The sequence below is a fragment of the Micropterus dolomieu genome, linkage group LG05, assembly GCF_021292245.1.
Source record: "Micropterus dolomieu isolate WLL.071019.BEF.003 ecotype Adirondacks linkage group LG05, ASM2129224v1, whole genome shotgun sequence".
Lineage (NCBI taxonomy): Eukaryota > Metazoa > Chordata > Actinopteri > Centrarchiformes > Centrarchidae > Micropterus > Micropterus dolomieu.
In genome coordinates this window covers 27884696-28028874 of record NC_060154.1, presented here as the reverse complement: position 1 = coordinate 28028874, position 144179 = coordinate 27884696, and the positions used below count along the sequence as shown (strand labels likewise).

The window sequence follows — 144179 nt, the reverse complement described above, 5'->3', positions numbered from 1 at the left end:
CCTCACTTGGTTTGCAGCGATACAATCAGCAGCACATTATAGTAATGCTACTATCCATTGGCAATTAGTACATAATAATGTGCTGCACTTGCATTAATGTGATTGAGCATGTTTGCTTTAGGGATATGCATATGTAACATTCTATTCCTTACTTTCCTTTCCACCACTCCAGCTAACCCTCCTCAAGAGAGCCTCAGTGGTCGATGATAGGATCCACCCTGACTGTCCAAACACCGCTTCCTCAGGGACATTAATTTGCAAGTAGTCCCATGAGTGAATCAAAATAGAGAAAGCTCACTGAGCATGAATAGTGGGGAGTGGAAACCACACTACTCTCTTAAAAAAAGAAGGGGGGGCAGAAAGTATAATGGCAAATTAATTTCCCAGAGATTAATATACAAGGTAAATATTTTAGTGCAAGTACTTATCTTCTGAAAACTCAGAGGATGGACACCTCCTCACTCCCTTCCCCCTGCCTTGCTCTCCCAGTGTGTGTTGAAACAGCTTAGATGCATAAGGAGTCTAATGAGAGAAGAGATTCCAAGCTGCCTGATGGCTCTCATCAATCACCTTTCTCCTTTGGAGATGTGATGCCAGACGGGGGAAGGGGCCACAGAGGGTCAGCAGGGAGGGAAGGAAGGCATCAGGCTTTTAATCTTAATAAGTTAATAGACTTTCTAGTCCGGTCCTGCTAAGTAGAACTTCATCCCTGTTGTTGGCAAACAAGCAGCATGTACACAGGGGACTGTCTCAGGAGCTGCTTGGCATTTCCACATTACACAGTTAATTTATGTTGCAACTTCAATTAGGAGATCTAACTAAAGTTTGTCGATACACCGATAACGGCCAGTTAAAGGTTACTAAGTACTGAGTTTAGGAAAACAAATCGAGATCTCTATTGCAGTAGGTGTTTATGTTATAATGCCAGAAATATGTGGTTGGTAAATATTTTAGCGGCAGTTCTCGCTTATGGAAATGTGTATGATGACGCTAAACCACGCAGGACACAATACTATGACTGATAAAATCCTCAAGCATGAAACAAGCGCAGATGTTTTGTTGGCATCTCAAGGTGGAATTGGCTGTTGGCTAAACGCCCGCAGTGAATGTCTAATCATAGCTGAGCAACTTAACTGGGTAGCCAACTGTTCCATAAAATACAGATAGGCCCGTAATTGGAAACCAGGGCTATGTTCAGACTGCAGGCCTTAAAGCTCAATTCCGATTTTTTTCCCAGATCCAATTTTTGTGTTTTACAGTTCACATTATAATTTATTTGTGGCCTATATCAGTGTTCGCAACTTTCTGTCCTTTTCATTATGGTTTCTGGTGTTGTACAACTCATCTGCCCAAGTCACTAATGTTTCACTCCCTCTCTCTCTCTCTATCCCCACTGTGTCCGCACGGACAAGTAGCATACACACAACTCAGAAGAGAGCTCGCTGTCCAGTGGATTTCAGTTTGTAAGAAAGGGAATTTGTGAGCAGATGATAGCAAGGTAGAAAAGAGAGAGAGCCACAGGTTTAATTATGGCTTTTGTGAAGCTTTTTCGTACACCACGGCTCCGTCTACAGCAGAACTGTGTCAACAGCTGCTCTAGAGTGAGGTCAAAGTCGCATCAATTCCGATCCGTGTGTCGCATTTAAAAAGATCCGATCTGTATTGGATTTGGACCACATATGAAAGTGGCCCAAATCCAAACTGGAAAAGATCAGATTCTATGTGATTTGACCTGTTCACACTGTTATAAAAACATCAGATCTGAGTCACATATGGGCAAAAATATTGTATTTGGGTCACTTTGGCTTGCAGTCTGAACATAGCCTAAAAGAGGTTCCCCGTATTGAACAGATAAGGAATGCGCTTTTGTTCCGTGTTTTTTAAAATCATTTCAGTGCAAGTCTATGGGAGAGAAATACTACATGTTAGACTATTTAGACACAGCGATTTGTTTGAGATTGAAGGAAACCCTCCGTGGCTACCGGTACACTGAGTGTCAATGAACATTAATACACGTGAAAATCAAAACACAAAGCTGAAATTAATTATTTTTGTTCATGAAGTCACCAGTCTGTTATTAGGAAACACAACTATGGATCTGTAGGTAAGTCATGATCTTTTACCTAATTTTTATATTTATTTTATTCTGTCTGTGCAACGCGCCGAGGCTGCTTGAAGCCACACGTTCCATGTCCTCGCGACTGTAACCTCCACTAACCACAAGAAAACAAAAAGGGGACGAGTGTTACTTTGTGGCTATAACAATTCTGTTGATCTCGTCACCCTTATTCCACAACCCAAACAGAGAATGTGTTTATCAAATTTATTAATTGGTGCACTCACATAAGAATGTAGCACTACCAGAGCGCTAAATTTTTGGGGGAATTCATGAGGGAAGCACGTAGAAACAGCTGTTTGTGGCTTGCAGCCCTCTCTCTCTCTCAATGACTGTCCCTTCACTTCCCTGTCATTTCCCTTCTGTCTCTGGATCAGGATAGTATTAACGGTATTTCTGAGGACTGGCATAGTCGGTGCATAGGCGCAAGTTCTGGATGACACTAGTTTAGGTTAATGTTCTTTTCTGGGAAGTTTACCTGAGATTTGAAAACACAAAAGCTAAAGCATAAATTTGGCCTCTGTGTTTAATATTTTTCTTTATATACTTCCTATTAGCCTGTTAGCTTAGGATAGCAGCATTTTTGCCGAATTTACAGCACTTATATAACCATCAAAAACATATTTCAGAATTTTTTATAGGTTCTCACCATAAAACCAGTCATCTGGAAACATTAAAAAGCCAGCCAGAGATTATTTTTCTACCCAGCTCACAGAATTAACGTTAATTAGCTAGCTAGTTACAACGGATATAATATGCTAGCAACAGCTTTAATTTTATACGGCAAAAGGGATGGTCACTTGCTAAAAATGAGATGTCTGCTTTTGAGGCTTGACATATGTGTCTTTTGCTGCTTTTTTATCTGCTTCTGCCTGAAATCAGGGACACATTGTTAAATTAGAATTTTGAGTGCCACCTCTGACACTGTAAACTGCATCCTAGAATTCAAAGCATAACAGGCATAGCAGAAGTAACAAGGATGAAACTAGATGAAATTAGAAGTTAATTTGACTATGGCGTGCTGTTTCATTCCTTTTCTGTTTTTTGTTTCACCCTAAGCAACATTGTACTTAAACTCTTATGTTACTGTATTATCGTTATATATCAGAGAATGTTATATTGTTATGTCATTGGCAGGTCAGACATGTCTGACCATGACTTTATGAAGATAATATTATATTTGAGCCTTTGTCCCCTTGTACCAGTGTAACAGCTCTGGTTAATTAATTATCTCCATGCTGGACAATGTGTGGTTGTTCGTCTGGAGGGAGAGGGGGTAATGTGGAAAATATGCAGAAAATGTATTTGGGTTGACTGTCTGTCTATTAATAATGATTGTGTTTGGATAAATAGTGCCCTACTTTCACAATCTGTGGATCTAAATATTCCCAATAGGCTGCTTCCCTCCTGTATTGATTGATTGGTATCGTGTTTAAAGGTCATAGTCATAAAACATCAGGATGTAATTAACAAACGTATTGTGTGTTGACTTTTGAAGTTATAGCTTTCCTCTCAATGTAGTGTTTGGATTACCATGTGTTATTTGAATTTAAGATTAGGTCCAGAGGAAATGTTATTTCTGATGAGAGTGTTCCTCACCAAAAAAGAGCAGGAACGTTTTCCAGGCCTGTGATACATATTCTCATCTAGTGTGTCGTTAATTATGATTTCCTTCAAGGAATAGATGGACTATTGTGTCTCCTTTTCCTCTGAACCACTAGCCTCCAAAATACTGAAAACCTGCTTACAAAAAATGCAGTCACGTGGAGCCAAGACACATGTGATGGTCTGGCTACGTATGGTTACTTTATTCTGTTTCTACACAGATAGTTAATCTGGGAATACAATAAACATATTGAGCTGCTTTTAACCTGATTCAACCTGCCTCGGCCTTGATATGACTAAAAGCTGAGGGCCCACTGATGGATGGGACACTAACGGCATCACTTAAATGTTTCTTTTCAGGATTGTCACCCAAATGCGTTCAATTGCTTTCAGTCGTCCAAATCTTAAGGACTGACCACCTCATTTTGTACAATTTTAATAGCTTGTGTTATCAGGTTCCATTTGTAAATAACAAAAGAAAGCCTTCACTGTGTGGCAACACATTCGCTCTCTTATTACCTTGGGAGTTGAGTCTATTCATATTTCCTAAGATTGAAAACATGTGTTTTGGTTTGTGAAGACATTTGTCTGAATGTCTGGGCTTTCTTTGGCAAAAAGGATGGAATAAGCTTACAATTTTTTTTTCTTTCTCTCTAATAGCCTTTGCACCAACAGAAACATAGAATAAACTGGTTTGAATTTTGAAACCAAAAGCAAAAAGATTTATAAATGTTAAAATTTGCTTTTCATTTAAATATGATTAATTTAATCAAATTCAATTTCAAATGTGATCATTTCTGAATTATTAGTTGCCGTGTTCCAAGTGAATTTGAATAGATTTTTTTACAGGAAAATTACCTGATGGCGAACCTAATCTATGGCTTGTCAAGAGTAATGTTAAAAATCAGCCTGAATGTTTAAAATGGTTTTGTTTAGTAGACCAGATTCATTTGAAAAAGAACCCTATTTACTGACCTTCAATTACTCAAACCCAACTGAACCAACAGAACAGGATGGAATGCAACATGTTAAATACAACACATTTTATTATTTGAATTTACAAATGACTTGTAATTGCAGTAATGTTTATTCTTCTTACCTAATCCTTACTATGCATTCATAGAGAGAGTTTTTAACACAAAAAGGTGTTTGGTTTTCATTTGGCTTGAGAAGGAAAAATCACCACAAAAGAACCCGATATGAGTGGAAACCACAACCCAGTAATTTCATCAGAGCGACTATAATCAAAGGAGGCAAAAGTTCAGGATCTGAATGCAATGAAATGTATCAGTTCCTTAGAACCTACTGACATAGCTCACTTGTGGAGGAGCAAGCCTAGACAGAAAGGGCTGAGTAATGAAGATGGATGCATTCTGTTATCAGGCAGCCACTTACTGGGGCCTGATGTAACCTTAAACATTGAGGATAGCTCAGTTGCACAAAGAATCTAATTAATGAATAGCAGCCGTGAAAGAGGACAAGGCAAGTGTGCATTTGCAGATGAATTCCAGACACTAATCAACCGCTGTTCGAGTGGTTTGGTTTGTCTCCAGAGCAAGGCGATATTTGGCGAGGATTTAAGGCAGAGTTTACATGCTGGTTTGATGACTGCGTGCGTGCTTCAGTGTTTTTATGTATGTGCATTTACATGTTGTTGGGGTTTTTTCTGTTTAACTGTTTCAGTGTTTTATACAGTTTTTGAAGTTCCAAGCCATAGGTAAAAAAAGGAGCAGATGTAAAGACAGGTGTGAGGTTGTATTACAACAATAGGGGCCAAATCTGTCCTGCTTTACTCACTGCCACTGTAGCTCACTGTGTATTGATTGTTTTAAGATGGAATCGCACAACACAATTTAAAACCCAATGGCCAGTACATTAAATTGTGTCCAACTGAGCAGGTCACCATATACTGTCAGTGCACATTATTTTGTAATGTTAGGGTTTAGGGGGCAAAACTCTTGCCTTAGACAAGTAGGAAATTATTTAACGAATAAAGTCTGACAAAATCTGGATTCGATCCATGTGATCCATCCTTCACTTGTTTAGAACACAAATCAAACCACATTATGCTATGCCTGTCATTGGACATTTATTTGGCCACATCTTTTCACAGCCGGTCGGACATACAGTCGACCAATCAGAGCTTTGTGGGCAGGATTAAGAAATGGTTCTGTCATCTTTCTAAATAGCTAGCTACCTACTGTAAAAATGAACATCAGAAAGTAATCACAACATGCCTAGTAGTGTTGTAGTCAAGACCGCCCAAACCGAGAAAAAGTCAAGACGAAGACCAGAGTTTATCAAGACTGAGACAAGACCAAGACTTTTAGAGGCTGAGATCAGTCGAGACCAAGACCAAGGGAGGGCGAGCCTGAGTCAAGGCCAAGACCAGTTCCCTGCATTGCATGGCACGCAATAAAATGTGGAACGAGATCATAGGTAGTTCTCAAAGTGATCTGAAAGATCGACATTCCCATTAAAACACCCACATACAAACACTAAGAGCTGAACATCAACGTAAGCATCGCAGGGAGGGGTGACAGTCGTTAACGGTAACAACATGTTTTAGGGTTATTGGTTGCATTTGAAGCAATATATTTTACTTCCAATCAAAGTTAGGATATTAAGAAATCAGACAATGCAAGAGCAATTTATTGATATTCCTAAAATTATGGTCTTGACTGGTCTTGAAATAAAATCCTGAGTCCTCAATATCCGAGACCGAGACAAGACCGAGTACAAAGGCGGTTGAGTCCGAGACGAGACCAAGACCATCAAAAAGTGGTCTCGAGTACTACAACACTAATGCCTAGATGAGACTGACACAGCCATAAAGGTTCGTCAACTCCGAAATAATTGTCATGAAAAACTTCAAATTAACTGATTCTAGCAACCCCTTCCACACCTTCCATCTTTTTTGAAAATGATGTCGGTGGGGCAGATACTGCAAAATAAAACAAAACAACCTCCCGTCCTAACACGACTTCAGCTAACAACATGATGTCAGGCTAAATAAAAGAAGTGAAAGGCAATGGTCTGCAGCCATGCTAGGAGCTCTGTGAGGCTGTGCTTAGACACAGCTGTGATCTGAACTAATGCTCAGAATGACAATGTTAAAATGCAGATATTTGTCAAGTAATGTTTACCATCTTAGTTGATCTTGTCAGATGAAAAGTATGTTCTTAAAATTCTTCCTAAAAGGGATACATGTAGACGATTGGCAACCCAATAGTTGTTGGGATATTCCAATCTGGACCAAAGTGGAGGACCAAGTGGTCGACAATGCCATCCAGAGAGCATGGTTAAAAACTCTCTATAGTGTTTGTGGCTTTAGATCTTTATTATTGTCTAAGAGTGAGTAGTGAGTAGACACAACAGTGTGATTGTGTGGTGATGTCATGAAACTTGCTTTCTTCTTTCTCCTTCCCAGTACCAGCTCCAGTGGACTTCCCCATGGCGGTCGGTGAGCCTCCAGTGGCAGACATGGCTGGTGCTGATCACTGCGTTTGTTTTGGTGGGTCTGGTGCCTTATGTTGTTTACTGCATGATGACCGCCTTCACCAACCCGCCTCCTCCCACCACCTTTAAAGTGGCAGCAGCCTCTTTTGGTCTGCTGTCAGAGATCCTGTTGATCAAGTGAGTGTTTTATTTTTATTTATTAACCTTCATATCTGTTAACTTTTTAGTTTTTAATGTGCTCTTGGTGTGAACTTTGGATAATATGCCAAACACTGTCAGAATATTAATCATTAAAATAATAATTATGGTCTTTTCGGTCTTGTTGTCTCGTCTTCGACGTGTTTTCATCTGCCAAATACAAACAGTATTTTCAAGCAACATGTCATTTTTATGTGGGTTTCAAAACAAGAAGCGCAAGTGTCCGTGTCATCCAAATAATCATCTCTGAAAACATGCTGTTGTCCGACCCAAAACAGCCCCCCACCACTCTTGTTTTCACTTAGTCTTCTTTCCCATTTTGATATTGCTAATTGGAATCATGCCTGCGGTACTGTAAACCATTAGTAAATGAACAGTCTGTTTTTATCAACATCGAGCTTGTAAATAATGCATCAGATTCCTGGCATAAACAATACCTACTCTGTGATTAGAAAGCAACATATGGCGGATACCGTAATCAGATTACAAATACAGGTTATGTAATTGCTTAAAGCAGTAACTCAGTCAGGCTGCAAATAAATAAAAAGTACTTGCTGGATTACTTAGAATTAAAAAAAATAATGAATAGATAAATAATAATCCTAACTTTGAGAATGAAACCACATTTTTATGTGACTAAACTGCTTTTGTTGCCAGTAGCAAAATGAAACTTTGTTTCTTCATCTGTCCCTCCTCCAGTATTTGTCTTAACTAAAATAAGAGAGGCTGTTTGTAATTAACTCAACAAGGCTCGTAACTTTTTTTCCCCCCATTAACCGCCTTTGCAAGGAATGTGGCTAGTGAACTGGTAATTAATAAATATGGTTGCGCTGGTAATGTGCTTCTGCATCATTATGTTGTTGAAGCCCTTATCCATGCTAGTAATGAGCTGTAATTTTATGACAGGAAATTGGTTTGTTTACAACACTTTCAGCAGCTTCAGACGAGCTACGTTCTTGGCAGATCTCGGCTGCAGGTATTTGCTCATTGTTTGAGTTGAAAGAGGTTCAAAAATGTTGTCATGCTAACAGTTATACTGTTAAAATGCTGCTACTTTGTTAATGTGCATGAATCATTCAAAATAACGTTGCATTACATATTTATGTTGTTTTGAAGCTTCAAAGTCCAAATCTTAAAAAAACAAAACAAACACAGATCCTCATATTGTGGGTACTGTATGTTATATGGAACAGAAACAATCATTACATTCGTTGTATATATATCTGCTTAACATGCGGCCTAATACATTAGAGGTATCCCACTACACTAATCACGTTTCCTGTCCACTGTTGCTTACATTATTACTGGTACAATAGGAAGGTTGGTGGGTGCCCTTATTAGGATCAGTGGGCCTCACAGACCCGTGCCCCATGGTGCTTGTACTGCCTGGGATGTGCCAGCCTCCTGCTGCCCCCTGTCAGGGTGCATCTCAGTAACTCTTCACCCTGAGGGTGGAAGTCCTTGTAAGGAGCAAACCCCCTCGTCTCTCACCCACCACATGGTGTGGTGGTAGTCTTTGCAACAGGAATGAGACAAAGACAAACAAGTAAACAGTTCAGAATGACCTTTTATTGTGTTGGATCCATGTTGTGTACTCGTGTTCATTTACAGTGATTCGTGATGAAATGGTAACATGCAATAATGGCAGTCTATTGGCAGGGGGGCTAAAGCAGTTTGCAACCCTCCTAACTGAGCCTCTGGGTCTCTGTTATCTGTTGTCAGTTGCCATGGCTGCACAACTTCAGATGTAGGTTTAGTTTCCTACAAAGCAATTTAATTGTAAAATTTTGTCATTATAGGCCAGTTCTGAATACTATACTGAATACTACTAACATAAAGGGAAGTCATTTTCTTTATTAGTGCCATGTTTTTTATCTTGCTCTTCTGTTCCTTAAATCTTAAAGGATAAGATTACCAATATTTTATATATTTTGTATTGTCAACAAATCCTGCAAGTGTTGCCTGATATATCTTCTTACTCTGAGCCATAGAGCTCCATTGTTGAAAACACATCAATGAGCCACACTGTTGCTCTGGCTGACATCCTTCTTTAGTACCTTGAACACACACACACGCACACACTGTAGTTTATTTTCATTCAATCTCACACTGGGTGCGAATTATACAATGACAACTTTTTTACCAGTTCATAGAGGAAACCCAGTACAGCCCAGGTACATGTGACAGTGAACTAAAATCTTACAATGCTTACAATATCCTCGCTTATTTAACTAATGTCATCAGTCTGTAGATGATAAATCAAATTCATTCCACCAGTTGATGGGTGCCCCATACCAGACAACAGCTTTTGTAGTCAGAGGTCACCAAGTATTCTAGAGCAAAATACAACACACAACAGCAGACCATCAAAACGCTCAAACACAGACCCACACAATGCTAAACCACAACCAAAGACACAACCATAAAATACAGGCTGCATTATCATCTCTAATTCCTAATTCTTATCGTTGGAAGTTGTAAGTTTCAACATACTCTTTTTAGAAAATTTCTCTCATGCTGACTGTGAATACAATGTAATCTGTGTTCAATAAAGCAGTAGTCATACACTGTTGGGTAATTGGGAATAGTTGGATCTGTTGGGTGGGGGGCGGCTGTGGCTCAGGAGTTAAAGCGGGTTGGCCGTTAATTGGAACGTCGGCGGTTCAATCCCTGGCACCCCCTGGTTGCATGTCGAAGTGTCCTTGGGCAAGATACTGAACCCCGAATTGCCCCTGGCGGCTGTTCTGCCAGTGTGTGAATGTTAGTTTCCATTTGAGCACTTAGGCTCAGTGTATGTGAAATAAATGAAACTCTTAAGGTAGGAAAGTTAAGTGTATTAAAGCTGCTAGATAGCTAAGTACTGACATTAACTTACGGTGTCTCCACCAGCGTGTGGTGCACTAAACTGGAACAGCTGCCGCTGCGAATGATGTGGGCAGCCAAGACATTAAACTAATGTCTGAAATTGTATTTCAAGATTCTTGAATATAAGGCATGAATATGAGAAATATATTGTAATATTTACAAATGCAGGTAAGAAAGACCCCCGTGAACTGTTGTTTTTGCCTCTTTTGAGGGCGTCCAAGCCTTAATTAGGGGGGTCAGACCCCCCCCAATCCCCCCCGTAATTCGAACCATGATCTCACATACACTTTCCTGCTGCTGTAAATACTCACTAGAGCACCAAAGATGTGTTAATCCACAGCGGAAAACAGTCCCTAAGTCCTGTTTGAAAAATGTTTGCTAAAAACTACAGGGCCCAGCTGTTTTAGGAAATTATTAAGCCTTTTTAGAAATAAAACTATTAACTCGTCACCCATTTTTAACATTAGACCAATCATTAATGGTAATTAGTAGTGTTTCTGTTCAGTTTCCTGCCTTTTGTCTAAGGAAAAAAGTTATCCTGCTATTATAAAGACATTTAGTCATTAGACAGTACAAGCAGGAAAAGAGAGTATAGCAGCTTAGGGTTCAAGTGCTAAAAGCTACAAATTCATGTAAATGGAGACCCACTGAATTATGTCCAGGTTTAACACTCTCATTTGTTCTTCCTCTACTTAAGAACTTCCTCAATTAATAGGTCTCATTTCAAACTAAGTCCGTTGCACTCTGGCTTCCTTTCAACATTTAGAAAATCCACAATAATATTTTTTTTGCCCACCCACTCGCGCTGCAGGTCTGTTATTGGACACATTCACAAAGTCACAGGACATTTGTCAGGGTTGAACTGCCTTTCAGAAGGCTGTCACACAATATGCACCCTCTCCTTCTTTTACTGTCATGGCGAGAGTTGGGGCGCAGAGACAGTGCCCTGACCATGCAGCTCTGCACTGTGAATTTTTATATGCCATTGCCTGGAGGTTAGAAACTCTCATTATGCCGTGTTAGATTTATTAAAATAGATTATGGAAATGTTAATTAAGTCATTAATTACATTATTTAAGCAGCATTGACAGATAAGGGAGTGTGTGTGTGTGTGTGTGTGTGTGTGTGTGTGTGTGTGTGTGTGTGTGTGTGTGTGAGGGGGGTGTTGAGCTCCCTGGGTGGTTTAAAAGGATGTGATTGGTGACAAGGGACACTGTGGAGATGGCGTCTAACCGCTAGCGCTGACATGATACAAAGTGGCCTACACTGCTCTCTCACCTCACGCTACTGTCTACAGCAGTTTGCAGAGCTGCCTCAGGACGAGAAGCTCATCGCCCTTTTGCAGATATAAGTGTACACAAGGGTATAAGTGTGCATTTTTTTTTTTTATGTCGCCACTACACGTAAGTTAAGAGTATTTGGGGATAGAGAGAGCACAGTGCTTAAAGTGTACACATTTGCGTTCTGCCTTACGTTGTCCTCTGTTTGAGCATTTGGACGAAGCATTTGCTGTGACATTTTACGCAAAGGCCTCAAACCATATTTCCAAGCTGTTCCAAAGGAAAACACAACGGCCCAAATGTAAGATGAATTACCCAGGAGTTGATACTATGGACTCTCTTATCTGTTGACAGTTTAGTTACCACGAAGCACAGGAAATGTGTTTTCCAATTCTCTGAGAATTGAGCTTTTCTTTGTCCCATCAAACCTATATTAAGGGAGGGAAAATTGCTCTGATCACACTTGATAAGAACAAATGATAGATGTTGTAAACAAGCAGAGCATGCTTCAATTGTGATCTGAGGCATTGATTTGCCTCAGCAGCCAATTACTTTGTGGACTGAGCTTATGCATCCAGTCAATCTGCTGGGCGAGGGATTTTTTGCTTGCTGTCCAGTGTATTACTTTGTACCAAACAGTTCTGTTGAATTAAAATTTATTATTAACGGTTATAGTTTGAAAAGTACAGGTGGAAATAATGAGCATCAGTCTTGATTCCTCAGGTCCTCCATCAGGTTGCCAGGCAGTACTAGAAGGTGGATGTCTTGATATTAAGTGGCTGCTGATTGTAGGAAATGATATGGTATGAGGCTGTCCGACCACCTCGGAGTCAAGCTATCATGATTAGCTCCTACATCAGTCACATGAACCCTGTGATAACTAACTCATTACTGTGATACTTAGTATGCACCAACATGAAAAATCACATGATAGCACTTAGCCTCCACACAAGACTGTGTGATAGCAGCTGAGTACACTGTGAGAGAACAAAGCACTGCACTATGCCTTTTGGAAGGTCTGGATGTTTATTACAGTTTTATCTGTTGCTTTATATGTGATGGTGTTTTAGGTAAATAAAACCTACAGTATACTGTAGATTTTTCAGAACAAAATTACATCTTAAACACTGCCCATGGCGTGTCTAGGTGGAGGTACTTGTAACCTCTCGGCCATTACAAGGTAGTTTCTCATTATACACACACAAGGTAGTATAACGAAAAGAAAGTTTGCATTCCCTTCATTCCCAACACACACGGAACTGAACAGATAACTAAATGTGTATTAAAGTATGGTAACATAAAAAATAAAATGAAAAAAAACAATGTATACAGTTATTGAAATACATATATACTTACACGTATAGTCTACACCCAGAACATTATGCAGTGCATTAACCAGACAGTGATATGCTATAACAACCATGTCTCCGAGGAATACATTCATATACAACTAATTTACATGTTCACTGTCAACATATTTCATTATTAACATTTTATGGTTACTTTTAAGTAACTAAAAGCACTTGGTTAAGGATAGGGAAGGATTGTGGTCTTGTATATTGAAAAAGTCCACCCTGGCTTGAAGTAAGAGAGAAGAGTGATAGTCTTATGTCTGTCAATTAAATAAGAAGCTACAGCAAGTAGACGTTTAGCTTTGCTTAGCATAAAGACTTGAAACCCACTGTTTCCCACTGTGAAATAGCTGGTTCGTTGAGAGTACAGCCAAAACAATCAGCTGAAAGACACCTAAACTGGCCTGACACAAACTGAGGAATCTGGTGATAATTCCCTGCGGATTTATCGCTACAAGCAACATTTTTACATTTCATGTAGTAATTTCATTTATTGTTAATATAAAAATATAGATGTAGAACAGCTTAAACCTGATATACTCCAAAACAGACTTGGAAGCTGACAGGGGAGGCGCACATGGTTCTGTTTATATGTATAGGTATTAGGTATCTCCATAGGTTGAGGTGTTCAGATAGCTGTCAACACATAGAGTCATACAGTATGTCTGACATGGACAGGTGACAAAAATTCTTTTGGACCCTTGCAGCTATGTGGACGCCCATGTGAGTTCCACCTATACCCAGCCATTGATCTCCTCCCTATTACTTCTCTGCAACAGGAAAGTCATGCATCTTAGAATTAGAAAGAATGTTGCATGTGAATGTAATTGAGGATATTGAGCACAAATTATGTTTCCCCCAAAACCTATTAGGGCAAAGGAGAAACTACTTATTTGGGAAGAGTCAAAGTGTGAATGTAGCTAATTGGGATAAGGGATGAAGCAGTCAAACCTTGAGTCCCTGAGTCAGTTCTCACCTAATGTTTATAACTTGATGGTGTTTCCTCAGGTGTGTGTCCAGCTACCTCAGCAGTCGTTACCGGCAGGCTGAGAAGAGCTCCTTCACAATCAAGGCCAGAGGCTTTAAAGAGGACAGAACGAGCCCGGGCTGCTGGGATCGGTCTGAGGCCGCTTCATCAGCAGCCTCGCCCAGTCAAGTGGAGGAAAGAAAAGCAGATGTGTTGACGAGTGGACGTCTCATCCTTTACTGAACCACTAACAGAAAGAGTTTACAGAACACAGGGTGAGAGTGAATCCGTTGGGTATGAGATAATTCTAACAGCCATTCAAGATCAGTGTGGCATTTATGAGATTTTACACTTTAAAACCTGTTTTTGAGACGTCAAATATTCTTTTTTTCCTCTGTGTTAAACCCCGGCACTCTCACTTTATCCTGTGGATATATTCTCGCATATTACAAATTGATCATAAGGAGGCTGATGCACGCAGCTTGCTTGTGTTCAGGCTCAGAGAAAAAAAAAAAGAGCCTGAAATCACTCTCGTTCCTTAATGATGTCCACACAGAGACAATGGGGCGCCGCTCTGATTAGTGTCACCTGTCCTTGTGCATCTCATCAGCTCCATTATGGCTCCGTCTCCCATGCTTCTTTTGCTAATTGAATAGCCTGTGAAGTGGTGACGGGGACGGGGGCGAGAGAGGCGTCTGTCCCGCTGCTGCTTCAGAAATGAGAGTAAAGCTTCCCAGTGAGACACTACTGTCGTTCTTTAAACATAAACCATCATCAAACAGATAGAAGAAGTGTTAAGTAGCCCTCATGTTATATTACCATCATCTCTTACGGATTGTGTTAATATATAACAGCTCATCTGCTATATGTTTGAGCAGGATACAATGCCACACGATACACATTTCCTGTTTGTTTGATGCATACTACATGAGTTTAAGGAACTGGAAGATTTGGTGTAAGTATAATGCTGGCATTATTCTATATTTTTTGTACTGTCAATAAATCCGATGAAAAGATGATGATGTTAGATTAATTCCTGGGGCACGGCTCTGCTGCTGACCCTGTGCTCACCTTCCATTTGTTTGAGTTTGTATATGTTCTTGTTTTATGGGGATTAACGTACAGGGATCAACTTTCACCCACAGAGTCACAATGAACTGGAAACGCTCGTTGGACAACTCAGCATGACTTCCTGGTATACATGCATGTGCTCTAAGCTCACATGCCTGTGATTTTTGGGCCTTAATTTTGCCGTTGGACAGCAGTGAATTAAGAAACATAAGACAACCAAAGAGAAGAACGAAACGAGGGGTCCAGAGGAGGCATGAGAGAATGGCTACAAAGCCCCGGCTGCAGATTCCCTTTACATAGATCGTAGATCAGCAAAATCACTTGGAAGCGTGCTCTGTATCTTTGTGGAGAATAACAGAGAAAGACAGTTCTGAGTGTGAAAGTGTGCAGCCCAGGCTTTAAAGTTTTAACCGTCTCTTTTAGACCCTTCTATCTTCCACGAGTGTTTTGGTCAAATCACTCTTATTCTCACTTATGTGTCTGGTCTAAATAATGATGCTGCAGCAGAGAGGCTAGTGCAGAGTTACAATGATGCCCTCCCTCGCTCTGCAGATCAGCATGCTTTTGTTCTTGGAGATGTGGAGATGGAAATGTGATTTATCTTGGTATTTATATGTACTCCATGCCAATGTATGGACTGTCACACTCATGAGCTTTGCTTTGGGAACACTTCCAGATGTCTATTACACTGCAGACCACCCCATGGGAGATCGCACCTCAGTGCTGCTCAAGCATAAGGTACTAGTGAAACAAGTGTAACCTGTCACTAAAGTAGTACAATTGTGGTGTAAGGAAGGTACTGAGGGACTAGAGAGTCTGGAGGACACCGTGTGGGACCTTTTCTTCTATCTTGCATGAAATCACAGACACTGTTTCCTCTTACATTTACTTGTGTGAGGATAATGTGTCTGAGACAAAAAGTCTTGGGTATCAAAAGAACTGAAGGCATGTCGTAATGAAAAGGAAATAGCCTTTTGCATGTGGTGACACTGAATTATTGTCTGAGAAGAGGAGACAACTTAGAGGAAAGATCTTTGAAGCTAAAATAGATTACAAGATTGAAATTAAATTTTCAACAGGTGTCATAAGACACGCATGGAAAGACTTAAATGCAGTAATGGGGAGGACCAGAAACAGGGAAGAATGCTCTGTCAGTAACAGCCAGCCCTTTGCTAATGAGTTAAATGTTTTTACATTAGATTTGACTGTGTAGATGACAGCATGGAACGTGACAGACTTAGCAGCATCATCATAATCTTACATATAGTATTGAAAGAGGAAGAGATTGCTGCTAGTCTAGGTCACTGTTCTTACAGACTGTGTCCCCCCAGTTAAAAGGAGTCTTTACAGGGTTATACTATTCTATTACTTTTTAAACTCACACACAGTGCTTAAATCATAGAAATTCTCAATCAAAAAGCCAAAAGCAAGAATGCTGAATGACTTTTGACCAATAGCCATCATTAGCTATCTTCCTCTGTGGATGAGTATTTGGCCCAAACACACGCTCTTTAGGCATGGTGCAAGAGTAGCAATATGGAGATCAGTGTTGATAAGACCAAAGAAAGGATCAATTGTGCCAAGCAGGATTTTACAACACCTACATCTCCTTTAAACATGATTAAAGAACATTCTTTCCTACTTTTTGCCATCAGTCTTGTAAGTTATGATAAGATTTTCATTACAAAATTAATGAGATTGACAATTGTACAATAGAGTCCAATACGTAAGCGATCCAACCATCATCTACATCATTATGAAAATCACTTATTACATTTGGTTAGTTGTGCGTTATTAGTCAAGTGAGGTCACTCAAGCAATTAAGTATTGCACTTCAAAATCCCCTTTAATGGATTAAGTTCACTATGTAATGTAATTCATGGGGAACTGTCTTGTACATGAAATTATTATATTGAATAATTTAATGTTGTGTTGTGATTTTATATATGGAAACAAACTGAGGCAGGCCTCTAGCTGATGTTTACCTTGAATCATTTTCAGGACTATCTGCATTTAGTAATGGTAAATACATAAGATCTATTTTTTTCAGATCTGCAAAGAAAACCTTGAAATAAAAAAGAGGTATTTGATTTGATTGGATAAACAGTGCCAGCTGTGATGCAGGGCTGTAATGTTGGTGCCTCTCCTGCCAGGCAGGAGCTTTGCTGTTATCTGCGTGTGCCTGAGGCACAGCTAATGTAAAAAGATCCTCCTCACTCTGCTGTGTTCAGCTAGCAGTGAGCTCGGCAGGCTTATCCTGCTCAGTCCCTCTCCGTTTCACCTCTCGGTCACAGCCAAGTGACTCTCAGATGCGCACCACCTCAGCTCGGGCATTTCTATAGACAGAATAGATGAAGTACAGCAGTATCTCCCACTGCTGTATCTGGTAAATGCCACAACAACAGGACTGCAGAGGCTTCCCAGTGTCCCCATGCCTGTATGGTTCCGGGGCTTAATGTGTGCGTGTGGGGCCAGATGGACACTTTCATGAGTATGTGAGTGTGGATTATTCTGCCGGCTACATCTGGGGCTCCACATGGTACAGCAGACTGCGGTAAGAGAGGCAGGTGGGCACGTGGGGAGGGCACCCCTCCAGTGGGCCCTCTTACATCTATACTCACCGACATAGCATCTCCGCAAATGGCAGACCGAAAGGTTACACGACAATCCTGCAAGACAAATGCTTCTCTGAATCCAGGCAAAAATGGTGTCCTCTTTCTTTAACTTCCTGTCTGACAGCAACGCCTTACTGTTTTCAGGTGCTCAATGTGACTACAGAGTTATTTACATGTCCAAAACATTTTTTATATACACACACACATTGGCAGCAATTTGGAGTGCAGTGTCTTGCTCAAGGACACTTTGTAAGTTGGACAAGAGGAGCCAGGGATTGAGCTGCCACTCCTATGATTAATGGCCTACCTCCTCTACCACCTGAGCTACAGCTGCCCATAATATGAACATGCCACCACAATGGACACATTATCACATTATGTTCTAATTCATTGTAGTGTTCATCACCGGGTCAAGCAAGCAGATCATATGACAACGTAGCGGGCAGACAATAGAAAGTAATGCTTCCTGAGAAAACACCAGCACTGTTAGTTAATTAATCGTTTAGTCAATCAACAGAAAATAAATCGGTTTTAATTATTTTAATAAGCATGTAAAGCAGTATTCACTGATTATTTTGGCCACTTCCCGGCACACAACAAGCTGTAAACACCACATTGACATGTTATTACCTTACATAGTTGACATGGCAAACATGTTAGAAAACAGTTGCCTCTTTACACATAATGCAGATGCAGTGCAACATTTGTATTGTCCACATGATGGATGTCCAATATTCACTCTCTTTTTAGCCCTGTTTTGGTCTCCACCAACTCCAAAAACAGCTCTCTTTCGGTGCTAAATGCTCCACAATGTATACCAGCTAGTTGCTAACTTTGTCCTTGCGCCATTAGGTGCTGGGCAGGTATGACACGCAGTTTATAAGAATTTTTCACTGAAACAGCTGCCTGTTGTTGCTGAAAATGAGGTTAATGTGTGTGTAAAACTGAGCTAAAGTTGTGGGCCATTGAAACCAAACAATCAACAAGGAACTGCTGAGTCGGGTGATAATTCTGTGTGGGTTCACAACATTAATATTACACATTGTGATTTAACCCATTGTTAATGTAAAAAAAAGCTTTAAGTAATTTATCAAGCAAATATACCAAACATTATCTTAAATTTGTGGATTTGTTGCTTTTCTCTGTTTGATATCACACACACAAGTATAATTAATGTGAATTTGATATTTATTCCTTTTGAAAATAATTTTGCACTATATGATATGCACAATGTGGTTTAATTGCGATTCCATTTTTTTTAAAAGTTGATATTCAGCTTTGGGTCAGGTTTGGCTCAAAACAACGTGGTTTGGGTTTTGTTCAAACAGACAGAATTTTCTCAGCCTCGGGTCGGGGCAGGCCTGGTTTTTATGGCGCAATCAAAGCTCTACACTTACAAGCTGCATCATTTCCTATGAATCCCTTACGTATAGTTAGGCAATCTGAATGCCGCATGGGAATGGCATGACATTGGTACAGTATGTGTTACAGTCAAAAAGGTGTCCCTACAACTCGTTAGGTTTATATGTAAAATGTGCATATTGTCAAACTGACAACTCAAATCATTCCATATCAAAATTTTATTTTGTATTGAGCCCACAAAACTCAACCTTTTAATGCCCCACACTCAGATTGAACTCAGGCCAAGGCCTTTGTGAAATGAGAGCTCATTAGACATGTCCACCTCATAATGAGTGGCCAGATTCATCAGGAGAGATAAATCTCCCGCTCTGCGCTGACTGAGATCCAGTTGAACGCGCCCGCAGCGCTTCAGACCACATGTGAACAAGATATTTGCTTTGAAGCACCAACACACAGATTTCGAGTCAGAGTGCCAAATGTCCTAGGTTGTGAGTGACAGTGGGTTCGCTTTAGAGTTGGCTACCTGTTGAGAAGGATTAAACAAAATACAGATGGTGTTTACATATTGAACAAACAAAGGCAATCTCTATTCTGATGATGGCAAAAAATACTTTCATCAAGAGAGGTCATAGTTAAAAGTGGGATATGACAAATAAGCTGCAATTCATCAATTCTATACCTTCTCATAAGCCATCACAGTTTTGATCAAGACTTTTCTCTCCTCCAAGTGTTTCAACATCTGTTCCTCATGAAACAGTCCCTGGCTGCAGATAGGAAGTCATGAATGATGTTTTTCTGGCCTGTGATAGAATCACATATGACCCTGAGATCACCTCTGAAGGACGAAGGCTGCTGAGTGTCCGGCCATGTATTCTGGCCATCAACACAACATGAGCGCGGTCTGATCCACTGCGGGCCGAGTTGACTAAATTAAATGAATTACCAGCTGCCTTGTGCAAGCTCGCAGGATGCAGGGTGGCATGGGCACGCCATTACAACAATGATAAAGATATCTGCATGGCCTTGTGTTAAAGGAATTACACATAGCATCCAGAGCCTTTAAGAGAGTCTGACAGTTTTGCGCACACTGGCAAGTTAGTATGACATGAAAATGTGTGTGGCTGCAGAGCAACTCGGCCGCTGCTTGGCCCGAGTCGAGTCGGGGGCACTGAGCAGTTTGCTTGCTGAGAAGTTAAAAAAAAGAGAGAGAGAGAGTCTGGAGTCTCATTGTGATGCAAATAGACACAGTATTGTGCTTAAACAATGTATTAATACATTCTTTTTGAGATGATAACATCACAAGATGCACAATAACACAAAATGATGAGGTTATTTAAAGCGATATGACATCAAATCCTGACACTGCAAGAAGTGCTTACTGCCTGTCCAACTGGTTTTGTCTCCAGCTTTGATAAAAACAGATGAAGGATAGGCTGCTTTTGAATCCTAGCCACTATATGGAAACGTCTATTTACATAATATTATGTATATTGTATTCAGCTCCATTCTAATGTTTGAATGTTAACTGAATTGAAGTCTTTATGCGCGAACACAGGAATAAGTGTTGTAGCTTAAACGCAAGACACGTGGCAAGGTGTCCGATAACTTTGTCTTCTACCTGTAATCTGATGCTGCACGGAGAGGAGGGATCGGCCTCACTTCCCCGGGGTGATTTATGATTGAGGACATGTTAATAAAAATATCAAAACAATCTGAGCTCTGGTGGGGAAGATACCGGTCCGCCACGTACATCATACTCGACAGGCCTGTGCAGAGAATGGCCTGCTCTGTGATATTATGCTCGTACGGATGCCCCGTTGCCCTGCTCTTAAATAGAATATGCAGCTGTTGTTTGTTTTTGGGACGGTCGGTGGGGGTAGCACTACTCACACAAGGTGACATTTGCGTGAACATGTGTTCCTCCTAGCTTGATAGGTGAACCATCTTGAAATCATGGTCCCAAAGGAGCCAGGAATGGTTTTCCTGCCTTAAAGTCCTATACCAAAGCTCATAGGAGTCTCTTTTAATTTGGAGCTACACAGGTCACCTGCCCTTCTAAAATAGCACATGTGCTATCATATTATACCCAGTGATACAGGATTAAGGAACATGCTGCAGTTACTGAATAAACACCCCTTTGAAATCTGCTCTTACTAAAGGATGCATATCCAAACTCACTGGAGAAACACGTTCCAAATTGTTCAATAAATGCCCAGAATGACTGGATGAAAAGATATAGCACTGTGTTCACTTCTCACTCTGATTTTTTTTCTCCCTCCCGCTTTTGATAGATTTAAATCGAGTATGGGCGTGGACGCAGAGTAATTTAGTATGTGTTAAAAGCTGCTGCAGGGATGTAGCCTGTAATACTCACTCAATTCCACTTCCAAGATCCCTGTTTCTGAAATCTCAGGGATGCTCTGTCTCCATGTCTTGCTGAACCCAAAATCATCACAAAGTACACCATCAAAAAGAAAATGTTTTGAAACATGGAATCCAATTTGTGATGTCTTCTCTAAGTGAATCAAACAAAAGGCTGTGACTATTAACTTTTTGTGCTCTTAATATAGCTGATTGTCCATATCGGCTACCTCTATGTATGGTAATAAAATATATATGTCTTTGTTGTCTTACACAAAGTACTCTGAAGCTTGGATACAGCCATTTATAATTCTTATCTATGTAAGCGGAAACTCTCATCTTTCTTAAAGACCTATGCTAAGTGTTTCGTAATCATGATTTTTTTTACTCCAATGGGTTATAAGTAAGTCAAGACATGAGAGCAATTGAAGCCGTTTGCCACAAATGCAGTGTTTAGTTAAGTGAACAGTGAGATTTGGTTGGGGACGGAGGGGGGGGGGGGCTTAACAGCCTTTAAGTGTGAGATCAATCCCTCTTAACACAGCTACAGAACACTACATGTGTTTGTGTGAAGGAAAAGTGCCATTTCCACTTGGAAGGTGTGTTTTTTCAAATTGCCTGTGTCCTTTATTGAAGTCAATGGGGAGAAGCTTAAAGGATAATTCTCCTTTTTTACAATCTCACTTTTGGCTTTCATTCCTATTGCTTATGCTAATACTGTGCTTAACAATTGAGTTGCTGAGACATGGGACCACGGCAACATCGCTACAACGGGGCAAGAAACACAGCTAGTAAACAAGCCAGCAGCTAAGTTAAATTACGACTTTTACCTTTTCAAAAAATAAAGTCTGAACAAAGGACAACTAATAGGTTATTCATGTGAATAAATCTATGGCAAACCCACATAACCGACCTGTAAAATAAATTGCAGAAGTGACATTGTTCTGTTCATGTGTGGTGCCCATAGACTGTATAAATCATGGACGCAGTCTTGTGACGTCACAATGAAGACCAAATGTGGCAGCTCTGGCTGTCACCATCTTGGCAGTGCCTGACTCAGAAATGGGCAAAGAGGTGGAGTGTGGGTCGAGTTAGCAGACAGCTAGCGACTGGCTGTCATGAATAGGGAAATCAGCTATGGAGACTAACACCGTTTTTCGTACTAGGCTGTAAACATGTTTATTTCTGCTGTATAGTTGGACATGTAAACGTGGGGGTCTATAGCCCCTTTTCCACCGGATGGTTCCCACTCTACTTGCCGTTTTTGGTTTTCCATTGGGCAAATCTGGTATCTATTACCTGGTACTTTTTTTGTTATTACCTCTGTTGAGGTTCCAAGCGAGCTGAGGCGATACCAAAACATAACGTGAAAGCACTGCAGACTACTGATTGGTCAGAGAGAATCAACAACAAGTTCATGTCGGAAATCACCTAGCTAGCAGCCGGTGTGCAGCTAGTCCTGCGGTCTGTTTACATTTGAGCTGCTGCTGCTAACGTTAGGTCAGGTTACGAGTTCAGTTTGTATTTAGTTTGTAGTCCTTTGGTGTTGACCCTTCAGGACGTTTCTACCAGGAGCCGAATCACTCTTTTCCAAAACAAATGGTTCCAGTCATTAAAACATTAAAACTCTACATAAAGCAGTTTTATATTTCCGGCGGACACTGGGCATCAGCGAGCTGGCCTCTTGACAGCTTAAGCACTGTTGGCTGGAAATGCCCTTTTGGAGCCAGCATCAAGTGGACATTCGAGGAACTGCAGTTTCAGACACTTTACGCACACAAAAAGCGACAGCCTTAAATCAGGTTATCTTGACCGTGTTGTTGTCGTCATGTTCCCAGTGTAGTACAGTGTCATTTTTACTAATAAACAGAGCTACTAAAATAAGATCGAGGTTGTAATAATCCAAAATTATCCATCCATCCATCCATTGTCAACCGCTTAGACTGCGTACAGGGTCGCGGGGGGGCTGGAGCCAAACCCAGCTTACATCGGGCGAAAGGCGGGGTACAGCCTGGACAGACCAAAATGATCCTTTAAACAATTAATTGGTTTAGAAAGTTTCCCAAATTGGTGATTGGTTAGACTTTAGCTGATGATATGACATGCTTTTTCACAACAGTGGACAGCTGATAATTTACAACAACCAACATGTGTGCAGTTTTAAAATAGTATCAACACCCCTGTAATATGTTTCACCTTCAGCTCCCACGAAAACACCAGTTCTCAGCTTGTTTTAGCAGCACCGCCTTTATTGATTCCGAACACAGTGGTGGTTTCGAATCACTGTCTCCTAACAGTGCAGAAAAACATTCCTTCAAGATAAATTTCACCCAACATGAGCTGTTGCACCCTGACACTGGCAAAGTTGGACTTGTATAAATGTCAAGAGAGATGTGTCCTCCTTTTGTTCGCTGCTGAATTTGCCAGCAGCTCATTTCCTCCAGGAACGCATTAACAAAGCAGTTAATTCTATCATTAATTAAAAGGAATCACAATTCAGTGAACACTTCAAATTAATCTATTGAGATTTGCTCTCACACAATGCTCACATTCTATTTTCTTTGTCTCATCAAAGAAATTGCAGTGTGAGAGGCATGTTTTGTATTTTATTTTTTTCGTGTCATTTCCGTCAGTCTGGTCTCGTGTAGCTCCGTTAGCAAAGCATGTCCCAAACACTGCCAGGTTTAGCAATTTGATTCCAAAGGGATGGATTCATGCAATGGATGAATACACTCATAGCATTTGCAAGGTGCTAACACAGGAGAGGTTTGGCTAAAAAAAAAACAGAGACATATTATGAAGGTGTCAATACTCCTAACCTGATTTTAAGCGTAAGTAATTAAATGTAATTGCTGGTGTTGTAGCTTACATGTTCATACGTTAAACAGAGTGCCCTTTGAGTAGTGAGGTCATGTGAAATTGATCTAAAATGTTTTTTCCCCCTTCTTTATGAATCCCACATTTCCTTTAGAATAATGCAGCTAAATAGTTTCACAACACCAGCTAAATGTTTGATCTGGCCATTGGCCACGTTGAGCTGTTTATCTCCTCAGTCACTGGAGTTTGGGTTATAAATACTCTGTGCTTGGCGTCTCCACAGTATGGAGCTGCTTGGAAGGTGATAAGGTGCTAATTAGCAACTGTTAGCAGACGAAAAAAAAACTACATCCACAGAATGAAGCACATCTCGCTGTTGCCACTGAATGTTCCGCCGATGATCCTTTCTCCTCTGCTCGCAGGCACCGAGACTTGAGAGATGTCCCTTATTAACACTGTGTACAAGAAACTCTCTTTCTTCCTTCCAGGCAAGCCAGGTCTGACAAATTAAGGCTGTGGAGTCATTAGATTAAGATAAGAACTTATCTTTTACTTTGAGACAGACTTTTATCTATTGTATTTTCTTCTCTCCCATCTCTTTCGTTCTCTCCCCCCCCCCCTCCCCCATTCACTCTGAGATTGTTAAAGTAATTGGGGTGTTATGTGACCAGAAAGGCCAGATAGGTTTTTAACCCTGTCATGGATTAACCTCTCATGTCTGAGGTAGGTCACGAAAGGTGCAGTTGGAGACATGTTAAGACTCATTTAAGGGAATCTTGATGTATTATTGTTCGGAGACGGCTTGTTTTTTCTGCAGGTACATGTGCCGGGAGGTCTAGAAATGACTTCTGTATGCTGTCAGGGGTTATTAAAGCATGAAGTGTATTTTTGGGTTCGCTAGGCAAGACTGGTATAGCGTCTTCATCTCCGAGTACATCATTTGGAAACGTTCAAACCAGGTTTCATCACATGGTTCCTGAAAGCTATTTTAAGTGACCTTTTAAAGTTAATCACAGTCATGCTCTGTTCGACTAGTTTAAAGAGGAGCTGCTTCAAAAAAGGGGGGAAAAAGCAGAATCTCTCTCATAATATAATCCACAGCAGGATCATTAGGAAAGCAGCGCTCTGAACATCAAATTAACAGTCATCAGATGCTTCATCTTTGTCTAAAAGCTATGTATGTATTTTACCCAATCTCTGATGCTTCTGTATATTTTTCTGTATTATTAATATCTAAGGGACGAATCACAGCCCAGAGCAGCATGATTAGAGCATCGAGATGTATTATTCTTCAAAGCACAACATAGGAAAAACACCTGAAATAAATGAGTTAGACCCTTATGGCACCAGCCGGTGCATTTCTATGATCCCAGTGTTTATAATCTTTTGTTTTAAAGGTCACTGCCTCGTTGATATCTAGACAATTCTTTGAAGCACTAATTGTGTCTACATTCTTGACCACTTTGTCAGACAACTCCACACTAGAGCTGAGAATTCAGAGGAGTGCATGCCGCTTGTTTACTGCGATCAAGATAACAAGGACAAGTCTGTGAAATAACGAAGGCCGGGGCTGATGCAGAAAACACTATATTTTCCATTTTAATGGTGTTTAAGCGTGGAAGCTGGAGGAGAGATAGCTTGAAAAAATGTAACTAAAGGATCGGATTCAGTGGGATCCAAATGGCAAGGGTAGCTGTTGGGCATGATGACGTTCCTTTGATGTGAGCTATAACTAGCTTTAAGCTCAGCTCGGGCGCATCATGGCTGCATCCTGACTGATGTGAGTATTCCACTTAGATGAGGGCCACTTTGTCGCGTGAGCCAACTGTACCTTTAATTTCAAATTCTCTAATGTCTCAGATGGGATGACATTAAAGGCCCGGGTCATTAGTGTATTGTAATGTTTGCCCACAACTGTGTGAGCTGGACTGTCATCTCTTGGAATTTTGTCATATTCATCAATGTTCTGCATAATGAGATGAGATACTATTTACATATCGGATCAAAATTGCCAGAGGAGAGCATTAATTATTGAGAAACTGACTCAAAGGAGCAGCTTTTTCCTGCTCATAGTTTGTTGTCTGCACAGACTGAAAGTCACTCTGTGGCCAGTAAACACAATTATCTCAATTTTAAAGACATCGCAGGCTGTTTAGAGAGAACATGCTCGACACAAAGGCTACAGCATCTTCTGTCACCATAGTAACATGAAGGTTTGTCCTTCATGCCCGCACTTGCCCAATGGGCTGTAACAAGCGTCTGAGAGAGGACGCGGTACAGCCTCTGGAGAGCCACCTACTGTACAGACTGCATCTTTGTTTGTGTGTCAGGCTGCTGATGTGCTTAGCAGGCTCTGCATAATAGAAAGCGCATCATATTGATCAGTGACATTGAGCGTGAGAATGGCACTGACTTAATTATTGAAAATACAGCAGTATGCTAACAAGGGAGTGGACACAGCGCTGCAGATTGTTGAGCACATTCAATCCAGGTAGTACAGTTTCTTTATGTTGTTCGGATGCACATGATCTTATTAACATAAATGCTTTAAAGATGACATTGTTTTGCCTGTGTGATAAACACAAGACATCCATTTGAGTTTGCAGCGTGCTTTATGAGGCACTTTTATGAATTATTTGTGTGATTTTAAATTATACCTGTACTATCAAGCTGACCTAAATTGTAATTTTACTGCAGTAGTTGTGATACATTATGAACTTGTGATGTATTTTACCATCAAAAAAAGTACCTGACTCATTTAGTGGTGCTGCATGCTGGAACTTTTGGATTTAGCTGTAATTATTTAATTTTTATGCACTTTCCCTTTGGGGATCATTAAAATTTCATCTTGATCTTATCTTCTTAATCATAATCTTAAAATCTGTTTGAATATGTTGTAACCTGCTTTTCCACTGATGCAGTAAACTGTGTCTATTTTATCCCCAGTGCTAAGTCTGCTAAGAATGTGAGGTAAAGTCATGTCAATGCTGACTTTTTAAGGTGTCTCACAAAGCAGACATCTGTTTAAACAGAGCCATAATGCTCCATAATGAAGTTTGTTTTATGACACTGCCCCATATATACAGTAAATTATATGCAGAGGCAATGGGGACAGTAAGGACTGGAAAATGCAGACAGATAGATTTTACTGCATCTTCCCCGTCCACAGTGTCATCCCCTTAAGCTGCCAAGAGAGTGTAGGGGGGTGAATTCATGAGGGTCTTCTGTAATAGGCTGGCACACACACAGGCACAGCCTGTGGAACCTTACAGGCTGCTGAAGCTGGTCTTGGCATTGCTTTTGGCAGCTATGTGGTTATGTGCTCTCTCGCACTACGCATTCTTTCTGAAAAAAGAAAGTTTTAACTAGCTGGTCTTACCGCTCCTTTATAAATGAGGAAGCCCTTGGCATAAATAGATCTACATGTTCATTTGGTGTATTAAGAGAGACACACAGTTAAAGAGTGTTCATTACAATTGTAAATTTCTGCCCCCGGGCCCTTAGCCCGGCGCTAGATTACATGAGGTCTATGCTCACGGACAGCGCCTGGCATCTGATTGAGGGTCCAGTGCAGCTAATTAATTTCATTAGAAAGTGAAGTCATCTTCTAGCAGGAATTAATATTTGGAGCGTCATGTTGCTAATTTATTTCCAGATTTAATTAGCTCAGAGAAGAAATGTTGCTTGGGCAAGAGGACTTTTTAATTATCAGCTTGGATAAATTTGAAAATGTTGATGCCTAAGGGTTGAGTTAATTAAAACCTGCATTATTTTAACTTTAATTAGCTCCCATCTTTGTTTTTCTTCACCATATGGCCATGTCCTGTAGTCAAATTTAGTTAATTAAGCTAATTAAGCTAATCATTTTAATTACTCAAGACAATGTGATTGGATAGAGGATGACTACAAGTTTATAGCCAAGTACTTGTTTTTCATTAAGTTGAAGGGACAGAGTTATTTCTGATTGCAGTTGGCAAGCATAACAGAGTAGTTTGAGAATGAGACAGCCTCTGAGATATTAAGGCTGAAGTCTAATTGCATTCCTTAATAATAATAAAAAAATACATTTTGTCACCAGCACAATTCTTTTAGAGGAGAAATGGTGCCCTACACCGTCTTCTGTTTGTATGCTGATGTTGACCCCTCGTACTCTATCAGATTAAATATTGTCTGCACTTACTCACGTTTAGAGAGGTTCAGCGTCAGAAGAGATGCTCTGTTCTCTACCAGGAACATGTGGGAGACACATTTACAGATATCATGATCTGCGGATAAAGCCACTGTTGGTCGGAATAACATCTCTCCTGATATACAGGGTAGAAAACATGTGAAACCTTCACGTCTGACTAGTTGTTTTTTTTGTTTTTTTTTACCACAGCAGGCTATGAAATTGAATTGTAATTGGGTAATAGGCCTGCGTCTGTGGTTGCTGGTGGGATAGGATTCTGCCCTTCCCCTTCATGACCCTGGAGTGTGTGATGTCTGGGGCGTGAGTCTGTGTGAGCTGCTAGCAGCTGTGTGTCAGTCTGGACACAAGCTGGGCCCATCCAGAAGCCAGGCCTAGCTGACAGATGCAGAGGCTAAACCCAATAATGAAATAATGCTGGGAGACATCATGTCCGTGGTTTCCATCATTGTTAAAAGATTTTGGTAGCGTGCACCCCCACTTAGGTAATTTGTTTCCATGTATAATCCTATTGCTCACTATTAAATTAAACCAACTGGTCATTTTAGTTTGAAGCCTATAAATAAACTGGTTGCTGTGTGCACGGGCAGTATGTGGGACGTCTCATCTGATTAGAGGGGAAGCACTTAATAATTTGTACTGCAAAAAGGTGACCTTCAGTGTCAGGTGACCTCAGTGGTCTGCCACACATATGGCCCAGCAATATTACTAATGTCTGTTCCTAATGTATTTTTACAATCCTGATCCGAGGCCACTCTCCACAAATTGTTTTGAATAAATGTTGATGTGAGGTGTGATTGAAAAGTGTACTGCACTGGAGCTGTTTACATGTTCAACAGTAGTAATGTCGTGGACAACAGATGCACTGGTCAAGAGAGATGACTGGCCCCTCTCTGCTTTCATCAGAGCGAGGCTGGTTAGTCATCTGTGTCTGTCTCTATGTGTGTGTGTGTGTGTGTTTGGGATTTGGCCAGAGCGGTGGAGCCCCCAACCTTCTCATAGTTGTGTTGTAACTTAGAATGCAATATGAGAGCAGAATTACTCACCACGTCCCCAACAGGCATTCGCCCATTTTAGTAATGTTTCTATCACCGCCTGCATTCTGCAAACTGTCTCTCACCTGATCTGCTGTTAGTAAGATACTCATCTCACTTCTGGACCTTTGATTGAAGGAAATTCCTCAAGTATTTATTTGTATTTTAGAATCGCCCATACATTTATAGACTTTTTATAAAGCAGCATGTGAAACATTTGGGTCAGGAGTTCTGAAAAGAAACGGACATACCTGATAATTCAGTGCTTTGACACTATAGTAAATGAATATTATTTGAAATATACCCCAGGAACCTAATCTGTGTGCATTAAATGTAAAGACAAATGTCCTGAGTTGAGCATATGACGTTGAGAGTCCCAGTGTTTAGTCTTTTGAATAGATGTTTGCCACTTTAAAAAGAAAAGTTTATCCCTCAGGAAGGCTAAAATGGCCAGCATATTAGCATGTTAGTATTTGTGGACACTAGCTTTTGGCTAGGATTATGCTTACAGTTCTAATATTTAGTCCAGTAAATACTTTTAGGTAAATTCATTTTAGGTGGAAGAGATGCTAAGTTTTCCCTCAGGTGGGCTATAATAACCAGTGCTTTCGCATCGTTAGCATTTCTTGCCACTGACAGCCGGGAAGCTAACATGCTAACTTAAGGCCAGATTATGACAATGCCCCTTTTTGTCAGTTGAGGAGCCAATGTATAATATTTCCTCCTTGCATTGTTGTTTTGCTTTCATTGTAAAGAACACTAACTTTGCTTGTACATAAATAATAATTCAACTTGACTATAGTGACAAAATAATGTTCATATTTTATTTACCAGCTTATTATTAAGACATAAAAATGTGACAACCGTACACACATCTTTACAATGAAAAATTTACACTGCCTGAGAAAATACACAGGTGTTGATTCACACAATGTGGGCAGACATTCACGTTAGGACAATCCATGCATTATTAAGATAGTTAGCCCAATAGCTAGCCTTAGCAGCAACATAGAATTAATATTTGTTGCAGTTGGTTAACAAATGAAACCAGATACAAAGACACATTGTATAAATTGTAATTAGCTGAATCAACTGGATGAGAGTTAACATTTTATGTCATTATGTTACATTATTATGTATTTTATTTTGAATTTATGTTACTGCAAGTGATGTTGGCTTTGCAGCCATTTTGCCAGGTTTGTTGTCACTTCTTTCATTGTTCTTTTTTGTCCACAATAAAAATAAACTCCACAAGCAATCATTTTAAGGGCAATAAATGTTTTTAACAGACAGATTATATTGTAATTTTATTATTCATCTTTAACAACCTCAAAAATAAAATACCCCTTGCAAAAATGTTGAAAGATTCCTTTAAATTCTAGCTTAATTTTATGATTCTGATTTAATCGTCTTAAAACAACAGATTACTTTTTGGCCCAGGTTTGGACCACTGTCCCAAATAAGCCCCTTCACCAGCCAAGGAGAGCTCAGTGAGATGCAGCTTAATAGATTTAGATGAAAGGAGGGAATCATGGGATCCTCAACCAGCAGAGAGCGAGAGCATCTGCTCAAAGGCCACCTCCCCACGCCCGGATCACCATCTCTAGAAGAACTTGGGCAGGCATGGAGCCTCCATCTCCAGAGCTCCACACTAATTCCAGTGCCCCCGCCACACGCAGGCTAATTAAGGCCATGCATTTATTTATGACTGAGCTCATTAAACAGTGAAAAAGATGGTCGCCGCTCTGAAAACACATTAGTCCCCGAGGAAACTGCCTGTGAAGTCGCTCTCCTCAGGCTGTTTCAGGTCACAGATTCTGAATCTTTGTGACATATGAAGAAACAGAGAGCTGTTATGCCTTTAAAAAAAACCATCAGTTCTGGGGCGATGAAGTGATGTTTCGGGACATTCTTCAGGGTATATTTGAAGCTGCTTGAACTGGTCCCATAATTACATGTATAGGTCACTGACCGGGGGATGAATAGAGATTTCACTTTCAGGTCTTGTGCTTTGCATTTTTATCTCCGGGTATTTGTTTTTCTGTTGTTCTTTACATTCATGATGTACTTCCTTTAATATGATATGACAACTGCAGCAAAAAGAAATGACACTTTGGGCAAAAATAGCGGTGATTAACAGACATAACTCAACTTAAATGAACACAAAATGCCCCTACCCTCAAATACATCCCACGGCCCACACCCTCTTTCACCCTCTTTTATATGTTCCTATGGTATTTAAGTTAATTTAAGACTTAGGCAGTGCAGAGCTATGAAATCAAAGACAGAGGATATCCCTCAGGTATATTTTCTGTGCCTGGAGTGCTTGTCTTTCTCACTCTTTCTTTGAGTGTGTGTGTGTGTGTGTGTGTGTGTGTGTGTGTGTGTGTGTGTGTGTGTGTGTGTGTGTGTGTGTGTAAAGGGCAGAGACAGAGAGATCTTACAAAGATCCTTCTCCGTTCCTTTTAATTGCAAAGATAATGCTATATCACACAGTCCTTTGCTGAGACAACTGGCAACTTGATTTAGTGCTCTTTAATGGCTTCAACTTTGAAGACACTGACATTCCTTATTTCTACTGGTACTGTTGAGCTGCTCATCTAGCCAAGAAGTAACTAATAAAATAATGCTTTTTTTGTGCTTTCCTTTAGAAAAAACTTGGATGCATGCAGATTTTTTTTATATTACTTCTCATTTATTATCGACAGTTTAACATGTTCAAAAGTTGTAGGAGTCACAAAAATCACTGTTAAACCTACTGAGTTGGTGTCGTGGGTGCTAACCAGAGGCTAATGCTAATACTAAACTTCCAGCTAACAGCTGCTCAGTCACCACAGGATGGGTAGCTGGGTCAGTCAACGGAGAGCACTGCTGCTGTTGCGGTGATTTCCACAATGTCCAGACACGACATTCCTACTTCTTTCTGAATCAATTTACTGGTGGAATTGAAATATAGAAAGATTCTGCTGATAGAGTTGCATGTCAGTATTTGTGCATCACTGTATCTCTTTCACTTGAGCAGGTGTTTTCAGCAGCTGGAGCAGCTATAATGAAAAATCCGATCACCCAATCATGCAGCTAAGCTCTGCTTATTATCTTAAAGGGGGAAGTGTACCAATTTTACACATCAAAGTCTGTTTACAGGTCTTGGGGAGTAGCATTACATATGTGAACAAAGTTGCCTTTTGTGGCTCCAGAGGGAGCTGTATGAAGTCTGATAAATACCCTCAAGTGTCACTTGAGTCCGCACTGGTTGGGTTTGAAGACTACACATTTGAAAATGAGAAAAATCTGGGGGTGTGGAGGTGATCAGCAGTTGGTTTACCAGACTTCTGTAGCTACTTAGCTTTGCTTAAGGAAAGAAGCTTGAGGCTACTTTAGCCGCTACTAGCATAACACACCCGAATCTCCAAACAGTCAGCAATTGATTTACAATGTGGGTAATGTGGGCGCCAGATTTTCTCTGGTTCTCTGATCCTTTTTTTAAACCGAGTCCGACAGTGAGAAATATAGACGAACGTATTCTATGATTAGTCTGTACCAGCAATTTAACACTAAAACTGATGCCTTTGTCCTGATACGTGAAAAATGGGGTTAGACTATTTATAAATTAATCTAATTTATCTGATGAAGTGAGGCAATATTTGCCATATTTAAATAGCAAACAGCAACAGTAAGGTACTCATTGTTAACACTTGCACATTCATGAAGTTCCTTGAAATTTACAGCCCTTCTTCTTTTCCTACACAGAATTTGTGTAGCGATGCTGCAGGCACAGAGGGGCTAAAATCAATCCACAGGATACCCGCTCTGCGCTTTATTTTAGGATGGATAAACAACAGCATTTGGTGACCTTTTGGTGTTCTTATGGGGGATTTAACCCCCTGCTCTGCGCTGCACCATGCTGGTGGCTCCAGCAGACATGGAGCATGATGCGTGCTGGAACTCAGATTGGGATTTTTTTTCTGCAGGCATCACAGGACGCCTGCGCAAAAACTATGATATCACCCGTTGAGGTCCTCTGATTCACCGGACAGCGCAAGACCCCAAGTCTGACAGCGTTCTCGGCTCATCATCCAGAGTCACAGACAGTGTGTAGGAGTCTACTGTGTGGTGAGTGTGTGAGAGACAGAAACAGAGGGGTGAGGGGGGGCAGGAGCAAACTCTTCACTCTCTGTAGGACTCTGTGTAAGATGCTTTCAACAGCAGGCAAACTGGTTCTGCACTTACTGTGAGAGGAAGCTCTGAGTGTTTAGAGTACTCAGCCCACTTAATGCATTATTATTGTTACTACATTCTTGAGGAGAATGGGGGAAAATGGAACAAGGAATGCTTTTCAAGAGTCAAACCAGTAAAAGGGTGTGTGTGTGTGTGTGTGTGTGTGTGTGTGTGTGTGTGTGTGTGTGTGTGTGTGTGTGCAGCGAGATAAACACAACATGAGTGTTGAATATCTCATTCCTTTTGTATTTATGTTCATTTTTTCAATAAAGTCTCATAAAAGCATTCTGAGCCCAGATGTCATGTTTGTAATATTCTCTAGTGCAATAAACATTTAAGTCAATGGAGAAAGAGTGGCTCCCATTCCTTTTGTGTATTTATTTTTTCAGTGAAAAAGATGATGCAGTCACTTGATTATAAACCGATTAAGTTTCTTCATCTTATAATAGTTGTTCCTGATAACGTTATGATATGGAATTTCTGTTTGTTTGTTTTTTGGTTGTTGTTTTTTTGGGGGGCATTTTCCGCAGACAGGAATGGGAGGGGATGACATGCAGCAAAGGGCCCGGGCTGAACTCAAACCCTGGCCGCTGTGGTAAGGACTCAGCCTTGATACATGGTACCAGGTGAGCATGTTCTGTTTAAGAAAAAAGGAAAAATTGTATTTTTGACATTTAAAAAAAAAATCTGAAATAAAGTTTCCCATGTTAAAAGATGTATTTATTTGTTGTTTCTTTTTTTCAGCAAACAGAATGTTAACAATTTCCACTTTCAGTAAATGTGGCTTTAATAAGATAAGAGTCCTGAGGGCAGGAGGTGCCTTGTTTCTCTTGTTGCATTACAAGTGCATTTCCACTGCGAAGGACATCTGAGCGTAAAGTGAGCCTCTTTTCATCAGAAGGCAAGCCTTTTAACAGTAAAAAGCGAAGCTTTAATAGTGCTCCTTGGACCAGAGTTCACAGCATACATAATGGAGAGGATAGAGTTACCTGCTACTTAAGGCCAAACACGACATGCCAATAATTGCCTTACCAATATTTGCATGTCCCTCTCTGTGTTATTGAACACCTTGCTAAGTAACTTAGCTCCCTGGCCCAGGCACTATTTAAAGTTGTTTGCTGATTCCACGGTGGGCTGAAACAAGACAATTATGAACCACATTTCACACCATTATGGTGTTTTAAAGGGGCCTCAATTTTCATTGAAAGCTTGGGTTCTGACCGGCTGGATACCATGCTCATGTATCAACATCTATAGATGGTCTAGACCAGAAAATAAGATTAAGATACAGCATTTATTGTTTGGTATGTTAGACAGAGCAGTACTCAACTAGTAAACCTACAACTTAGTAAAGTTAGTAGTAAATACCTTTGTTTTGCCCTATAATCATGATAATCTGGGAAAACTGGAGTGTGTGTTGAGATGCATCACTTGCCCAGGTTTTGTCAAAACCTGATAAATGGTTTATGAGATACAAGTGAACAAAGGAACAGACAAAACCCCTTGGACCTAATCAGTGTAATTACAGAAATGCTGGAACGCAATGGTGAGATGCATCATTTTCACAGGTTTTGGCAAAATCTGATCGAGACTGGCCAAGGAAACAGATGGATGGATGAGCAAATGAAGGAACAAATAAAGAAATGAAAGTTGAGTGATGGTATGGAGGAAGTTGTGTTTAAGAAACGCAGGGAATGGATAATATATCATGTATTTGTTTTAAATACATTCTCGGAAACACATGATAACATGAAATGAACAATCTTGTGAGGCTGCAGCACTGTAATAATAACAAGAGAAATAAGAGAAACTCTACTTAGTTAGCTTTCTGCTGTAGCTATTCTACAGCTTTTAGCATAACAAAATGTTTTAAAGGCCCTGAAAACTTATTTATCTTGGTAACCTTCTTCTGATCTAGTTCCACATGAAAACATTTTCCAACAGTTTACTCATTTAACGAGACAGATTTTCTGAAGTCTTTTGTTTTTGCGTTTCTCGTTGGTTTGTGGGCAGGGCTTAGTTGGAACAAGGTGAAGTCATATATTTTTCGTGCAACAACTGGGGTTTAGCAACATTTGAATTAAAACAGAATGACAGTTGTGGGGTTATTTTCTTCATCAGGACCAAAGGTGAAATACAGATGCAGCTAGTTAAGCAAGCTAATTAGCTCCACAAACGGCCGTTAGCTCCACCGTCGCATCCAAATATGGTTGCAAAAAATCAACATGGCGGCGCCCTATCGGCCAAACTCGAGGCTTCAAAACGGCAGTCCACAAACCAACGGGTGACGTCACGATGACTACGTTCTTATATACAGTCTATGATCAGGACCCACACAGTTCTGCTGAAGCAGAGTAGGCAAGTTTTTGAGTGTTAAACTCTTAATAAATAACATCTAAGGATATTTATTTTCTCTTTTTTGTAGGCAAAATAACAAACTTTTACAACTTCAACTTGGAACTATGTTCCTCAAATTGGCTAAAGTTAGCTACGACACCAGCAACCAAGTTAACTAAATGCCAACCATTTATTAAAAAGCATATTAACATTTAATCACATTCAGCAGCCTTTTTGCCTTCTCTAAAGTTTGTTGAAGACTTAAAGAATATCTGCCTTCTTTCCCTCACAAACGTTTATAATCACAGCTTAAGCCCAAAATTATTTTGTCATTTCTTACAAATGTTACTCCTTTGTAGATGGAAAACTGTCAAGATGTGTGTCCTGTTCTTTTCATTCAAAACTGGCCATCAAAACAACATAAAATATACCAAAATAAAAAGCATTCAGCACAGTTGCAAGGCTGGAGTTGTAGTTCTTTTGTATGGTACCAGCATACGGTTCACTACCTTCATATTGTTTCATCTAATTCATAGCTATGGGCTCTGAGCGTCACAAAATGTTTAACATTACTGATTTGCAATTATCCTTTGGAAAATGATGATTTATTGTTTTTTTGTACTTTGCCACCAACAGATGGCCTTATGCACGATTTTGTATCCTTATAGCCTTGCACCATTTTCAAAGATAGCCAGCCATCAAACAGACATGAGAATAAGCACACTCTCCTCTAAACAGTGGAAGAAGTAAAAGTACAAATAAGCGAATAGCACCACTGTGCTGCCAAGCTGCTGTTTCACCATGAGATATGTTTCGGTATGTAGACAGTTTTTCAAATGGATGGAGCTTATGATAGAAGGCGGGATAATATAATATATAATAGCTTAATGTTCAGAGGAGCCTTTTGGTTCCGTTCATGAATTTGAAAGCACTGAGGCCTGTGGACTTTTAAAAAAGAAAAGGAAGGAGTTTCAGACAATTTTCCCAGATCTTCCCAGGTCATAAACCCTTTATGGTGTCCAATAGATAAATCTATAAAATGTGTTGAAGTTATTATCATAGAGCATCTGTATATCATGTATATTGTTTCTTGATGCTGTAAACAAAAATAGAGAAAACTATTTTGGCAGATTTCTGAATAAAGTTCCTCGGCTTGCTCAGCCAATCTCGCAGAACACATCTACTCTTATATAATGAAAAAAAAAAAACAATCGCAGCGAGACAAGTGATGATCAAAAACTTGCGGCTGAACGAAGACATAAACTAATTACAAATAAATGCAAGGTGACTAATCATAAGTAATCCAGTTGTGGTGCATCAGCAGACTCCCCAGTGAGAGCAGGAAGGAGCTGGAGTTGAAGCAAAGTGATTTCCCTCAGGCAGACATGCCATTTAAGTGTGCTTCATTGTTGTGGGTGAGATCCATTAGCCCTCACTCTGGTTTGCCACATCAAAGCAGATTTTCACATATTGATTATATGTAAATAGTGTTTCATTTTTTTTTAAATAACTTTAGCGAGTCTGGAACTGAGCGTTTTTACTTGTTCAGTAAGTTGATTTTGAGAAGGGAAACATATGAATTATGTGTCTGTGTGTCACACCGTGTCCAGCTTATGTATATTTGTGCGTATGCCATGTGTTTATGTGTGCATGGATGTGTGTAAGTAAACAGCTTAATGAAAGCAAGCGGATTTCATAATGTAAAAGGCCAACGTTAGTGTAGAACGAAGTAGTGTTGTCATGATGTGGATTACTGAGGTCACTTAAAGCAAAATCTAACCCCAAATCAACTTAAAGGATAATTCAAAATCTGATACTCAAAGGCTTCTTTTGGCCTGAGAGTCATTTAATAAGCAGGTGAAAGTGGGTGCGTGGTCTGGTTCTCTGGTCATCACCTACCAAACATCAACCCTGGATGACGACTCTAACACATTTCATAATTCATACTGAAATCATCCTAAAAGACCTTAAATCAAATGCAGCGGGTAAGCTCAATGAGGATGATGTTTTTGAAGCATTTTGCTGTCATTTAAGTATTAATGCTGACTACATTTTGATGTTTACATAGCTATTCCTCCAAAATTCCAGTTGTAAGTGGTTCATACAACCTCCAGCCAAAGCTCCATTTAAATGTCACGTGAAAAAGCCGAATTATCCCTAGAGTTTATTTTATTTTTTGTAAATCTGACCATATTGCTTTTGTGCATTTGCAATGAGATGCAGCTGCAAGAGTGAGGTTTTGAAGTTCAATATGACAGCAATAATGTTTCTGAACCACATCGCATGTAGTGTTTGGGTGCCAAAGTGAAACAATATTTGTAGAATTTATTTAGGTTTTTAAAAAATATGCATCTATCATTCAAACTCAAATCTTTCATTTGCTAAATAAAAATCATTGCTTCTCTTTCTGTTGGTACCATGGTTTGCTGAGGTTGGGCTTGGCCTTTTTGCGCACCTGAACTCTTCTAACGCATCTATAACAACTGAGTCAGGCTAGAAACCTGGGTGTAGTCTTGGACTCACATCAACATTTTAGCAGTCATATTAAATTAATTAAACCATCAGCCTTTTATCATCTACAAAGTATCGCTAGACTAAGGAGGCGCTTGTCCACACATGACCTTGAAATGTTAATCCATGCAAGTTAGGCAACTACAACTTCTCCAAAATGAAGAGTAAATGATATTACTGACATGCTTTCTTTGTCTGTATGAACCTTCTAGATCACTGAGGTCTTGTACTCAGGTCTGCTGTCTGTTCCTCGGTTCAGCACAGAGCACAGGAAGCTGCATTTTGTCACTATGGAACACATTACACAAATTTGCCAATTATCTTTGGCACTGTTCAGATCCAAACTCAAAACCTACCTGTTCACTGCTGCCTATAATTAAACCGACGTCCCCGCTTTATTATTTACTCTTTATTGATCGTCTCATTTCAGTGTTTTAATGTACCAATAAATTGCCTTGCCTTTTTCACAGCAGACATTTTGATTTGTCATAGCAGGACAGGTGTTGCTAATAGCGTTAACGATGGCTCTCTTCAATTCACGTGTCCCAATGAGCCATGACCGTGTGACAGTGAGCCAGCGTGCACAATACCAGGACCCTGAAACTGAATCATTCCCTTTCATTTTTAGATCTGTGCTTTTCCTACTGTGACATGTCTAAATAGCTTTTGTAAAAAAGCCTGCCTGGTTTACACCAGTCAGATGTAAATAAGGACCTACTGCATGTTGACTCATATATAACCTACTCAAAGGATGAATCTGAAATTGCTGATATTTTGGCAAAATATATATAGATTTCATTAGCTGTAGACAGATCCACAGTAATTCAAAGTTCAGTGTCTTCCAACACTGACAACCTGTGAAAAGACTTCTAGGACTTAGGTTTCAACATTTAGGACTCACCATGTTAAGGGATATACGCTGGGAGATGGTTTCAGAATCATTGGAATTCAATTCAATCAGATCAGTTTCTTTGAGCTTTGCAAGAATTTCAGAGCATTTAAATTCTGTTTTAAAACACAAGTCTGTTTAGGCCTGTTCCCTCCTCTATTTGAGCAGATTTTTTGCAGCCTTATCCTGTACAGCGGCATTGTTTCAGCGACAGCGGCGAGCTCATGAGGGGCCCAGACTCTACAGATAAGCGCATCAGCCATTACCGGGTTCCTCCTTCAGACCTATTAGGTCTTGCAAGGACTTCAAACACCAATTTGTTCTGCAAATAGCCCATTCAATTTGTGCCTGCCAAAGAGAGACACCTCTCTCCCTCTCTGCAGTAATTGAATCTTCAAAGGGACATTTTCCTCTATTTCTGTCAGGTATTAGAGTGATGAATAGCAAATGGCCATTTGAACAGAAAGAGAGGATACATGTTTATCCATTTTCAGTTAAGACACTCATCATGCTCCTTGATGATTGCTAGGCAGGAAATTGAATGGCAGCACAGCAGGATCTTCAATGGACAGATAAGTCATGCACTAAATATCAGGCGTTTGCATGGAAAGATAAATTCTTGGGCACTTGGTAAATGGGATCTTGTAATAATTATGTAATTCAGACATAAATAAATGCTTAATTGTTAAAAACAAGGGAGTCAAGACATTATCACAAGTGTGTGGAAGTTTAGCAAATGATAACAAAGTACACATTCTGAAGCTTTACAATGAATCTGAGGAGGCTTTTAAATGTTTAATATTTTTATTAATTAAATACACCATACTGGAGCAAATGTCTCGGAAAATATCACAAATAAATTTCTCTTTCATTCAGCATTTATATGTTGGTGATGATCTCTACATTACTGACTATGAGCAAATTTCTTCAGTTTGCCATGGGTTCAGGTTTCGAGGGGAGGAGGGAAGAATGGAGCTGGGTGCGGAGGGTCAGATGTACTGTAGCCACGCCTGGACAACAACATTTACATGCATACTGTACATACATGGTAGTTTTATAAATACACCAAGAGAGTGTTCATGATTTGTATTCCACAAAAAGCCACAGATTTTTTTTTTAAAACCCCATCTTTTTATATATATATTTGACAAAAGAAAAAAAACACATTCCCCTTTGACAACACTTAAAATATATAAAGTGGAAACACCATGTTGTAGGGAAATAAGAATAGAAAAGGAAGAGAGGAAAAATGAAAAGGTCCCGGTTTCCCCCCAAATGTCTTTAAACAAATATGCAGAGTTAAAAGTCTGCATGTTTTTAACCTCATCTTCAATCTAGTCTTTTTCTCTTCCCTCACTTCAGTCACAACATCCTCTTGTGTCTTATTTTATTTTCTCTTCCTGAAGAGTCCCCTTGGATTCTGATCAGTCTCCTTTTTTAAAATTTATTCCAAGGTCATGGAGTCCTCAGTGTCCCGATTCAGGTGCGTTAAGTGCAAGTATCCACCCATATTTGGGGAAAAGCCGAGGTTGAAGGCTGAGCGTTGGACATGTGTGGCAGAAATAAAAGTCAGGTTACTGGTAAGATGGGTGGAGGATTCCTTCAGGGCAGAGGGCCTGGGTGCACAGCTAAAAGGCTGGGGTGCTGCTGATCCACGTTGTCTCGGGTGACAATGAGTAAGGGCTAAAATGAAGGCACACATCCTGCTTCCTGCACTGCTCCCGCCTAACACACCTGAATAGAGGGAGATAGAGAATAAAAACACTTTTGAAATGTAGAGTAACATTTCACAAAATGCTATAAATGCTTCAGCCTGACACACCAACTTTCCACCAGCTCCAGCGTTTAATTTATTGATCAGCCAGGCTTTGAAAACCATCTGGTGCCCCATTTACTTTGCATTAACTTAAAAGTGCATCCATGAAGCGATTCTCTTTGGTATAATTATAACGGTGCCCTAACTGCAGGAAGTGTTCTGTCCTGTTTTTTTGCTTGTTTTTCCCTTTATGATGTTAAGGGGCGATTTACTTTTCCCTTCATCCCTCAAATCACTAGGAGGGCTTCAGTCTATTAGTAATTGCAAACTCCTACTTGGGGGCTAATTAAAGTGACTGACGCTGGGAGGGTCTCAGTCCCCTGGGTCAAAGCAGCTCCGTCTGAGAGCGGTAATTTGTCTGTTCTTAACAAAGAGATTAGGAAGAAGCTGGGAAGAAAGCTTCATAAATGATTATCACGGACACCAATTATGTCGCAGCAGAATAGCACATAATCAAAACAATGGTCAGCAGATAACCCTGCGTTTCTGTATGAGCAGTGACTGCTTCATTTTCTCTCTGCTAAACCAGCCTGTGTTTCTATATTCAATCTATGTTGTGCTGTAGAGGATACATGAGGTATATTGATTTTGAGAGCTGTTATACTACTGTACTTCTGTGTTATTTGAGGCCGTCCAAAGTCTGTTGGAGCAATGGAGTATGTGCGTGTGATAAAGTGCTTCAGTGGCAGGATAATTCTCCTTATTTCACTCACGGAGATAACAAAAGCATGCGGAGACTGTTCCCACTGAGCGATGTGTCTCTGTTTATTTAATAATTCTCTCTCTGCTATAATTAAAGCACCAGGGCCAATATTCAGATTGCATTTTAGCATCAATAATTCAGCGGTTTTCACTACAATTGATGTTAGCGCATAAATAAACAATGAGGCCTCATATTTACTACACCAGCCATGCTACAAGAGACATGGAGGGAGGGAGTAAGGACTTAAACAGACATTTAAAATTAAGCTAGATAATGCAGCGGCTTTCAATTTAAATGTGAGGAGCTCTAAGAGCTCTAAGAGCTGATTTGTAGAAGTGACAAGCCCTTAAAAGGCCTGTGACGTGGAGGGGGGGGGGGGGCTTAATGGAGTTCTACCTCTCCTCTACTCACAAAACCACTCAAGGTGAAATGCATGCTCCCAACAATATAATTCCTCTTTCAGTCAGACTCTGACACACTCCAAACACCTCCCATATCTCTCTGTGTGCTGTGTGTGCAGACAAGGTATCAATAAAGCTCCTTGTTGTGAGGCAAAAATGATTATATCTCCTGCGGGCAGAATGAAGCTATCCTGAAGAATGAAGTTATCCTTGGTATATGATTAGGCCTTCTGTTTTGCTTTCACTGGAGGCATCAAGATCAAATCAGGGAAAGCCATGATGACAGCTTTCATGATATACTGGCTGCTGCAGCTTGCCGTCTGTGTTCAACCTCGGGTCCTGGATACATATTTTGGCCTTGGAGTAATAACTTAGCCCAGGTGATCCCAGTCTTGTTGATACAGTAGTCAAATGCTGTTTTAAACACTCTGTATTAATGGCAGCAGATGTCATTTTTCAGCACAATTGCAAGTCTGGCTCGGGACAGCAAATAAATTCAAGATAAGTCAAATATGTATCTGTTTATAACAAACCGAGTGTGAGGACAGCAGTACAAAAAAAAAAAAATCATTTTCACATGTTTTGTGCTGACGGTTAATACAGATTTTCTGAGTGCGTGTCCTCCAACAAGAATGATGGAAAAATCCATTGGCTGTCTAAAAATAAAATTCATCTCTGCTCTGTAAGATTTAATATCCACTGCATGCCTTGCAGTGAAGTTGAATCGACGACATCAATATAAACAGAGTGAAAAATGTTGGGGTGAAAATTACAGATGTTTTTCTTTTCCTGCTAATGACTCCAACTGACTGATGACAGGCTTTTACTGACTTGTCCTTTACTTTGAAGTTATCAGCCTTCTGCCCCGTTTAATACTTATACCAATAAGAACTCCAGAGCATCAGTCTCATCCATCAGAGAGCCCCCGCCGTGTTTCAACAGGGCAGAGAGCAGGGACAGAGTTTGGAGGGGGTCTTACCTTCTGGTCGGGCAGTAGTGGGTTCGTCTGCAGTGAACTCAAATGGCCGTTGATGAGTGCTGTGGGTCTGTCGTGTTCGCAGAACAGGCTGCCGTTGATGTAGTGGAACCGATCCCCGGGGACGAGCCGGTTCCGGCAGGTGGAACATGTGAAACACTGTGGGGGGGAGAGAGAACTGATCACAACCAGGCTGAGTACTCAATCCTATTATGTAATAACACTTTGGAGCGAACACACATGCTTGTGAAGACCGACATACACGCACTTCTGCACGACTGTGTGTGCAGGTGTTGGCGCTGGGTAAAGGTGGAAAACTAACGACTAATTAACAGCAACTTGGGGCTTATCTTGAATAATTGATTAATGGTTTGGTCGATAGACTGTCAAAAATAATTAAAAATGTCCATCACAGTTTACTTAGGCCCGGGTTGACGTAATCATATGTCCAGTTTTGTCCGTTTACTATCACATCCGACAAAGAAAAGCAATATTTCTCACAACTGAGAAGCTGAAGCAAGGTAGTGAATTTTTGCGTAAAAAATTACTTTACCGATTAATGATCAATTTAATATAACTTTATTTACTTTAAGTGAGGGCCATTGTATGCAGCCGCTCGCAACTCAAATCAACAGATACATACACAATAGGTAAAGAAAAACTCTGTTGATCACAAGGTTGTACACTTAAAAAGTGTGCGTAGCATCCTTAGTTTATCCAGTTCAAAGGTTCATAGAGGAATCTTGAGTTTACCTTGAGGTGGTACACGTTGCCCTGTGCCCTCATCACCAGTTCACTGGCTGGAATGGATTGTCCACAAGCGCTGCAAGCTCCACTGTTTCCAAATAACCTGATAGAAAGGAAGACGAAGAAGAAGAAGAAGAAGAGTTACTATAGAACCACTGTATGCATCTGCGTAGACTTAGTCTTGTGTAATGGGCCGTGGCATCCACACTTTTGTCTGTTAAGCATGTGACTGAGTGAAAACTATATTCAGTGCTAAGTTCACGATTCCCCAGCTCCATTTCTAACTTGAAGGGAAAACATACAGATGAAAAAAAAAAGAAGAGGGGGGAGAAACAGAATGAAGAAATAGAAAACCATCACAGTATCGACAGACAAATGAATCCTCCAGCACCCTGCTCTCCGCAAGCATCTAGAACTGAAACTGCATATTACTTTTGGTACACATTTTTTGCAACCTAATAATAACCTGGAACATAAGCAATCAGGACCTAAGAGGATTAGATTGTACGTCCAGGCGGAGACATAGTGCTTTTGCCATTAGGACTCCTGTGAATGCTCTGTCAGTGCCGTGTTTCCATTAGAAACCCGTAGCTACTCGGGTTGATATATAATGTGCATGGGTTAACCTTTTCAATCATGGTGTCAACACTTTAGATTTGCTTCTGCTCATCTCTTTCGTCCCTAACCTTCTCTCTCTCTCTCTCTCTCTCTCTCTCTCTCTCCCTCTGCCTCTTGATAATGAAATGCTTGCTCCAGCTTCCCTTCTATCTTCCTTCTGAGTCCACAATTTAGATTACTTCATCTCGGTGAGCAGCAAACTGAATGAAATTTCGATTTGAGCAGAAAGTAATTTACTGGGATCTGGACCCATTTGTCATCATATCTCACCGGGTGTTTGCTCTATCACTGCACTTTTCCTAAGCAATCAAATAAGACCACGGCATCTGACATACTCCGCAGAGAGGGGGAGAGAGGGGTGGGGAAAGAAAGGGATAGGGGGGAGTGGTTAACATTGGTGTGTGTGCATCAGATGAAGTTGTTTGGCTAAAAAAAATAAATAAATAAATAACAAACAAGAGCAAAGTGTTGTAAGGATTACATTTTTTCTGTTCAGACATTCTTCAGGGCAATTTTATGAAAAGTATTTAACAAATTCATGCTGAGACGGAGCGAGGGAATAAATGTTTCTAACATCCCAACCATAACCCAAGCCGTTGTTAGATATATTGACGAGCAAACAAGCCAGAGCTCTTTGCAAAGGGACACAGAAATGGCTTTCAATAAGACAGCCTAGGCAGAAGCAAATTTTGTCTTGGCATCATTTGGAAAGGCGCCATCAAAACTCAATTTCAGAAACTAATTAACTGGAGACTGCCGTCACAACACTGCCAATTCTCTGCTTTCACTGGGACAAACATGATAGTGGAAATGAACGTATAGGCCGTGCTTTAAGGCTCTTGTGCTTGTGCAACGTGTAGAAAACTACGCTCCTCTCACGCAAAGGTGTTTCTGCACATCAAAGCAGCCTTGTTTTAAAATTCAAACTTTGCTCAAATTGAAAACCATGTTCCTCATCTTTGTGTCGAATTTATTCCTCGGGGAGTTTCCTCTGTGTGAATGCTTTGGAGAGGTGTCGAAACAAAGACTTCAGGACGGTTTCACCGCAACCTTTTAAATGAAACGCCGTCCAACGTGTGCAACTCATAGCAGGTTAATTATTTTACCAGGGGATAGCTCTTGATAGTATTTGATTTAAGGAGCCAAAGCCTTTAGGTGCTCAATTAAGTTGCTATATTGGTTTGAACTTGGGCTCTAATGGCTTCACTCTACCAGTGAACTAACGTGCTGAGGTAAAGTGGACACCCTGGGTCAGTATAATTAAGGCCAAGGGACCCTTTAATTGCAGTGACACATCTGGTTTCAGCTTTCTTCCTCCTGCAGAAATCAGTGGTTCGTTCTATGTTTCTGGAGTATGGCTTTATCTTGATTTATCTGTTTTCTTCCCCCGTCGATCCGACTTTGCTACAGCCAACGTGTCCGATTAAATTAAATAACAAACAAAGAAAAGAAAAAAAAAAACACATTTGGAGCTGTCTGTTGTCTATGTAGGCAATGACTATTGGATTTCATTTCAGCAGTGACTGCCAGGTGAAATATAGCATGGCTTGGTGCTAGGCTGTCTGGTAAATGCAGACCTCATTCACCAAGGCCTTTGAGTAGGGTAAAATTACCCCACAACAATGATTTCTGCAACACAGTCCATTAAAAATGCCTCTCTACATCAGCAGCCAAAGCACCTTAAAAGCACTAGGCCATATTGATACTGAAGCGGGGCTTTGCATAATGGCAAGAGCTGCATTAGAGAAAAGGGTGGAGGGGTGGGGAGATTGCGAGGATGAGGGAGGGTGCATGGATCTGTGTTGTGTATGTGCATGTGTTTTGGGAAGAGGGGGATGGGGAGGTGTGTGTGTGTAAGGGTGGTGGTGGTGGTGGGGTATCAGCCAAATTACACTTGGTTAATTCAGAGTAACAGATCTGGCCCCAAGTGAATTGAAGGCCTTGAATTAATTCTGTTATGACAAATCAAGATAAACGTTTCCCCTAAATTGCATGCGATTTAATTAATTTCTGAGATCCCGTTTTTTTTTTCCCCTGGCCTAATAGTTCACATTCTCTTGTGCTGTCATAGTGCTTGAGTGGGCAGACTTCAAAGTGATATTAAATAACCAACTATTAGATTTACCTCACACGTTCTATTGGAAAAGTGCCATTTAATTACCTAGGCTTATTCAATTAAGGGGACAGCATTCTCCCTGAATCCAGCAGCCACAAGTAAATTAATTCTCCCTCTACTAGCAGCCCACAGAAATAATATCACCTCCAGCTTAAAACAACATGATCCCCACAGCAAACGCAACTTTGGCTTCAAGTTTGACATTAACGCTTGGTGGCAGCGGTGCATGGAAAACCGGGATGGTGCTTGTCCTGTGATGTTTGGGAGTATTCTTACTTGATTGATGGGAGATGGTTATCATCCCAGGCCAGGCATACATCCCATTATAGCTGTGATGTAATGCGTTTCGACTCCTGATCAATCACATGAGCATTTTCATATCAGCTGTTTTAATATGAGTTTCGAGCTAGAGCTTAAAATGTGTGCAGTTTAGCAGTCTATTACAAAAATGAGTCTGCCCCTTTAAGATGAGGGGGAAAAAACAGCGGCAAATGGCCTTCGCAATAATCCCTCTTCTCTATCTGTCTTTCTCTCTTGCTCTCTCTCAAAAGCCAATTTGGTTAATTAAATGTTTTGTTTGCAGTGTGGCTCTCATTCATTTCGGACACGTCATTGGGAGCGGATACAAGCCAGGGACCAGATCTCATTAGATAAAACCCATCAGGACTAAAGGAAATGGAGGGGGACTATAATTAAAGCATTTAATTGTGTAGACTCACTGTCAGATGTTTTTTTCCCCCCGCTCCTACCTTTATCTCTACAGAGATCTCATGGTTCCATAATATGCGTTTTAGCTCTTCCACCAAGCATGCTCTCATTACAAGTGGAAAAGGTGTATCCACATTTTCCCCCTTCCAATTCTAATTACGTTATAGTCCCATTATGAATGAAGTACCCCATTGACTTCCTCATCCTTTTTATGAGGTGGGTGTGAGAGCGCACAGGCGCACTTTAGATTTTGAATTATAGGTGCAGATTAAATAGCAGTGTTGCATGTTCATGTTGACTGTAGTGCAGTTTCATCTTTCAGATTATTAATGCAAGAGATATTAGCTGTACCCAAACACAGATACACGAATTGAATGTGTCTTAATTTATGAAAACTGAAATATTTTACTCTAAACCATGTCTTGCATGGATACAAAAGTGATCTGATGTCTTAAAGGATAATAATCAAGACAGTTAATTAATAAGGTTAAAATCAATACCATTCCTGCGCCCCAGGGTGATTCAAGAAAGTATCTGAACTTTTACTAAACCGTGCCTTGTGCCGTCACATCAGACTCCTCTGCACTACCAGAATGAGAGTGTCATCAATGAGCTCTGGTTGGGTGTCTGGCACACCTACTAGAATATTTAAAAAGGCTCTCTTTGCTAATTAAATTTTACTTTTCATAGAAAAGATTTTTTTTAAAAATCAAACGGTGCCAACACAAACAGTGTACAAATATCTTGCAGAGCACACATAAATCTTACAAGACCAATTTTCTGTCCCTCAGTTGACCATGAACAGCAAACAGGACAAACATGCAGAACAACTCTTTTGCTTTGCGCTCTGTAAACATGCCAGCATGTTTGACCTCTTCCAGGGTAGACCAGGGAGACTTCAACCAGGATAATTTAATGAACACTGATGATGTTAGTACAATTTGAGACACATGTTCCGCAGAAACACACGCAAACCTGCTGATCGTTGCATGACCAGCAAAGACCTCTTGTTAACGGAGTCCTGTTTTTGTCGGTTTCTGACTTGATTTAATATATTTCCTTAATATACTCCAGGACTTTTAAAAATCAGATTTCTGAGAAACACAATTTTCTTAAAAATTCATCCAAGATGTGAATTGCCTAACGTATACAGTAACATTAGAACAGCTATTACTTCACTTAATCATAATGATCTCCTGAAAATTAGTGCTTATCTCAATAACCCAGGTCTTTTCCTCACCTGATATAGTCATTTCTACAGAGGATCATGCCACTTTTTGTGTAGCACGATGTGCCGATTTCGCCCAGCTGGGCCTGGCAGCAGGAGCACTTGAGGCATCGGCTGTGCCAGTAGCTGTCCATGGTGTAAAGGAGGAAACGGTCTGCGATCTTGCCCCCGCAGCCTGCACACCGCTTCCAGGACAGAGAACCTGTGCCCACCGGTGGTGGCTGGCTGCTGCCTCCGGGATTCACCATTGTCCCTAAAAACACAAACAGAAGAGATTATGTAAACAGTCCGCTGGTGGTGCACGTCACAACCAGAAGCCTGCTGTTCATACTTTTACCGGGCAAGTACTGTTTTGTATACACTCAAGTCAGGACCTGGGAAGGGTCACAGGGCTGTGTTGGATTCCTATACAACAGTGTGATATGGTCACTTATACCACACAAGCCAACATATCAATTAGAACATTTTAAATTTCAGCCTCTTGAACACCTTGTTGCATCAGCGTGGTGTTTGAACGGCTGCAGACTGCAAATTGTACCAAAGCACAAGAGCTGATCTCATAAAGAGAACAGTTCTGAGTCCTGTTCTGCTACAAGAGAGCTACAAGTCATTTGAGAACTAATCTGCCCTTGATCTCCGTCTCATCCCCGTGCTGTTGCTTCATTGGACCTCTCATGATGAATGTCTGTTAACTGATAACACCGGGAGCCAAAGGGGCAATTATGCAGCAGGGGCTTTTGTTGAGATGTCCTAAGAAATTCTAAATAGCACAATACTTCACTGCCTGAATAGCTGGGAGGTGGTGGTTATCGTAAAACACAAAGGAATACTGTATGAATAGGCTAGTACAGAATTGGCTTCAAACTGACATGTGAAACAGTTTGGCTTTTTGGTTCTGTGTTTACCAACACCCAATGCTGGCCACACCTTTGACCTGAGAGACGAATATGATCTGTCCTGCAACCAAAAACCAATATTTATCAGCACCTTAACAGGACACATGGCCCTGAGGCACCACAGACCAGCTGTAATGATACTAACTGTTCTAATCTAATGCAATGCAGGCATTTGTTTCACCTACAAAATTAATGTGGGTTCTTTTAAATGTAATCCTCTCCAATTTGGGCAGGCAGACTACGTGGATAAAGCTAAATCTTTGTTGAAAGACAGGTAGGCTAATTAGAGTTGGGGAAGGGGTGGGGGGTTTGCACACAGACTAGCATTCAGTAAGCCCATTAGCGATGGCTCTTAGGGACAAACCACAGCGTACCTTAGTGCTGATTAAATCTAAAAGGAGATGAATCAAAAGGCCGACCTGAAAGTGACTCCCTGGATAAACAAGACGGACCATCGTCAAGTTTCATTCAGAGAGGAGTCTTTTTTTCTCCGCTGAGAGATGGAGGGGACGGGAGGGGAGGGGGTGAGGGGGGTGGCTTTTAACTTAAATGGGCTAACTCAAGTAATTACACGGGCAGGCAATTTGGGCGCAGAGACCAAGTCGTGGAAATAGAAGAGAGAGAGGGGGGAAAAAACCTATCAGGCAGCCATGTGCTACAAGGTCCTGTCTGCTTTGAAATGGAAAATAAAAGAAATGTAGCATCACATTTGCGTTTTTGCGGAAATTCGTGAATAGGGGATAAGGAGGAGGAGAATAATGTCGCAATAATAACACAGACTATCAAATATTACCGCCAGCATCTCCTAAAGAGAGACATAACGTTACCAGAAAGACACAAGTAGAACCGACGATGCTAGTTTACAGTGCCAACTAGCTATAATTAGAGATTAAAACAGACATTTTACAGAGTCACCATGCAACATAGTTGTAATAACAGCGAACACCCACCTCGTTTGTCTCTTTTAAGTGTAATGGCTGGAAAGTTAATGACTTGAAGTGTAGGTAGGTAAACAGGTAGGCGACAACAGTCCCAAAAAAGTACAGGTAAAACGCGGGCGCACTATCGCGCGGGGTCGGCCTCCAGCTCCGAGCGACTGCCAACCTCAGCGAGGACTTGAGCTCGGGTATTCACTGGCAACGAGCGGAGTGCAGAGCAAATGGAGTTATCAGATAGTATTTCCACCGGATGGCTCCCGTTTTACTGTTGCTGCTTTAGTGCTCTTTTTTTCGCTGGAACAAAAGGAGTCCATTGCAAGACGTAATTAGATGTCTACGCATGCCATAATTCCCTCAAATGGAGAAATGCGTGTTTTGGTAAAAGAAAGGTGAGAACGAGGCTGGCAGAGAGGCTGTAATTGACTGTCCTCCAGTGTGCTCTCTGGGTCCCGTTAGCTGCTTGTTCTACATGTGTCGCTGACAGGAAGAAACCTCCAGTAAAAACCCCTTTTAGTCGCGTGACGAAGGTGCCGCCTCAGCCAATCAGCGCGCATTCCATTTAAGAGGAATAACAAATCCAGCCAATCAGAGGTAGGTGAGATTGACTTAGACACACAAACGGATGGAAACGGAGGTGCAGGATAGAGATGAACCGGAGAGGTGCGAAAGAAACTGCAAAGAGACGAGTGTCAAATATACACAGTTAAACACTGACAGGGACAGTCTGGAGAGGCTGCGAGGAAATCCATATAATAGGCATATTAGTGGGTGTCCTGTAATTAATTGCAATACTAGGTTACATGTGTCATGTGTTATCTTCTTTCATCCTCTATTATGCTCGTAAAGGGAATGGCTGTGATAGCTGAATAGAATCTTAATAAAACTGATGGACCTCCTTTTTGACTGGTTTCATAGAAGAGCAGACTGAATATTTTCTGTATACTAGCTGCATGGCAACATATGGTAAGCTACATTCATCTCACGTCTGAGTTTAATTAGTTGACATTCAATAACTACTTAGTTTACCGAGGGTGACTCCAACCTCTGTGAAATATCAAGGCCTAATAGCTGCGTAGTGGCGCCATCGTCTGTCACTGAAAATAATCGCAGCAAGGCCTGCTGTCGTTTACAACCTCGTTAAGCCTCAGGTCATTGGTTTCAACACCTATTAAGGCTAATCTGCAAGACCTCGATTTGGCTGAGATCCTTTAATTCATTCAGTCTTACAGTTTTAGTGTTTCATCATCATGTGAGACTTGAAAGACCATGCAAATTGGAAGCAATTGCAACACCTTTTAATGAAAATAATGTGGCGCTGACATGCTTTCTAGCATGATGTTGAAAGAGAATGGAATTTCACCTTATATTCAGCTTTTAACCCAACAAAAAAAAAGCTTAAGTGCTTCAGTGAAGCAACCTAAAATTGTGGAAAAACAAGTGACGTATTTGGTTAAACTAAAAAAGTGTTGCTATTGGAGAAAAGTTGCCTCAGAGAAAAGTTCTTTGAGATTCACCGAAATTATCGGTTTTACATGACAAAACATCTTCATTATAAGGCGCTCCTGGCCTCATTAGAAAGACATCAGATGTATAAAGATTATCTTTTTCTTAATTTTAATTGTTTAATTATTCTTGCAGCTCCAAAGAGATTGCGTTGCATCAAGCTGATTTCCCTTTGGCAAAGCCAATGCTACTCCACCTTGGTTTGAGCCACATTCTCCTGACACTCTCATCAAGCCTCTCACTCACTAGAACAAAAAACCACAGAAGATGGCAAAGAATATCTTTTCCACCAAGGAATGATTAATTGATATAAATGATTAAAACAGTGGGAAATTATGAAATGAATTTGAAAAGGGGCCTCACAGGAAAAGCTTTGTTTGTTCCAGGCCTATTTTAATGAGCTTTTCATAACTGGGCAAGAGAAATTACTCTGCGTGTTCTTTTTCTGGAGCCCTTTTGCAAAATAATTATGGCTAGTTGAAGTGAGGAGGAGGAGGTGGAGGGGTCAGGGGCTGTGGGCAAGGGGGGTGGGGTTTGGAGATGAGGAGGAAAGGACGGTGAGGGGGGTTCCCTCAGAAATTGATCATCTCCTTACTCCGCAGAGATATTTCAATCCTGTGGCAGTTTCCAAGCAGCTGCGTTATTAAGCAGCGGCACACAACAATATGGCGGAACACTATTTCAATGTTTAAACAGGGACAAGAGAGCGTCAGATGTGGCTCTCTCAGTGTTGATACTCCCCACAGGGGTGATCTCACCAAGATGAAAAGGAGACCATGGCCCTTCATAATGAAGCTGCTTGTCCTGTGGGAAAAAGCAAGAGAGCCACATTCAACATGGTGGTTAATGTCAGATTGGGATTCACTCTGTATTATATTCTATTAACATGACACTGAGCCACAAAGATGCCGGTTTCAATCTGCAAGTTTACACACCACAGGCAACCTTCTAACTAAACAACATGCAGGTCACCATAACTTTCTCCCATACTCTTTTCATAAGACCACATTGGATTGTTTACCACAGCAAAGGTTGGCCTTGTCTTCTGTTTGTGATATAGCATCACACTCGCTTTGCTGCATGTGTGTGCGCGCTGTCTTTTGCAGAGAATGATATTCAGTTAGCTGAGCCAACTGATGAGGGAAGATTAGAGTTCAGATTATCTACAGATAGAGAGGGCCCACTCCATGACTGAACGGAGGATGGTGGAGTCGGCAGAAAGATCTCCAAATGAAATCTCCTAAGTAAGTGGCTACTTACCTAAAAACACATTAGGAATAGTTTGACATTTTATATGTAAGTTGGAAGTATGAAGATATTGTAAGACCACATTCAGTATATGGGAAATCAATACACTCCAGTTCATGATTATGGGAGACTGCAGTCATGTGACGTGTCGATGAAATGGCATGAAACTAAGCACATTCAGAATGACTAAATGAGTGTGATCACACCTTCAGTCTGAGATCATGGTTGTGTTGCTTTGTCTTGTGGTATGTCCTCTGTACTCCTTCCACTTTCCCATGTGGTTCCAGCTCGACTTGGGTCACAAAACAATGAAACAGCCCGAAGTGTTTTGCTCAATAGTCCCATCTCAAAATATGTCTCACTTCATTTTGTTGGTGGTATTGATCTTGTTCCTTTATTGTGTGTAATTAAACAGAGAACAAGTGAGCTTAAGTAAATAGAAATCAACAACTCAATAAATACCCGCTCTATGTCAGAGAGTTTCTTTAAAGCCTGTGCTCAAAGTGCATGATTTCATTATCTCCGGGCAGTGCAACAACTCACAACACAAAAAAATGTGTCAGGACCAATACAGTGGTTGGAAGATCAAGAGATAAAAAAGAAACTCAAACAAATGTAGTTAGTATGATATGTAAATCTAGAACAGCTTATGGTTCCAAGTATTTGAGACATATAGTCACAAGTCACATGCACACAATACAAAGTAACCAGCAGAGAGCAAATAAGTATGAGCAGTTTGTCAGCCTTGGTTAAGACTGGAAATGGGGAAACAGCTTGCCTGGCTCCATCCAGAGTTCAAAGATACTGCTAAAAACACCTCTAATGCTGTCTTACAACATCAGACAACATTAGCCACCAGCTTGCAAACATAGTAGAGCATTTAGTAGCTATAGACATTTTACTCCTTAAATAAAGCTAAAGGAGATTGAATATTGGACATTTGTTAGGTGTACACAAACACAACTCCAAATTAAAGCTGCAAGCAGAAATGATCGGGCCCTCACGTTGTGACGCATGTTGGGGTGTGACTCTGCCACGGTAGCTGAGGTCGGGAGACGCAGCCATGAATTGGAGCACGTTTTGAACCGGTAACGAAGGTGGCACAAGACAACACCAGCTAATTATATGTTGTCTACCAGTACATGAAGTATGGACTACACTGAGAAAATGCCATATAAATCAAACGATTTTTGTCACAAAGCGCTTACTTCCTGATGCCAGTAGCACTATGATATTGAGTGAATATTGGCATGTAGAAGTTTTGAGGGTGGTCCTGTTATCAAACATGTAATGTCCGGAACAGATCTCAGCATGTACACTTAGTAGTTACAACTACTTCCTGTTTCATGGCAAATCATCAATTTTCAAGGCCACGCCATGGACAGTCACTTCAGCAAAAATTTACAGATAGCACAACGTTTCATCACCAATGTCTTTAGAGTGCATTGCCAACATTTGAAGCCGATTTGATTAACTCTGTAGGAGAAGTTTGTAAAAGGCCATAACTGGGCTGAAATTACACATTCAAATCAAAAGGTCTGGCTTCCTGTTGGGATTAAGGTATGGGTCCAATAGATTTATTTGTGCATCTTGGGATGATACATGTGCCACAAAAGTTTCGTGCATCTAGGTGAAACAGGGCGTGGGAGCTACTTCGTTGAAGTGTTACTTCCTGTTGCCAGTAGGTAGTGCAATGAGTTAATATTGGCCTGTAGATATGTTCAGGGCGTGATCCTTATCAAATAGGTGAAATTTGGTACATATATGGACATGTACACTGAAGTTATAACAACTTCCTGTTTCATGGCAAATCATCGATTTTTCGACGCCATGGCACGGACACGCCCATTGACGAAAACTCACACATAGCACAAATTTTCATCATCAATGCCTTTAGATTACACAATGAAAATGAATGAATGAAAATTTTAAGTTGATCAGATTCATTCTCTTGAAGGAGTTCAGTGAAGTACTTTACCTGTGAATCGCCAAAAATTACATTAAAATTAAAATGGCCGACTTCCTGTTTAGGGCATTGCTCTCAGAAACTTTTTTGTAGGTCTGGACATGATACATCTGCCACAAATATTTCGTACAATTCGTTAAAACGTGGTCCTGGGCTGCCCTGTAGGGGGCGCTAGCAAGCCATTTCACCTCGCCCATGCTCAAAAACCATATGACACGTATATTTTTGCCACACTTGAATTTTGTGCTATGTTTTATGAGTTTTCAAAAAAGTGATTAATTTGGGACAAAGAAGGAAAGAATTTCCTCAGTTTCAACGGAGTCCTCACGTGTAAATAAGCAACTGTTTGCTAACAAGTGCTCAGTGTCAACTTAAAAGGTGATAATACTGTACTATATGTCAGTGTTGTGTTTCCAACTTGTTTCCGTAGCCAAAAAATCAGTTAACGCAGGTTTTAGAATTCTGTTTTCGTACAATGAAAGAAATGACACCTTGGAGGCTGGCCAGTTCTCCCTGCCTGCCCTCTTTATGCTAAGTTAGGTTAACTATGTACCATCGGCATCTCCATACTTACCACACAGACATGAGATTCATATTATCCTCTTAACTTAAAAGGGTTAGGGTTAAACTGTTTGAACTATTCCTTTAAGAACTATGTTCTGCATTGCTAGTCACCTGCTTGCAGTAACCTATCATCTTCCACTTTTACAGCAGATCACAGTAATTTACTTACTTACTTAGTTTTCCCATATGTCTTTACATAGCAAGTTACTGCAGTGTGGACCAAGACATGCTTTTGCAGCTGATTTTCGGTGGTATCCATTGGTGCAACAGGACTGAGCTGAAAGGCTCTAAAAGCAAATAAAGGGGGGGGGGGGGTCCAATTTCGCAGAGTTACAATTCAAGACTGGTCAATCTGACCATCACATGGGGTTATCATCAGGGAATATCTCCTGTCTGTTACTTTTTGCCATATTTGGTGGCTCTAGAGGGTTTGTCACTTTCACGGCTTTACGATATATTTAAAAATGTGAATTTAATTCCACAAAGCTTTTCTCATTTGATACCATTCTAAACAACAAAGTAACTGTACTTTAAGCTCATGTCTGTCCAGGATTTGGGCTTCAGAAGCAAACTTTTCCTGTAAAGCCATATAACAAACCTATCTAGTCTGTCATGACATTTTCATATAAATGAAATGGATTTTGTGAGGGTTTTGATGGATCAGGGTGCACATTTTCAAACACACCAGAAGCCCTTGACAATAATGAATGTGCAGAACAGAGCCAGAAAACATATCAGCGATGGGAAAAAAAGACATGTAGAATGATGGAATTCCTAAACTAAATGACAGAGAAGCAAAAACAGCCCTTCCTTTAAGTGCTTTAATCGTTGGATAATTGCTCCTACACACTATTTCAGACTCTCTGCATGCGCACACGTACAAACACAAACAGAACACCATGTGCTGCCTCTAACAACATTGCTTTAATGACATGTCGTGAATCCTTAATGAGCCTCAATGTCTTGTGATAAATTTCATAATTATTCAACCCCACACAACTGGAGTGGGAAATTCATCAGTCAAAGCAAATTAGTTGTGATCCATTAGGGTTCACTGTCTTGTAGGGACATTCACTTTATTAGCTCCTTACACCCATTGCTATAATTGGGAGCATATTTCATTTGGCTCTAACCCCACTTTACTCAATGACTTGTATGTGTTCTTTCCCTTTTTAATTTACAGCGACCTGCTCTGTACTGCATTCTGTGCATATAATACAATATGGAGTGGGAGTTGATGTTTAAACTGGGCTGTGTTTTTCAGAAATGGCATTGCTTCAACTGCGCCTTCTCAGAATTTGCTCATTTTTCTTTTAGTAAGGCATTGTGCCAAATCTACCTGAGCCATCTTTATTGATTCATCTAAAACTTCAAATGAAAACGTGGCAAGAAACAGTGAAATCTGCTCCCTTTAATGTAGATTAAAACAGGCCAAAAATGAAAGAGGGTTTTGTCTTTTTTGCGTGGAGGCCATGCTCTGAGCTCCTTGTTGATCAGTGGCACACGGCGGAGGGGATAATTTCTTTAGGATGACTGATGATGGCTTCCATTCACAGATGCCTCTCTTGTTTGTCTTGGGGCTGCTTTGGGGTTCGCCTTACCCTCGCTCCTCTCCCTCTTGCTCTGACAACCTGCGGACATCTCAGATGAACAGCATTCTTCCCACAGAGACACGAGGTCTCAGACACGGTAGAATGTGCAGGAAAGCCTCTCTGTTTAGTGTTGATGCCATGAGAAACTGATGGTGGAGAGAGGCACTCAGTGGTGGTTCAGGAGTTGGTTGAGCGTCAGGCTTTGTGAAGATCAGGGACCAAGAACAAGTGCGAGTCAAACTGTTGTGCTCACTATTTCTACAACTTGAATATGAAAGACTGCGACTTGCATTAATTTGCAACAAATAGCTTCTGACTCTACCGCAGGCATTAATATTTCAAACCAGTTTGAGCAGCATGACGCTTCCATTTTCTCCAAAGATTACTTTTAGAAAATGTTTTAGATGCCTCTCAAGAAATGCTTGTGAGCAATGAGCTTATGGGCCCTATTCTTTCTGAAAAATGTTTGTTCAATGCTGTTTACCTGTCAAATACCTCTTGTGGCTCTGCAAATTATGACTGTGGTCTGTCAGGAGCAAAGGTGAATGTTGTTATAGCGCTGCAAAACCTCACTGAGAGGAAGTCAGTGTGGATAGTTGGGTCAATACAGCATGTGAATTTAACACAGCAGACACTGGCTTCTTTTAAGCATAACAAACAATCTTTCCCTAAACTTAGCCAAGTTTTACTGCCCAAACTTAAGAATGATTTTTTTATTGATGCAATGTTTTGACCTACAAGGTCTCTCTTTCTCCTTTGTATACTGTTCCTGGAACAGTGGAAATTCAGCATTCATGTAACAGAGTAATCTGCCAGATATTGCATTGGCCAAAGTAGCACCTTGCCAGTTTCAACTTTCTTGCTTGGGCCTTCTGCAGTGATACCACTGCTGCATCCACTGAGTGACCTCATTCAAATGAATGAGGGGGGATGCATTTTTTTCATGCAGGGCTAAAGTCAGTCTGTGTATGGCTTTAAAACTCTCACAAACAGTTGGACTCATATTTTATTTTGATTTAAATCTTGTGCAAACCTAAACATTTTAAACAATCCAGACCTCTCAGGTCGTCTGGGGCAGGTCTGCTTTCTGTCCCCAGAGTCAAAACTAAACAAGGAGAAGCAGCGTTCAGTTATTATGCTCCATATATTTGGAAGAAACTCCCAGATAACTGCAGATCTGCTGAAACAGTCAGTTCTTTTAAATTAAGACTGAAGACTTTTCTTTTTACCATTGCTTTTAATTAAATATTTAAGATTTTTTCTTTTTACTGATAACTTACACTGCACTGTAACTTTTACTGTCCTGTTTTCTTTTTCTTTGTTTTTAGCTTTTTATTTTTTTCCCATTTAACTCTTTTAACCCTGATTGTAACATTGTAACTTTTATTATATTTTATGTTGCTTTTAAACTTTTACATATTTCCCTGTTGCTTTTATGTTTTATGTAAAGCACTTTGAATTACCTTGTTGTTAAATTGTGCTATACAAATAAACTTGCCTTGCCTTGCCTTAAATTCATTGTTAAACACATATTTAATTATTTATTTATTAAAGAGGTAGTATTATGCTCATTTTCAGGTTCAAAATCTTAATTAGGGGTTGTACCAGAACAGGTTTACATGGATTTAATTTTCAAAAAACACCATATTTTTTGTCATACTGCACATTGCTGCAGCTCCTCTTTTCACACTGTGTTGAAGGCTTCGTCTTTGGTTATGGAGTGATCTTGTCTCTAAATGCCCTTTTTTTGCGAGTTGCAGATGCACAGTTCCTAGTTAAGGACTACTAGCCAACCAGAAACAGAGAAGGGCGGATCAGCGAAAAGATGGTAAACAGCTTCGATTCAGCTGTAGACTACATGTTGCCAACCAGGTTGGCAATTTGGACTGGAGCAAGAGTTTCAGAGTGGTGAGTTATTAATCTGTAACAAAAGTATCTTTCATCCATAAAGTTTTAACTGAGCTCTGTCTCTACATCACAGGAACAACTTTATGTCCACTGACTGCCTGGAGGGTAGCTAGTGTTTGGAAGGGAGAGGAGAGCTGTGTGCTGCAGCTCACTGTTTTTCCACCGGTGTTTTTGAGGGCGTGTTGGACTAGTCGCTCAGTGAGCATTGTGACACATATTTTCATTAAGCGACGTCACAAGAAAGGGAAGTAAAGGCTGGACTACAAACGAGCTGTTTTCAGGCAGTTCAGAGCAGAGTTTTCTGTGAGATGGGAACTCCCTTTGGGCTGGAATTTGGGCTTTTTCACTTTGCAAACCTATTACATGCACAAAAAGATGTATAATTCAATAAAGGAGAGGGGAAAAGCCAAAAACCATAATACTACCTCTTTAATATATTTATTTGTGAGGGACTATGCTGAAAACACATTGTAAATAATATGAAACAGATGTGTTGCATGTTGGGTTTCTTGCCAAGGCTAATTTGCGACCCCTGTCCCTGGTTAGGCTCCTCCTTTGTTTCATGACAAGATTCAATAAAGCAGGCACATTACATTGACCGACTATTTTTGAAAATCTAGTTATTGCGTGTTTGTGAAACACTACTAGTGGGTCCAGATCAATGTGATTTGAATATTTTTAGAGGATGAGACACTGCTTGAAGTTGAAGGGCAAACTCACTTTCGTACTTCGTGTCAATTAGAGCATTTTCTGAGTTATCAGGGGACACTGCATTTTCCACAACAGCAGAAGGCCCTTCACTGAGGCCTTGCTGTAGAGTCTTAATCTCATTCTGCCCACATCATGGCCATGTTTGTCCAAAAAGCCTCCGCTGTGGAGCTGACCTGATTGGAAGGTAATAAAAATCTAACAAAGTCGAACAAAGGGAAGAAATAAGCTACATTCAAGCACACACACACACACACACACAGAAAATAGCACCCTTATCATCCCTGTTTCATTTAGAGTTGATTGCTGTCGGATTATAATGCAATCACCACGCTGTGTGAGCCGTAACTATGGGAACTGGTTTTAACTGTTTATCTTGCAAGAGATCTTAATTTAAGTTTGAACACTCTGGATCACTTAGATGTGAGAGACATGGGAAATTGGCAAAAGGGGGACAACAAAGAGAAAGGAGGGAACGGGAGCTGTGGAAGAAAATGGAGAAACAGACACTTTCTTGTTCTTTCTGTTGTATTTCATATGCAATTGAATTCGTCTTTCAGGGAGAAAATCAATTTATGATGACAATCCACGGGGCAGTAATGAAAGCAGCGGAGTTCCTTTGCCATGGGAAAGTTTCTGCTGGAGAATGCCACTAATCTTGGCAAATGAATCATTCACACTTTATTTGGACATCTGTGTTAACCCCCTCACCCCCCCTCTCTCCTCCTCCCGACTTTCATTCATTTGTGACAGTTTTATTACTAGTTGTGCAGGTGGCTAGAGGCTCAGGAGCCAAAAAGAATGCCGCATGGAGATGGTCCAAAATGTTGAGAAGTTGTTGAGTTTATAATGGTGTTTCCTCTGTGCAGTATGGCTGTCACTAATACTTATAACATACTATCAATGCCCGAAAAAGGCTCACTGGACAAAGCAAGGTCAGTTTATGTCTCCCTGAATAAAGGTGTTTGACTTTAAGGTGTGAACAAACCCAGATTAAAGGCTCTGAGGCTACGACTTTGTGTAAGCCTGAACTAACTCTGTGCTAAATACAGGAAATTGCTCTTGCGGCCACAGTATCCATAGTGTAGTTTGGAACTCAGCAAGCAGCCTAATCATCGTTTTGGCATTCCAAGAAAAACCTGATTTTAAAGGATAAGGATTCAGACAGAGATATATTTTTGCTGTGGTCACTAACTCACAGGTGTGGTCCATCAATTTCAGGTGGTATTTAGCACAAATGTAGAAAGACTAAACATAAGTGTCACATCGTTACTTTTGACCCCGTCAGCTGGGACAAAAGTAACACACAGGTGGGTCAGAAGTAACACAACAATACAAGCTAGATTTTTTGTGTTAACCTTGTATTTAATAAATAAACATGACTGTGACCTTGTTAATGTGTAACTGCAAAGATCTTTTGTCCTTTATCTTAAAAAAAATTTTTAGTTTCAATATACCGTTTCAAAAGTAACCTGACAGCCCAAACTTGAATTGTTTAGAATATTTCATATTATATTAAGGATATATTATAAATATGTAATATAAATATGCAAATGTGTGCACCTAAAATGGGGGAGGGGGAGGGGGGAATGGTAAGATGGACATTGTTTATGAACCTGACTTGATTAACATAAAATAAGAAACTTTACTGATCCTGCACTGGGGATATTTGCATGTTGCAGCAGCTTCAGAGACAGTGGAAAATTAAACATAATATGGAAAGATATGGATTAAATGTAAATAAAAATAATGTAAAAACGAATAAGCTATTCAGAGCAAATACAAATTTCACATTTCGTAATGACTTTTAAATTGTTTTAGTAAGAGCAGCGTGAGTGAGCTGCATGTTTTTTAACAACTATAGCTTACTGACCTCCTTAGGCGACATGCCAAAATAAATATCAACTGCCCTCTTGATGTAAGCCTGCAGCTTCTTCTCTTGGTCCACAGAGAAGACTCTAGAATGTGATCTTTACCCTGGTGGTCTGGTCTTCTCCTTACTGGTCTCTGCTCTCCTCCTGCAGTATCTGAGCAAAGTGACATGGCATATGCCATGCTGCCCTGAGACTGATGTTTCTGACAGAGATGTCCAGAAACGCCCTCTCATACACATCTGGCGGAATCAGACCTCTGTCTGTCTTTCTGACCCTCACTCTTGGCATATTCTGTTGGTATAATATAACATAAACATGTTTCAATACATGCTGCAATGCAGAGAAAGTAACCACATTAGCAGCGGGACAAAAGAAACACTTGTGGTCAGGTGTAGCGGGACAAAAGTAACAAGTGTTACATTCGTCCCGACAGGAAATCCTGACATATAAACACTGAACAACTGTGACAGGGCAAACTTCAGGTTGTGTTAAAGCACTAAATAACTTGTAGAGTAATCATTACTGTGACACATGAAACAGGGTGGGTGGTGGAAAAGGGGTGGTGATGGCGCAATGGATAAGACTATGCCTTTGGTGTGAGAGACCTGGCTTCAATCCCCCACTGTGACCCATCCACCAATGTGTCCCTGAGCAAGACACTTAACCCCTAGTACGCACATCAGCGTGTGAAAGCATTAATGTTCATATGGCCACGACTTTGGAACAAAGTTGTTGCGTTCAGCCAACTGTTTGTGAGTTATCACACCATGATTGTTTCTGTTGCTTTTGGAGTCTTTTAATAAGCTATTAACAAGGAAGTAATATACTATCAGCTGAGCTGACAACTGTGCTCTCATCACCAGGAGCTCCACTGCTATAAGCTACTGATCTGTTCACAGTCAATGGTGAATCAGTATACCCATACTGTATGTTTAAATGTTTCCTTTGAAAAGAGTCCAAACAGTCATCCCACAGCATCATGGCTTATGATTGAACCATGTAAATGTATTTAAGAGATACCTTAATGTGAGATTCCAGCATATTGTATCCATGCAGCATTACCCGAAAATCAGTGTATTTCTCATATCTTTGCTTTACTCCGCATGAAGTCAGCATTTTAGCTTGAAAATCTAGCTCTAATCATGAGTGAAAAACACAGACATTGTCAGCCCTGCAAAGAAATCATTACATCCCACAGCCTCTTGAGCCTGCTGCTGGGTGGGTCCTTGAGCTTAAGTCAAAAGCCTGCACTTTACATTTCTGAAAAATCCATTATGAACTAGATGAACTTCTTGCCTGTTTTAATGAAAGCAAGAATTTGAACTTTCCAATTGGGACGATGGCTAAAATAATTAAACTTACATTATTCTGAACATAATGACGTTAAATTCACTTTCACCTGCTCTCACCACTTCCTCTTACTCATGCACTGTATTTTTACCAGAACACAAGTTGACTGAATCCTAAGCTGTGTGAAATGGAAAGAAGTTGAAGTGGTGAGGTTCCCTAATCAATAGGAAGTTAATTAATGAAGAGTATGCAATGCTGTGAAATATGGATTTCCAAATGCTTTTGATTGTGTGCCAATCGTTGAAATGTCACCAGCATTACATCTGAAAATCAACTTTTAATTTACCTTGAATTTCTAATCTAATAGTGGAAAGTATTAAGTTTGCATAAAACCAACCACTCACCCTGAATACATTTTTTTTCACTGGTGAGTGAAGAAATGCATGAATGAATGAAGTTGCAATATGTCATGGCAAACATTTTTTGTATTAAGTCTATGATTGAGGCCTGATAACATTAACAAGTCCCCACAGACAAAAGAATTTTCAGCCTGTTAATTCTTTTAAATTTTGACTTCATTTTGGACATTTCAGTTACAATTCAACTGCTGGCCATGAATATTGTCATTCCTGACATTTTAACAGCTTTGATCCAGATGATAGAAGGGCCAAGGAGAGGTTCAGTTTTTTGATAAATGCCTCAAAGTGCAAGACGAAGTGAGAATGGGCAGGAACCTCTACATCATATACGGTGAAGCAGTATGTCTAAACAGTGGAGAAGAAGCTAATGAATTCATTATGTGCTCTGTTGAAGTGCTATGCACACACACTGAACATAATGAGCATTCATTGTCATTGACCCATACAGAAGCAAAGTATGTCTCCAAGATCACTTGGATGAGTGTATTTTTGTTATTGTACGTAGAACATACGTAGCTGCAGTATTGTTCAAGCTTTAAAAGTTTGCGTGAGAAAAGTTGTGCTGTGAAAGAGAACAAGGATAAAAAATTAAGTTCTGATTACAATTACGGGACGTGACACTTAGCTGATTTCAAATCAGCGAGGCCAAATTTCACAAAGCCTGTCAATGGTGGCAGCAAGCTCGCCAGATCCCTCCCCAATCAAAAGTTTGCTCTATATAATTTTACGCAATCAGATTTCTCCACAGTCATCCAGTGCAATCAGGTAATCAGAGGGGAGCATTAACAAGACAAATGGGGTTTAAAAAGTGGGTGCACTCTGTTTGCAGGAACTTCCTATGGAGAAGCCCCCTCCCCTCCTTGATTACTCCTATCACCCTCATACAGCGCGACATCCCTACTAAATAGCTTTCTGCTACAGTACAGGCAATATGTTCAGTAGGAGCGAATGTGATTGACTTTACATATAAAATTTGACAGGTAAATTGTAACTCTTAAGGCTATTTATGTCAAGTGATTAACTGCTCCAACTAACAGTTTCACTGAATGAGTCATATTGTGTACAGTAATGGCACTGTAGCCTCTTTCACACCTTTCATTATATGTGAAATTCTGTGATCCAGATTGCACTGTCAGAGACTATTTATGCCAGGATGCATTTTCACTCCATGAATTTAGAGCATGTAGCATGTATGTGACTGGATTTGTGCTGTCTGACTTCTTTTCAGCTCCAGTGATTGTCCCACCTACTGTACTGAAGAATCCTAGAATCGAGTTAAAACAAGGACTGGGTTGCAGCAGCTAGTCTTATATCCACAAGAGGTCCACACGTGCTGAGTCCTTCCTATACAAAGATATATTAAAGGCAACTGTCTAATTATATTTGCATGCATATGGAATATGAGTTAGCAGTGTTAACTTTCTGCAGTGTAGAATGAGCGGCAATATGATTATGCTAATCTTAAACACTATTTTATCATTTAGCCTGACATTATAAGCATAACCTTTTTGGAATTTAAGGTATAAAGTGTATTTTTGTGAAATGCTATTTAAAATCTGCCCAGTTACGCTATCTTTATTACAGCATTTTGATCAATTGTCAGGTCAGATGTTAGCCATTGTTCATATGACCTCTTCTATCATTCAATCTCAATGGGTCATATATTAGCAGGCTAATTTTACTTTTGTCAGTTCAGTTAGCTACATGGTAGACTTGGCAGTTAGTGGGTGTAAATATTAAGTCATCTCTTTGTAAGAGATAGTTTGTGAGGCGATCCGGTTTTCATTTAGTGATGCGGAAATCTCCGCGAGTTATAGCTTAGCTGAACACAAAGACAGGAAACGCTCTGGCTCGCTCTGTTAAAAGGTAAGATAATTCATCTACCAGCATTCCTATTATTGACAATTATGGCGAGTTGCAAAGACTTCCTGGAGTATTATCATCACTGCAAGGTTTTCTAGGCAACCAACAAAGATTTCAGGATGACCCTGCTCTTTGTGCTAAGCTAAGCTAACAAGCTGCTTGCTGTAGCTTTAAATTTATTGTACAGACGAGACAGTGGTATCAATCTTCTCATCTATCTCAGGAAAGTGAATTATCATATTTCCCAACTATTCCTTTAGCCACAGGAATCTTCTCTAAAATTAATTCATTTGTTGGCTATATATTCTATTTTCTATTTGGTTGGACTGTGACTTATATCACAAATCAAGCCATACACATGTTGGATGATTACGCATGACAGATATTCTGTGCAGCACCTTATTGGAATTTGTGTCTTTTCTCCCAAAACTTGACTTCCCTTTCAGTTAAAATGATACATTTCGGGGTAATCTTAGAGACTGAATTCTTCAGACACTTGACCCAATCCTTCGAGCAGATTTTCTTGGCTCTGAAATAATTAGGGAAGACGACGTGAGGATGACAAAAGACAACAGGAAAATGAAATAGGCCTTCTCTCCGGCCCTTAGGGTCTTTGCAGCAATTCTAATTAAGCCCATCCCGAAACAGAGGAGCTGGATTGAGGCAGTTTCTCATCAGGGTCTCTCCATGAGCCTCTTTTGTCATGAACACACAGCCAATTACAAAGCTCAACAATAGAGTCGCGAAGTCTTATACCCTCCACAAAGACGAGACACTATGGAGATCTCAAAATATCTATAAGGATGGAGTGACTTTGTGAAAACACTCTCACCTTCCTGAGAAGTCAAATCAAATATGCATTCTTTTGTGGTGGACATTAGACTTAAAACAAGCTTGCAGATTCAATTCCCTGTGGTGGTATACACGACAAAGTAATTTTATGTTTCCAAGGGAACACTACAGATCCGGTAAGAGGAGTTTCAAAAATATGTGTTCCACTAATTAAAATTAAATTTATTTCAGTGTTCAACAAATCTGAACAACTCCCACACTATATCAAGACAAGCCAAAGATAACCTCACTTGCTTATCATCTTTGCATATTATTCTTGGCGACTAAAATGAGTGGCTGTGTAATCTCCGAGCTAGCCAGACCTTAGATTGTGGAGCTGTCTCTTATTTTATTCATTGTGCACAGAGGGTAATTACCCAGAGATAAGTGTTCCTCTATCAAGGTCCAGTCACAACGCTCCGAAAGCAATCTCCTCAGACACGGGTCCTGTCCCATGCTATTTGGGCGGCACAGAGTTGGAAGTGGGTGCTGGAGGTACGCTGGCTGAGCTTTGTGGTTGCCTGCGTTCGGATGAGGCCTCCTGACAGTCACGGCCAGGTGGGCCAATCTTTCAATCAGACACCCTATTTACCATTGCAAAGCTCTACTGCCCTGCCTCATTTATAGCCGCTTAGGTTGCTTATGATGAAAACCAGATAACACTGTACATTCACCCTTCCACCTATTTCCTCAGATGGAGGGAAAACATTCTCTGGGGACCTTAGACTGTCATTTTTTGCGTCACATCAAAATAGAACGCTCCATTGGATTTGCAGGAAAATCAGACGATGTGTCAGAAAGTGCAATTAGTCTGAAAAGAGTGATTGAAAGAGTATTCTATTTTCTGTGTGATTTGTGATGGGGATAAGTGAGGCAAGATTAATGCTTCTAAGAAAAATCAATGAGTGGAAGAAAAACATACAAACACACTTAGATTTGTCCCCAAGATGTTTGAGTTGGACACAAACATGCACACAAACACACACATGTGCAGAAATTGATGTAAAGTAAGAAAACAACCCTCCCTCTACATGGAGAACCAGACAGATTTGTATAAATTAAAACTACCAAAACTAATGTCTGACTTGCAATTAAAAGGCAGAAACTTGAAATAACATAACATAAAAGAAAATGACATTCATGCATTAGACGATATTTCTGAGAGTCCTTAAGGATGAAGTGGTTATGCTGGACTTAAATGCCCGTCGATAATGTGTGTGGTTATGTAAATTACAGGTTATTAACTGGAGGAAAAATAAGCACTTTTTCTTTATAATTTATAGTATAAGCCTATTTATCTCTGTGTTTACACACATTACTGTGGTAAAAACAAACATTCTACAGCATCAGAAATATGTTGCATTAGTCCATGTATAACATCTGTCAATCCATTTGGGAGTCACAGCAGGATCAGAGTATAGATTGTTGAAATTGGATCAGCTTGTTTGACATGTAGGGCCGCACAACGCGTTATTAGGATTTGGTATGTGCTCCTCTTGGAGCCTCTGTGACTAGTGGTGGAAGAAGTACTCAGATCTTTTGCTTAAGCAAAAGTTAACAACGTAAATGTACCTAAGTATCAAAAGTCCCTTTCAGAGAGTCATACCTTTATAAATAACCCAGATTATTATAGCCCATGAATTAACATGCAAGCAGTATTTTAATATTGGGGCTGGTGGAGGTGGAGTTGTCTTTAACTACTTGATATCCTGTTGTTGGCAAGTTTAATTGCTAGAAGTGCATCATTTATATGATGATCATACAGTATGTTTGTATGTTAAAGGAATAGTTCTACATTTTAAGAAAATACTTTATAAAATTTCTTGTCAAGAGTTAGATGAAAAGATTGATACCACTTTCATGTAGAAATAGAAGCCTGGATAGCTCAGTCAATTGGTAGCAATTTATAAAATTTATTCATTTCATTAGTGCGGCGCCTGTCACATCTGTCTGCACAACACGCGTGTCAGATCCTACAGTCTACTAACTTCCACTATCATTATCTTCACTAGGAACAAAAAAGGGGGGGAAGAGGACGCATGTTACTTTGTGGCTGTAACAACACTGTTTACACAATGTACAGATACCCTGCAGCCCCTGCTGGAGCCTGAGAACCACAACAATCAGTATTTATGTTTTATAGGCTATAATCAAAATGTTTAGTCCAATTTTCAGGACTAACAGGACAGGAGTCGGGACAACTGCTCGTAAATCAGGACTGTCCCAAATATTTCAAGACGTCTGGTCACCCTAGCCAGCAGCCAGTTAGCTTAGCTTAGCACCAAATTGAAATTAAGCGGAAACAGCTAGCCTGACTGTCCAAAAAAAAAACCACAACGTCTGAAGCTCAATAATTAAGAGGTTTTGTCTTGCTTGTTTAATCCGTATGAAAAACAACAAGTTGTGGTATTACGAGAGGTTATGTGCCGTACTATTTCTTCTGGAAGCAGTAACTTCTTGGCATCCAGACTCCAGGAAGTGACTGCTCCCAGCCAAAAAGTTTGGTGTTGGTAGTCAGATGTTGTTACTTTAGATTAGATAGAGCCAGGATGGCTGTTTCCCCCTGTAATTCCAACTTCATTCTGAAGTTTAAAGCACAGCTCTGTATTTACTGTAAGTCTTTAATATAATATGTCCAGTTCATTTTTTTCTGAGCTGAATAACCACTTCTATGCGTGTTCAGTGGACATAAGGAAACCTTATGTCTGCCACGTTAGAGTCACAAAAGGAATTATACTATGAGACTCTTAATGAATAGCATTTAGTGAAAGCTTTTGATTATAGAAAATAAACATTACCTCAGCACACCAAATGGAGCCACCCCATAGGTCAGCTCATTTCTCCTCTCAAAACACATATTGAAAATATGTGCTGCAGCTTTAACTCGTTTTACATCATCACATTTACCCCATCTGTACTGGCAATATTACAAAAAACTCTGGCATGACATGTTTGTTATTGGTGGAAAATATTTTGAAATCAGACTTTTTGTGTATATGCAGTTGCCACTCAAACTGAGCTTGTTAATGTCTATGAACTAGGTTATCGGACTTCATGGACACCAACATGCTGCCAGCATACCGAACAAGGCACCGCTAGCCATAAACCAACTTCCTAGCTTGCAGCTGGCTATTTTTGCCTCGAGTATAAAGTGAATGGATGACCATGAACACATACTGTAGATGCTCACCTACTAAACTTCAAATCAGCTGTCTCCATATGTAAAGTTGAAATAAGGGCATTTCATTTTCTCCCTGTAGCTCTTGGTTTTTGCCTCAGATAATCCCACCGAAACTGAGTACTGTGTCACAGGCAGGGCAACTGTCCCTGTGGCTGTTGATGTTTTACCTTTATTTATCATGGGAAAGATTTTGCTAAGCATGCATGTTCTTTTCTTGCTCTTGCAGCCGCAGACATCTAGCTTTTGGCCTTTGAGCAGCATTAGCGGAACAAATGGGAGCAAAGAGGTTGTTTTTGGAGGCGAAAACATTATTCATTCCTTTTCAGCACTGAGATTTTCCCAGCTGGTGTGGAGAGTCCAATAGATACAAACCAGGGACATATCTATGTTCCCAGTGTTGTATGCTCCCAGGGTCCTATGTTCCCCAGCTCAATAGCCTCTTGATATGACACAATGAAAAGACCTTTCAAAGGGTTTTATGTTCTCAGTAATGCCTTTTCCCTTGATCAAATGTTCAACGTGTGTTTCCCTCGTGTCATTATGTTTAAATCACCCACCACAGCTTGCTGACGTTATGCTCCTTGAAACCGAGGCACTCAAATGTGTAGGCAAGATAGTTTTCTTGACTTTTTTGACATTGCTCCACAGTGGCTGAATAGATTTTTACCATTGAAAAATCCATCTCCTTTAAGTTCTGTTTAAATTTGAACTGCAAAGTTAGTCCAAAACAATTTCTCACTGTTAATTTATGTTAAGAGAAGACCCTGGGAACACAGAGATGACGCCACACAAACCTACTTCTCTTACTTTTAGGCTATTGCTGCCTTGGTAAAAGTTCACTGTACTCATGAAAAATATACTTTATGTGTTTTAAAATTTGAGTGAATAAGGGCAATAAGATAATTGCATTATTATTCTTATTTGTGGGATATACGTCCATCTACATTGCTTCTTTGGTAAGTTTGCTAAACAACATGTTGTCTTTTCCCCTGCTTCTTCCAAACTGTCCAACCAGTTTTGGAATAGCATCATCACATAGCCCTCTTGCCAGAAAAATACCCTCCTCCTCTCAGACAAGAGAGTAACCGCACCAAACCATTTCCTGGTGTCACATGTTTCAACTCTGTTGGGCTGAAACAATTCTTTCTTTCATTATAATGAAACAGGAGATGCCAGATAATCTCATAAATATGTGTTGTATTTCTTTTTCTGCACTCATGCTGGCCGGGAGAAAGAGGCAGGCCTTTGTTTGGGGCTTCCTGGCCCACAGGAAGTGATTGCAGTGGGACAGTGAGGGACACTCATCTCTTGGAAAGGGGGAATGCTTGAAGACGTATCCCTTTTTGATCAAGGCTTGCTGACGGATTGCTCGGAGAAAGGCAAATGGGGATCATACCGGGGCCTGATGACAAGAGGCCAATTTTGATGTCCCTTTTCTCTCATTGCGGTGCTTCTCTTTCAAGCCAAAATCTGGTTGAGCAGCCTGGGAAAAGTGCCTTTTACCCACCTTCTTAGCTGACAGGACAACTAAGAGCTAAATAGAATTTAGATGAGTGTTGAGACTAAATAAACTGCTTGTGTCTTCATTCTAGTTGCAATGAATGGGCTCCTGATTGCTTTATAGACATATTTTTCATTTTCTTCATCAGGAGCTGTGGTCATTCTTGTGTCTTCATAACTGGATTTGATTAATGTGCTATCCATTCACAAATGGACAGTCTGACACAAAAAGCACACAGCGAAAGGGACCATTCAAGTCCATAAAAAGAGGACAGAGTGAGACTAAAGCACCGAAATTATAGCGAGCAAATGCAAGGGCACCGCTTCGTTTCATCCCAGATTGTTTAATTAAAAAAAATGTTGACCCATATGAGAAACATTATATCTGAGCAACACCAAGTTCCATATTCAGTGTAACTATAACCTCAAAGGCCACATGTTCTCGCAGTGTTTATAATGCATTAGTGGAACAAACTCTGCACTGTACTCTCTTTACAAATCCCACCTGGCCATGTATTAGTTGCAGATGTGGCTCTCTAATTCATAATGAACTAATAATGGTTTTGTTAGTGCAAGATTGTTTTCCTTTCCTCCCTTGCACACACATAGATGGAGCTAATCTGCACTGGAGGTGTGGCAGTGCAGGAGAAGATATTGCACCCTGCATGAAGCACAGACTTTGGAATGTGTTGTTGCAAGATAGCAGGCTTTGAATTGTCTTAATGTGACTCACTCATCATGAACTGAATGGATCTGTATAATTAAATAACTGCTTTTTTCTTTGGGGAGTCACCATTCTGTATCCGCTAAGATTATAATGACTCACTGAGGGGACACACAAGAGAAACCATAAGTTTAGCACTTTGTTTTATTGAATGTCTTTGACTGTATTTGCGGCAAATGAAACCACATGACACAGAGCTGCAAATTAATCACTCCATATTTTGATTGTGCAGTGATATAAAGGAGAGCTCAAGGACTAGACATACGAGATAAAGTAGAACAAAAGATGGAGATCTAAGGGCATCAATTAGCAGCCCGCTCCAGCTTTTATGTCAGATAGACTACAGAGTAAAACAACGTCTCTGAGTCCTTTTTCATCTGCACTGGCATAGAGTCATGTTGATTATATTAATGCCTATAAGTCTCACTTTTATATTATGTTCACTGTACATATTATTAATTTTATCTCAAAAGATCACGGTTTCTACATCTGTCAGCACATATGCGCTTTAAAATTATAATATTGGCAGATTAACAGCTCAGAATTCTTTGTGACTTTTGAAACAACGAACCCCTGATTTCACGAAACAGGCTTCTCAGTTCCTGTCGGCAGCAGTCGCTTTTGCTGGTGCTCTGACGATTTATGCTGCCTTATTAAAAAATGCAACCATAGCGCAAATCGATCAAATCGATAACAGAGTCTATTGATTCACACAGACCCTAACTCCGATTCCCTTAACCTAACCACAACATACAGTGTGCACAATGAGTTAGCTAATTTACATGCTTACCGTTCAAAAGGACCAATGAAAAAAACTTTTTTTTTTAGATATCATTCATTATCAACTATTTTTTAAGATATTGTTCGGGGGGGGGGGGGGGGGGGGGGGGGGGGGGGGGGGGGGGGGGGTTGTTCAGGGGTTTATGGGTGTGGAAGTAGGTACCAAGACTGTAGGTCATGCGCATGTGTAGATCTGGGAGGTAGAACATTTCGGTAAGTAGCATATATCGTCAGAACACCGGCTGTAATGGCGCGTTCCGTTTACCTCAGACATCAGAGCTGGGAATGACATCACACCCCAAGTTGATCGTGTTCCAGAAACCCAACAGATTTTAATGCCGCGCTCCATTTAATTCAATTCAATCTAGCTTTATTGGCATGAATGTAAAACAACAATATTGCCAAAGCTCCAAATAAATTAAAAAAGAACAATTCATTTTATACAGTTCATTAATCACTATAAAAAAACAATAAAAAATTTATATTAAAAATAAAGTACATTAAGTAAAAGTGTGTGTGTGTGTTAAAAAAATAAATATTAAAAATTTAAATTAAATAATCAATAGAACATGAAACGTGTGTGAGTTTCTGTATATTAATAGACAAAAAATGTATCAAATGTGAGATTTTTTAAAAATTTACTTTAGTAGAAACTAGGCTACAGCTTCCATTAACTGTTGATACACAGATTTTAGTTGGTGAGGTTCTCGTGATTTAAAGGGGCGCTCCAGTTGAAGTTTCTGACTGGGAAATTCTGACTACCAACTATAACTGGAATGCACCATAATTACCATATTTATTGTGGCTAGCTGGGTAACTAGCAACATATTACTAGCTTTATTTGAAAGAAAACCTTTGAAAGGGTCTAGATGAAATTGTGCTTAACGACCGAGGCTAAAGCTGTAAGCATGGAAAAAGTCAGCTTATCCACATGGAAGAGGTGAAATAAAGAAACAGCATTGTTTTTGTACTGCAGGATAGACCAAGGTAGTAGTTGTAAATACTACACAGTGGATCAAAGATTAATCTTTAACCACCTAAAATAATTTAATGTAATCTAATGATATGCAGCAAGTTGGTTATAATGCTAGGTTAACGTAACTATTATAGGTACTAAGCTAGTTAGCTTGACATGCTAACATTTGCAGCTTAAATGCCAGGCATTGCTCTTACTACAGCCACACGTACACTGCTTCTGCATGTGGAGGAATCCAGAACTTGACAGACCTGCCTTGCCTAGTTAGTTACTTAGCTATCTAGTGAATTGTCAGTTTATGTCAGTTTCACATCAGGGTCAATTATCAACATGGAAATCCCTCCTACTGTACATGCTGCCAAATTTAAGATCAGCCTGTAACTCTATAAAAAATCTGCTTATGATTTTGCAATGCCACAGACGAGCCAAACACATAATGTATTATGTATTGAGCAGCTTATTTTTATGATTTATCTGTATGGATTTGGCCAATCGCCTCTGCTGGACTCGAGCTCTGAGGGAAAAAGCGGAAAGGAGACATTTGGAAGCAGAAGGGTCGACCATGGATCATGTTTTAAATTTATATCTGCTGTGTCTACACAGAATGACCTCTCATGTATTAGAGCACTGTGCTAGACTCAGAAATACAGCCTGATACTTGGAAATCACATCTACTGTAGAGGTAATGCTTAGTGCCAGGGGCTTTAGAAACCTCTCAAATTTCCATTATTTTGCACTGTAGATTGTGCCTGCAAGCACACAGTTCTTCACACAGAATACATCCACTGTGACAAAGAGAGACCATATTGTACAGAGGAGTATATCATCCTGCTTTCAGTTTATCAGAGGTTGGATAGCATCCTGATGACGTGCAAAGAACAAAGTCATAGCATGTGCGGTGTGAAGTATTAAATTAAGAAGTCTTCCTGTTACTTCCCTCGTAGATTTCACCTCACCTCTTTGATGTCTGACCTGTGAGGAAGAATTGAATGAAGCTGCACGCTCTGTGTTATTGCACTGTGGTGTGTGTGTGTGTGTGTGTATGGTAAGTCTCATTAGGGAATTTTACCCCTGCAAAAGATTTCGCAATAAGGAAAACAAGGACGATAAAGAAAATGAAAGAAGGAGAGAGAGCAGGAGGAAATCCAGAGGAGAAGAGGACTGGGGATATTGTAATTAGTTGCACCTGTTTCCTTTAACCCAGCTCCAGTTTCCCTCTACAAACGCATGCAGATTACCCATCAAAGCCCCTCGTTGCTGCCTCTGCTCAATGGATCCTTTGTTGCCAGTTGTCAGGGAGGCGGCCCACAAAAGTATGTAACACAAGCAGGCCACATTGCTCTGGAACCTAAAGTACATGCAAGCCTCCACCGGCCACAGTAAGAATAATAGGGAGTGCTTGTAGACACAGAGTCTGCATCACTCCGGACTGCATGTGAAACACTGGTGGCACTTTGTTTTTCTTTTTTTGGACGTGACCGTTGCATCATCTGTCAACACTCTAAAATGGGCCTGTATTAACTGTTAGGGAAGAGAAACGAGCTCTGCCACACAGGTCTGATATCAACAGTGGAAAGATGAATTTGCTTCTTTTTGAGACAAATGCATATGCATGGATGTATTCAAGGGGCTGTACTTCTACTTGTACTGATACTACTACTATTAGCATTACATAGTCTCCAATAGTTTTACCTAAACTTAGACAGGAATAAAAGTGATTTAAACGTATTACCATCCTCTGATGACACTGTCTTGTTTTAAGAATGCTTTGTGTCGCCATCTCTCCTGGTTCTCTTTGTGTCCTCCTGGCTCACACATATCCTGCAAAGACTTTTATTTAACTACTTATTAACTCTTAGTAGACATATTGGAGTGATTATAAACACACCTTAAAGGGTAAGGCTGGTAATATTCTATATTTACCCTATAATTAAAATCTGTATACAACTTAAATTACAGCTTTATGTCATGCATATATACTTCTATTTATCTTTAACAAGCTTTTTGCTTTTTATTTTTTAACCAACTGACAAAAGTATATGGTGCATGCTTCTCTACAGTGTTATTTATTGATGATCTGATAACCTTTAACTGCTTTTTGTTGGTTTTGGGGCTTCGTATTGAGGGGGTTAGTTGGAATTAAGTTACATTTCTTATGTTTGTCTTTAACTACTAACTGAAACGTCTCACTTGTTTCAGCTTCTGGGTGCTTGTATTTTAAAACGCAGTGATGTATTTAATTCTATCTTTCTTTTCTGTTCATACTTCATAATGTCTATAGCAGATGGCTCATAATTTGGTTTCTACTTCCTCTTGGCTTCTGATTTATTTAAGATTGATGCAGACAATTTTTGGTCAAACCTGAAACTATCAGTAGCACATTACAGTAGTTCCAGAACTACTGATAATGATGTTGACAGCTGCTGTAGCAACATTAATGCAACTAGTGCATCACAGATCTCAGTCAAATTATATACTGAGCTCCTGGCTGATGGCCTTCATAATCAATATCACGTATGGATTGTCCAAATTTCAATTTGTAGATAATCTGGATCCAGCAGCTTTCTTATTTCCTCCATATGGTCTCTACATAATTGAAAACACTTAAGAGGAGTGACATTTAGTCACAGTGCTCCGGATCCTAGATCAGCCAGTCCTCCGCACAGCTGCTGCAGTCTAATAGCACTCAGTTCAAGAAACTGTCCTTGATTGGGTTATTATCGAGATCATTTAGCGTTTCATAAGAGAAGTACAGCGAGGAGTGATGGTGATGTGGTGGTACAGCGGTATTCTCTGTCATAGAATTGGATGCTGATAGGTTCACATGCTCACCTCATGGAACGTATCTGACAATGAACTCTGCGGCGGAGGCAGGGGGTAAAGGGGGAGAGAACATTCTGCATTCAAGCGCTAATTAGAAAAATTAGATCTATGAAAGGCAGCAAGTGATCTAGGCCTTCAACCTACGTCTGTGTACCGCTGTAGCTGCACAAAGAGGAGGCAACAATAAGCACTGAGGAGGAGGAGGAGGAGGGGGGGGATAAATAATTTAATCCATTATCTACTCTGCAAAGCTCATCAGCACTGCTACACAATGGCCACGATTGAATTGCTGATTGCATTTCTCTCCTACCCTCCAGGAGAAAATGCCCATGCACCACTATGTGCTCTCAGCCTGCCAGCTCAACCAAGAGCGAGAGAAAGACAGAGAGAGAGGGAGGGAGAGACAGAGTAGTGTAGTGTCTTCCACCAAGGTCAAACTACAATACAGCAATCTAATTAAGAGTATCAAAGAGTTTCCTGTACAGGGTCAACCTCCCTGTTGTGCTCACAGGCTCATATTGCCCATTATGTATTGCATCGTGTACTCCTACATGTAAATGATGTGTGATGCTGTGATCTTCACATACATATTCTTTTTAATTGATAAGCCTGCATCCATAAAAAGAGTTGTAGCACTATAGTCTTTCTGTGATCGTTTGGCCAGCAGTATGTACCCATGGATTACTGCTCAGGTAAAGTGCTGTCTGTGGCAGCACTTTACCTGCGGCATGGCTCTTGGGATAGCGATGTCGATCTGTTTCGAGTGAAATGTCTCGTCAGCCATTAGATTAATTGCCATGAAATTTGGTACAGACATTCATGTCCCCCTCAGGATGACATGTAATAACTTTGGTGATTCCCTGATTTAACCAGTACCTTGGTTATTACCAAATGCCTGCTTAACTACTGACATTCCCATCAGCCTCAGCACTAGCAGCGTTCAGTGCTAATTATCCAATGTTAGCACACTAAACAAAGATGGTGAACATGGTAAACGTTATATCTGCTAAACATCAGCATGTTAGCATTTTCCACTATGATGTCTTTCAAACATCACCAGGTGTTTATCTCTTAGGGAAATGGATGATTCGCTATGTGACATGAATGTGACGCTAATACATGAGAGGCACAAACAAGGGCTACAAGTACACCCCCCAGAGCTGCTAGCATGGCTTTAGACTGTGTAACAGGCTAGAAGGCATGAAACCATTAATGGATGAATCTGGCAATGCTTTATGATGGTGATGGCTTCCATCGTCGCCCCCCCCACTCCATCAACTGCAGTCTATCATCTGCACCAGGCTCCAGTAAAATAGGAATATGAGGGACACTAAAGTTTTCTTGGCCCAGTGCCTCTGACATGCTGGCTTAATTTTACCTTCCATTTCAGCATGGTGCATTTACATAAAACACAGCGAAAAAGTAGTACACATAATGGTCCCCTTTGGCCAAGTGCTTTGAGGTCCTGTCCACAGTCCCAGTGAGGGGCAGTCAAGCTGCCGATGCTCTGCTCTGTTTGTTTTATGGAGCAGTAGTGAAACCACTTTGAGGTCAGCTAGCTGCAAAAACTGTGCTGGGTCTCCAATGGTCTGCTGAAAAAAGGGTTCAAAACCAATCCAGAAGGCCATTTCTAGTAGTCCAGCCAACTTTCATTGACTAAAAGAGGTCATTACTCTGCACAGCTTCAGCAGTAACAGGATCAAATGCTCTGGATGGGTTGTAACAGAGACATTTTACTGATTTTACTTATGGCTGCTGGCCTCGCTCATCAATTCCTCTTACAAAGGTGGTTCTAGAGGGAAAGGTACATCATTAAAAAGCCCCAAATGTCCCCTTTCACAACATGCAGCAATATGGGTACCCCATTTGCACACACTGAATTAATTTGAGTGCTGTCATTACGCAAGTACAGCACAAATTGTCCAAGACCAAGTAAAACTATTTATAGCTATCACAAGGCCTGAGAGCCAAGTGTGCCTAATGGTGTAATTTGTATAGTTAATGGTAATGCACTATTAGTTTGTTCCATTTGGCTTTGCACAGGTGCATTAATGGGGGCTTGGTGAACCGTTTCAGTCAGTCCAAGCTCCCATGCGGCTTTCTGGAGGCTTTCGGAAGGACCACGGCTCCCTCTGGTGGCTGAGAAAAGAACAGCGAGACAGAAACTAGTGCCAAAACGGTCCACTTCAAACGCAGGCGTAGGACTGAAGATTATTTTGCTGAAAAACCTTTTGCTGAATAGATAAAAATCAAGTGGGAAGACCTGGGCTGCACAAAAGCAAAAAGCCACCAACAAACAGTTCCCACAACTGTCACAACAACAAAGGATAGACTTTTGAAATATTGTGTTCCTAATTAACCTTCAAGCTCATCAGCCACAATCAATACAGTGTGTGGCCTTTTTTTCCTCTAATTGAGATGAAGTAATTATCAGACTGTATTCATCTCGTTAATGAAACAATGTTCCAATATGCCTGCAGCTAAACTGTTAATTGAGTTCTATTTTCTCAGACGGGCAGCCTCTCCTTGTGTCCATGGCCACAGAGCGTCAAATATGGGTTGGGGCCTTTGTGCTCGTCTCTGTGTAGACACAAGAACTGGAGCGTGCTAGTGCTTCTCCCTGCAGACACTCTCCCTCCCTCCTGTCTATTCTCACATCAGAGAGGAGGGAAGAGTTGGTAATACAGCTGACTTCAGCAGATCATCCCGTCCCAGTCTGTTATTTCACGGTTTCAGTGGTTAAGTACTCCCTGTTGAGTAAGATATAGCGAGGCAATTATTCTGTAATTATGGAGCCAAAAGACGAGAAATGGAGTCAAGAGTGACTGGCTCGTGTACATCCCTGCAAGGGAGCAAGAAATGGTGAAATAAAGCCTCCTATTGTGACATAACTTTAAAAACTATAATAATCCAAAAAAAAGTAGTCTAATATTAACAGAAAAATTAATGTGAGTACTAAAGGGGAACTCATTTTAAAAAATCAAAGTCAATATATCGGTCACTGTGCTACTCAGTTTGTGAAAACAGTTTTGGAAGTGCTTCGTTAAGTCTGAAAAAATTACTCATGGAGTAATTTCCATTTGGACATATTTTAATAGAAAGCCTGCATTACAATCAATCAATTAATTGCAAACATTCTTTGGACCCAGCTACTCAAACGCTGGGCTTATTTGCGTTTCATTTTATAAAACTGGAAAGTAAATATCTTTTAGACTGAAAGAAAAAAAAACTTGTTACAGATAAAGATAACCGATTTTAGACTGTTCTTCAGACTAAACAAGGATTTTGAAAAGGTCATCTTGGGCTCTGTGAGAGGCTTTTCCCACTATTTTCGTGTTTGTTTGTTAGACCGAATGATTAATTGAGACAAGAATCAGCAAATGAATGAATTATGAAAATTATCCTTAGTTTCTGCATTTACCTGGCAAATCACAGATGCAATTGAGTTGCATAATGGGAAATGTAGGATCCAGGGTGTTCCATTTTAAAAGTCAGGATGGTTTGCGCTTTGCTGCTTCTACTTTGGTTATTCTTTTTAGGCTGTAGGCAGGAACCATGTTTTTGTGAGGGGTCTTTAGGGATATTGAGATTGATTGGTTGTCCCACCTGTTTCGCCAAGCCTGAAATCTCTTCATTTTTTGATTGATGCAATAAAACATAAAAAAAAGAAAAAGACATGCCTTTTAACCAGACTGAAATACTAATCCTTCCATCCAACAATCCAAAACCTGTTAGATGAAACTGAACGAACGAATACAGATCTTCACGGTGCCCAAAGGACAGAGTCTAATGATATCGTGATCCCCTGACTTTTTCTCTAGCACCATGATATTGACAGTTGTGCTTCTGAGTAAGATGTTTGAATGACACACAACAGAATTTTAGCATTGACATTGTGTTACTATAGTACACTAATGGGAGCATGCTAGTAAGCACCACTCTGTCTCAGTACAAACTCTCAAAGCTGCTAGTGTGGGATCAACCATACAGTACTACAACTGCATTCAAACGTCAGTAACCAAATTGATAAAGAAATTAAATTGAGTTATCTAGAAGCTCGCAGGTCTGCTGTCCATAAAAAGATGAGATTGTTTTGAAAGGTTTCTGCCTGATAACATTTTGAGGGACGGACAATATTGCTCAAAATCTTTGATAAAAGAACATATGGTATGATGTTATATTAATGTCAAATCCTTATCAGTCTCATCCGGAAATTTCTTATAATTAAGTGATAGTCATCTACAATGACAGCATGGTGTTTGGACATGAATAATAATACCCATGCTGAACAATTGTGTCGTAAACGCCACCTTCCAGGCAGGGAGGGTCTAACAAAAGATGCTATCAAGTTGCACTATGGGAAATTTGGAAACCAGGGATTTTCATACACATCGTCGTCATACACAGTCGGTGCTTGGTCTATACTCTAAAAGTCTCCCAAAATTTAGGCAAGTGCAATTCCCTTTAAAAACCAAAGCTACTTCAAAATTCTACAGTGGTGCCATTAAAACTGCCTCACTAGTGCAAGACATCAATAGACCACAACACACACATTAGACACAATCAACAACTCGCAGTAAAGAATACAGTAAGAATAAAATGTGCCAAGAAATTTGCGGTTACTTGTTTATGCTTAGGCTGTTAATGGGGTAAGTGTGAAACAGATGAGAAACAGGATCTGCAGTTCATAAAGATTACACGTAAAAAAAGAGGAAACATGACTGTGGGATCACAGGGAAATGAACTTTGTAATAAAGGCACTATCAGTTTGACCTCTGGCCCATTCTCTTTCTGCTGGAAATGACTCTGCGACCAAGTCAAAGCTCTGGTGATCCCTGAAGTCAAAACTTTCTGTTCTTTTTCACATAATCACACGCACGTCACTATGTCTGTGGTAGAATTCTAAAAAAATTAAAAAAAAAGTGTAAACATTGAGAACATCTCAGTGGGATAAAAAAAAAAACATAACATAAAAACATTTGTTAGTCACGCACCAATGATGCAATGGTCCAATCTTTTTCTACTGTTTGGTCCAAAAACATGTTCAGGGCATGTTATTACAGTATGTACAGATGCAGCTCGAGATTTGTGTGTTTGTAACAGTTTTATCAGTTTTTAAAAAAGAGTTTGTGCAGCTAAAACGTAGTATGGGAAAAAAAAAAGAAAGTAATGCAACGCGGAGCTTAACAAGCTGTCTGAGCTCATTTCATTTTCAAATGTGTCAGGGGACAGAAAAACTCTTTTTAATAAGGTTTTAAACTTGTCGAACTTGCCCCCCCCCCCCCCCAAAAAAAACAAACCAGAACGTCATAAATCAAAGGCTGCTTGTGTTTGGGTTTTGATGCATCACATTCAGTAACTATTTCACCCAGCTCTGGGCTCGGATTCTTTCTCACCGTTCAGACTTGACTGTTCATCCATGTTAGGTTTTCTCAACAGCTGCACCAGCAAACACACATTCCTTGTAGAAATTCCACTGTACTGCCTGAAAGGGATTTTCTGTAACTGCAACAGTGTCAAAATCTAAATCCCAGAAAAAGCACTTGAGCTTTCACCAGCATCACTCAATGAACGTGTGCGTCTCAGTGTAAATGACTTCCAATTGAGGCCTTGTAAAGTCCCTGTGCAGCCCTAGTCACTCTTGGCTACATCTCTAGCTCACTTTGGGGTAGATCTTTTCATAGAAGAAGCTCTGAGCCAGGACATAAAGTTCTCCATCCTTTTCCCTGACTGCGTGGGCACGCACAAACTGAAACTGTTCCAGTGCAAACTCGTAAAACTCATTTTCGATTTTCCAGATGTCAGACTGCTGCAGCTTGGCTATTGTCTCTTTGGTTGGAGGCTTCTTTTCGGTGGTCTTTCGCAGATGGGACTTCTTTCCTGGAGAAACACAGGAACGTTTAATGAGCGTCAGTCTAGACAACGCAGGGTTACTACAGATTAATGAGCAAAAAAAGCTTAGTAACATAAATTCTTCACTTGAATGATGATTTCGCTACCAGCAGAACTCACTAATGAACACCTCAAAAAAAGGGAGAGGGGTCCAACTGCAGACCTCCACTGTCAGGACAGGAAATAACCATAAATAAACTGTCGGTCCCCCACAGGGCGTAACGTGATGCATTCCTGGTTGTTTTGCTACTCTACACATCGCGACAACGGCAGGCGACTTAGCATTTTCCCAAACGTTGAGTAAAGTCTGAATGCGTTGCTCTAGGTATATGTTCGCCGTCAAAATAGCTACCGCTGTCAATATTGTACATCTAAATCACACAAATTACAGAATGTTACATGCGTGTAAGTTAGGTTATTTGTCGTTCTACATAGGTAACATTAGGCTACACCAACGGTGGCTAGCGTTAGCTCCTGAAGTAGTAGGATTCGCTTTATTTCCTTTGGATAATGTAAGCTACTCAGACTGTATGAAGCTACTGTGTGTTCGGCTTTATTAAACTTTTTTTGTGAAGCATTTGTGAAGCAAGGGCCCAGGTCTGCGTTTGTCTTATGTTGACTATGATGCTCAGGTTAGTTATTTGTCCAAAAGAAGATAAAATAAAGATCTATATCGTTTAGACTGTTCGGTATAGCTTTTTCACACTTAGGCCTTGTGTCCACCAAAGCGTTTTTTGCCAGCTGAAAACGCCAGCTGCTCTTCTGTAAACGCCCAGCAGGGAGCGCTAGCGTGCGTTTGAGGCGCAGCGGTTTTTCCTCCTGCTTAGGTTGCTATGATACATTAAATCCGTGGTTGCAAGTAATTCTACCTAACGTTACTGGATGTAAAAATGTCAACACAGAGTAGAGTACTTGCTCTGGCTCTTGCTCTGTACGAAGAGGAGGCTGAAGCAGACAGGGAGAGAGGACGGACTGGCCGTATGTGGGTTTATGATTTTGTGGGCGCGGAAACATCTCGGCGAGTACCACCATTTGGTCCAAGTGGACGAGGCCCGGTTCCAGGATAGTAACTGTTGCTACGGTGTGGTGTTTGTCCCGCCCCTCCTGCACTGTGATTGGACGGCTGGGGAAAAAGTGACAGTGACGAGCGCAGCGTTTTTCCCCAAAGTTTAACATTTTTCAACTCTCGGCGTCTGTAAAAAAACGCTGCTGCCGTTTTTACCAGCTTGTAAAAACGCGGCGCTCCCACTGGAATGAAGTGAAAAAAGACGCTGGCGTCAGAAAAAAACGCTTTGGTGGACCAGGGCCCTTACACAGGACAAGACTTTGCTGGCTCTATGAATTCATCTTAGTTGAATTGAAGTTTATGTAGCGTTACTACGACAGTGTTTCCCAACCCTCTCCTGGAGAAAGTTACCGCCTGTCCTGCATGATTTAATCTCTCCCTGCTTCACAGCTGATTGAAGCAGCTTCAGGATTCATAACGAGTTGACAGTTTGAATCAGCTGTTTTGTTCATGTTTAGGGAATTTACAGTTTGATTGTCCACAAGCTGTAGTCCATTTGATCCAGCAGGGTTCTAGTTACGGTCCATAAGGAGGGTCTGAGCTCTTCTGGAAGCAGTAAAATCATGCATCTGTGGGGGTCAGTAATTCATTTACCTACAGCCATTATTTTTAATCATATATGTATTTTCATTGAAATAATTATTTACATTAATACAATAAACAGGCTAAAATAAACACGTTTTCCAAAGGAACTATGCTGCGCACCGCATGAACGTCATTACGACAGGATTAATAATTAATATGATACCATAAAGGGCGGATTTGCGGTCTCTCCCTGAGCAGTAGTCTGTTTCAGGCTTTTGAAACTTAAACTTTGTTGCAGTATCACACACATCTGGGGTAAATAAATAGTGCCTGTAAAAAAGATACTGTTACTACTAGAATGATTGAAGCGATATACAGTGGGCTTTGTTGCTACACTGGCAAGTAAATGTGTTAAGTAGAATAGGCTCAAATCAATATGCTATATTAAAGGAATTAGCCTGCTAGTTTCCTGTTAAAATGTTGACTAAATAATTAAATATAAATCAACGACAAAATCCCTTCCCCTATAAGTGTCTACATGATTAAATATTATAATTTTTGACTGCGTTTCCTGTAAAATCGCACGCTTTAATGTTGTATTTTTTGCGTGTATTTCCTGTCCTGACCGGCCTGACAGAGGAGGTCTGCAATGGAAGTTGCAGTTGGACCCTCTGGAAAAAAGGAGGCGGCGTTTGTTGTGTGTACCTGTTCTGAAAAGCTCTGTGGCTCCCTTGAAGAAGCGTGGCAGTGCTGCCTCCAGGATCATGATGAAGTCCTCCAGCTCCTCAGTTACTCCAACCAGCAGGTACTCATTCAGCAGGTTGTACTTGGCCTGTTCCAGGGCCCAACTACTGCCTACGTTCCTGCACACATTATTAACTACTTTCAATAAATCTGAGATCAATCAGTTTGTGTTTCTATTGTTTGTGCCCCAACGTAGTATCCATGCAGGAAAAATTCAATGATTTGCTTCTGATGCTGAATGCTCCATGGTAAGCTTGAAAATGTGCTTTTTGGCTGAACTATGAGGTAAATACATAGAAAAGAAGTGGACGTAGTCACCATGACGTCACCCATTGGTTTGTGCACTACTCATTTAAAGCCTTGATGTTTGGCATTTTGGGCGCCGCAATCTTGATTTTTTGCAACATTAAAAAAAATCAAGATTGTTTAACACCATTACAAATCCCTGCAACTCTGCTCCTATTACACCTACATTGGACCTCGGTGACTCTTTCCTAAAATTCTTTGTTGAGAAGATTTTTGCTCTTCGATCTTCTGTAACCACATCCTCTGACCATGATCCCTCTGTTCGTCCTATGTGCCTTACGGTCCTAGATCAGTTTGAGCCCATATCTGAGGTGGTCCATCATCTGCGGCCCACAAATTGTCCCTCAGACAGCATTCCCTGTCTTCATTGGACCATGTATTTTGTCATTGATAAATACCTGTCTTGTCTCTGGTCATGTTCCGTCCGCCTTCAAACACGCTGTCGCGTACAGCCCCTGCTAAAAAAGGAAAGTCTCGACTCCTCTGTTCTTTCTAACTTCAGGCCCATCTCTAAACTGTCTTTCTTACCTAAGTTAGTAGATAGTAGTTTTTACCCAGCTGCAAACATTTTTAATTAATAATAATGTTTAAAGTTCCAGTCCGGCTTCAAACCCCGTCACAGCACTTTTAAGAGTTTTTAATGACTTGATTTTTACTGTTGACTCAGGAGTCTCTGCCGTCCTAGTGCTCTTAGACAAGTCATCTATTCAGCGCCTGCAGTTAGTCCAAAATGCTGCTGCCCGCCTCCTGACAGGAAAGAAGAGGGACCACATTACACCTGTGTTGCGCTCCCTCCCCTGGCTTCCTGTTCATTACAGGACTGATTATAAAATCTTACTTTTAACTTTTAAATGCCTTAATGGATTGGCTCCATTGTACTTAACAGAGGTTCTTCACGTTCATACTCCAGCTAGAGTGCTGAGATCCAGTCTCCTCCTCCTGGATGTAATCAGACTTAAAACCAGAGGCGATCGAGACTTTAGTGTAGCTGCCCCTAACCTGTGGAACAACCTGCCAGTCCAGATCAGAACTGGTTCAACTCTCCAACGTTTTAAATCACTGTTAAAAACACATCTCTTTTCTTTGGCATTTCCTTTGAAGTCTGTTATTATTATTATTCTTGGCAATTTTAATATCACTACATATCATATACTGTATATTATAATTGCTGTACTTTTACTGTGTAAGTAGTGTCTTGTTGTTGTATTTTAACCTGTAGCACCTTGGTTGTTTTAAGTGTGCTATATAAATAAAATTGATAATGATATTTGCAACCAGGCACCTCACATGGCGATATTTGAACGAGACGGTGGCGCTAACTAGCCTGGTTAGCAAGCTGCATCCCCCCTGCACTTTTTAGATTGCTTAGCTTGTGGATCTCACATTGGTTCACCTACAGCATTAACAACACTGAAACCACACGACAATGGCGGAGATAGCGCTAAATATTCAGCGCTTCCTTAAAACTTTATAAAACTACAACTCTGTTTCAACACATTCGTTTATAACGTATAACAGACCTGCTTGATGATGATAACTCTGTTTCAACAACTGACTACCACATCGGAGAATATATCAAAAAGTTGATTTATTTCAGTAATTCCATTCAAAAAGTGAAACTTGGATATTATATTCATTCATTACACACAGACTGATATATTTCAAATGTTTATTTCATTTAATTGTGATGATTAAAACTGACAACTAATGAAAATCCCAAATTCAGGATCTCCGAAAATTAGAATATTACTTAAGACCAATACAAAAATAGGAGTCTCGACCCCTGCTGGAGGTTCTTGCTTGGGTAAATATCTAATCTTGATTTTCAGAAGAATATTTGAATTGCATATTTTCCGTTGCAGTTATTTTCTAGTTTGTAGATTTGTTGTCTACATTAAATAAGATTGTACCAAGCACAATCAAACTGATCTTGTTTATACAGTTATAGAATCACATAGGATGATACAGTTAATTATTGTTGAGGGCCTTCCCAGAGTTTTTGTTTTAGTTAAAGCAGCTGTATTTGTAATTTTTATAATAATGCATTAAATGACAATGTAAAAACAATGTGATAAAGGGAAAAGGAGTCACTCTTTTTCCAGCTCCCCTCTGCTTTACGGTGTTTTATAGCGAGTTATATCTTACTGATTTTGTTATCGGTCCCCCAAAACTTTACTGTTTTGATTCACTCTTACAGTGTTGTTTTCGGTTGCAAGCTGCCTGTTTTCAGAGAAAAAGCTCTAAAATCCCACAGTACACCACCTGCTCAGCACAAAATAACACAATTAGCAACTAGCTAGTGAACTTATTGGAGCTTTTAACAGCTACGGAGAGAGATATTTCCTCCAGGAGTAGGTAAAGACCTAAAAGAGACAGCCATCAGCCAGAAACACAACACTAAACTAATGTTGCTCTGTAAGTTGCTGGAAACAAGCAAGGGTTTGCTAATCTATTTAAAGAGATATCTGAATGCAGATATCTGTAGGCAAGGGACAAGATTTTGGTATTGGAAGCGTTCTGGTTTCCGTTTGTTATGCGAGTCGTACTGACCTATCACGTCTGAGCTGGCTTTGGTTGCATGCAGGTAAAAAGTCCATGTGGAGATCAAAAGATGCAGAAAGCATTGGCCAAACTGCAGTATGACAACAATTTTGCTTTTCGTCAATTATTATGTTTTTCTTCCACAAAATCTTGGGAGAATGATGTTGAAAGGATGCTGAAATCAACAGCCACCCGCTTAAACTTTAACTTGCTGCAGCTTGTTAGGACGCTGTTAATTGTGTAAGTTATAATTAAACAAAAGTGGCTCTTGCAATCAGAAAATTGCAAACAATTCATTTGAAACATTTACTGTGATTGTGTTGAGTTTCTGATGCAGCCCACTCACCAGCACTCGGAGTGGTGGCCGCAGAAGAAGGGGATCTGCAGCCAGAGTTTCTCAGGAGCACAGTCAGACCCCGCTGACGACACACACTCATCAAAGGTCTAAAAGACAACAGAGACACTTGCTAACCATAAATTTATGTGCCGACAAAACAATGGGCCTTGAAAGAAAAGATTTATTTTAGGAGGGCTGGTGAGCTCTAAATAAAGACCTTTTTGTCCCCTTGTTTCCTTCGTCGAAGACCAGGTCTGTAGTCGTCTCCAAAACGTAAGAAGTAGTAGTATGACACCAGGCGCTCAATGGGGTCCCTCACCACATTTATGTACATCGGCTTCCTCTTCGCCCCATACCTTAAAGAAGAAAGGGGTTGACGTATTTTTATTTTATTTGCATTGACACTTGAATACTAGTTTCTAATTCCAAAAGACATCAAACCACAGAGCTGCCACATTTCTAACCCAACTAATAATGTTTATTGCACTACAGAATCAGTGACGAACACTTACACCATTAGGATAATTACCTGTGATTACAGAAATGATAGTGTCAGGGGAGATAAGGACAACAATGCTATTAATCAACACTAAAGCACATGTTAGAAATCAATACATGACCTTCCTTTATCTGCTCTGCTAACTGTTTGTAGTTAATCTGGATATTAAATGGTATTACAGGACATGAAGGGCTTTACTTTGAGAAGTCCAGATAAGCTACATGGCCATGGTAGAAGCCGGGCTTCATCTCTCTCCATGAGGTGACATTCCTGACAAAGCGCACCTGTAGCCAAAGATAATGGAAACTAATTATGGAGCAGCAGGGAAACTCCAGGAAATGAAAAACCACAGCAACAACAACAACAAAAAAAAAACATAACACTGGGACAGGGAAGTGAAAATGGCTCGCTTTGCAGAAGACTTGGACATTTGCATTTCTGCTCAAAAAGACACTGGCTTCCCCTTTTCACGTTTTAAAGGCTGCAAAGCTGCAGTGAGTCTTTGCAGACGCCACTGTAAGTTCGTTTTAGTGAAGATTAACTGTACGGAAAGCACACTTGCATAAAGAGGCTGTGGCGTTCAGCAGATCACCTCAAAAGGTAGCCAATCAGATTGGAATGACTTATAGACTTCCTGGGTCAATAGCAAAGGTATGGAGGGGGTGTTAGATGTGTTTCAACTTAAAAATAAAAATGAATGAAATGTGATTATTAATGTGATATGAAAGTGGTTGTTGCACTTTCCATAATAATGATAGTATAACCAAAAATGTCTTGTAGAACTGCAGCATTCATCTCTGTATTTGCAATGCACTAACCCTGAATAAAATCATCTTTAGTGTGCTTGATACAGACCTTCAGGATGTTGCTCAGCTTAGTTTGAATGAATTATGGGAGTAAAAATTTAACTTCTTATGACAGGTTGCACTTGGGGTGTGCGATATTACGATATTAGATCATGAATGATGTGCCTTTTCAAAGACATCGTTAGTATTGTGCTACAATGCACAATTTTAGTTAAATTTGTGGCTACACATGCAGTTAACAGCTGCTCTGTCAACATGGCCCTGTTTGCCTGCGTCCTCCGCTGTCTAAAAAGGCAACACTGGAACTTTTGGGCCTCATAAAATTAACATTTAAGTTTCCTCTGTCTAAACTCTCTGTGATTTATGAAGTTTGCTGATAAACAGAAAGTGATACTGACCGTAGCTAATTAGCTGCCGTTATAGAACTAGCTCAGTAAGCCTAGTGGTCATAGCTAACTCCGCCCGGACTGGGAGCTCGGAGCACCTGGGGAGTGTATTGTGTTTAACTTTACATCTCTACTCAAGCACCGGAGGTTTTCGGGCCAGGATAACGTCAGCGAGCAGCGCCGGATTGGGGCACCAGAACTGGAGCCGAGCGCTCAGCAGCCTCCCAGTAAACAAGGCATGAACGGGACTGAACACGGAGACCAATAGGGAATACAGTACGAGGTGCTTTACATAGTTTCTTGATTAACAGATAAATTTACTTTTTGCTAAACTGCTAATGCTGCAGCAGTGCGCGTATGTTTTTGTGTGAATATACAGTGAATTATTTTAAGCAATTTGTCAAAATGATAGCTAATCTCTTAATTAAATATTTGGTAGGTTTAATAATAGTTTATTTACAGCAGGCACTTTTAACACATTCATTGAACCACTACCAGTTACCTTTACTATTTGTCTAATAAACACTTTAGGTTAGAAAAGGTGATCCCCTTCATGTACAAATGACAAACTAAAAAGAACATAGCTACTTGTGATGCGTTTTATTTCCAGTTCATGGTTTTTCAGGCAGTTCATCAGAACTTGAATACCATTTGCAGTTTCCTCACTATCTTCATGAATGTCAAGTAACTTGCACCGCACTCCATTAGACCATTGAAACCATCCATCAAAAAATATCTCGTGCACACTGGAAACAGTTTCCCTTGTTTGAGGCGTCAGTGGCAACAGAGTAAAACACAGGCTCACCTTCAGACAGGGAGAGATCTTTCAGGGTATCCCGCTCAGTCTTAAAACGTTCATTGTGATCATCTCAGCTTTCGTTCTTACCAAGTGCATCTTCTTCACAACATTTGAGTCATGAAAAAATGCACCGTTTAGCTTAACAAGACAGTCGGTGCTGTTGTGATACACTACGAGGCTTCACTTGCCGCTATTTTGTCAATTTCCACAGTAGCTGCATTTAACGTTACTTAATGCATACTGAGGTACGTGAGTGGTGGCTGTGATTGGATGATGACAGGTGTCGGTGACCATTGTCGAGTGTCATCATCAGCTCTGCCGCTGTTGTATGCCTGCCGAGAACTGCATGCACTTCCAAATACTGCTTTTAAACGTTTCAATATTCTTTGTGGGTTACATCAATAGTAATGATTCGAAGTATATATTTCATGAACGTTTAGAGTTGTTAATATTTTAGTACACTTAGTAGAAGTAGCATTCCTTGAGATTTAGCAAAAATATGTGGTGATAACCACATTTGGTCAATGACAAAAACATTGTATTGTATCCTCCTTCACACGTCAAAGCTTACATTTCTTTCTCCTTATTTTATCTTCGCTTCTCCTTCTTAATTTAATAGATGACTGTGGGAAGGTGGACTACACAGTAGCAGGATACTAAGAGAAAGAAAATCTAAAATCTGAAGCTATAAAAGGTTAGGCAGGGCAAAAACAGGATTTTGAAAAGTGAGAGGGACATGTGCCTTTAGTCTACAACATAATTTACAGCCTTGGTCAAATCATAGTACTTCAATTTATAAAATGCTTTAACGCTATAATTCTTACATCAAAATAAGGTGTACAAGTTTCAACAGCTGTATTATGTCTCACGCACGTGTGACTACAAGTAGTACATGTTTCTTAATCACTTAACTTCAAACAGAACCAATTTCTGAACAACCTTTTCACAGACCAGCACACCACCTCCACTTCTGTCTTTGACAAACAGTCTGCGGTTTGACAGAGGAAAAATATGACAAAGCCAAGTATATTCGCCAGTTTTGGCTAAGCTAAAAGCTATTACTGGATACAAATTTGAATGTTCCTGTTGTAAAATGAGTTGGGCTCATTGATGTGCCAGCAGACTGATCCCTTTCCCCTCGTCTCTATTTTATCATGTGCAGAGGAAACAGACTGTTGGCGAGATGGTGGGGGGCAGCCTGTTGTGAGATGGCAGACAGGATATTACCTTGGCACTAGCAGCCAAAAATAACACTAGCATAGCTTTGAGGCATTAACACTATGCGGCACTGCCAGCAAAATAAATGCACCCAATGTAAAAGGCTGTGATTCTCTGCAGCTTTTAAAACACAAGTCTGACACAAACTACTAACTAATACGGCTCAAACAATATTCGTATCGTGTACTAAAATATGCTCATGTGAAAGGTGGAGTCAAGTTTCTGTCTAGTAGCTTTTATTGACTGGAGATCTGAATTAAAATGTAGTAGTATTTGCAGTTGAAGTAGTTTAAACACTGTAATATATTCTGACCTTTCATGTTTTAAATGGGATTGTGACAAGGGGTGGGAATCTCCAGGCATCTCACGATTCGATTACGATTCAGAGGGCTGCGATTCGATAATAAAACGATTATCGATGCATCTTGATGCATAATTTTTTTTCTACACAGGGTCCCTGGATAATTACTAAGCATTTAATTTGCGCATTAAAATTCAAGGATGAGAAGAAGAAGGATGTACAGTATGTGTACAGGACAGAGCTGTACACCAGTTTAGTCTAAGCTTCCACCTGATGTTCTCAACACTCGACTAGTAGGTTAGCTAGTAATGACATACAGCTGATAATTACTATTACTTCGTTACTAATTTAGCTAACGTTACATAAATAAATATTTTTTGCGCCTTTCACGGGACCCAAGGACACTTCACACATAGTTACAGTGACACAAACGCTTTCATACAGAAATCCTGCAATAAACGCAGAAACACATGCATGCAGGCTGTGGCTTTTCTCCAGACATGTTCAGGCTCTGTTACTTCAACGTTCACGTCTCAGAGGCAGAGTGACAGCGGCTGTAGAACAGACAGAGCTGGAAACTCAGGTAAACTGCCACTGCAACGTTACAGTAATAAAATTGAGGTTGAACTAATCCATGCTCGTTACATGATCACGATACATTTACTGTATTAAGCCGAAGTGCTACAGCGTTAGTTCGCCTGCTGCTTTCAGTAACCATCTTTACATCTTTCACCGGAGGCTCAGCAATGTCAGCACAGTTAGTTACAGCGAGAGGTGGAGAAGCTGTGTATCTGAGTATTGGTAAAACCACAATAAACATAAACTGAATGTTACGAAGCAAACAGCGGCAGGTCTGAGCTACTGTAGCGTTAGCTGGCTGCTCCTGGCTGCATCACTGTAGGCTAACGTTAGTAAACAAATCGCTCCACATTTGCTTTTTCACCGTTACATCCTTTCTTGCAGGATAAATCAACATGGGTGGCGTTAGTTTGTGAATTGATGTGGAAAGCGATATAACTTTGCACCGGGTAACATTAGCAACTGCTCTGCGTTAGCCGGCGAGCTAACGTGACTTTCTCTGTTTCTCCAGCTTTACTAATGCAAACTTTGTTCTTACTCGACATCATCTGAACCTGTTTGGTCTGATGGGTTTCAGCACATAAACCTTTATTGTTGTTTGTATCCTTACATGGAGCCTGTGTTTTGCTGTGAGCTGGTTGTTTTATGGTGTTAGTGGACTGCATGTCGTTAGCGGTCGTTAGCTGCCGTGTTGTCGCTGTAGTCAGAGAGAGGCCAGGGAGCGCGCACAGGGCTGAATCCGACCCGGAGACCTCACATTAAAAGCAGAATAGTGGCTGATGCAAGCAACGGAGAAAACCGGCGTGTGCTTCATTTCTAAGTGAGTTTTGAGCCCACTGACAACAAGGCAATGACAATTTGATCGATTAAAATCAAAAACTTAAATATAGCCTCTTTAAATAATAGATTTTTAGACATTTGTTCATCGATTCATAATCTTCCACGTCGCGATGCATCTAGGAATAGATTATTTTTCCACCCCTAATTGTGACATCTCTATGATCTTGTTTTAGTCTGCAACCCCGCTCCTACATACAGTATTGGCCGACGGTCTTACCTGGTCTTGTAAAGACATGACGGGATTGTTTTTGGTTGTGTTGATGTGCAGGACGTGGAAGCGGTTCTTCCCACACAGGTCGTAGGCGATGTTAGTGAAGGATGTGCTGGCCGTCTTGGGCACTCTGTTGTAGATGATGACCATGTCATCTTTTTCTGCCAGTGGTGACAATCCCCGACCAGCATCTTCACTCTGACGCTGCTCTACTTCAGCCAACTCGTGTCTGGCAATGGTACGTTCTGTATGAGCAGAAAACATAATATGGACTAGTAATGATATACCTTTGAAAAGAATGTCAAATATAGCAAATTTTCATTGCTTGGGGAAAGTTTTTCTAAACTAAAATCAATATAATCCTCAATTTATGTGATTATAGACTGGCTGGCATTCTCTGCTGCCTGGATTTTAATAAGCCAAAAGTTAGTTGATGCTTGTTATTCTCATTTGCCAGCACGCACAGCAGGTGTGAGGCCACCAACACAACAACGAAGACAAAAGGTACATCCGTTATAAAAATGAACAAGTAGTTTTTAAATTAAGGCCGGCGAGGCTTGTTAGCAAGCCTTAATTAAGGAAAACAACATAGACCTTCAAAACACAATAACATCGAAACAAGTAATTAAGCTTTTGCTGATAATATTGACAGGAGGCATAATTAAAAGTGTTTTCTCCCACTTCTTTTCTCCACTGCAATGTTAATTAAAGCCAATTACAGGAATGGCCTTGTGAGTATCTCTTGGACTGGCAGTGTGTCGCTCAATGTAACGGAGGCATCCTGCTGCCTGGGCAGCCCTTCACTGTCTGACACCATGAGGAGAGAGACACCATGTGTCTGCAGCATGTTTGTTAGTCCGCATTTGAAGGCAAATGGATGCTCTCTTGGCCCTTGTAATTTTCCTCTTCTTAAAGGCATTATACAGTAAATGTGCAGGCAGTGAGTTGCTGCTAACTATTTTCTGATTACAAATCTCTACAAGTACAATTCAGTGCATAGTGCAATTTTGACTCATCAGTCCAGAGCACCAGCTGCTATTTTTCTGCACCCACGTTCCTGTGTTTCTGTGCATAGTAAAGCTTTTTGACCACAAGTCTTCCATGAAAGCCACTTCCAACCAGACTTCTCTGGACAGTAGATGGGTATACCAGAGTCCCACTGTTTTCTTCAGCTCTGAGCTGATGGCAGTGGTGGACATCTTCTGACTGCGAAGGGAAGTAAACATGATGTCTTTCATCTGCTGCAGTAAGTTTCTTCGGTCGACCACCTACGGTCCTCAGTGTTGCTCGTTTCTTTGTGCTTCTTCAAAAGAGCTTGGACAGCACATCTGGAAACCCCTGTCTGCCTTGAAATGTCTGCCTGGGAGAGACCTTACTGATGCGGTGTTACTACCATGGTCTTGTTGCTGTGCTCTGTCTTGCCATGGTGTCTGACTTCTGACAGTAAACTGTCTTCAGCAACCACACCTTGTTAGCTGAGTTTAGCTGTTCCTCACCCAGCTGTATTCCTCCTACACAGCTCTTTCTGTTTCAGGTAATGACGGTGTTTCAACCTACATATGAATTGAATTGGTGCTCATTAGCACCTGTTTGGTATGATTGTTGAATCATACACCGGACGATATGCCTACAAAATGCCTGACTTTGTGCAAGTATACCAAGAAGAATTGATACTGTTTTGAAGACAAAGCGTGGTCACGCTAAATATTAGGGCTGGACAATTAATTGACAAGTAATCAAAACCAAAATTCAGAGCCTCTAACTGACATAATTTCCCCATGTTGGTTATTTTGGTTATTTAATCCGGGTAATATTGTGTGTGCGTGTTCATGTACTTTCCCCTTGAAACAATGCTTGTGTAATAACGTGAATCCGCCCTGTCCAGTCCTGCTCAGCCTTCAGACCAGAGTCTGAAGCACAGGGAGATGTTAGTTAGCGCCAACCGTCTTCTCTCTCCAGCAATTGTGGAAACAACAGACACTGGACTTTGTACAGATGTCCAGTTTCATCGTAGTATCTCAGAAACGTAGGAAGTCTCTACGGAGCCTGTCAGTATTGAAAGCAACAGAGTTTAAAGCACGGTGAAATTTTGCACCGAAGAAAGCATCTGTTTTGCGCTGCTGGAGTTTGGTTCGAAGGCTGTTCATCAGCGAATGCACTTCAACTGAGGTGAGACTCACTATGCACACTCAACACAGCGTCAGAGAACATCTTCAGAGTGTTTTGCAAGAAAAAGAGAATGACCTCGAGCTTGCTACATTCTTCCCCTTCTTCACCATGTTCACCACTTGTGAGCACATCCCAGATGACTCGGGGACACTCCTCGCGTCCCTGCGACAAAAAAGTAGCTCTGCACAGCTGGCCAGGTGTTAACGAGTCTGTTTATCGCTGGAAGCAAGACTCAACCAACGGTCGGGACATGGCGCAACAAGGTAAGGTACTCCATATCAACAAATTCAAACATTTCCTTGAGTGTGGCAACTCCCTTGGCAGAGCAACTGAAATTACTGAATGACTCCATCACTACAGTCTCCGCATCTATTTCCAGTACACTGCTGGTACGTTTTACTGCATTGTGGACTATGTGGGCAGGGCAGTTAGCGTGCAGGATCTTGCTGTTGTGTTGTTTTAGGTTTCGGTAAACAGAGTGCCTTTTGCCATAATTCACAGACGCGCAGACGCAGACCTTTATTAAAGGCATCAGTTGCAAGGGAAAAGTATGTGCCACCTGACTGAAGGGTTTGGGCGAATTCAGAAGCAAGGGGTTCCAGTACACTAGTGACGAGAGCTTTTGCTCTAGCTATGTCCGAATCAGAGTACAGTTGTGATGTCAACTTCATAGCACAATCAAGCGAACTGCATGACGGCCAGTTGCACCACTGGCATTTTGTTGCTTGCTGCTAGCATGCAGTTTGACATCTGCCTCCCCCCGTGCTAAATGCTAAATTCTTTCCTGCAGACTTTGCAAAACACTTTGCTAAGATCTCATAAGGTTTCAGTGATCCACGTGCATTTCCATTCCCATTCCTCCCAGTACTTGCAGTAACGTTTTTGCTTTTTCGCTGGATGTTGACCTCTCCCCGGGACACCCGGCTCCATGTCAGCGAATCATTTGATGAATGGATTGTTTTGATTTTCCCTCCGTAAATGTATAATTCAGCATCAAGTAGTTTATCAATTTGCGACACACAACTGTACATGGCAAAACAAAACAGCCATAATTCGTGTAACCTACAGATTTACATTTAAAAGGCTCCCCTGCAGTCACACAGTGCCCATCTGTGGGCAACACCAAATGAATGTTTTCACAATTTAATTTTTCATTAGGATTTGGGACAACTGCTCGTAAATTTTAAAAAACCCATGTTGCAGATGTTAGCTAGTGCCTTCACTTTTCCAGCAGTTGGGGAAACAACAGACTTTTAGTAATGGTCACACTGTGACTGACAACTTACTAAGTAACTTAAATATTTTCCACCGCTTACTTTCTGCAGCTCTCTCTCTCTCTCAATTGCTTGTGCACTCACTCGTCACACACACACACAGAGTCAGCCTAGCGGTAAGTGTTACCCCCTGTATAAATGTAAATTTTTTTCTCCCACCCCTAGTAGGTAACACCAACACATGGAAGATGGCAAGACAAAGTGCAGCTGCAGCTCCTCCTTGACTCATCAAAAAGAAAACTGTAATTCTGTATGGAAGTACTTTGTTTTAAAGGAGGATGACAATAAAGCCACTAAAACACTAGTGGTGTTGTGGTGTATATATCCGTTTCTTCTCCACTGTTTTGAGTTTAGCCACTGTTGTTGGTGTAGGCAGTAGCGTAATGTAGTAACAACGGGCCCCAATGCAGGCTGTTATGATGGGCCCTTTGGCTCCAGTTCCCTTTATGTGATTCTCTCCAACACAGACACGCGCTGCTGCTCTGCTGTGGTACAAATTACAGAAGTCCAAGAGAAAGTTATAAGGAGCATGGCCAAAATCTTGAAACGTCATTACAAACAGCTGGGCGCAGGGGAGGTGTCCACTGTGCTGAAATGATGCAGACTTTTTCAGGCATTTTCAAAATATCCTCTTTTAGACAAAGAGGCAAGACGTCATGGTAAATAAGAAAGAAAAGCAGCCTACTTAAAAACAACATCACTACTGACTGACACCGCGGCAAAGGGGGATATGCACATTTAAGGGTAAATATACCACGTGATCATCATCACTGATGTAGTGGTAGGAGGTGAGCTGCGCGTCTACTAGAGCCTGACCAATATAAATATTTTTAAGTCCGATACCGATATTTTCGGATTTTAAAATCTGGTAGTTTTAAGAAACACATATCAAACAAAGAATATCCCTAACATTTGTTTTGTTGAGACTATACCAGGATACCAATGCTGTAATGCAGTATAGAAAGAAACTTTGTTATTGTTAGAAATATTCCTTTGAAAAAAGTACAGTAAATAAATACATTAAAGTTTTGATAAAGAGACAAATGTATAAAACTACAGAAAACATTTAAAAAAATCAGATTTGTTATAAATTATAGAATACTAAACTAATGAACATTAAATTAAATAGTGTATCTATTGTGGGGCCAGTGAAACAGAAACTATAGAAATACCAATATAGTACTACAACTAAAAATTATAATAATATATCATCTCTCATGTCATTGCTATCATAATAATAATAAAAAGGGTTCTTCTGCATAGGCAAATAATTTTATATATATATATATTTTGTCAGCAATAGTTATAATCTGCCATGGTGACTACTTTCTACATCTAGTTTAATCACCAGCACTCTGTTTATTCTATCCAATGCTATTTCCTAACTACCATCTGGCTCTATGACACAGAGGAAAGGCTGCCCTATAATTATCTAATACTACATGACTGTCTTCAACAGGACCTGCAACTGTGTGTTAGATACATGTCCAGCTCACGTTTATTCACATGTCCCCTCTGGTTTAATCATTTCTGACGCCGACTGTAACGAGAGACACTACAGTTTAATCGCTCATTAATCTCACCCTACTCCACTGATAAACACATCGCATTAGCTGTGTGGCTAATTTAGCAACAGGCAGCGTTATCTGCTGTTGGCGATGTTAGAAAATATTAAGTAATAAATTAGAGAGAAATGCGAGGACCGTTTGCTAGAACTGCCAAACTGTTTCAGAAATAAATCTACAATCACATCTGTCAGCGGCGAAAGTGAACAGCCAGCTCCTAATAAAGTTTTTCAATGGCGCTGGTTAAACTTACACAGTGATGTGGGCTCGACTCACTCTAGACTGACTGACAGGTTGCCATGGTAACGACTTGTCAATCACAGATACTCCCGCCTTGAACCATTCTCTGCTTTATGGTCTATTTTTCTTTAAAAGGTTGTATTGAAGAAGACTTGAAACAAACGATTGACCATAAACTTATTATGAAAGTGTTTAGTGACTTACTAAGAGTCATGGTTCTAAAACACGCTACCTTTGGTGTGACTATGATCATAATATGGGTTACTATTTATGGCGGAAGGAGGGCCATGTATTTCCCCCTGTCATTCAGGGAGGCTCCAGGATATTTGTAGCTTCGGGGCTCTGGGGTACATTAAATAATAGAAAGTCCCTAAAAGAAATTAAAATGAGGAGTTGTAGACAAAAGCATATAAAACTAAGAAAACTATGTTTGCTAAAACTTAAAATGAACGTAATGCAGTGTGCGATAACTGTTTTCAAGCAATTCCTTCATTATGCTCCAGGATAAATGTATCTGTGCCAAATTTCTCGGCTGGAATATTCGAAAGACTCAAGGAGCACTTTGCATTAAAATAATAATAGTGCAATAATCTATGCTTACAAAGTGAACCACCTTTGTTTTGGTCTTACCGAGTTTGGCTCTAGACTCCTCCAGTATCTGGATCTGGTTCTCAATAAACAGCATCGCCACTCCAAATGCCAAAACAGCCACAAGCTGCAACTTGTGCGGCATCATGGTCCTTAAAAGCCCCATCAAACAACCAGATGAACCCTGGACAGACCCACTCCTAATGGCTGACGTTAATCCAGCAAATGAACTAACGTTCTCACTAGCATCTGCTGCTGACTAACTCATCTAAACTGATTCACTTCAGGCAAACCAAAATAAATTTCGCTCGCGTTAACTGTCTAGCGCCATTAAGTTAGTTGGTACTCGACTGCAGTCCTACACGGTTAACTCAACGTTAGCCAAACAAACTAACATTAGCTATCTTCTGCGCTTACTCTCATAAAGCCACGTAAAGCTCATGCTAACGGCAGCTTTCGGGAATACGTAACGCTAGTCAGTCCGCATTTTGAAGTCGGGCATGCTTTGATTTAAGCCGCCGACAGCATGCAGAGTCCGTCGAGCTCCGTCCATTTAAAATGCGACTTGAGGCTGGAGGAAAACAAATGGTCAAAAGCGACTCCAAACTACAGAGCAGAGTTCCACAGCAGCGCGCACAAGCGTGTTGCAGCAAGCAGCATCACTGGACAGTAGCTTCTTCTTCTTCTGTGTGTTTACTGGAGGATCACAAATTGCGCCACCTACTGGACCGGAGTGTGTGCGATGGCACTAAATGGTTTAAAAGATGAACAAATATGAAACACAGGTCTAAACCTGCTTTCCTAATTCTCTTTCTGTCACCTGCTCTCAGTGTTTTTAAACTCCATACCTGCCCTGCCTCATTAATCTCATCTCTGCATCTCCAAATGTACACGCTCTCACTCTTCCAGTACATCACACCACTGGCACAGATTTCAAGGCTCTTTCCAGTTAAATACAGTGTGGTGTGAAAGGTGCCCAAGCCTTAAATAGGTATGTGTGTGGAAGACATTCAGGTGGAAAGTCTGTGGTGGTCAGCAGGGATGAAATAGGATCAATTACAAATGTAACTGTGGTTCTTGGAGTTTCAGATGACAGACAAAAGTTTGCTTACCTATTTGCTAAATCTGTGTGAGAAGGAAACATTACCTGGCCATACAGGATTTTTTTGCCACATTTCCACCAAAAGTACCCAGGAATCCCAGGATCTACTTTTCAAAGAACTAAAAGGTTCCTTCAGCCCATTGTTGTGTGTTTCCACCGCGGTCTGAAGACCTGCGAAGATTAGGCAAATTGACCAGCTTAGAGCATACTGTATGTTATTACTCTGACGTAGGCCGTACAAAGCGAGAGACAGGCATCATTATTTAGTAACATCACTATCCATGAGCAAAATGTATATATGAACATCATATTTGATTGGAATATAATAAAAACATTATGCTTGACCACTAAAAATTGCTTTTTTATTCTATGTGCCATAAGTCACCCAGGTCACATGTGACTTCGTTAGATACTCAGTCAGTGATAAACGAAATCAGGCTCAGGTGATACCGAAGCAAATATGTAAAAGTTTAGATAAAGCAATGTGAATTTGATTTTCGACAAACACTTGACAGAAATTGTATTGATAATAATGTTAGAGGAACATGAGTTAGCTTCTCTGACCGCATGGTTGGGTCATTCATATTATAATAGAGCAGCTGATCCAAACCTCATACATCTGCAGCACAGCACAGACCAGTAACAGGAAGAAGAAAAGCCTGACCTCTACTATCTACCCTGCTGATTACAGGTATGTTATTCTCAAATAAATTAGTTTCCTCATCCACTGTGAAAGGGGAAGAGTCTTGAGAGATCTAACAATATTATCAGAAAAATGGGGACATATCAGGCAACCGGGTATGTTCTCTTCTTAGTTTCAGATGTTGACAGTTTCTGCTTTGTGAACACAACTAGGTCAAACAGTACAAGAGGTCCCGGGATGTGAGGCTTAAACCTACAGGATGATGTTGGAAGTAGAAATGGTACTGCACAGATACCAGTCGGAACAGGTCGCTCTCTGGCCATGCATGCATGAGCTCTAAAGCCCAATGAGTATGGGGAATACTTCCTGTTATAGCTTAAAATCTCCCATCAAGTGGTCCATTATGCATTTACTCATGGTTTTCACTTGACTTCCCAGCAGCACTTTTAACTCCAGCTTTGCCTCACACCTGTAGTGTCGACTTCCTGTGTAATAATAAAGACATGGGATAGTGAGTACAATGGGGGAATACCCCGTGTGCAGTTGGTCCCAGATTAACTGTTATTGGATGTAATTAAAAAATATATTTCCTATTAAACCAAATGTTGTATATGTATAGAAGGTATGGATGGCTACATGAGTATGTACAGTGGTGGAATGTAATAAAGTACATTTAATCAAGTCCTGTAATTAAATAAAAAGTTGAAGTATTAGTAGTTTACTCAAGTAGTCCCATTTCATGACCCTTTATACTTCTACTCTACATTTTGGAGAGAAATATTTAATAAACATTTATCTGCCAGCTATAGTCACTATAAGTTACTTTACAAATTAAAGGGGCAATATGTAGTTTTTTTTTAATGAAATGAAACACTTTTTTATTGCCTGTGTGAGAAGGGGTTGTAACCTCACATAAAACGATCCACTTGTCAAGTTTTCTTTTACCTCTGACGTTCAGGATGCCTAATCATAAGTAAAGACTCCGGGTTGGATTTTCCAATTTTCCAACACCGCAGCAACAACATGGAGTCCGCTAAGAACATAAAACGACCAGCTCAACCACAAAGTTTTATGTGATGGAGCCCTTTAGGCCAAACAAGTATCAGACTTTGGGTGAAAACACGGTCAACATCAGAAAGGCTAGAGTCAAGTCAAGTCAGTTTTATTTATATAGCACATTTAAAAACAACAGGAGTTGACCTAAAGTGATTTCCAAGAACACAATACACACAAATACAAGTATAAACAAACAAAAGAACAAAGAGTATATACCGTTGTGTATCCAAATACACAACACTAGTACACCAATACATATCAATAAAAGGAATATGGAGTACTCTGTATAAATGAAATTCAAAGAAGCCAAAAGTAAATAAATAATAGTAATAAACTAATAATATAGTTTAGGTTTATTTCACAACAGTCTCATCTTTGTCAGTGATGATGCATGGAAATTGTGTGGAATCATTATTAGCCAGTGCAGACCAGAAATCTAAAGTTCCTTCAGTCTATGGTTGAGTGGGGATTTGAAAAGTGATCCTCAACTGTACTGTAACAATGTTGCCTGGCAGACGTCAGACTCGTTTTCCTAAATGTCATGGGTTGGCTGAGTGAAGGCTGAGGTGTGGACATAACATAACACTAAAAACCTGCAGACTTGAAGGGAAAATATACTTGGGCTGTTTGAAAGGTCAAGACTGACTATTGCACCACCACCACCACTTCTCTTGTTTTTTTTGTCCACATACCTTATACGTTTTGAATTATGATGACACTGTACTTCTTTCTCCTGCTATGCTCTTTAACGTGTGTCTCGTCACTGAAGAGATTATCGTGGCTAAGCTTGACGTGGCGTGTCCTAGCCTCCACCCACAGCTGCCCAGCTCCATTGTTTCACCTCTTATACCTTCAGGGCCTGTTCTGCCTGGCCCGGAACACAGCTGTTGTCTAAGCTCGAATAATTTTCCATCAACAACACCTACAACTGTAGCTCCACTTTTATCCTGTGTCACTTTAACTTGTCCCTTGCTGCTGCTAAGATCTGATACTGTGGTACTGGAGATAGTGTAGGAACTGAGAGAGATTGAGGCAAAGTTAATGCACTAAACAACAACAGCTCTTTATCGTTTTATCTGTTGCATAACTGACATATACTCCAACAACAAAACAAACTGGCTTTTTTTTACTTTCTGAGACAATATGTGCTGGTAGCAGCTATATGATTATTTTAAAATTGCGCACAGAATTTGAAACCTTTTAAGTAATTTGCCAGAAAAAGGAAGGAATGGAAGAAAAAGTCCAGTAAATTCAAGTAGTGAGAGCACTCACAAATTTTCTTCTAACATTTCTTCTTTTTATTAAACCATTACCAAGAATCCACAGACAATGCATCAAAATCTAACTCTGGGGAAATTATTTCATACTATCAGCCAGTGATTCAGTGCAAGGTCCTCCTCATTTTGACTTAACTGCTAGTAATATCTGAGAACATTTTAAGATTACAGCTAATTTACAGGTCTACCAACATTTTTCATGTACATTTCAGGATAATTATCTCGTCAGTTATATAAGGCTTATGTGGTAAGTGGTGGTGAATGTCAGGCTCCCAAGTTTAGGCAAGTATATTACAATAACAAATGTACCTAAATGTATTGTATTGAAGTACAAAGGTGGTTTTAGTTTTGCTCTGATATCTCAAGGATGTGGAGAAGATTGACACAAAGTCAAAGTGGGCGATCAGTAAAAAGGAGCATAGTGAAAAGGTGAAGAAGGGTATTGGAGATCTGATCATCTCAGGAGTTATGCTTAATATGCTGCATTAACCCTAAATCACAGAATCATGTCATGTCCCATGCCACTAAAAGAACGGTGATGCTTTTCTCAGCCAATAGGTGGTGCCAGAGTTCCAAGGATGAGAATGTATTACAAGGTCCAACCTTACCAAAATCAAGAAAACATGAAAAGGAGACTTTTTTTCATTTGAGCAGTGGAACTAAAAGTCTGCAGCAAACCCAGTTTCATAGAATCTCCATGTGTGTGTAACAGTCTGGGAGATCAAGAACAGTTAAAAGCGTTAAAAGTGTTCCTTCTGGAAACATGTTGATTGTTTCATCAACACTCAAATGACAGGAGCCACCAATGTAAGCTACATTTATTTGTGAGATTTAAAAAGTCACATTTAAACTTTTTTGGTATTTTCTTTCTGTACTATTTTAGTTTTAAGTTAATACCTGACAAACTGTGTGACAAAAGAGACATACAAGTATAAATAGATTTACTTAATAACAGGTTTAGGTTTAAGAAACATTACAAATTGATTTAGATGATTTAGAGATTTAAGAGTCCTTCATCATTTAAATCCTCTTGTTGGCTAAATTTAAGTCTGGACATCCATAACAGGACATGTAGATCCAATTAAACACTTCTATCAGATCGTCCACAATCTGCAGTCCTTTAGAAAATATCTAAAGGACTGTTCTTTGCAGCGGACAATCCCAAGAATTTCCCATCTGCCCTCACAATAACTCAATCCATGAGCCAGACAGGAGATATTAGAGTGTATTCACTGCAGGCCAAGCCAGGCCTCTTGTAACATGGAGGAGTCTAAGCAGAAAAGGAGCTTAAAAAAGGTTTGTCACATTGTCTTACTGCAGAGCCATTACTTTGCTAAAATTTAATTAAAACAATAACTGCCTCACTTTCAATGTGATTAAATGTTACCACCTACTTATTGCTTTCATTAGTTGTATCATCAAGAAATGTGATTTCATGCAAATCATCTAAACCCTTTTCTGCCCGTTCCCTGGGAAATAAAGACGTGTCCCAGAGGAGTACGGAGGAGAAACTGCGTTGGTTTGCGGTATCAAAGACCAGTCCAGATACATGCAGAGCACAGCGTCTGACCAATGAATAAAGCTTGCATCAAAGGGGAACCATTTACTTTATTCGATTACCCTGAAACAATGTTACAATTATTATATTCATCATATGGTGCTTGAGGGTTAGAGATAACAGGTAACTACCACGGATAAACTGATGACCTCTGCATTGTCTATTGATAACACTAATAGGATAAACAACAACACAACAATCAATATGGTTATTTGTTTTAGATGTTTTGATCTTCTAATTTATGACAGAATAAGCACAAATGAAATGAACTTTTTCTGGTGAACAGTGGATATGATTTTATTTGGAAACGTTTCCATTTTACTAAACAAAAATAACATTCTGAAACATACAGTGCATGTCTGTCTTTCCAAAGTTTCTTTTAGAGGTGTAACTCTTTACATATGTAATCCCACCTATAACAACATATGACATAATACACATTACATATTCTCATTATGAACGCAGAAATCAGGATTGGGTTGCAGGTGCTCATAAATTCATAAATACATTACTAATTTAGTGTGTTAAGTCCTCCCAAAAGTTCTTAGGAACAAATAGCGAGATTCAAACTTTAGTAAATTAAGTTGCACCATTCAAACAAACAAAAAACTGTTTTAGTTATTAAAGACTATATTCATGTGTAAATCAAGTACTCTGTCTTGCTGTCCAGTCAAAAACAATAATCCATGTAAAGAATAACTGAAACATTGCAAGCTGTATCAGAACTGATAAAAATATCAGTTTTAGGGGCCCAAGCGCACATTAAAATTACCAGTCAATCTTTGTTGATATAGGTGTGACTTTTTTTTATATATATACATACAGTACAGGTAAAAACACAAAGAGAAATAGGCTTGAAACTGATTAAGCTAACCTATCCAACATTATTTTGAAATTTAGACTAACATGTTTTGTGATTTGAGCTACACTGGGTTACATTTTGTGTAATTTCATTAAAGTTTACATCATTATTGGACAGCATTGTGATCAAGCGTCAGCTAATATGTTGACCATATTACCTCTTTTCCTCTCCAGTTTAAACAAGTCATGAATTAGCAAACTAAAGTTACTTTTGCTGTTGGTTAAATTAGCTACACAACAGATACACCTGGTTTTTAATATTTAGTAACAACTAATAACTAGATGAGAAATGTTTTTTGTAGTGCGACCGGGCTGGTCCCTTTTTAATTTAGTGGTGTATAAATCTCCACAAATCTCTCTCCTCCTTAGTTAACACCTATGTTATAACTAGGAACGTTCAGTGTAAACAGCTAGTGGAACTGCCTCCAGGTTTCTAATTCATCTGTCATCTCTACTTTATCATCTTATTACATGTTGTGGTGATAAAATTTAAACTGGACAAAATTAGAATCCCACGTCTTTATTTGACGCAGAAACTGACACAGTAAGAATTACAAAACAGCATTTGAAAACAAGGATTATGTGATGTTATTAAAAAATTATAAAAACAAAATACCATAAATGTTTAGCAGTTCTGCAAAATTAAAGTAGAGAGAAAAACCACCACTCTTCCCATAAATGTAGGCCAAAAACAAGTGAAAAACTCATCACTTCATCACAGTGCAGCAGAGTATAAAGAGATATTTGTAGGAGTGAAATTATTCTACACATAGTCAAATCTCTGGTTCGACTGCCTTCCCTCCATACTCTGGGCTTTGTAGGAGTCATTGTAGGTGGTACGGGGTCTGGTGTCAGTCTTGTAGACAGTGTGCTGAGAGCCAACTTTGTAGGCCATCCCGTCGTACCTGAAGAATATCAGAAAATAATCAACTTTTATTTAATGACAGAAAAGGCATAAAGAGTCTAGTTTGAAGTGGTTTGAGGTGCTAGAGTGAATTATAACATCCAGACTCACACTGGCTCCACCCTCCTGATCCCTCTCTAGATGTTCCACTACTCATGTGAATAGTGAAATAGTCAGAAACAATATGATTAAAAACATACACAAGGACCAGAAGAATGTAAATACTTCTGTGTATCATTTTGCAAGCAGCCTCGTAAGCATTTGCAAATCTGCATTATAAATGCAAAGAGGAAAAAAAACACACCAAAGGGCTTGCATTTACATTTCGCTGAGTATGTGTCCTTAAATTTCTAAAGAACTAAGATTTTTACTGCCTCACAGCATAAATATATATATATATATATATATATCCAGGGGTGTTTATATTGTTGTTCAGCTTGTCAGAAGCCAAGATTTCTGTCTTTCATGCTTTCAATTTACCGCAGTGAACACACAATCTGCACTAGTATTTTGCATATAGCGCCTGCTTACTAGACATTTTAGTTGGATCTCCGCTCTATTTAGCAGTTTTCTCATCTCTGTTACTTTGGCCTACAGGAGAGAAGTTCTGCCAAGTTTGCTGCCATCCCCAACCCCATCCAGTTAAAGTCAGAATAAATTTGTCAAAAAAGGTCACAGATTAGTTGGTGCCTCATACCGTTGTTGTCTGTCGTCAGTCATTCCACGGCAGGCCATACACATCAGGATGCCTCCAATGAACAAGATCGCTCCGCCAATCCAGCCAACGAAAAGAGCGGGGCCAAAAGTGTACCTGAAAGAAGACAATGATTACAGGAAAACATAACAAAGTGCCATGGCAGATAAAACACCATCTAAATTTGACTTTACCTTGGAGTGAGAGTTCCTGTGAGTCCACCAATGCCCCCTCCTCCTCCAAACATGCTGAACCCACCATCGGTAAATGTTGTGAACCGAAAATCTTGCACAATCATGTTAGCAAAGGTCGACACCCCAGCAATGCCACAGACACCTAAACATGAGGAAACAATGTATTTAGTGCAAAATGGTTTAGCTGTAATAAAAGAGGTAGACACTGTGAACAAAGCGTTACTGCACCTGCAAGAATAAACATGACCCCAGCTGTCAGAGTCATTGTGGCTTTGATGTTGTCCTCCATGTTCCCCATTTTCAAGCACTTCAGAGCAAATATTCCAATCAGGCAGCCGATGGCTCCGAGAACAATACCAACAATCATCAAGGCCCGGACGGCTTGGAGCAGAGCTAAAAGTCAAAGTTACAACATTTCGTCTCATCACTGTCAATGTAGAATATAACATAAGTACATTTACTAAAGTACTGTACTTTGGGACAATTTGACATTTTCCTGGAGTATTTTTTTGTCTACTTTGTGCTTCCACTCACTTCAGAGGGATTTTTACTCTGCTACATTTATTTGACAGCTTTGGTTATTATTTCTCTGCCGGTTAAGATGTTACATACAAAATTTATGATCTACAAATAAACAAACCCAACAGGATAGAAAGGTCGTTAAAATGAACTCCATATGACCAGCAGCAACATAAGATTCTGCTTAAATACTGATGCATCACTAATTATAATGCTTATTAATATAACACAATGCTTCTCATGCTAATTATTCTGATAATTCTGTACTTGAATGTAACTCCAACTTGAGTATTATATTAGTATTAATACAATGTATTATAAATCACACATTACAAATTATTTCTAATCATAAACATTTTTGTTAACTAAACACAATGAAAGATACACCACCAGCAGCAATAAACAAGAGATATCCCCATTTTAAACGTTTTAAGCATATCATCTCTGATATTAATGCAAAACTCATAACTGAGTTATTAATGTCACGTAGTTTGTCTAGCACCATTTCATACAAAATCAGTTCAGTGTTTTACAGGATAATAAAGCAAAGAAAGGAGAATAGAACATGTCCGTGCATACACAGACCTACATACATAACTCCTCACACATATATGTTCACAATTAAACTCATAAATCAAGGCTCCATGTAATAAAACATACTGACCTAAATGCCATATTTCAATGGCCTGAGATATTGTACCTGTATTATTCTAGGCTTAAGCCTTTAAGATCTTATGTACAATATGCTCTACACTACATTCAGCTGTTAAGTACAGAGTGTGGAAATGTACTTTACATTGTGTGACACTCCGGTAAAGCTTGTGCTTGCTCAGCTAAGCTTTGGATGTCTCATCAAATTTCCATTTGATTCCGGAGAGACACCATCTTTTCTGCAGTCGCCTGCATTTTTATGCAGGGTGGAAATGGAGAAAATCTGCCCTAAAACCTCCCAAATATTCTAAAGTACCTTCCAAGGTCCTTTGGAAAATGTTCTCCATAATCCAGCATGTGGAGAAATATTGGATACACGTCTTTTTCTCTCTAAGTGTAATTCTCTTACCTGGCAGTCCTAGTATGGTAAAATAAGGCCTGCACTGTGTTGTACCGGATTCTGTCCCCACACACGATTTCCATAATCCAGAATAGGTGTAAACACTTATTACAACTGTAAAAGATCGGTCCTGTAAGCTCCACATGTCCATTGCTGTTGCAGCTGATATTAAGAATTGTCCCAACCCGGACAACATGAATCCTATTAACTGAATCATTGAGGCAGCCATTTTAGATGTCCCGCTCAAACAAAGCTACCACCAATGTCAGGGAGTCGTGAAATGGCAGCGTCTGAGCTCCTGCTTATCATTATATGTGCTTCAACAAGGAACAGGTCTTATCAGATGTTTACCTAAAATTCTCATGAGTCTCAGTTCCCAGTTTCGGGAAACAATGGCAATGAGAATTTCCACCCCTTAAGGGTGTGCTTTGACCTTTCATCATCATTTATTCATCATTCTAAGGAAATACAGAACTGAAATGTTTTGATGTATTTTACCACTTTTTTTTTTACTAATGAGAACTAGATTGATTTCCACCGATAATAAACTAATATTCCAGTTCCAACAAATAAATAACAGCGTAATAGAACATAAAAATGTCATATGACACATTGGCCTGTTTGCTTTAGATTCTTAGACTCGGTACATTTGACAATATTAAATGATATTGTAATTTTTCTGCTTTCAACCAACAAATTATAATTTGAAAAAACATGTATTTTTCACCCATGTTGCTTCTGTGTTGCTACTGACAAATAAAAGCATACCTGGCAGTCCCAGAATGGTGAAATATGGTCGGCACTCCGTGAAGCCAGAGCTCTGCCGGACACATGACCTCCACAGGCCCACATACGAGAATACGGCCGTCACAGGGTTGTCAAAGAGGTCTTCTGTCGACCACTGGTCCATCCCCGTCGCTGCAATTATTCCCGCCAACCCTAAAAAACTCAGGAGGAGGCCCATTACCTGACAGAGAGTGGCTGCCATGGCGCTGTCTTTTCTCAAACACTCTGGATTCAATAGCTAACAGCCTCTCCTCAGCACTGCGGCGTTGTGTTTGAATATGATATCGGCAGGTGTGAACTAAAGAAGGACTTCACCAATGACCCTGCCTGTTTGACCACAGTCCAGCCATATACAGATGGAGCTGGGTGGAGCATATTAGTATAAATAAAATATGATGAAAGCTTAGTAATTCTGGTTGGTAAAGAATAAACATGATGTGGTTCTCTAACTGATAAACATCAGGAGTCACTTAATAGCGTCAAGAATCAAAACTTCAGCCTGACCATCACATGAATCTGGACTGGGTTTTAATGACTGCTACAATAACTATACAGCTGCTGCTGATGTGTACTGTTGGAAGATTTATATAAAAATGTCAGAGATTACTAAAGTTACAGGTTGAAAACTTGTTTTCTATGAGTGATGGGGTTCGACATGACTCACAATTTTCTCCCAAAGTTACATCAACTTTGGTTATTTCATATGAGGTACTTGTGTATTTGTTTTACTGCCCGTGTTCTTGTCATTATTTTGAATCAGCTGGAAACACAAGGTGTCACGTACTTCTGTGCACCAGTCAGGCTTATGTTTGTGTTGCCTTGCCGCTGTCAGTCAAATCTGATTGAACCACACCAACACAGTACTGATGACACGGTTAACTAGCTGAGTTTTTGAGTGTAAAACTCTTAAGGAAGTAGTTAGTTTGACATTTTGGTAAAAGTCTGGTACACCCAGCAGGTGTTTAGCTTAGCATAAAGGCTGGAAACGTGGCGAGCCAGGTTCCGTTCAAATGTGACAAAATCCTTGTACATAAGGCTAAGGTGACTATACTATGGTTTTCAAAAAAAGAGGACAGTGAGGGCAAGAGGCAGACGGACACCCGCAGTGAGCTGAAGGCACCTTTGATTGTTTATAGTAGGCCTATTTGTAACATTTGAACAGCTTGTTAATATTCAACAATTCCCCTCATTCACAAATAAAACCGTTTTCTGATTAGGGCTAATATAGTGGAATCATTATAATTTCAGATAATGGTATCATAGATAGCTTAACACTAGTACAATATAAACTACAGTTAGAGCAGTTTCATACATTGTTCTCATTTATTAAATCCTTGTGCAAGAAAAATGGTCTGCATGGTGGTTAGTCTCTGATTTTTTAATGCTAACTTGTTTATAATCATAACCATTCAAGCATTTCGAAAGTTTGCTGTAGCACCGCGTCAACCTTTTTTTAATGTCCCACCCCATCCAGGCTGCGATTGGTCGGACCATGAAAAGTGACACTGTTGAGCAACTTCGTGTACACGTGCATACTGGCAGCTTGTGAGAAGTATGCAAGAAAACGTCCCGGTACGCTAAAGAGTAAAATGTAATAGTGCCGGGCGATATAGCAATCCCAGCTGGACACATTTTTTAGGTCCCAAAAAGAGGACATGTCCAGGAAAAAGAGGACATATGGTCACCCTTTTAAAAGCTCACTAGTTAACATGCATCTTATTTGGCTAATCCCAACATAAAATAAAGTGTAGAAACGACAATTCACTGTTTTACGGCGGGTTATGTGTCATTCAGCTATTTCTTGTCAGGGACCTGGCTATTTCTCAAAACAAATGAGATATAACATATATGTGAGCTTTAGAGGTGCTGGTAGGCGTATTTTGTTGGCTGCATACAGTAGCCGTTTCCCTGTTTCCAGTCTTTGTGCTATGCTAGCTGCTGGTTGCAGCCTTATATTTATTCATATTTTCATCTAACTAACCACCAGAAAGTGAATAATATTATAAATAATACCTGAGTGTTTTTGCTTTATCTTTATCTTTGACTGTTTCCTATTTAGTATGGAATATTTCATTTTAAATAAGCTGTTGTTGCCTGAAGATCCTTAGCTGCCATTCATGTTTTTCTATCTTCTGACTTAGGTATACAGTCTTATTTTTTAATAGTTGACAAACCCATACATCGAGCACACTGTATCCTGTTTAAAGAATTTTGGTTGAGTCATCTCCTAATAATGGTAAACGTGTGATGGGATAGGAAGGGTTGTGGCAATACTAGACAGGATACTCACACATGTAAATATTCTTCTTCTTCTTATATTCTTCTTAGAAAAGTTTCAGATGTATAGAAACACCTTGAAATTATGTATTAATATGAGCTTGAAACCACAACTGGATGCTTTTATTAGTTCAGTTGGTTTGTTCATGCCATTAATATCTTTGTATGCAACATCTTGATATATTAAGAGGCAGTCATAAAGTTTATTTCAAATATGAGGGACTATTATGCGTTGTTATGTACAAATGTGCATCTTAAACTAAACTGTTTTGTTTTTGAAGCACAACATTTACATATTGAATAAAGTTCTTCACTATGTCTCAGCCAGGCTGTGTTAAGCGATACTCGATGACGCTGTTGTTGGGGTGGGTGCTCTGTATCGTTGTGGCACCAGCGGCCAGTCAGGTAAAAGTAAATACTGATATGATTGTAGAGAATTGAAACTAATTTGCCTGTGGCTGATATGTCGAGGAGAAAATGTGAGACGCCAGGTCTGAATCGAAACTGGGTCCTTGCTGAGAGTGAAACACAGCCTGTGCTGCTGCGCATTCAGATATTTAATAAACACTCAGAATTGTACCTTTGCTAAACCAAAGAGTACTAAAGTGTCTCGATGTGTTTAGAAGTTTTGTTGTAGATTCAGATATTTTTCTCACTTAATTAAGTGATCTTGCTTTTTAAACATGAACAATAACAATCATTTGATTAGTTATTTTTTTCATACCATCCTAGTAAAGTTAGACAAAGTGGCAAAGTCACTTTTGGACTTTCTTTCGACGTTAAGGTACAATATGTAAGAATAGATCTCTCCACCTGTCAAATTTATACTCCAAAAAAACAGGGGGCAGCATTTCAAATATCAATTCATAACTGTTGTTTACTGCCGTTAGCTAGTTACCCTGGCATCTAACTTAACGGCCCTATTTGCTGATCAGGAATGGGCACCAGAACCAGGCGAGGCTGCTGCGAAACTGGGCTCAGCAGCCTCCCAGTCAGACCGGGGCCAAACACAGCCTCTGAGACTGATGTAGGCCAGTTTGATGAAAGGGAATACAGTGTGTTTGTGTGTGTGTGTAAATACATATCTCTGCAACATGATACATAGACGTCTTATGTTACTGTAACTTATTCACATTCTGCTGATAATGTTTAAATGTTTTAAACTAAATTCTGGTCAAATCTCACACATTGTACCTTTAATTGCTAATTATCAAATGATTATTTAGTAATTTGAGTGTATTATGGAATATATATGTATATACACCCCAGTATACCACAGTTAATTTCTATTTGTTTCAAAAAATGCTACCAGAATCTCAGTTACTTATTTACCCTCAGTGCAAGTACTAAATGAAAATGTATTCATTCTGCTATAAGAAAGTGTTGAATAAGGTTAAATAAATATGTTTATAGGCAGACATGGCCTCTCAGGTAAGTCTTTGCACAGTAACTCATTGAAAGTATTGTGAAAGCAGTTCAAATGACTCACCCAGCATACATTACTTTTTCTCCCACTCACACAGGACAGAACATAACAGTAGCATGCTGCTACTGCGCTAATGATTTTTGCTGTCCGCTGTGCAAAGCCATTTGTCTCCTTAAGCAAACAACTTTTACAGTATCTGTCGGAGCCACCGCTTACTTATCACGAGCTGCCTTTACAAATATACATTAAAAGAGAAGCTCCTCCGATCACAAGATTTGTTCATTGTAAAGATGTTTGTTTTGTCGTGAATAAGAGCGCTTTCTTAAGGTCTGTAAGACGCAGTAAATCAATAGTGAGTGCTATAACCCTTAACAAGTCTGCCCACAGTCTGCCAGTGGGCCAGTCAATACAAACGCAAGCTCTGCAGCCTAATGTGCAAACCCAAAGAACTTTAGTTTGTTTATGTATGTTGTGAATGTATATGATGAGCATCTTGAACACTGATGGAATGGTGCAGTTATAAAAAATGGAATGAATATTTCACTCAGTGTAAACATCTTCATCTGTCTCCAGATGAATGTAAGTCCAATATTCACTCTCCTTTTAGCTCTGTTTTTGTCTCCGGCAACTGCAGAGGGAAATATCTGTGAGACTCTGACGTATGACCTGCAAAGCAAGGGTCACGTGACTGATGGGTAGAAGGGAGAGCATGACTGCTAGCAAGCTAATCTGCTCGCACGTTTACTTGCCGGCTCATGAGCTATTATGTGATTGTTATTTTATTTGTGTGTATTTGTCCCAAAAATCAATAGCTGTAAGCTAGCTAGCAACAGATAGCCATTTTTTTTTGTTCAGCATTGACGAAAATTAATTTTGCTTTCTGTTTGAACACACAGTGAGAGTTTTTCTTTGAAAATGTTACAATGGATACATCTCAGAAGGAACTGATTATTGGAAGTGGTTTTTGTTGTTTATTTACTACAGTGGCATTGAGCTCTGTCCTCTTCATTATTTTTATTTCTTCAGCAGAAACTGAACAGAGCTGTTTTTTGCCTGGCGACAGACCCCCACATTCAAGAATTTGAGGGAAAATGATGTGATAACAGAACTGTAATACAGAAACTGATCAATAACTTCTATTTAGTTCTTAAGACATCCCAAGTTTAGTTGGTTTCTCCCATAAATCGTCTTTATATTTCAACATTTTAGCATTGTCCGGATCACAATTTTTCGAATTTAACTGATAGAACCAAGAAACACAACCGGTTAATTAACAAACTTTACTGCGTTTTTGTCTTTGCTGTTCAGAGTTTTACTAAGTTGACTTATTTGCTTTTTCACTATTACTTAAAGGTCCAGCGTGTAATATTTCTGAGGCACTATTGACAAAAATGCAAAATAAGATCCATAACTATGTTTTCAGTGGTGTATAAAGACCTTACATAATGAACCGTTATGTTTTTATTACCTTAGAATGAGACATTTAGATCTACATAATTACTATGGAGATCACTGTATTTTGTCGTCATGTTTCTACCGTAGCCGACAACGAACAAACAGTGCGTGCTTTGTCATCACGGCGTTCTTCTTCTGCTTGTGTAATTCCGGTAGTGTAGACGCCTGTCACTACATTGAATATGTACAAAGAAGAAGAAGAGGGAATAATAATAATAATAAAAATAGTAATATACAGTCTCCGAGTAGTCTTCTGGTTTATTAGAAGTAAGAAGAGAAGTGACATTTGGACAACTGAAGGAGCACATGTGTTATTTAGCACGAGAGCCGACAGCCAGACGGAGTCGGGACAGACAGCTGACAGCAGAAATCACAGATTTTGTGGATTTTCCCAGATGGAAGGCTATAACATTAATGTGGGACAGATGTTTTCAAAGCGGTGCTGAAGTTGTCTGTTTTCTGCTGGACAGGTAATTAACTTTGTTTGACAGACTTTAGCGATGCAAATGCAAACTGTTGTTTGAGAGCTTTAGCTAGAAGCTGGCCAGTGACATGTTTCCCCTGTCAGTGGTGTGAAATATGGATTCATTTCATGGTGCCTACTTATTCTCCAGCCTGTGGTTTGGCTTTGCCGGTTACTTAGTGAGACAATCAGGTGATCAGTAACATTAATTGGCAATAAAACCGTAACATTAGCATGGAAGCATCAGCCAGCTAAACCTTTACTGACTGGTAGAAAAACATTCATTGTTAGTTGGATTGGTTTATTCTCCAGCGCTGTGCTTTGGCTTGTGATGTTATGTTAGGTAGATTAATTTCATGTAGTTACTCTCTCTCTCTCCAGCGCTCTGTTTTGTTACCTTCCTGAGAATCAGCTGATTGCTAATTGGCAATAAAAGGGCAACTTTCAGCATCGAAGCTCAGATCAGACAGCTAAACTTAAAAAATATGTAGTTGGATTGTAACTTCATGTAGTTCTTCTCCAGCCTCTGTTATGGCTTTGTTACGTGGACAGAAATGACCACGTACCTTCTTGAGACAAACAGTTGATGAATATTATTGGTAATGAAACAGTAACAGCAGGTAAGCTCAGTTCAGCAGCTAAACTTCACATTTTACTGCCCTGGTGGAAAACGTATTTCTTTTTACTGCTAATGGTGAACAAGACCGTGTGCCTATCAAGTGACCAATAATAAATACTTTACGAATTTGCATTAAAAAATGTTATTGGATATTGCTTCCTACTGTGCAATGTAATTTGCACTTTTACATGCTAAATGCCCAGTAAAACGTTGCACCATTTTACCACAAGCTGAAATTATGGCTGTCAGTACTACTTTGTGTTTCCGTTGTATTTCAAAAATTAAAAAAAGACATTTTGGTAATATTTGCAGATTGCTTATCTAATTAAGCAAAGCGAGAGGAGCCTTGATCCTCACCTGACAATGCCTTTGTAAACTTAATGTATTATGTGGTTTATAATGGACTGTGGTGCAGAAACAGTGAGGCTTACTGGTATCTGTCAGTGGTCATACTTGAGGCACTAGATGGATAGATAGTTTTTGAGAATTTCTTCATTTACTTTGGTATGTTAGTCCAGATGAGCCAACCCTCCCAAGATGTAAAATAATATATTACAGGAGTATGAGACATCATGTAGCACTTCATTTCTTCATGTGGCTGTTGTTTATTAATGAAAAAGTAACAATAATATTCAAACAAACATTTAGTTTTACATAATTTATATCATTTCTTAATACATTTATCTAAAGGAACCAAATTTATTGAATGGCAATTTCTTTTATCTCATAGATGACATCTTTGTCCGGTCTCAGGCACCGTAGCTATACTGCTGGCTTGGGTAGGGGACGGGGGGTGCAATTCGCAACCCTCGCCACTAGATGTCACTAGAACTTACACACTGAACCTTTAAAGTACAATTTGACAATCTTGCGAGGCTACTGAGGCTACTGAGAAGGAATACAACTGACACCTTTGGCTGTCTCTATCAGTCTCATAACCCGCGCCATGCAGGTCATAGCCATCTGCCAACTGGCTTTTTAGATGCTAAATGCTTCGTTATGCAGAGTTGGATAATAATTATCTGTGGGTTTGTCATTACAAGCAACCACTTTATAGTACACACAGCCATTTCATCCATTTTTATTATAACAAGACTAACCGTCTACAGCTATGCTAGTGGCTCTGTGAGGCTAGATGAAAAGTCTATAATTCAGCAAAGTGATTACAATTCATCCTGAGGGGGGCATGAATATATGTAGCTAATTTCATGGCAGCCCATCCCACATTTTACTAAAAAACAAAATGTTAGTGATGTTGGCGGCAGGGAGCTTCCCGGCACGGCTTTCTGCTGTTCTTCCATGGGGCGGGGTACAGCTTCCCCCGGGACATGCGGTCTGGGGTCCTTTGCGCTTTGGGGGGTCGCAGGGTGCCCTGGCTTCTGGGGGTGGGGGGCTCTGTGCGGGTTGATCCGGTTGCGGTTTGGAGAGCTGCGATGCATCTTGATGCATTGTGCTTTTTCCCTGGGCAGGATCTCTGAATGGCTGCTGGGCGTTTAGTTTTGCTTTGTTGGCCTCGGATCCATGACCTCGCACGCGGGATTCGCAGGGGGCTGCTGGGCATTGGGTGTCGCCGTGCTCGCACAGTGTGCGCGTAGGGCTCGTCACTTGTACATTGGTACATTTTTTTTCTTTCTCCTACCCCTATTGGCTACTGGGGTTCTCGCCTGCCTGTTGCTGGGGTAGGTGTGGCACAGTCGTGGCATCCCACTCTCACTAACAACTACATTCTTTAACAGGCTTATGCGCACACACATGTACACACACACATACAGACACATTCACCCACACGCACACAGACACACACAGTCTCACACATAGACACAAACAAATTTAGGTTGTCCCTGGGAGAATTATTCCTGATGCTTTTCTTTCAGTTACTTATTTAAAGTAATTGTTATTATTCCAGCTCTCGTGGCTGTGCTGTGTTGCTTATTTAGTGTGCTGGACTGTTTCTTGTTTTCATTTTTCTCTTAGTTGTCTTACTATGTCAGCTGTTTATTGCTGCTGTTCGGCTGGTTGTCTTTTATTATTATTATTATTTTTATTGTTTGTTTTTGTTTGTTGTGTTTTTCTCCTCCTCCCCCCTCTCTGTTCTATTGTAGGTTTTGTTGCTTTCTGCAATTGGTGTTTCCCACAGCTTTTCCCTGTTGTCCCCACCTTCCATCCCCCTTCTCTTGCAGGTGTTGTCCTTTCTCTGTGCTGTCTGTTTGTGCCCCCCCATCCCCGTGTCTGTCCCCCTGTCCGGCCCGGTGACAAATCAATACATAATTAAATAAATAATAAAACAGACAAAGGAGTATTTTAATACTCTCTTGTTAAAGTAAAATCTGTAAATATGGTATCCAGGTCATCATACTCTATACCAGGCTGCTGGGCAGGACAGGTTTAAAAAAACAAACAAAACAAAAACAAAATGTTAACCTCATGATTGTACAAGAGGAAAACTCATGGCATCGCCAAAGTCATTAGGATTTATCATGTGGGAACCATGAACGTCTGCATAAAATTTCATGGCAATCCACACTTTCCTAATTAGTGGTTATATTTTCAGTCTGGACAAAGGTGGTGGACCAACCAACCAACTAACCAACCAACCTAGATCCATGCCACTAGCATGTCTAAAAGTAATGATTAGAGCAGCTTTAAACCTAATTCAGTGGAAACAAAAGGGGAAAAGACCATATTAAGGTGCACAGACATGTAGCATAATCTGCTGTCATTTTCCTTGACTTTGGTCAAATAAAATTTGGGTGACAGACCTTGAAAGAACATTTCCGCACCAACTTCTATTTTGAACTCGAGTCAAGAGCTCCATTACCACTCAGGCTACAATAAGAAAACACTAGAAAGAGATGTGCTGAAATGATGAAAGGCTTTCTCAGAAAATGGTAGAAAAATGGCCCATTTACTTTCTTCCATTTTTCGGGCGTCTGCATGGATTTTTAGTCAGTAATCAGTGCACTGCCGCCTGACGGACACTAGAGGGCAGAGTGAGTGCAGAGAACACAGCCAGCTGCCTCAGCAGGGAGCAAACTTGCTGGGAGTGTGATAAGAAGGCCTTTCACGTAACAAGGTCTGGAGTAAATGTGTTATTTCTCTGAGGGCATCAGGAGCTCCTACAAAATATGAGCAGGTCAGGAGGAGGACAATCAGGATTTCAGTACATATTTCCATCTGTGCATTAGGGTGTATATGACACAAATTGGTAGGAATTGAAGACATAGCATTTAGTTAAAAAATAAAAAATAAACAAAATATTTGAGCCAGAAGTCAGACTGAGTGATCTAGTTGTGGCAAATGAGTCGCATGAGTTCCCACTCTCACCCACTTCAAACCTCCAAACAATGAACACTACCTGGGCAGCCAGGGAGACCCCCCCCCCCAATGCACACACAAATCTGTTACATTTGAAGAATGAGAGAAAACTTCAAAAATCCCTGAGCAATTAACCAATCACAGTCCAGCAGGACAGTGTGACAGAGTGCACACATCATTGGTCGACAGGCTCGCATCCGTTATGCTTTCAGTGGGGCGAGATCTAAATTAGAGAGCCAATTAACTCTGCTAATAGCCCTCTCCTATTTAATCTGAAAGACAATGGGGATTGAAGAAGAAGCTTTTACAATATCCTCTTTCTGCCACGATTCTGAGGGTCTGCGTTTGCCTCCTTGTTTTCACTTCAATTAGCCCAGCGCTTTCTATGATTAAGTACCTATAATTATTTTTCAATTAAGGCTTTGATCTGGTGTGTACTGTATACAGCTCCTTAGCGCGCATGGAAGAATGAGGATGAAACAGTAAATTTGTTCCCTTCTGTGTTGTGTTGATGAGGGTGCAAGTGAGATTAAGCTTGCAGAGCTGCTGGGAGAGCTGCTGCAGCCACAGAACTTGATCAAACACTGACGAGATGCTTTGCTCTTTCCAGAGAGCAACTCAAACTTTTGTTTATTTTCTTAGGTTCATCCACAATGACAGAGCTACTCATGTCCAGTGCTGCTGATGAGAGAATCAAACCCTTGTGACCTGATTGACATATCATAGCATTTTCATTATTTCCATAACCTCCCTTGAATTGCCATAATTTGCCACAATTTGCCCTCTGAAAAGCATTTAACAATCAATATGCTGAATACAGTTGCCATAAATAAAGACAAATAAAGTTGCACTGAATCAATCCAGTTGTGCGTACTGCATCATCTAGTGTTACTCTGGTGATTTTTCATATACTAAATACTACCACACTAAATTATGACCATTAGTATATCATACATAGTTTGTACAATCTGCATGTTGTACAGACTTGGGACACATTTTGGTGTATTGTGTGTTTGGTAGGTGTTGGCAGAGTCACTTCCTTAGTTTGTTTAACTATATTCAAACAAAACAGTAACTTTTCAAAGCAACCTGGCAACCCAAAAAGTCGCTTAAATTCAAGGAGGTAACTGCTTGCGGTCAGCCATAATGTCACAGGAGGGCGACGAAGCTACCACGGTGCTATACACAGGAAAGCTATAAGTGAAAAGCATACAAAGCGTACATATCTATACACTGGGGGAACAGAGTTAGCTTATTTGTCTTAACACACATTAACATAAATCATAAACTGCACATATTCTAAATTCTTTTTTAGGGTGAAAATATATTTCCTATTTTTGGTCTGCTGTCAGATATGTTGGTTATTATCGGCTCTTTTTAGTGAAATGTAGTAACTAAATATTGAAAATAAATAAAATAATCATATATCAAATACTTGGTGCAATTGACGTCTGACTTTATACTTTCCTAAAACACCACCGTGCCCTCTTGGGTGGTGTGCCAAGGCAAAAGTAAAGATCAGTGAGCAAAACAAAGCAAAATGTGCCAGTAAAACAAACAAAACAAGTAGAAGGGCTTGATCCTCTCATGCACAACGAGGTACTTAATAACACTTACAGGCTATTATAATTCCTCTGTTTACCAAGCTGCCTGACCTGGTTGGTAGATCAAAAGCGCGGTGACATGCAGGGTAAAATGACAGTCTGGGTTAATTATCTGTAAAGCTGCAAGGATTAGAGGAATTCACAATAAAATGCAACCCTGAGGGTGGTAAAGAGGTAAAACATGTTTTCTAAAGGGAAGGCCTAGGATCTAATTCTAACAGAGAAAGGAGCTGTGTTAAAAGTCAACCTCAAATCTGAAGCAGTGGTTTTTATCTACACATAAGAGATGTTACTGTGATTTTACAGTGTTCCAAGTATGTATTATGGCTAATGTATATCCTCTGTTCAAAATGGCACTTTTCAATAAGAATAACAAAGAGTAACAGCAATGTAGTTTCATACCCATCCCGCCTGTGAATCCTATTAAAAGTTTTCAACAAGAAAGTACATTCTTTACATTTTCCACTATATTTAGGCCTACTTCCTGTATTCTGAAACTTGGACTCTCCTAGCTGGCGGAGGCTGAGAAACAGAAATCCATTGAGAACCCAGTAATTAACTCCTTTACTGTAATTAAAACACTAGAGTCTCTTAAGGGTGTCAGGCTCCTAATGAGTTGTGACATTTTAGAGGCTCCGCATATCCAAAAACTGTACTGTCACTGTGCGCTCCCTATAGAAGGTGTGAAGAAAGTGTTCACAGCTGGGCTAAGAGAGAGGGGGGGGGGGGGGGGGGGGGGGTAGAAAGAGGAAGATGGGAGCTTTCATTGCCCTAGAAGGGTAGAGAGAGGAGGAAATAATGAAATATCAGGGCTTTGTGAAAAATAGAAAAATAAAAAATGGGAGGTGCAGGTAGCGGCGCGGTTGGGGGTGTAGGGGTGTGGGTTAGGAATTGTGTCTGAAACATTTTGTATGACCTCCTCCCTCGCCCATCCATCAGGCCGGCTGGCTCATTATTCTAACTAGCCAGTTCTTTTCTTCTGTTGCGGGACGCCATCAGCTGCAATCTGCATGCCAATTATCGGCCAGACCCCCTGATACCCCTGCATGGAAAATGATCTGTCAAGGAAGGGGGAAAAAAAGGAAACGAAAAAGCGAGAAGGCATGTGCACTGTAGCCCCAATCTCTACACCCCCTCCCCCCCTCCACTCACCCCCATCTCCCCTCTTTTACACTCTATTCCTCTCTCCGCTTTCCTGTACAGCAGTGACAGGGCTTCCTAGAAAATTAATCTATGGAAAGAGAAGAAAAAAATTATAAATGTAGCTATTCTCCCACTCCGGCCGTTCAGTTCTCTGGGCTCCGGAGGGCAGGGGAAGTGGAGTTTGTGATAATTGCCAGGGAGAGGGGGCCGATAACAAAGGGACACTCTTCCCCTGAATGTTACACTAAGGGCAAGAGGAGCGGTCATGAAGCAACCATCATGCTTTTCACGCTCCCAGGTATGCTCCCTTTTTTCCCTTTCATTCCCATCTATTTCATCATCAAATTACAGATAAGATGAGCTGCCATTTCTGATCGCTCTCTTGATCTCTTAACTGTGCTGGATAGGCAGTACCGGGAATAAAGAATTTGATGTCAGTAGGCCATCTGGTAATCACTATAACCACGTGAACTGTGCCCGGTGATGATAAACAAAGCCTGAATATATTTAAAAGTCACAATTGACCATTGCTGAGTCTTGCCCCTTTGTTACTGTTGCTAAGCCTGTCAAACTTTCTGTTCTCGCACTGCATGCTGTTTACAATGATAATGGTATCCCACTTGAAAAATTCCTAATCACTTTTTAGCTTGATTTCAGACAGAGGTAAAAAGCAGTCTTTTAATTTCTAGCTGGCAGCTGAAATTACCTACTAGTGCTGGCAGATTCTTATTTTTATATCTGACTACTATGATCAAGTCCAGGAGTTGGTTGAAAATGCTTTTTGTTGACCGAACAAGCTAACTCATTTTAAAACAAGAACTCTGCAACAGCGGCCTTAATTACGCTCTTGGTTACATGTCGCACTAAAAGTTTGAGGCTAAAGTTGCGTGTTCCAGGCGAAAAGTCAGCATCCTTACCAGTTGATGATCCATGTAGAAATATTGTGAGCCAGGTTCAGGTGTGATGAAGAAGTTGCGGACTGATGAAGACATAACATAGCATGGTTTATTGAGCATGCAAGCAGCATGTGAACACGTGCAACATCAGATCTGAAGGATAACATCTTTTGGTCCCTTTTATGTTTCTGTCTTCCCCCTAGTGCCTGTAAGATTTCCCTCTTAGGTCATCTTTAACAACAACAAATCTATCAGATGTTTTAGACTCCAATGCTACGTCATATCGGAATCTATTACTATAAATGAGTTGTACTCTAATCTGTGGAGTCAGTAAGCTCTTCGTTTAAGACTCAACTTTACCAGAAGTGTTGTCTCCCTAACAAGAACAGTTACATGTGAGCAATAGCTAGAGCTGCAAGGACAGTGAAAACTTGGGGGGTCAGCTAATGACTCTAAGCTAGACCTGTCTTACCTTCCCCCCGTTACATCAATTAAGCCCCTTAAGAGTATTCTTAAACAGAAGACATGGAAATAAAGAAACAGCATCATTCTTGACTTCCAGTGTAGAGCTACTGGTGTCGGTGCTATAAGTATGATACTGAAAAATGATTAATAAAAGATTACTTAGTATAAACATAACCCTGATTGGCTACATACATGTTTTCAGTTTTAACATTACAAGAGAAAAGGCTGATGAGTGACCAACATCCCTATCTCTGTAACGTGTGACCCTACAAATGAATGTAACCTAGTCAGTGAAAAGGTGATCAGCCTTGGCAGTAGCCCTTGGTTATTAGGCTACTGTAGGTAGTAAGCTAGTTAGCCGGACATGCGATATCAGCATACCATAGAGACAAACACAGTGTTTAATCCAGTCCTTACACTTTTGCTCTTGTGTTTTTGGTTTTGGAAAGGCTAAAATAAAAGACACTATACCCTTCGCTTCGACACGTGGAGAAATCCTTGCTTTCTTGCAAGCTCGACATGCCAAAGCTATGACTGGCTATTCTGAGGAGAGGTTTAATACTAATAGTCAATTTAGTTTGAATTATGACTATATTTCCTTTTCATTCCAGCAACTTTTTGGCAGATGATGAATATGTTAAATAGGTGACCAGCAAACGATGACTTCTGAATGGATCAAATCAAACAATGGGATATAATCATGACAACACATATACAAAGTTACACTTGACTGTCTGGCCTTAAAGCCAAATCCCTGTTGTCCCTTCCTCAAGAGATGAGGCAATGAATCTATGAGAGTGACAGTTGAGAAAGAAAAAAACCCCACAAAGCCAACCTGATCCTGATTTCCAGCACAAAGAGGAGAAGCACTGAAGCCAGGAGAGGAACAGTCACTCTGCAGAAGCAGCGGAGAATTGGGTTTGCTCTGTCTGCCTTTGTGGTGCATGTGTGTGAGCTTTGATTAAAGACAGAAGATTCTTTAAGCACATTAGGGCCATTTTGTCCAATTGTTTCACGCCCTCTTCCATATCCACCCGCACAAAAGATACAGACTGCAGCACAAAGCAATGCTCACCCGCTTTACTCTGCTCTATCACACTGAGCAGGCCCAGTGCAGGCACAAACAGGCAAGGACCAGAGGAATTATGCCCCTGTGTAGTACTAGAAGCAGCAGAAGCGTCAGTGTAAGGTCTTATCACTTTAAGGGCAGATGAAGTATTAGCAAAAGAAACAAAAGGTAACATGTAGTCTCATGTTTGGAGACAAAAATATATATTTTTTTAAGTAATATGTCACTAATCAAACAAGTACATCAGATTAAGAATGTTCACACCGGGACGACTGTGATATCTTGTTAATACACCGGGTTTCAGCAGCACTGATAGGGTCAGTAATTGGTATGGTTGTGTAGTGCTAGAGACCCACTCCTGTAGCCTGCAGTGCACTTGTGTAAAAATCTGTGCAGCATTAAACTAACAGCACATGCATTTCATTTGCAATCATCCCCTAAATTCAAAGTCTCGGGGTCTGACGCAGAAATGCAGCGAACAAAACTGCATTTCAATATTCACAGACAAGTGGAAAATGACTCTGTTAGCATACTCAGTAAGAGAGCTGAACCCAGGCCAGCCAGCCACCATACCCTAGAGTAATAATTAAGAATCCTGTCGCTGAGTTGTCAGTAGTCAATTACACCTCCTGTTCACTCGGGCGCACAATCTGACTGCAAGCAATGCGAAGACACTGGAGCTGTCATCAGAGATGGAAAAAGAAGGAAAATGACTGAAATGAAGATTACTGTGGAGTGGGGATTTTGAGCAGGGTTTAACAGTCTCTGTCAGGAGGTGAGTGCTGAATGCGAGTGACCAAACGCCCTCCCAAACATGAAACCATTATTGCCGATTACACAGAACGGGGACTTTGGTGGTGCATTAATTGAAGCTTTGGCTTGCATCAGTTTCCAATTACTTTTATGCTAGCCTACGGTTAATGCTGTGACAATGAAAGGAACACGCTCCACAGACGGAGGACTGGGTATGAAAGGAGTGAGGTTCTTGTTGTCGTTGAGTGTGAATATAGTCAGATGTGGGAGGCAGAAAGGCTGCAGTGCTGCTCCTCTGAGCACGGCTGTGGAAATGTTCAAAACACAGAACTGATTTGGACTAAACATAAACAGCTGAATAGATGCAGTTGATGATGATCCACTATCCTGATGGACATATCCGGTTAAAAATGATAGACCGTGGACATGGAGCACCTGGAGCCAGTTCAAATGTAGCCTGCTCAAGTTAGTTGACTGGAAATTTACAGATCACTACACACCACACAAACTAGTTCTTACATAGAGGATAAATATTACTAAATATTAATACCCAGAATCTACCAGGTGCAGCTGCTGCTAACTGAGCTTACTGACAAAAGTAACGCAACTTTGCAAACAGTCTCTTCAGAGTACAGAGTAAGAAATACGGTCAACACCTCTGACACACCATAAAATGCTGTAATGATGTAAACTTGGAAGATTTAAATTGACAGACACAAAAATAACACACCTCAAATGACAAAACGTAGCATGGTAATAATGTTAGCCTAAATGACCAAATAGTGGGGGCTGTATTAGCATAATGAGATGTTTTCCGCTGATCCTAAACCGCATGAATATAGCGAATTCTGAAACGCATATTTCTCCATTTATGCATAAATAAAACAAGGTAATACCTTCATGAAAGGATTGTCTGTTGCGTTTAATATAAAGCTAGCTCTCTTAAAACTGTTATTTTTGGCAGTTTTGTTACAGCTCATGACACTACAGTGATGTAGCTGTTTTTATAGTTGGACTACTTACTTACATTACTGAAGTCTTTATTACCCAAGACATTATTAAGTTTTAATGCTGCAACCTGATTTAGCAAAGCACTAGTCTGAAACTGACTAGTAGTTCCTAACAACTTAGTGGTTGATTTTAAACACAAAATGGGTAATGGATTCATGAATATTTGGTCTAAACAAGTCCTGGTCAGGTTAATATGACCAAGTGGTATTTAAAGGCCAAATAGTCAAGTAAGTTAGGGAAAGCAAAACCTTTCCAGTGAACTGCTGTCACAGTGTGAGTAGCTGATTCTTTATTTCTTCTTTCTTTTTATTTTCCTGTCTTTCTATCTATATATCTGTCTATATCTGTCTATATCTCATTTTCTTTCACTTTTTTTCACAGCCAAAATCGACAAGAAGTCAAGCAAAGCAAACAAACATTTTTGGGGGAAAAGGAAATTTTAATATCTAAATTCCATGACAACTGCAAACCTCATCCGCTGATGAAGGCCATGCTGTGTGATCAAAAGCTCCAGGACAACTATTAAGTGGACTTTGTGTTGAGAGTGTTTTCTCAAAATAATTTTCTACTCCAAATTTAATTTGACTCTTTATTTCATCATCTTGACAATGGAAAAACACCTTTAGATGATATATGAGAAGCATAAATACACATACTCCACATACATATAGTATGTGTATATACCGTAGCTAGCCATTTGCTGACAGGTTAAATCAGGTACCATATAATTACGGGGAGCTACAGGGCTAAAATACTATTTACTGTAGTGCAAAGAGACTTTTTGAAGGTTATGTGCCTTGCTTAAGGGAACGCTTGATAGAGTTGTAAGCAGTTCTCATTTACTTTCCTCTGCCAGCAAAATTCCACCAAACACCAGAAGGGCCAAGACCTGAAAGAGAAGTTATGTTTTAGCAGAGTTTTCTCACTGACCTAGTTTTGTTCATTCTTTTCCTTTCATTGAAGATTCAAGCTACTGTAATTATTACCTCTATAGAGGGCCACGTTTAATACCCTAATGTATTATTAGTTGGATTTGCTACAAACAGATTAAACAGGAGCAAGAAAGGCTTAGGTAATTTGATAATTGCTTTTGGCACCTGTGTTTTGTGCTCCTCTCCCTGTAGCCGAGCAGGAAGAATCCCTGAGCAGAGTTTTTAGCTTCATAGTGAAGGCAGAGAGGGCCGAGGAGCAGCTCAGCACCCTGCTGTGTGACGCTCTGAAAAGGCTATGCTCTCACGTCTGCTCCACATTGCCCCTGCTCAGCATGTCTTAGATTCAACCGCATCCAGATTTTTATCACAATATGAATTAAACCTTGATTTTCTGTCCACTCAGCAAGAGAGCTCCACCAGTGATATTGGGGATACATCGTTTCACGCTGTGGACAGGCAATCCGCAAAGGCATGCAAAGGAACATAAAGTGACTTTCCTCTCTTTTTTTGGGGGTGATGGCTTCAAAATTGCAATAAAGGTTCTTGACACTGATTTGTATTTATTTATTTCATTTTTCACCTATCCTCATATTCAAACCCTTTCTGTTTCGACCCGGTCTCTGTGGATTCTTGCTTGCAGGAGGAAAAAAAGAAAAAAAGAAAATTAAAATCCATCAGCTAATGTGTCGCCTGGTAATGAAATAAGAATCTGACACACTCTGGCATTGAAATGCAAAAGAGGTGTCCTGGCGTTACCCTGGCAATTTATCATAAAAGCCAGTGAATTTCTACTTAATATACATGAGGTACAGTGAATTATTACAGGGCTTTCCATTATAACAAACTTCTCAAAGTGCACAGACAAAAGGGTCAAGTATATTATTTTCCCTTACGTCACTCGGATGGCTGATCTAAATGGCTTTCTGAAGTTGGAGAATTTCATACTTTCTTTGAATATGTTTTATACTTTGTCCCATTTTGCACAATGCAACCATTTTTACCTTCTGTTCCCTTCTTTTTGGCGGAGAGAAAATGGAAGAGAGAGGGAACATAGAGGCAGGCCAAAAAGTGTCACCTGCTAGTATCAGAGTGCTTTTCCACAGCTCTAATTCATCTCTGCCAGGAGCATGTCTCTACTTTCCTTTTCTTCTCGACTGCACCAAAGTGCAGCCTTGGCTTCACCCTTGGCTTTTTTATGCAAAAGTAACATTACACCACCACGAGAGAAAAAAAATATCTGCATCCGACTTATGAAACAACAACAACTAGAAAAACTCATGATTAATCATTCCGTCTTAATCTTGTGATTCCGCCTGGTTAAAATAATCAATAGTTAACAATGCATGTGATTGATATATGAGCCTACAACATTCAAAAAGTGTAGTCACTGAGGGACAATGGTGAATAATTCCCAATAATATCAAGTGTGCTGTACTGTCTCATTTGATTGATGAGTTTTGTCAAGTGACTAAAACAGTTTATGCATCCGTCAAATGAATGATTAATGAAAAGGAAGCTAATATCGCCTCAAACAGGATCGTGTTTATGTTACAACCTGCAAAACTTAATGCATCCTTGTTGTCAAAATGTCCACCACATAATAGTGAAATTAGGATTGTGTATCACTTCTAACGTAAAAGAAGTCCTGTATACTGCCTGATAAAATCCAACTATGTCAATGACGTCCTTGATGTGTATTATTTCATGTCATTCACATTGTCATTTGGCTATACAGAGTTCTATACATTCCTCAATTTAATAACTATGTACTGTATATATGATTTATAATCAAAGACCACACAGCTTTGATAGGTGACCTAACTGGAGCCCAAGGGATCGTGAAAATGCATTAAAAGCGACACATCTCAGTGTTTTGCTGTCGGACGAGGACTGTCATATCAACATATGATGCATGTAGTCACTGATCATGTTTAATTTATATGACACATTTTCACTGAGGCAGGCATAATGCCATTATCATATTGGAGAATGTTTTTAGGTCTCCCAGGGGACATCTCAACAAATCACCATGTCTCAAGCAAACCAGGGCCAAAGATTAATGATAAACATGACAAGGACAAATTACAATATGTAGAAGTTAGCATGTGCGGGCCACGCCAAATATCCCGGAGCTAAATAAATAGACATCCATTCTGATCTGTTCCCTGTTGCCCAATTTCACACAGTCTTGTCAGTCTATTTACGAACTACTAGAGTATGTGTTTTTATATGGACAAAAGCTTCAGATGTCGTGTAATAATGTTTCTGACATGGCGTGAATGATTAGCATTACACATCCCGTCATCAGCACCACTAAACCAAAACTGAGCAAGCAACAGTGGTGGAAGAAGTGCTCAGAACCTATACTTGAGTAAAAGCAGCAATACAAAAGTCCTTCTTTCAAAAACATACTTTAAACAATAATGTTATTTTGGAAATATAGTTTTACTTTTTAATTTCAATTTTGGAAATATACTAACTAAAAAGTTAGGTGAGAAGATTGATAATATTATTTAAGATTGATTTAATGTCAGTCCATTAAATGTGAAGCTACAGCTTGGACCCATTAGCTTTTTTTCCTTCTTTTTTTTGACAGAGCCATTCTAGCTGGTCACTGTGTTTATGTTAAGCTAAGCTAACCGCCTCTTTAATTTTGCATACAGATTTACAGAGTGGAAAGCAAATAAGTGTATTTCTGAAAATGTCAAACTAAGTAAAAAAAATCAAAGTAAAAGTCAGAATGGCCTCTTTAAGAGTTATATTATCATACATTACAAGAATATTATTACTGATGGATTATTTTAACCAGCCTACTTGAAATGACTACATGTTTTGTGTGTAAATGATCATCATTTTTTCATCTCAAATGAAAAAATGTAGCTGTTAAATAAAAGTTTTTTAAATCGGAAAAAAATGTAGGGGAGTACAAGTATAAACAGCACAAAATGGAAATACTTAGGTAAAGTACCTCAAAAGTATATTTAAGTCCAGAACTTGATGTAGTCACATTACAGCACTGTGAAGAATTAGCACAACAGTAACCTCTCGCGTCTTACAATGAGGATCTCTCTGAATGCTGCCTGTGCTGCATCACAGAGGTAACTTTATTGTTTTTGATGGGGAGCATAAATCCCAATAACCATCAGTAGCGAGTGCTGAGCCATTAGCACCCCTAAGTGACTGTCAGATCCAATGGAGAAGCCACTCCTCCATCTCTACCAGAGGCTCTGGAGATGGATGGCCTGCCGCTCCATGGTGCGCTGGCTCATTTCTGCCCCGGTACAGAAGTCAATGCTGATTAAAATATCCACACTGGGTCCTTATTTCTATTACCAATTCACTCAGCCAGTCCAGACCCTCTCAATTAAAGAGCTTGGACCCAGATGAATGAAGATGGGGGGGGGGAATGGTAGCTGACAGAATTACAAACGCTCACAGTCACAATTTATCCTCCTGACAATTAGGAGCAATTTGTTTCATGCTAACTCATCCTTAAGGTTTCAGAAGGTCTTATTTGATATCAACAGGAGTGGCTGCAGCTGTCACAATCCCCCAAGTGCCACTCTCTACTTTGATTATACACAGTTGACTGCATTTTACAGTACATGTAATGGTTTCCTCAATCCTTCTATTACACCTAAATGACATATATTTTTATAAAGGCTATGTTAACATAGATTAAGCCAAATAATGAGTCTCTAAAAAATAACCCAACCTCCAGTACACTGATTCAGCCTTGTGCAGAACTTAACTTGAAATCTGTGCTTCGTATTCTTATTCAGCTGCACAGTAATGCCCCACAAAACTAAATTCACAACGGTAATAATTATAACAGGTTATAAGGCAACACAGAAATATGTAAGCTTTTCGGCGACCTTTTAACTCCAGTCGCAGCTATGAAAACTGAAAAATGATTGCGACTTTTCAGCGAGAATGTCTTAGGCTCTGGCACAATGGAGTACAGCTCTCAATGACTGAGCCACTTTCTTTAGCGGAACCACTAAACTTCTATGGCGATATTCTATTGTACTTTGAAAAAGGGCTTTTGAAATGCATTAGCACTACACACTTTCTGAAGAAAGACCAAGCACGGATTTGAAACATTGTGACGGAACAAAAAAGAGAAAGAAAAATAAATAAATAAATGCGGGATGCAATCATTTTTTTTTTTAAATTCGCCCAGCCCCCTTGAGATCTCTCCTTCATTGTTTGCTGACGACTTGATACTGCAAAGTTCTATCTATTTTTTTCTTTTTCTTCTTCCTCTGCCGTAGCAAATTTGTTTTCAGGCTCCATAAAATAGCCTTTTCTTATTTCAAGCAGCAGTGTATGCAGTGGAAAATCTTTCACATAATATATCCTTAAAAGCACATTACTCTGTCCCATACACCGTTAAGAGTTAAGAACACAGTTAATATTTACAGTTCAAAAAAATTGGGAGAAAAGGAATGGATTTTGCCAGGGAATAAAACACCCCCACCCACGTATACACACTCACTCTCAGTGCAGCAGTTGAACAATTGCTATTCACAATCCTATCCTTAATGCCTAAGACCAACATAAAAGAGGGGAGTTTAAGAATATAGGGATAAGCCCTTTCAGCTTTTCTAAGTCTTAAGGCTGGTTTATGCTCCATGAATACTGAGCATCGGCAGCCAGTGCTGTTGCCACTCTAAATAGATATTACAATGATTTGGGAACAATGCATTCGACTGATTCCCTCAGACACAAAAATACATATATGTGTATATATAGTGAATAGGAGGCAAACATTAGCGCTCCCTGACAATACAAGCATTTTTGATGTAGAAGGGTAGAGCAAGATTAATGTCTGAGCGAGAGAAAAGGCGAGATACCACTTTGGGTGTTTGCTGGGAAAGCTGCAGCGGGAAGATGCTTTGAGAGTCTAAATCCCCCCCTGAGTACAATGCAGGGCTGCTGATACAACCAACAGACACGGGGTCACCTCCCCTCAGGGAGACAATGGAAGCACAACAACAAACTGGAGTGAGGAAGCACCGGGGACTGTGCCAGCACAAAAGCATCGAGAGGAAGGCATTGGGGGGGAATAACGTAGGCAAAAATGCAATTTGCTAGCGTTTTCCATCATTATTATTATTGCTATTAAGCATCAAGGGCTGCTGAATGTCAGCAGTAGCAGAAAATGCAGAAACGAAAGTGACCATTCTCCAAAATCTCATCCTTGCACAGAAAATTAGACTTCTGCTACTATCATACTTAATGACAACATATGGAAGCATTTCACACGCTAAAAGATGATTTTGAAGAGGGCCGTCTTGCAGCACAAGAGAGGTATGGATAAGCAGCCCTTTTTTTGCCACTTAAGCTTTCCAAACGGCCTCAGGGCTCCAGAACAACTCCGACCCTTGTGTCTCCTCTCCCAATCCAAGATTAGCCTGTCTTCTTGTCTTAATCCAGCAGAAACGCTGCATCCTGACTCCAACACCTCTCCACAATTACTGCACTCCATAATCCCCTGCCTGCCTCCATTTTCCCTACTGCTTTAAGAGGGGTAAAGATCAGGGGTGAGCACTCATCCCCGAGCCCTCCCCTGCCTCTCACCATGGCAGTTAAGTGTCTGTGGAAATCATAGAATGAGTAAGCCTTGTGACAGCTTATTAATACTTCTCTCTTCTCTAGGGTTTACCAATGGTCAGTCCTTAAGTATACTGTACTGGATTAAAAGGATTTGCTTGTAGCTCAGGTTGGCTTCTGCAAAGAGGTATTTCAGTGCAATTCTCCCGCTCTGTTCGTACTAAGATGTCACTTGGAGGGTCTTGAGTTGCATTGTGCGCCGGGCTGATGGTCTATGAGATACAATGTGGAACATGAGGCTAGGGTCTTTTTCGTGGTCAGTAGTCTACCTCCTATGATTTCAAGAGGCACTTGATCCCCTCGGGGGGGAACGTGTCTGAAATACAGTAACCAGATGGACTGAGCGAGCAGCTCTTTATTCAGCAAACTTTGATAGTTTTTACTGTTGTTCCAAAGAATGACCACTGCAGTTCTTTTCCACTTAAAGCTGCTGTTCACTGCAGTGTACACAGCTGAGCGACAATGACTGTGTCGCTTACAGAGACGAGAGATGTGCTTAAATGAATCATCCTGCTGGCTTAGCATAGCTTGGCTGCCTCTGTGCTCTGGATGTTTTTAATGCGTTTGTTTGCCTGCAGGCCCCCCGATTCTTTCTCCCTGCTTTCTCTGCTTTCTAGCCCGGATAGATTATACATTTTTTTTATATTTATTTCAAAACCTAAATGGACTTGAATCGATCAATACTTCATTGTGTGTGTGACGAAAGCTGCACGGGAGGGGGGCACCCAATATGACAGATGTTACAATTCAGATTTTCTTTTCATTCTTTTTCAAGTAAACACAATGGCATATCGAAAGGCATTTCAAAAGCTGTTTTAAATTGATTTAAGTTAGCTCCTTGTCATAAAGCTGTGTGTTCACAAGTATCACAAAGATGACTGGGAATGGAGAAAGAGAGTAAAAGAAAGCTGCCTCCTCCAAGGACTCTAAGCCATTGTAGGCTTCTACCCAAGCTTTAGATTTAAAAAGGGACCAAGCCTGGACAGATTTGCTCAGAAGTCTTTTCAGAAGATATTTTTTGAGCCGTAGATAGTCATCGTGGAGAATAAACAACTTACTTTCAGAGAAGGGAGGGACATGAAAGAATATGGAGGCAAAAATGTCCCACTGGTAACGAAATCAAGGAAAATAGAAGGGCATCAGAATCCTCTGAGCTTCCATATCAAATGTCCCACCCGATCTGGAATTCACAATAAAAAAAGACAGCACGTGTGCATAATATAACGATTGACATGACATATCACTACAGCACAGGAAATAAAGTGGGGAAAGGAGAGAGCCTTTTATGTTCAGAAAATATGTGGTGATTAGGGGCTTTTGATGCTTTAAGCTACTCATACTTTTTTTCTGCATCAAAAGGTGAGATCTTAAGTTTTTCATATTTCTAGTCCTCCATCTTATAGTTCAATATCTTCAAAAATTATTACTGCTGTATAACTGAATTAATCGACAGAAGTACAATTGAGTTGGAACCTCTGTTGCCCTAGCTACAGGGACAATACCAGGGTTTTCACCCAGTCTCATCTGTTCCATTTAAGCGACATGATTTTTCGGCGCTTCTAATCGGCTATGCCTCATTCAGACCCCAAATATGCTGCGTCCCCAAACTGTGATAGATGGCTGAGGCAGAGGAAGAGAAAAGACAGCAAGTTAGAGGACGATAGCGGCCAGTTCTTGGAAGGGAAGGAGAGAGATGTCTTCCACTCTGCAGCGCCGGAGCCTCAGAGAGAACAAAACATGCAATTAGAGCAGCAGTACACTGTGAAGTGGTCATTACTAGAGCTAATGAGCGCGCTATCTGTCCACACATTAAAGTGCTCGCTAACGAGGGCTTGTTCATCATCGGCGAACACAAGTCATCGCATAATCCTATCTCCTGTCTTCTCATCCCCATAGCAGGGGGAGAGGCTCATTTGGGCAGGCGGTGGACAAAAGAATCCAAACAAGGCCCGAGGCTTTGGCTCTGAGAGAGTGACTTCAACACTTTAAACTTGACCGGAACACTGGTCTCTTGGTAGTTCTGCTGCTACCTCCCAGCTTAGCCTCACAGTCTATCCCTGTAAATATATTCCAAAAGAGATGACCAAAAGTGAAGGCTATTCTTTAAATATATGTGTAAGTGTCTTAGCAGAGCACAAAAGCAGATATAATGACATTTTTTTTATCAGTCTTCTGAGGGAGCACAACTTCAGGCATGGCAAGACTCTTTGGAGCTAACTCTCTTTGAGGACTTCTCACAAGTTTCAAGACAAATACCACCAGCCGCCACGAGAGGGCACTGCAGCCAAGCATTTTCTCCTCCCACATGTGCTCCTGCTGGTGCTGCTGCTGCTGCTGCTGTGTGGCATCCCATACTGTAAGCTGATAAAGACAAGACAACCGATAGTTGCATCAGATAAAAGGGAAGGGAACACGCTCCATAGGGTTCACAGATTCTTAAACACTTATTATCTATTTGATTCATTCGTGATTGCAAAATATTTTCATGGGCAAATCCTCCCACAGGGCGAGCAACCTCTCGCTGTTCCCCCCCTCACACTTTGTGTCCTTGTGTTTCTATTTACCAGAGAAAAGAAGGAGTTGGGCGGGGGGGTTAGTCTGCCACTTTGTCACAATGAGACAGAATCTTTGGCATTCAGCACCCCCTGAACAGTGAATACAGCTTTACTGTAAAAAAGTCAAGACGAGCATTTTTAAAAGAGTGACTAACACAGGAGCAAACACATCTGTATTCAAATAAAAGGATAAAAGAATGAGGATATGAATTTAGATTTTTTTTTCTGCATGTGTGTGTGTGTTTGTTTCCTTCCTGTCTCCACAGGGCAATGTTCTGGCAGTCACAATCGGATGAACAAGTTTTTCCTCCGCCATTGTTGAGTCTCTAACGCTCGGCTATGACTCATTTCATACCCTGTAATTATGTTTAGGGAAAAAAACAGACTTTAATTCTCTTTAATTGTGTAAAGCTGAGCAAACTGCTGGCTGAACGCAGATGTAATGTGTTTAACCTTGGGCACCAATATCCCCACATAAACCACAACTGCATGAGACGTCAAGATAAAAGATGGAAACATAGGAAATAGAATAAATAGCAACTTGCTGAGTGGAAAAATATTTTTTTACACAGTTTTCACAGCAGTGCACACGTAGATTTTAAATTTGATTAGAAGAAGAAAGCAGCTAAATTCAGGTCAACATAAAATTTTTTTTTCCTTGAGGATACATTTTAATGGGAATAATACTATTAATAAAATCATCTGGCAGTCTAATTGTTATATGGCACTGTAGCAGACCCCGTGGAGAGAGCATATCTGTGGTGCATCTCAAGAGTGCTTCTGATTACTTCCTCTCTATTCATCATTTTGTCGTTTGGCCCCAAGGCATCAATAAACAACTGTCATGGATCCAAGTGATGGCAAATCAGTCAGCTTTCACAGCACAAAGCCACTAATGCAATTGTATTGTTCATTATTTTATCATAATATTATATCTATTATATTAAGAACTCTCGTGTTTGACTATATCACGAGTTTCAGGTAAAACTGTTTCCACGAAGGAGATTAGCATCGTACAAACCAGGTGCTATCTCAATCTTTTTGTGGCATAATAGGGTGCGATATAGTCTATCAATTGCACCGTCAGCGTGTGTGTATGTGTCCGTGTGTGTGTATGCATAGATAGATAAACACACACACACACACACACACACACACACACACAGAGTGATGCGCAATCAGAAGCATCAGAGAGTTTAGCTGCAGCAGCATTGCCCCCAAGGGACTGCTGCTGTGCCTGTGCAAACATGTGGACCTCGCTCTGCCACCTGGGAGCAAAAAGGGGAAGACAATCAAGATCAGCTTCCCAGATAATCTCTGTTTAGGACACTACATGCATTTAGGCTGAAATGTGAGACTACATGGGAGTTGTTTTTGATCTGTACATGTTTGTTCAGCGTCTGTATCAGGCAGCGACTGGTTTCTGGGATGAAGTAGTGAACACGGTGGCTGGAGAAGGAGGAGGGGAAAAAAGGAGCAGGAAACTTGCAAGCAAGCTGAAGCGCCAGCATTCACACTTGCTAGATTGAGCTCAAATAAATTCACAATTTAATAGGACTCCAGACAAAATCTGTGCGCAGAACCAATTTCAAAGCGCCCATTTCGGGGTCAGTCTCATCTCAGCTGTGCTGGGCAGCAATCATGCTGCGTGCACACAAATGATGCTTAACCACAATTAACCTGGAGGGTGTGCTGTGTACTCTAGGACCATTCAATCTCACTTTCATATCACCAAGAAGTTAGAAGTTAAGAGATTGTCTTGGTTCCTCTCTCATCAAGCATCAATAATTGATTGAGGCTTCTGGGACACATTGTGCATTGTGTCTTCGGGGATGATCAGCAAACGGACCCTTCGTGTGGGAGGAGGGGGCACCTAGTGGTGCTTTGCTTGACCCAACCAATCCTCCATTATTTATTACAGCAAAAAGGATCCTGGTGGATGGGTTAAGGAGGTCAGTCCACATTTAGTGCTTTCCTCAACGGACGTCCCTGTGGTTTAGATTGAGCATTTCGCGCTACGCTGCCTCTCCCACACATGCCCTGATTTGATATTAATATCAATCCTCTTTTTACCCTTCTCTTCATTGAGATTAGCACATCTCTTTTTTCCCCCCTTCTGACATTCATTTTGGTCTAAGGAGGACAGTGTGAAACATACTTTGCTGTCGAAGAATAAAATCCTAAATTGGTATTTTTGTGAGCGCACACGTCTAAGTTAAGCTCGCATAAGTTGATGCCATGCAAATCAACTGAAAGCTGAAAGAGAGAGTTTATTATGTGTCATGTATTATGAAGAAATGCACAAGTGAACAATAGCTTTGTTTGAATTTTTCATTCCATGCAAGTAAATGAAAATGGAAAGCAACGGGTGACTGAAAAGACAGTTAGCCCAAACGCCTGTAGCAATGTCCTCGACCACACCATATCAGTCTGTCCTGTCACCCTGCCATTGTTCAGCACTGATACCACCATCCTACTCAGACATAAGCAGGGTCAAAGTTCGGACCTCCAACACTCACGCAGACGCTAACAAATGGCATCTAAACGTGACCTTGGGCCCCGAGGCTAAAACAATGAGGTGAGACAACATGGTCTCGGCCAGGTTCCTTACACACTTTGTGTTTGAGTGTGACAATAATTCCGTATGAAAAGTTACCCCGTGAAATAATGGCATTAAACCATCCATCAGCGCAACAAAGCTGAGGCCAAAGCACTGCAAGGGAGACGGTGAGAACAAACCTTTAAGTCCCTTATCAGCTGATGAAGGAAATTACACTACTGCAGCCCTGAAACATTTAATTAGCAGTTTATGTACTATCATGCTATATCACATCTCTGCAACCACTTCTCTACAATTGCCCTAAACACCTGGAGCAGTTTGCAGAAGGTTTGATCCTTTCAGGCCTTTTGTTTCTGCTGGCGTCTGGGTTCTGCCTCTGTCTCATTTTCAAGTCTCACTCAGAGTTGATTCTTGTCTCGGTTATCCTCGTTTCAGAATGAGAACATGAGAACTCATAACTACTGCAACAATTGAGAGGGCACAACAAATTAAATTCACCTTCAACAATGTGACATTTTCAGAGAGGAAGATCCCTTCTTTACAGCACAGCTTCTGCCAGCGATCGCAATCAAAGTGTGTCTCTTTGTGTTCCGCCGTTTCCTTTGTGTGAGTGTGTATGTGAGTGTGTGGTTGGTAAATTTGTGTTGCCGGGTCACCTTGAGCGTTTTGGTGCACATGGCATGAGGGTCCCGTCGCTGTGTCTGGCGCGCTTCGCTGAGTACTTCCTCAAGCGCGACACTCCCACTCCAGCAGGGATTTCCACACACCAACGGTTGAATCTTCCTCTGGGCCTCCATTGCTAACCATTAGCGGCGGATTAGGAGAGCGGGTAAACGGAAGAGGAACGGCTCCGGGGGCTAGCTATCAGGTGGCTTTCATAACTGGCGTCCTCGGATGACCATCCAGGGTTAGAAACCACCTCAGCTCTTGGTTTAAACTTGCTTATCAAACAAAAGAAAGTAGAAGCATTGTTATTTTCTTTAAAAAGCCTTGAACTCCTCCGTTTGAGAGTGAGCAGCTTTACCTCAACAGGACAGTGCTGTCTTCCCTCTCTGTATTAACATAAATCTTAGCATTGACAGTGCCAATAGATTAGCAGAGCATAAAAGCAAAGTGAGTGGCTGAATTGATGGTTATGGCCCCACCACATTTAACAAGTTAGCTCACTGGCTTACTGGCAATTGCACTGGCACCTAACACCCCCGGTTTCCTTTGAATAAAAAAGTAGTTGGGACAATGCCATGAGATTCAATCACTACCAGCAGGTAAACAAGCCAATATTACTCAAATATATTTCTCAGACTTTGAGTCGAAAGATTGACTGAAAGCTTTATTAAAGAACTCATTTGGGATAGGACATAATCATAAAGTTTGTCTTGAAATTATTTGAGGAGCTGCCAAAAGAAAAGGACAAAAAAGAGGCGCAATATCAGTCTTGGAGTAAAAAGTCTTGGACTTGGCTTCTGTAATGTCTCATATCTCAGTGTGAAATTGCATTGTGAGATCTGAAGAAGGGAGGGAAAAATAATAAATTAACTGATGTCCAAACACACACCTATGACCCACAAGCAGTCAGTGTGGGTTTAAGTGACAGGAGGTGTTAGCTAGTGGCCCCAAATCTTTTTTGACAACTGCAAACACAACCTTGATATATTATCACCTACTGAAGTTGATACCAAACTGTTGCTTATTTATGCATCCATTCATTAAGTTGCTGTGCTGTTTGGTGAATATAAGTCCAGTGTTCCCTCTCCTTTTAGGAGGTGTTTTTTAATCTTCCAACTCCTGAGGGAAATATCTGTCTCTCTAGCCGCTAGCCTAAACGCTAGTGTTCACCTGCTTGTTGCTAACGTTTAGTGCTGGGATGGTAGCGCCAAGCGGGTTAATCAGATCTTTTTCGCCAAAATCAGCGTCCTGCTACATCAGGAAATGATGCAATGAGAGTGGTGAGAGTGAGGTCAAACATTGGGTTTAAAGAGGCTACATAGCTCCATTGAGTTGAGGGGAACTGCGGAGTTGGGTGATAATTCTCTGAATGAGCTACAGCTTTTACATTACGCATACTCAACTGGTCCATTCAATTCAATATTAAAGTATTGATTATAGCAGAATATTCCCAGTATACGTATAGTAGACTGTAGTATCTGGCTTTCCAGAACAGTTAAAAATATATTTAAGATAATAATTGCAGACATGGAGTTCAGGGTATACTGCTAGAACCTGCAAACCTGATGTGAAATCCAGGTAGATCTTCAGCAGAGGCTAACATTGTGAGGAGCCTGCAGGCCTCGCAGCTAGGGGCCACTGAGGTGTATCCAAGCGAAGCTGAACGTTGAGCCTCTATTTGTCAGGGAGACAAAGGTCTGGTTTTCACACCGAGGTCACAGTTGCATGGAGAAGAAAGCAGGACCCCGCCAGGTAAATAGGATGTCATTGTCCCGCAACAAAAGCATAGTCTTAACCCTGTGACCTCATCAGCTTTGGGGAATGCTTCTCTATTCTCAGTCAGTCATCAGAAGAAGGAGCCTGGCTCTTTTCAAGACACTGCCCAGACGCCACAGGTATTAGTTCCTCAGGGCTCGATGGTGCACTTGCAGAACAGGATACAAGCACTGCAACTTGTGGCAACATTGACGTTTGCGTTAATTCCCTTTAACAGCTTCATAAAGGAAGCAGTTGTGATACAAAGAAATACTCAACCTTTGTAAAGAAAATGAATGTGCAGGGTCACACTTTAATCAGATAATCTAATGCATGATGTTGTTCTTAACTGGTCACAAGACTTGTGTAAATGTGAAGCTGAAATACCATTTCACCTCAGTATATGATTGGAGTAAAGACACATTTTGAAGGTTGCACAGAAAAACGGCTTTGAGAAGCGTTCAGTTGCCCGTCTGCTTTCCTGTTCCTTTGCTGCCCCACATTTCCTTCAAAACCCATCAAAACGACTTTCAGAAATACGCAGTATCACTTGTTCTGTGATCACGCTAATCTGAACGCTTTAGCAGATTGAGAGCTTCGAGTGCTGAAAGCAAAGGCAACTCAATCTTAGAATTTAAAAGGCTTTTTTTGCCTCATACAGCCTGCAGCCAAATGGCACTTGTGTTCTGACACGGCACATAAACACACACAAAAGAAGTTATTAGCGTAGATGCAAATCAAATTACTAGCAGTGTAAACTGCTATTCCTCCCTGCACTTGGGCCTGTAATTACTCTGGCTTATAAGACTATAATGAATGCTAATGACACACTACTGCAAGGCCATCAGCCTAACACTTGTGTGAGGCTGGGTGATTTTCACTTAAGTTATGAAAGCCCATTTTGGTTCTGTGTAGTTTCCCCTTCATTCCATACTCTGTGCAAGATTAAAGAGAACAAGAATTTTAGTGAGGAACACTTGCCTGGAATATGATTCAAGAGCAAATCATTTCAAAATTAAAGGCCATAATTGGATGCATTCAACCATATCCTATATAAAGCATATTTTTGCATTTCAAAAGGGATTACAAATTCAACTACACAATGAGTCCTTGTGGAAATGACAACAGTTGCACATGCCTCAGAACAAGAATCTGTCAGCATTCTTCACTGAATCTAATTTCATTGAGCCAACATCCATTTTTGCTGCTGGGATATCAATATACAAGCAAATTCTGTTTGCTTCTGTGTTCTGTTACATATTATGGACGTCTCTGGAGCAGCGAAGGGTTCCAAAGTTACGGAAGGAGTCCACTGTTGTCTCTGTGGCTAAAAAGCAGAACCACTAAGGAGCGACTTCAAAACAGGTCATAAAGTGATATGAAAGGCTGGTCAAAGGGGAACTCTTGGAAATGACCCCATGCAGTTTGCCTAAGGGGCTGGGATGGGAATGGAGGGTGTCTCAGTCACATTGTTCAACTTGCCAGACTTTCATTTTTGGATTTCTCATGCATGTTTAATACTCTCCAGCCACATGTTTTAGTCAGGAAATTGCTCATTTATTTTAATCTTGATGCAAATTTTAGGGGCTGGAATGTAATTTTTTAACATGTAGGTCTCGGAGGGTGAGAGTGACTGGCTTTCTGTCAGAACGGAGCTCCTCTCCCACTGGCGCTCCTCAGGTCCTGTCCCCTTTGCTGCACATTCTTTTCACCAATGGCTGTAGAAGCCAGCATGGGTATAGGTACATCCTGAAATTTGCTGATGATACATTTATCATCAGTCCATTCCATAAAGATGAATCTGAGCACGGGGCGTTGGTAGATGAGTTTGTCAAATGGTGTGATGGGTTCTTACTACAATTAAAGGGGCTATATGTAGTTTATCAATTAAATCACTTGTAAATAAATCACTTTTTTACTGCCTATTTGTCAATTGACTGTAACCTCACATTGAAATGAACCACATGCCTGTTTTCTCTGTTACTTGGAACAGCCACTATTCAGCTTCTCATGTGAAGGAATCAGGTCGGGTTCTCTCCATGCACGCTCCCGAGCCTTTTGCCTACAACAGCAACAACACTGCAGCTAACAAAAACGCTGCCAACTTACACCACAAAACGACCAGCTCCCAGCACAACACAGACTCCAACACAAACTCCACATATGGATAGAAGACAATAAACAAAGTTTTATGTGCTGAAGCCCATCAGGCCAAACAAGAATTAAATCAGTCAACATTGGAAAGGCTAGAGTCATGGAGAGACCTCCACTTTGTTTTGAAACTGACAAAGCCAACAGGGAAACTAACATTACTGCAAAGCAGATTTTGGGCTTTCATTGGCTCATGTTAGATAAAGTTAGCTTGCCGGCTAACACCAAGCAGTTGCTAACGTTATCCGGTGCAAAATACTACAGTCGTATGGCTTCCCACATTACTCCACCAGCTAACATGATCCATATTACCGTCCTGAGTACCACCGGTATTATTATTATGTCAAAGTGTTGATTTTAGCCTGAAAGAAATGATATAATGGTACAAAGCAAATGTGGAGCAATTTGTTGTACTACCCTATAGTGCTGTAAGGCAGGGGCAGCAAGCTAACGTAACATCAGCACCAATCTATCGCTGTTTGCTTCATAACGTTCAGTTTAGGTTTATTGTTGTTTTACCAATACACAGGTACGCAGAGACTCAGTTGCTGTAAATTACGTGACTTACATAATATACAAAAATGTAACATGACGGCGCAGGACAACAACACAGTGGAAGACCCATTCACTACAGTAACGTTACTTACTGCGGCCTAACTGTTATAAAGTTTGATATTAACCTGATTTATAATATTCAGTCTAGCTCATTAACCATTTTTTTATCATCCAATACATTTGCTGTGCTCACATTGCTGAGCCTCTGGTGAAAGATACGCAAATACCTACTGAAAAGCAGGCAGATGAGCTAACGCCAAAATATCACATTGGCTAAATGCAGTCAATCTAACGTTATCATGTAACGGGCACGGATTAGTTCAACCTCAAGCTGATAAAAATATTACTGTAACGTTGCAGTGGGAGTTTACCTGAGTTTCCAGCATGTTGTGTGAAGCTGTCTCCTGGTGAGTCCGACCCAAGTGTGAAGTGGACGTAGTCATTGTGACGTCACAGGTTGGTTTGTGGACTGCCATTTTGAGGCTTCGAGTTAGGGCGCTGCCATGTAGAGTTTCTGCAACCAGCGGCACTGGACATGACCATATTTGGATGAGACGGTGGAGCTAACGGCCGTTTGAATGTAAATGTATACACCAGAGAAAGTGAACAGCCGACTTCTAATACCCTTTTTCTCTTTCTAAATTTACACAGTGGGTACGAGTCACTCTAGCCCTATTGACATGGTAACAACTTGTCAATCATAGATAATACCGCCCTGAAGTATACTATGCTTAATGGTCTATTTTCCTCTAAATGGGACCATAATTTACTAAATGAACATCATGTTGTGTTGAAGAAGACCTGAGACCATAAACTCATTATGAAAGTGTTTACTGAGGTAATAAATCAGGTCAGAAGTTCTGTCAGAAGACTTCTGTTTGCAACCAGAGAGAGAGTCGCCCCCCGCTGGCTGTTCAATAGAATGCAGGTTTAAGGGACTTCCGCATTGGATTTACGTCTCAGACCGGAAGCTTCTCGCTTGGTTTGAGCATGCGTACGAGCACACACCTGGTTGTAATCTAACCCCTAACCCTAAACTGCCCCACTAGTGGGCACTGAAAACTACACATAGCCAATACCACAAAGAAGGAAATCATTCCACTCACCATCTCAGAGCTAGAATTTTTTGTAAAACATAAATATCTTGGCAGCAAACATCATTGTTTATTCTTCCGTAGGAGGTTAAATGTTTTTAATGCAGATCGGAAAATGATGTCTTTAC

The 144179-nt window shown here is 40.3% G+C and overlaps 4 protein-coding genes across 7 annotated transcripts in view; 1 reads left to right on the top strand and 3 right to left on the bottom strand.

Moving 5' to 3' along the window:
• The window catches only part of LOC123971628, a 161581-nt gene extending 146720 nt beyond the window's left edge, over window positions 1-14861 (top strand). For all 3 annotated transcript variants that reach the window (XM_046050573.1, XM_046050571.1, XM_046050572.1), the window contains 2 exons: window positions 7152-7357; window positions 13884-14861. In XM_046050573.1, the coding sequence (XP_045906529.1) occupies window positions 7152-7357; window positions 13884-14085 (408 nt within the window). In that variant the 3' untranslated portion in view covers window positions 14086-14861. The remainder of the gene's footprint in view (window positions 1-7151; window positions 7358-13883) is intronic.
• A 25172-nt stretch (window positions 14862-40033) lies between these two features.
• On the bottom strand, window positions 40034-50878 carry lmo4b (LIM domain only 4b). The gene is made up of 5 exons (XM_046049785.1): window positions 50403-50878; window positions 48569-48809; window positions 43893-43989; window positions 43143-43298; window positions 40034-40977 (listed from the first exon to the last, which is right to left on the bottom strand). Exons 2-5 carry the CDS (start codon window positions 48802-48804, stop codon window positions 40969-40971), a joined length of 498 nt encoding a protein of 165 aa, XP_045905741.1. The 5' UTR covers window positions 48805-48809; window positions 50403-50878; the 3' UTR covers window positions 40034-40968.
• A 29874-nt stretch (window positions 50879-80752) lies between these two features.
• On the bottom strand, window positions 80753-99684 carry hs2st1b (heparan sulfate 2-O-sulfotransferase 1b). Its single transcript, XM_046050084.1, has 7 exons — window positions 99069-99684; window positions 93197-93435; window positions 88249-88334; window positions 87769-87907; window positions 87561-87658; window positions 84329-84486; window positions 80753-82020 (listed from the first exon to the last, which is right to left on the bottom strand). Exons 1-7 carry the CDS (start codon window positions 99190-99192, stop codon window positions 81794-81796), a joined length of 1071 nt encoding a protein of 356 aa, XP_045906040.1. The 5' UTR covers window positions 99193-99684; the 3' UTR covers window positions 80753-81793.
• A 5259-nt stretch (window positions 99685-104943) lies between these two features.
• Window positions 104944-109960, bottom strand: LOC123971361 (claudin-18-like). Of its 2 annotated transcripts, none has more exons than XM_046050112.1 (5): window positions 109654-109960; window positions 107544-107708; window positions 107316-107457; window positions 107125-107238; window positions 104944-106428 (listed from the first exon to the last, which is right to left on the bottom strand). In XM_046050112.1, the coding sequence occupies exons 1-5, from the start codon at window positions 109871-109873 to the stop codon at window positions 106287-106289; spliced, it is 783 nt and encodes a 260-aa protein (XP_045906068.1). In that variant the 5' UTR covers window positions 109874-109960; the 3' UTR covers window positions 104944-106286. The 2 variants fall into 2 exon arrangements, with proteins under 2 accessions (XP_045906068.1, XP_045906069.1); XM_046050113.1 differs by lacking the exon at window positions 109654-109960 and adding an exon at window positions 108895-109148.
• Window positions 109961-144179: the final 34219 nt, after the last annotated feature.

Bases quoted from the DNA above. Each gene is read 5' to 3' on its own strand.
- lmo4b (XM_046049785.1), bottom strand. From the start codon at position 48,804: ATGGTGAATCCCGGAGGCAGCAGCCAGCCACCACCGGTGGGCACAGGT. The intron at 43,990-48,568 runs GTGAGGAAAAGA...CCTTTCTATCAG, and splicing joins TGTAGAAATGACTATATCAG to GTTATTTGGAAACAGTGGAG. The intron at 43,299-43,892 runs GTAAACTCAAGA...TCCCCCCCACAG, and splicing joins GCAACGTGTACCACCTCAAG to TGTTTCACATGTTCCACCTG.
- hs2st1b (XM_046050084.1), bottom strand. From the start codon at position 99,192: ATGGGGCTTTTAAGGACCATGATGCCGCACAAGTTGCAGCTTGTGGCT. The intron at 87,659-87,768 runs GTCTTTATTTAG...GTTGTCTTTTAG, and splicing joins GGAAACAAGGGGACAAAAAG to ACCTTTGATGAGTGTGTGTC. The intron at 82,021-84,328 runs GTACACACAACA...GTGTTTCTCCAG, and splicing joins CACAGAGCTTTTCAGAACAG to GAAAGAAGTCCCATCTGCGA.
- LOC123971361 (XM_046050112.1), bottom strand. From the start codon at position 109,873: ATGGCAGCCACTCTCTGTCAGGTAATGGGCCTCCTCCTGAGTTTTTTA. The intron at 107,709-109,653 runs GTATGCTTTTAT...TTTGACTTTTAG, and splicing joins CACCATTCTGGGACTGCCAG to CTCTGCTCCAAGCCGTCCGG. The intron at 107,239-107,315 runs GTAAAGTCAAAT...GTCTTCTTTCAG, and splicing joins ACAGGAACTCTCACTCCAAG to GTACACTTTTGGCCCCGCTC.